The following is a 125,715-nucleotide window of genomic DNA, read 5'->3' as shown; positions in this document are numbered from 1 at the left end:
GTCCTTTGTTTAATAAAACCCCAGAAGTCCATTAAGAAAGAAGCCGGATTATCTTAGTGGATGCTGCTTAATCTTTTGCTCTTCCTTTTGTCATTATAAGAGAGAGAGAGAGAGAGAGCGAGGCTGGTTGGATAGAAAGGTACAGAGTTTTGAAGTGGTACTCGTACTGTGACAAACTCGTTGGGTTGGTGAGCTGACACGTTGCGAAACACTCGTGGACGGCTGAGAATCTGGGGGATTGTGTTAGTGGCGAAGACAGATGGGTTTAGGTTCAGGGCCACCGTGTCAAACTGTCTCTCTCTCCATGGTATTGGAAGAGGAAGCTTCCTAGAGTTTTTCTTTTGGCGGAGAGACCCGATTAGAATATCTTGGTTTGATGGCCGAAGTTAGCTCCTCTTTCCTCACTCTTTTCAATTAAAATTGCTGTGAGGGAAAGTTTTAGGTGAGAGAATGGTGGATGCCTCTCCCCCTTTTCGAGTTTTGTTGGTGTGCAAATCCAATTTTAAAGGAGATCGAGGGAACTTTGTAAAGGTTTCACTCTCACAAGTGTCGGATCCGTGCTCGTTCAATGTTGTTATTCTGCACGGTGATGATGTTTGGGACGTCGAACGTAGGTAAAGGCATAGCCGTAGCAATAAATAGAGATTTCGGTATGTGCTTATTACTGAAGACGGGTTCGGTGCCGCCGATTTTGGTTTGAAAAAGTCACAAATTTGCTCTTTGAGCGGGTAACCCCTAAATTTGTTTTGATGATTCATCTTGTTCTTTGGAACTTGTTTTATTTTGAAGTTATTTGAAATTTGTCTTAGTTTACAATTGCAATGTGTTGCTTTTCTCTTATATTTCCGTGAAAATGAATGAAATGTTATTTTGACCAAAAAAAAAAGAAGAAATAACGGTGCATTCATGTCGAAGAATATTCAAAGAAACCCTCCGAATTTGGTTGAAAATTCTAAACTAGTTTCGCGCGCGCGCGCACAATCAACATTTTAAGGGTGAGATAGCGAACCGTTGGGTATAAAAATATAGGTTGAAAACTCTTGTTAACAATCACAGCGGTTTTTTCGTTGTGGTACAAAAGTGTCGGCAAATATATTTGGCTCCTATAGTAAAAGATATGATATTCGAGAATAAAGGGGAAGAAAGGGAAATAACTTTATCTCGTAGATGGAGCCCTAACAAAAGGATAATTTATAACCTACTTAAGTTTAAGGATCCAAAGGGATCCCTACACGGAAACTTCTGACGTGACTTTTTTTAGTCTAGTTAGCGGTTTTATATAGGGCCAGCTACTTTCTTTATCTCGCTTGCCATTAGTCCGTCTAGCGCCTTTCGGTTAGGGTCGGCCCCGGGAATTAGACCGCTTGGGTTATATTTGATTTTATAGTCTCTAAGGCAGCCAAGCGTGAAAAATGAGACAAAACGTTGGTTATGCCGAGGAAAAAAGGTGGTTGTGACAGCCGTAGGGATAACTTCGAAAAGTCAAAAGTAAGACAAATGACGTTCGTCACTTAAATGTGTTGATATTTCACTACTTTGCTTTGTTCGGAGGAGAGAGAGCTTACCATTTATTTAGGTTTTGCTCAAAATTGAAGTGTGAAATTCAAGTGGTAATTTTCAATAAAGGATCTGAAATAAAAAATTTTCCGACATAAAGCCGTGCCTCCTACTCTATTATCGCGAAGAATTTCATGGGATCTCGACAAGCTAATTCCAAGAGTTTACGCTCCGACTGAACTTTACTTTTTGTAAATCTTTATGGAAAGCGAAATCGGTCACGAAAAGGCCAGTAGATACGTAGAATACCATTTTCCAGAGCGAACTATTGAGCTCGCTTGATAAGAATGCATCGATTTCTTGATGCGGGATTGGCTTAATTTAGCAAAACGCGTTACTCTTAAATCGGGATAAAGGAAAAAAAAACGAAAAGGATAATGGTGGAGTTGCAATGAGGGGGGTGTGCGTGAAACCGACTGGCTGTCCAATAAAGGACTTTTGTTTGGGGTTCACTTTGCCCGAAAAGAGACGACCTTTTCGTTTGTCTTCTAGTGGATAAAGCACGCAAACGCGTCGGGTCGAGAAGTGGTCTTAAGCCCTAATCACAGTCTTTGAACCATAATCCTATTTTATCCAACGCTTAGAATTTGATTACGTCATTGGCGACTATATAGTGTAATTTAAAACAAGAATGGAGAGCATTGTCGTGTTTTTTGATTGGCGAAGTTGCCGGGTCCCACCTTCTTGGATTTCGTGGCCGGTAATTGTTGTGGGGGAGAGCCATCAACTTTCGCATCCTATATATAATTTTGCCCTCGAATTTTTAAATGCGGACTTTTCACGCGAAAGACAATTTTGATTCAAATTACTGACTTTGTTTTTGTTAGAATTTCCGTCAAAATGTATCCGGTGTCCGAAATGGCAAAAGGACACCGACATGATTAAAGCAAGTGCAAGTGCAAGTGCAAGTACTGTATCAGTAGACGTGACTTTCATAAGCACTTAAGATGATATTATCTGCCACACATAATAAAAATAACGTCGTTTCCAATTGAATCGAGAATAATTTGTAGTCCCATCAACAACATTACTCCCATTGAGTAAGCAGACTATGCTGCTTTTGAGCCGATTAATGGAATTTCAAATGTGTGGGGAGGGGGGATTTGTTGAATTTGCTATGAATTTGTGGAGAACCCCAAGCCTCGATTTGTGTAACCTTCATTCTTAATCTGATTTAACCTCTAATATTTGGCTCGGAAATGACGTTGTTTTGATTATTTATGAAAGCCACGTCCGCTGACATGACACTCATCATTTGTCATGCTACCATCTCCTTGCCACTTTAGATGCCACATACACGTTTGGACAGAAGTGCCAATGATGGACAAAATTGTGCCGCGGGTGAAAATTGATATTTCTTTTTTGTGTGACACTTGAAAGTCGAGACCGAATGAAGTTGGTGCCCCTTAAAAATTGAGTTCAAAGTATTCCTCTTTGGTGCCTTTGTTTGTGGAAAATCCTTGGCCAGTAGTTTGATGCATTGAATTGGCAGTTGCTATCTTATCCTATTTGAGCATATCTTCATAAGGATCGTTGGTGGAAACTCTCACAATAGCCCACATGACGGCGAGTTCAGACTAAGATTACTCCGAACGAAAAACATAGAATAGAGTAGGAATCCTACGACTCGTACTTGAGTCCTAAAACCTAACTTGTAACAACTGTCCACTTTAATCCTACCGTTAACTCCGTTAGGTTTTAGTGGATAGAAGTGGAGGTGACATTTGTTTATTAGTCATCCCATATTTTCAACGTGACATTTTCCGTTTACTTAAAACTAAAGGAGATGCTCAATTACACCGAACGTGCAAGTTTTAGGATTTAAATATGAAAGTTTAAAGACTCCTCCGAAGCACAGTCGTGACAAGTTGTATGATCCGTTACCTAATTGTCCCTTCTTCAAACACGTGATTTACGGTAATCATGCTAAGCATTGACTACTCGGCCAAAAAAAAGGTTGTTCCGCGTACTTTTGAGTTAACTAATAAATGGAGTTTCTTTTTAGTATAATATGATCAAATTGCCTTCGAGCGGAAGCAATCGTCCAAGTACTATGAAAGTGAGGGAGAGACTGTTCAAAATCTGCAATCCTATCGATGTTTGCGTCATCAATCTTAAAGTTCGCCTAATGGGGTCCTGAACTGAACAAGGGAAGTCGAGGGGAAATAAACAGGTATAAACCGGGGAGACAGAGCAAGCAAGTGGCCTTCTGTTTTGAGCTTTTTTAAGTTTTTCCTGAAGCGGTTTTGCTTTCTCTGTCGATGGTATTTGGTACTTGCGCTAGTAGTTCTTTCGGTTGGCGCCAAATGAGTAACCCATGGTATGCCACCCGGATAAGAGATGAACACTCCCCCATTCACCTCTCCTCTGCCTGCTCTCGGTTTTTACATACCCTTCTTCCAACTCGCTCTCCCCACCTTAAAGCTCTCGCCTTTAGCCTCAAAGGCACAATTTTTACTTGAATTCTCTTCTGGGCTTTCGTCATTTGAAGGTATGAACTTAGTACTCTTCTTCTTCTTCGAAGGCAACAACTTGGGTCTTCATCGCTCAGACCTGGGGTTTCGTCAATTCAGGGATTCTTTTAATGTTTGTGTCCTTTGGCACTTGATTTGTTGGTTCTTTAGTAGGCTGCGCAATCAATCATGTCTTGCTCGTTTCGGGTGTGTTCTTCCTTGTCGCACCTCTTCGTTTTGAATGCTTCTGCTCGTGTTCTTTGCTGTATTTCCTTGCTTTTTATGCAATGTGGAAACCAATCCGTTGAGAAAATATTTAGATTTGGGCAGGAACTTGTTGCTTAAGCCCATGCAGCTTTTAAATAGCCCCCAAAGTTGACTTCTTGATAAATCAATCTCGGTTAAAATTTTTCTTGTTTTTTTTTTTTGAAAATTTTCTTCTGCTAAGTTCTTCAATTGCGTTTGTTGATTGGCACAGCGCGAAGAGAAATGGCAAGTACTGGCATTATCTTGTGCCTAATGATTCAGAAGAAGTATTTCTGCACATGGAGCTGTTTAGGGAATTGTTTTTTTATGACAACTTGCGCATGTGTGCCCGTATAGTTGAAAATTCTTATTTTGCTTTTAGAACAGCAGAAATCACTTTCATAGTGGTGGTCACACATGTTCATGGAATGCTACCATCTTACTATTAGGATTAGGCGCACAAACACAACGAAATAGAGAGTAAAGGCAAGAAAGAGAAACCGAGACACAAGATTTTATCCCAGTTAACTATTAAATTAGGCTACATCCAGCAAAGGATTCCACTATAATTAGCACCTTCTACCTCTTTGTTATAACTCTCAATTGCAAGAGAAATAGATTATAGACAGGTAGCACAGTAGCTATTAATGGGCCCAAACTCAAACTACTAATAAAATACATGCCAAACTATAAGAGCTCTCTGGCGGCTTGGGAGCACTGCTCCTGCGACCCCCACCGGGGCAGCCCCTCGGACCTCCATCCGCTCACCGGGTGTGGGACCCCCGTGCCTTCCTGTTGATGGAGAGTATGAACCACACCCCAAGACTCACATGTCAAATTGCTAACTTGCTATCTTTAGCCAATTTATAACTCCAATATTTTGTCCTCCATGATTTGTTCTTTTGCATTTACAGGGCGATCTCACCAGCATCTTTGTAGAGAATTGTTCTTCCTTTTTCTGGGGAAGGATACTATATGAATCAGATAGTTCCAGTCACTTAAAATTTGGCATTGTCTTTTTAAGAGAGGTCCCCCTTCATATTTTCTTGTCACATTAAACATAGCCCCTTGTTATCTTTCTTGAAGCTAGTTTCATCAAGCCTGTAACAAATAAATGGAACTTAGTGATCCAAGAAGATCACGAGGCTATGGCAAGCCCCCGTGGAAATTCGCAGGCAGGTAAGTTCAGTGCACTTTCTTTTTGGTTTGTTGTAATTTGACGTTCAAATTTGATCTTCTTAAAGCATATCTTTTTTTCCAATCAGTGCCCTGTATCAGCTTCACCTTGTGAAAGCAGAAACAGCTCGAGCGTTCATTCCGAAAGAGTTCAGATTAGTTGAAGCTTTTGGGTATTCATCAGTTCCCCTACTTTTCTGAATCAAGAAGTGACAAGTGTGCACTTATAGCACCGTCTTCTTCTTTGCATGTTAATGTGAGTTTGTTACTTTTGTAGATATACACTGGGTGGATTCTTTTTGGCCAGTTATGATGACAGTCCAGCTGGGGTCTTTGATGAGGTTGCGTAGTTGATAATTGCTTTGTGAAGTCTTAATAGTGTGCCTTTCATCAATGAAGGCGGCAACTTCGTGCCGAGAACGTACCATCTCGAAGCTCAAACTGCAAAAGTTTGTCTTAAAAAATTTAAAGGGAAAAAAGGAAAAAAAGTTCCGAAGATAAAGTGATATTTTCGGAGTTTTGATGTTCCATTAGCAATTTTTTCGGAGTTTAAATGTTCCATTAACATTTAAACTGTATATTGTCCCAGCTTGTGGTGATTGCAGGAATTGTATGGAACCCACCAACATCTTGCGCGTAAGTTTCCTGCTATCTCTTTTGCGTTGTGTGCATTAGGCTGTTGATTTCTCCATGAGACTGTCCAATGCTTTCCTCATGCAATAGTTGGAAACACGCCATTTGGAAATGATTTAAAAGCTGGGGGCCATCCCGGTTTGCACAATAGAAGTCTACAATAGCAACTAAGCACTTGAAACTATGTTCTTTTGAAGCCAGAATTTGTACTATAGTCAGTGTCAAATTGTCACTTGTTTTCAGTATAATTGGAAAGAACCACTTACTAACTGCACAAAATCACATGAGCTAGTCTGTATTTTTCTGCAAGTGGACTAGACAACATGTCAATTTTTAACATTTTGCTTTGAGTTCATGTAATGAGAATGACCAGTGGGCTACTCTATATTTTTCTGCAAGTGGACTAACCAACATGTCAATTTTTTACATCTTGCTTGGAGTTCATGTGATGAGAATAACCAGCCTGTCAATTAGCCAAAAGAAACTGCAATTTTTAGTGTGGTTTTATTTGTTCCATCATGTTGGTGACTGAGCCATTTTGTGACTATTTTGTGATAATAAACTCTTTTAATGAATGCTGCATCATTTTGTTATTTGCACTTGTTTGATAACTGCCTTCATAATTCAAGGTTTTCTTTTAGCATTTAGGTTGTCAATAATGTAATGGAGGTTTAAAATTCTTAAACAGGTGGGCTGCTAAGGTGCTTGTTAACAGTGATGAGGCTTGTGATCATGGACGGAAGGTGGAAACTTGAGCTGGACTGCCTACTAATGTGGAATTATATATGTTTTGACCTGTAAATCTTTTTTGGGATAGCTTTTCCACTCTATAGATGTTTAATTAAAGTTGCTTTCCTTTCTCTAAGTAGGAGTTTTTCATGTTGAAAGCTTTCAGATAATCATATCTTGTTTGGTGATAGCCAAATTAGAAAAAGCCATAATCAATATTAGCATTGCTATAGCTCTACTTTAGTGATTCTTCGTGAGTTTCCAGCACACCGCTAGCAGAAAGCCATACCTGTGTGCATGGTATTGACTTTGAAGAGCTTTTGCACCTCATCGTGGAAATGTTGCTGAAGTGTTTGTTGTGATTGTGAACTAGTAACGCTATTTTAACTCTATGGAGAAGTTGATATCAAGCTTACCTTCTCTTTGTCAGGATGTTGGGCTTCCAAGTCAGGTTGCCAGGTTTTCAAAAGTAAGCTCAGGCTATATTTTTTGTTTGCTACTGTTTAGTATCAACATATGATTAACGTGTTGCATTTCCATGTATATAGAATTTCAAACTCTATATTCTATGCACATAAATGCTATAATCTATACAGATCTGTTGGTTTGCCATGTATTCGTGTTGAGAAACACAATGTATTCCGAATTTATTGAGCTGCTGAGATTGACATATCTCACCACATGGCCACAGTGGCTGGCTGCTGGTCGAAACACTTCAAATGAGGAAATATTCTCATGGAACGCGAGCATTGAATGTGACCTATTTACTTTGAAGGTGTGAAATAAGATTAAGATTGTGCAGCCCTAGGAGTATCCTATAAAACCCAAGATTGTCCAAGAATTTGTTTTGCCATGACCGTTTAGTACTTAAATTTCGCCGTTTTCTTTCCTTATCTATTTACTTCATTAGTTTTCTCATCCATATTATTGTTGGCTTGCTTGTTTTGCTGCTGTAAGTGTTATTTATGTTGTGAAGTACTTGATGCTTACTTGAAAAACTATGAACATGTCTGAGTACGTGAGGTTTTTCAGAGGATTACTCCAGTCTTAAGGCGACCGGAGAACCGAAGGAATGGGTTTCTAAATATGCTCGGTGTTGGTGCTTATAGTCTGAAGGACCAGATGGATGTTCAAGTGTCTGAAATTAAGGATCATTCAGCATTGGATGTTTGTAGGATCAGTCTCACAACTATAGGTACATTTTGGCGAGTGAATTCTTTAATTCTTTTTGATACAATCGAAATCGATTTTGGGGACTTTCCAGCCATTTGGTACTCTAAATGTATCAGTGTCAAGTAGTTGATTCAGCCAATCTTCAGTGACTTTTTTCAACTCTACCTTTTCTTATCTTGCATTGAATGGACACTCCTGCTGATTTATATAAGCCTTAGTCAGACATCTTGGTGGAAACAAATAGTGGAAGCCTAACCATCTACCTTTGTTTCTCTAATGATTATTGCAAAATCTTTCACATAATACTTCTAGCTTGGAAAATTTTTTGGGTGGAGTGGGTGCGTGCACCTTGGATCCATATGATCTGAATCGATGAATCAGTGCGTTCACATGTGAAGAAGCAGGTGGACCCCACTGGATTGAATGGCTCGGATGTATATAGGGTGCACACACTCTGTCCACCCAGTAATAGCATATTGCATATCAACTGTTTGCAGCCTCTCTGCTTTTAAAGGGATGTTTCTGTAATGACTTACCTTAGCTACCGTGTAATGCTCCAGAATAGAACGGCGGCTATGCTAAAAGGTGATATTGAATCATCACTCTAGTCTTATTACATGGGGTTATTGAGGAATTTAATCTTTGTCCGATTTTTCGGCACCTGTCTTATATTTGACGATAGTTCCTTCCTAGTCCATGAGATGGTTAGCTAAGCGAACTTGCTTGGATTCTGTTTTTAATTTGAGGCAGTGATAGTTCCTCTTTCCATCATCCTCATAACTGACATGCATATCTTGCTCAGCATAACCTTTTCCATCAAATACTACCGAGTTATATTCTTGTTAGATTTATGCTTTCATGTAGCAATACGCAATGGGTTTGAGCCCTTCACGTTCTGTTGGTACTGGGGTAAATTGCTCTGCCTCTCAGCATTGAACTCGGTCCCTTTTAGGGAATAGGTTCATGATTTAGTACCTCAAGAAATTAACTATTCTGTGTGGCATTACCTGTATATATTTTATCTTTGTTCTTCTATCTCGTTTAAATGCCATCTGAACTGTGAGATTTGTAATGAAGCGCCTGCGTTGAAGGTGGACAAGTGGAGCAGCCCAGTAATCAGAATGTCGCTTCCTAGTTTCAGGTGACGCCTTTCAACGAGAGTGATCCCTAATCGAACTTCATGCTGCTGATCATCAGATTGTCTTGTGAATTGCAGTGGTCGCACAGAGTACAATCCCAACCTCCTCAAATATTCCTGCCAGATCGAATGCAGGTTGTTCTTTTCATTGCTTTAGCGTGTTTTGGCTACTCGCTATAGCTCCAATATAAGGGAAATTACGTGAGGGCTTGAAACTTGAGAAGGGCTTAAAACTTGAGATTGTGATAGTTTGCGTCTGCTACTAAATTACTTCCTGAGGTTTAGAAGCAGAGCCATGCTTTTAGGTTTCTCTTGAATATCCTATTGTATCAGACGGCGCGAAAGATTTATGAAAACGGTGTTAGAATCTTTGCCTGTTTACTTTTTGTGGGAATACAAGTCTATGGCTGTCCCAAAACATCAGAAAGTTGTTTTTTCCCCTCCCATCCCCTCCCCTTTCTCTCTCTTTTTTTTTTGTTGTGGCGGGGGGGTCGGTTCTCCCCTTTATCTTCAAACATGGAGATTTTACTAATAAATTCCAGTTTGGGAAAAAGTTTGTGTGATTGAAGGACTTGCTGCTTTTACTTCTAACAGTGGCATACCATTGTCAGATATGGTCTCTGATTCATATGTTCTGGTTTTAGGGTGCGACTGGTATGTCCAGCTCAAGTGTCAAGGCTGTCTCATGCTTTAAGAGACGACAATGACCAAAATTCACGATCCCGAGGTTCCGATCCACTGGACTTGACGAGTGAGGAATTCATGGCTAATGGGCAAGATCCCAGTGTATCGGTTATGTTATCGAAGCCCATACTAGCTTTGGAGTTCAGAAGCCTGAAAATGCAAGTGGAAGCTCCCATTCTAGTGGCCCGGTGAGCCGAGAAGATTGTTTAGGCTATGCTTGAGTTTTGTTCTCTGTAGACAGTTCATATATGGTTCGGCTAAAATGTCTTGTACAGCGTCTTGCTCATAATTTTCTTCCTGTTGCTGATAAGAGCTATAGCACTCGAATTGTCTTCACCCGTTTGGACCTGCATTTTAAAAATGAATATATAAAAGCTATTTCCGTGTGAAACTTCGAGACCTCATCTGACTCTGTATATAGGTTATATGAACACTCATCTAACCATTTTCATTCGAGTCAAGTTCGCCATTCAATCCGAGATTTTATCTCTGGAATTGTCTTCACCTGTTTTGGAACTACATTTGCCGTGTGGAAAAATGAGAAGGCATTTGCGTATGAATTTTTGAGACCTCGTTGTACTCGTATACAGGTCATTTGAACACTCATCTAGACTTTTCATTCAAATCAAGTTTGCCATTCATTCTGAGAATTCATCAGTCTTCTACTCTTAAATGATTTGATCAGCTTCCTGTGTTATCGAGTCTGAGGAACAGAGACAAGTGTCCGGTTCTTAAGTAAATTTTTCTGCAATTCTATGTGCATGAAAGCATGTATCCATGAGTCTAATCTGATCATTACCAGTTCCATACCAAAGTACATCTCAGTTGGTACTTCAATGATCATATCATCGATCGCATAAGTTCCGCACTCGAATAAATTATGAACAACGGATTGTCTTCATCAGCAGAGGATATCTTGACTTGCTCAGTTCTCATCCTCCTTTATTCATGCAGTTACTAACGTACAGAATGAGAGAACAAATTTTCTTTCATTTCGATTCTCATATATCTTCTATTTCTTTCCTTCTCAATAGATTTACAGACTTTTACAATTCATGGGGTGGACAAGCCAGAGCTACAAACAAAAAACCAATTAAATTTTCCATTCTCATGCGGCAAACAACAGCAATTTCTTGCATTCAAACTTTGTTCACACTCTCAGGTTCATTTTCTAAATCTGATCACTAGATCAGAACGCTTCCGGTAGAGGCTGCCCTTCCAAGAAGGATTTGAAGAGGACAAGCGATCTCTCAGGCTGTGAGAATGGCGCTTCGTGCGATGCTCCTCTGATGGTGGCAAAGGAAAGGACATTGCCATAAACTTGAGTCCACCCACCAACCTAAAGTTCATCAGATGATTTAATATTCATCGATCACTTCCTGATTCTTTAGGCGAAATAAAAGAGGTTTTCATAAGTTCCTCAATCACAGAAATGAAAGGAAAATTCACCTGCTGGCCCTCGAACCACACTCTGTAAGGAATGGTGGTGTTCAGGCCTAATTCCTCTGCCAACCCATGGACGAGTCTTCGACTTCCAGTTAGCGGTACTACAGAATCTTGGTCTCCACTGTATCATGAGCATGAAAATTATTAGAGTTGCTTATTTCTGAAGAGCACACAAAGTATGTATCCAATCGTGTTGGTCAGTAATTTTGACAAATAATAAGAAATTTTACCTGTAAACTAGAACAGGAATTCCAGCCTTTACTAGTTTGCCTAGGATAGTGATTGTTGGTATTTCCATGTTTGTCCAATCATAATCAAGAACACTGCATTTTGAGAAATTAGAAAAAGCAAGAGTTAATAGAGAGTAGTTAAAAAGTTATGATCAGTTAGAAGACAAGAAAAACTATATTTAGCATCTGAGAAGAACATTACTCGCTGCAAACAGCCCATTTGCGAACTCCTACAAGCCGTGCATGGAGGGCTTTCTGCACGTCTCGTCTATTGAGATAATTAACCGTCTCATCTTCCACGCACACATCTACAGTTTCAGTAACGCGCTGCGAAACGAAGATGCCGTAACTCAAGTGAGAGTTTTAGACAAATTGAAGCCAAGATACAGGGACACAGTTTTTAAACGGGGCAAATCTGTGTTTAATATACTAACTCACCTGAGGACTAAGACGTCTAGATTGTGACATTACAGATGCTATACAAACATCGAGTATAACATCGTAGTTGTCGACGAACTTGCTTGTTTCTTTGCTAACTTGGCTCATCACCCACGAGCAAATAGGTGAAACGGAACCTTGGGCGTATTCACTCACATACCTCGAGTAATTGCAGATGGAAGTGAACATTTTATATGTCGTATCTGAAATCAATCCGTGTGACCAAAAGAACTCGGCCCTCGAGTTGAAGTCCGTAGCAAATTCAAGAACCGGATTACCTAGCTGTGATAGAATTTTGAAAACCATAAATTTTTGGGGAGATCAGCGATGCCTCAAGCATCATGCTCAAACCTCCAATTAGGCTGAAAACTGAAAAGTATGTGATGAGTGATACTCACAGCAATGCCTTTTAGATTGAACATCTTCTCATTCCTGTTGATTTGAAGGATGAGCTCTGCCAGTTGGGGAACATAGTGACCTAATTTTCATATAGCAAATAGATGCTTAGGCTCAGTGTCAACTCATTGGGTCATGTCTGAATGACCTTAGGATAGTCACAGTGGAAAAACGATCTACCTGCGTAGCTCTCCCCAGTAATGAACAAGTTACTGTATTTGTATTGTGGGAATTTGACAAACCATCTTTGCAAGAACGCCAGATTGTCCCTCGCTATAGACAAAGATTGAAGAAGTTTCAGAAAAGAAAGGAAGTCTCTGAAAAAGTTTCAAGCTTGTGTCAACTCAAAAAGAAGAGACAAAAAGAGAACAGTGAAACTTTAAACATCGTATAAGAGTAAAGGTTAGACACTCTACATAGTGCTGCGCCATCAAGAAAGATTCTTTAGAACTCTCGGGTGCAAAAAGAACCCAAGAAGGATTTTACACGAAGAATAACACCCCGTGAATTGGAAGATGAAAAAGTGGGAAAGAACCAGAGAGACCCAGTTCACTTTCTCTTTTTTTCCAGATCACCAACTGTTCTGTTCAAAATGTTGAATTTTCTCAACCAACGTGGAATTCGATAAGGTTTGAACGTTTTGCAGATCAAGAAAGAAGACATTCTAGTCTTTTGCTTAGTTTTCCTTTTTTCTTTTCTATGACAAGGGATAGAGGTATAAAGCAAGTGAACATGCCAGTGATCTTGTCATTGACAGCTTCATAAGAGGAGGTATCGGTTGAATAAGAGAACCCAACTCCAATCGGCGCTTCCAAGTACAGCATGTTCGCTTCTGCATTTCAAGAACAAGCAAATATGCGAATTTTTTGAGCTCCCCGCCAGGCGAAAAAGAAAGCCGAGAAAACTGTTCCATCTTTGCAGTTTGCATGAACTATTTCGTACCTCTGTTCCAGCTGTACTCATTCCTGACAAGCACATCTCCACTAGGCCTAAACGGTCCATTCTCAGAAAACGCTCCAACTCCAAGAGAAGAGCAACCGGGCCCTGAAAATTGCACAAAGAAAACACTAATCCAGATCAGAGAACGCTGGTGGTGATTTTACTAACATCATAATCGTGCACTACTCGTCGGGAATGAGTTCGAGGAGACCTCCATTGAGCCAAAGGACAAGAGGCTTCGAAGCTGGGTCCAGCTCTGCTTCCGCGAAGTAGTAAAACAGAGCCCTCTGTTTCTGCTCGTCAACGGTCACATAGCCCGAGTACTGCCGGAACCCGACAGGAGGCTGACCCGGCAACTGGGCGATGCTGTCCAACATAGCGAGAGATGATTCCACCGCCGGGGCACGAGACAGGAGGTGGAGCAACGAAACAGCCATTGACATGGCAACCCATTTCGACGATGGAGGCATTGTGCAATGTTCTTGCTTGAGCACTACTCACTGAGACAGAGAGAGAGTGAGAGAGAGAGAAGAGACCCAGTGCGAGACGAAGCAGAGAGGCAGCTTATAAAGATGGTGTCTGTGTTTTTGCTGTCAAAAGAAATGAACTTTTTGATGGGAAGGGAGAAAAACAAAAGATAATTTGAGCTTTTGTTTGCTGCAGAGACAGAGAGAGAGAGAGAGAGAGAGCAGAAGGCTTGGAGCTGAAAGTGATGCGGGAGGCCCACGTGACAAGTGGACCATGCCTTGCTCGAGTCTTGCGAGTTGGGTTTTTCCCTTCTCAGTAAATATTAATTCACAAAAAGATTATTTTCACTCTGATTAATTATTAAAAATAACGGGTGATCGCTTCCGCCTCCTCACGTCGCTTTATAAATCAATTTTGTATAAAAGCAGTATATACCTAGGATCGGTCTACATCCACTATTATCATCAATCATGTCGAGATATTATATATTTGGCTAAACGAAATCGTATTCTATAATTAAACAACTGTTGTATAAATAAAATGCAATCTTCGTCGTAACATTATTGATTCAACATATTACGTAAAATGTACGACCGATCATATGGGATTTACACATTGGATGATATCCTCTCCTCTAGTTTGTATGGTTGTGCCAATTGACTTTCACTGTTATAACGACTAATCTGGCAAATATTGAGTTTGTACACTTATTTATGTAAGTTAATCTCTCGTGGTGGAAGGTCATGGACTTGTCGAGCGTTGCATGCTACTCAACTTCTACACCGAAGTATGGTGTAATATCATGTATCATGATCTAGATCCAAAACGAAGTAAAGGAATATCAAGATCGTGACTATACAACTCACTAATCAATGCGTGTTACTTCAAACAAAACGGGATTTCTCTATAAAAGTACTGGAGCTTTGTAATTTTTAAAATCAGCTTCAATCATGATGTGACAAATTATAATCCAATACTCCTATATGAGTCATTTATTAAAGTACCTATCTACGATTTATAACGTCATTCAAGGGGGCAATTATCTGAATCATATTCTATCTCTTTATAATGATACACCGCTGTTTACACCAAAAAGTGAAAAAAATCATGGAAATAGGCATCGGGAGCTTTGGCGTCGGTAACTTACCGATAATTCGTAACTTACCGATAGTGGGTGAGCAGAGGATCGGCATCAGCAACTTACCGATAGTTAGATGTCAATAACAAAACTGCTTATGGATAAGGGTAGTTATTTGAACGTGGAGAGTGCCTAGAAAATAGGAAGATAATAACCATCGTTAGGAAGTTACTTTTTATTTAAAATTTAAAAGTTGTAAATGCTTGTACGAGATTATAAATATCCCAAGTTTGTATTTTAAAGACCCCCCAAAATCAACAACAGAACTCACGTTTTTTATCAGTTTATCTTTCTTTTATCTTTACATTTCCTGCACTCGTATCTTTACATTTGGCCAAGGCCATTATTTTCCTGCAATTTACAAGCTTTAATTCTTTAGGAGTAGTTCTAATGCTCAGATTCACGTCGCCGAGTCGTCCTCCGATATGAATCTTCATCCTTGGTGCTTCGTCGTCGAGTCAAATCCCGACGTAGTACCGCCGCTCTTTCAAGCTTCGTCCTCGAGTCAAATTCCGTCGAAGTTTGTTTCGATAGTACTTCCTAAACTTTTCCGTCGAGTCAAACTCCGGTTTGGTTTAGGTTTGTACAATTCCACGTTGATTTTTATGATCGCTTGGATATTTCCTGTTAAATCACCACAGAACCCGTCCTTTAATTAAAAGCCGAAGATCCATTTTCGGTGTTTGTTTCCTTACGGATTAAATTACGGAGAAACAAATTGGCACGCCCGGTGGGACGAATGTGGCTGATTCGAGGAAATATGAAGGTACGTACTCAACTTGATCCTGACCATCCTGGTGGTGTTCTGGGTTATCATCTGCATAATTGGTGGGACAAGTAATGAGAAGGAGGTGTCAACATCCCGAAGTAATTACCGATGAGCAGAGAAAACAGTTGGAGACGAAAATTCGATCGTAATGGCTTCTATAAGGAGGATACAGAATTGGCCCAACCAACAAATGAGACTCCACAAATTGCAGCAGCAGATGATGTTGAGTCAAGTTCTACACCTTCTATGTTCGTGAATTCAAAACCGATGCGAAAGGATCAGGGGGCAGGATGGTCAACAACTTGTATGCTCTTCAAATGACAAAATATGAGGATTCGGCTTTTGTCAAGTAGCAGAAAAGTTACCGATGCCAGGGGGCAGATTCAGCTTCTATTAAGTAGCAGAAGAGTTACGGGGCACCTAAAGGCCATTAGTTAAAAGAATCGAATGATTGGTAAATCATTCAATTCTTTTAAGAGGGCATCTGTTTACACCAAAAAGTGAAAAAAAAATCATGAAAATAGGCATCGGGAGCTTTGGCGTCGGTAACTTACCGATAGTTCGCAACTTACCGATAGTGGGTGAGCAGAGGATCGGCATCAGCAACTTACTGATAGTTAGATGTCAATAACAAAACTGCTTATGGATAATGGTGATTATTTGAACGTGGAGAGTGCCTAGAAAATAGGAAGATAATAACCACCGTTAGGAAGTTACTTTTTATTTAAAATTTAAAAGTTGTAAACGCTTGTACGAGATTATAAATATCCCAAGTTTGTATTTTAAAGACCCCCCAAAATCAACAACAGAACTCACGTTCTTTATCAGTTTACCTTTCTTTTATCTTTACATTTCCTGCACTCGTACCTTTACATTTGGCCAAGGCCATTATTTTCCTGCAATTTACAAGTTTTAATTCTTTAGGAGTAGTTCCAATGCTCAGTTCACGTCGCCGAGTCGTCCTCCGATATGAATCTTCATCCTTGGTGCTTCGTCGTTGAGTCAAATCCCGGCGTAGTACCGCCGCTCTTTCAAGCTTCGTCCTCTAGTCAAATTCCGTCGAAGTTTGTTTCGATAGTACTTCCTAAACTTTTCCGTCGAGTCAAACTCCGGTTTGGTTTACGTTTGTATAATTCCACGTTGATTTTTATGATCACTTGGATATTTCCTGTTAAATCACCACAGAACCCGTCCTTCAATTAAAAGCCGAAGATCCATTTTCGGTATTTGTTTCCTTACGGATTAAATTACGGAGAAACAACCGCCATTGCTAATGAAGTAGCCGACGCCATGCCATGTTCCCGCGAATTTGTTCCGATCGAGTCTATTATCAAGAGGAGATAACATACATACAAATCAACATGTCAAGTTCAAACATTGGAGCAGTCCAGCACCCTCAAGATCGTTCCTTGCCGAGAGGGAAGAAGTAGAACAATGCAAGAAAGCGAAAGGAGAGGATGAGTTTCAAAATTCTGACCTGGTCACGGAAGCTGCAGACCTTTTATTACTTTCTTGTTTGTTTTAGAAAAAGCATTTGAGCCAAAAACCCAAAAAAGAAAAAGAAAAGAAAGGCAAGTGTGAAAGGATAGAACACGAATGTGAAGCCAAGTCTCGAATTTCGATGGAAAAGAAAGGGACTTTACAGGATTTCAACTTTGTTTTTTTTTAACACCATTTGGTCTCGTGAAAACCTGAAACTCGGAACCGGTGACATTATGTGCGCCAAGAAAAATTTTCAATCTGATTATAAAACAGTGAAAAGTCGTGGTGGAATGATGATCCCCTGCGAGCACCATGTCGGCTTCAAGAATAAAAATGTTTATATGCTCTCTTTTTGGTTTTCCCATGAAAATGCTCGAGTACGTGCCATTCCAAGTACAAACCCACATCCCATTGATCCCATTCTTCAGCATTCTCTTCAGGGTTTTGTATAGATTGGGTTCCATTTGATAGTTGACTATGATTGTATCCCATGATATTCCATGGTAATCGAATGAAGTGAACCATCCCAATTAGGGTTTATATTGCTCATATCGCACGAGATGTATTTGGTTTTTGTGGAGCGGGTTTTTGACGTGTCAATGCGGAATGATTTATTCAATCAAGTATCTTTACATGCTGCAGTTTTCTTATAGATTATAAAACGGGGAATGTTTAGTTGAGCAAGCAAAGCAATTGGTGCATCGAGTGATTTACGTATGTTATACACGAGTTTCTCATTTGCTGTTCCTTTTTCAATAAAGATTGTTCTTTCTACCTTCTCGATAAGTCGATTTGGGAGCTGCTTGTCTCTTCTTTTGGTACTGTATCATGATCTCCTATGGCTAGAGTCCGAAAGACCAGTCTTCAACTGGCGTCCCTGAAGCTCCGGATCTAATCCATGCCTTAACAATTGATTTCAATCTTCATCTGGTCCACGCTTCTGATCAGGCTGAATCATTCCCTGTGAAGTTCTATCATTGTACGAGTGCTCATCCTTAGGACATTGGAGAGGGGTAGTAGTGCTGACCCCATTGACCAAGGCAATGAAAGGGCAAGAAGTTCACGTGAAGCTTTCTCCTGAATCTTGGCATGGAAGTAAAGCTTGCCTTTTCATTTTCCGTGAAGATATGTATCTTGACCAAATTACTCCTTTGTTATACTATAGTTTACTTTATTAGTGCACAAATTCAGAAGCAAGACAACTTTCTTTGCTGATAATGCCATTTTTTCTCATTGCACTTTGTCTGCCCTGAAAAGTGTAATGCGCGTTTATACCCCACAAGGCCACAACATGCCTTTGTTTGACTCTCAATATCAATCCACTAACATCACTTTCCGACCGTAATTAATCCGATAAGATGAAAGTAACATCAGAATGCCATAGAGTCTTGCTCCGTCATTCAAAAAGAAGAAGGCACAAAGAATGTGCAAAGTCAAGTATCTAGAGATGTTTGCTCATTCTTGTCGGAGTATTTTAGGGTTGGTTATTGACCAACATGAAAGATTGAAGCCAAATCAATCTCTGATACCTCTCGCCACAAGATATTGTTCTTTGACAAAGGACACAAGCGAATCATAAGGGCTTTGACTAAAGAAAATGGAGGAGCCAAGGGATGTGGCACGTTATACAAAATATTCGAAAGAAAACGATCACTGTGCGGTGTAGCTGAATAAGGCAGACAGAGAGGGAGTCTCAAGGATTTAGCAGCTCGGGAATTTTTGGGATTGGAAGAGTGCTTGAGGCAATGTGAAAGGAATACATAACCGAAAGCGATATTACAAGAAGGCATTTTGGACGCTGCTCACACGATAGAGACATGTGAAGAAGCCGCTTACTTGTATAGATTTCGGGTTTTTGAAATCTAAACACAAAATTGATTGGGATGTGTTTCAAGCGAAAGATGAAATCAAATGAAATATATCACGTCAATTGTGTAAATTATGCATAACATCTTTATTCGAGTTACAAAAAATAAGGTCCGCAGTGGAAGCTCACATGATAGAAACTACTAGAGCTATACGCAGATTCCAAACCTTCCCGAGAGTCCAATCTGTCTCTCTCTTTCACCGAGTGTGCGTTAAAGGTGACGACGGGGTCAAGAGGGCAATGATATCCACTCGAGCATGTTGGGGAAAACAAGAGTTTTTTCAATGCCAGGCCTGTGCAGACATGCTCAATAGCGACATTATTTATTAGCCAACCCTCGGACCAGCCATCATGACAGAGACAAAAGGCTACAGTACAAACCAAAGAAGCATAGACCTCTCTACAACAAAAAGCACACTGCGTTTTTTTCTCTAACTTTGAAGTTTGGGTAATAGATCAAATGATTTCCTTTCTCTTTCTCCTTCTGATGGAGGCCCACCTCCTCTAACTCCCATACAAACTTTCACAACTGGGTGGGGATGAATGATGATGAGATGGTCTCCTGGGAGTTTAAAATAAAGATCAGCGAGACATTTGATTTGCAGGATTGGCCTTCACTCAAGCACACATAATCCACACTAATCATGATCTTTTGCAAGAGGGCAACTTTTAAAGAACACCCTCAAAATGCACCGTCTTCTGCTTCCCCTCTTTCAGGGTGATGTGCCTTTTCCATTGCTTTGAATTCATTCAGTGCCGATCAGTAGAAAGCAAATCCCGCGATCCTCGTCAAGAAGCACGAAACCCTCTTGTAAGTTGGTCGCGTCATGGGTAAGTAATATATCATTCCGTGAATCCCGCTGTTAAGCGTCGATGGCCTCTTCTTGACTAAACCCACAAGCACTGAATGAACTTAAGACGGAATTAGTTTAACATGAGCGGTGACATAGAACAGAAAGCATCAAGAACGTGGGACTAGATGAGGATTAGGTCAAAATCAACTTTTCGAAATGGTTAGAACATGAGGAGTGTCCTCCCTCCCCTATGCCTCCATGCCCACACCTTTTCACCAGAAGATGTCATTTTTCCATTTGTTTCCGGTGGCGAACCCGAGGAGGCCCCATGCCACCTCTATAATAATGCTTTCTTTCGGACCACATGCCCAACAACGGGCACGGATTAGCCTTTCTGTTCCTGTGCTTTTTGGTGAGTTTTGCCGTTAGATGACACCGTAACATAAACTAATATATATTAATGGATTGATTAATGCATAAACATTGATTAGTGCTTAGTTGGATGGACAAAGACAGAGAGCAAAGAAACCTGCAGCGCGTGCTAGCGAGAGAGAAAGAGACCAGTGATGAGAAAATTTAGGAGGGACCTCAGAGAGGCCCACTTACAGGATTCCTGGCCTTTTAATGGTCATTTTACAAGCTTCCACCAAGGAAAATGACAAACCCTATTGTCTATGATATATATATATGTATATATTTGCTCTTTTTTAATTTTTTGCCTCTATATAAATTCGGTTTAGCTAACTATCTGTACTGTTGTGCTGTGTCCTCTTCACATTTACAGCTGCTTCTTCATAAAAAGAGGGGCTCCGCAGGAAAGATATCAATGCTCGATGTGCTGGTGCCTTTTTTGAACCTAGAGATAATTTACTGCTTAACTCAAACCTAAAGATGGAGGAATATACTATTAAAAATTCACTAAAATATTTTACTACGCGATCCGTCAATTTTTTGTTGGATGTTAAAATGAGTGGGATCTGTGATTGAGTGATCAATGCCCAATAGAAAATCGAAATATCACTTAGCAACAAAGTTTTTGTAAGATTTTTAGCATGCCTAAGCATTACCTCAATGATGAATTTCAGCTGACTAATTTAATCATTTTATATAGGAGTGATATGTGAAAGTTTATCACAAGACAGATTCGCCTTGCGTTACATAGCTTGCGAACTCCTTTGATGAACTAACGAATACCAATTGAAGATAAACAACTATTGAGCCAAAGCCCGCTCAACTTATCGAGTCACGGATCTCATTGGCACGGCATAATCTCAAAATAGCGGTTATTACATGGTCTTATAAATCATTTGGACCACGATCATCTGGACCTTTAATGATTTTAGTTCCCTCATTGGCCCACATGGTTACTGTTCAAATGGGTTTCGTCCACGTGTACTAAAGATAATGCAATATTGTTTCCCTGAGGGAGACCTTGCTGCTTAAAGCAAGCTTCAAAGTTATGTAAGGAGAATCTGTCAAAAGAATTTGATTTGGGCCTGAGTCGTGCAATAGAGGCCACTGGAGATTTTGGGCCAGTCTATGAATTAAATTTCAGTTCATGCCCATCCACTCTAATTCTAAAAAAAAAAAAGAGTGGAGGAGCAATTGAACATCTTAGGCTGCGCATAACAATCATTTTATGCCCGGGAATAAATTTTGCTCAGAAACGATTTTTTTTGATTCCGTGCTCAGGAACAATTTCTAAGCATTTGAAGGCGTTGGGTAACTACCCAAAATTTCTATTCTTAGAATAGAAAAAGAATAAAAATGCGTTTATTAACTACACAAAATTTCTTTTTATTAATAATATTTTAAATTTTTTAATATTTCTTTCTCTTTTTTTTTACCTTTTTTTTCCTTGACTATGGCCGATCGCCGGCGCCGGCGAGGGCGTCGCGGCCCTTGCCGGTCGCGACGGCGAGGTCGGCCTTGCTAGATCAAGGCAAAGTTGAGCCTCGCTCAGCCAAGGCGAGGCCGACCTCGCCCGGCCAAGGCGAGGCCGACCTCGCCGTCGCCACGCCCCGCAACGGTGAGGTCGGCCTCGCCATGGTCGGGCAAGGCTCGACCTTGCCCAGATTTGGCGAGGTCGAGCCTCGCCCGGCCAAGGCGAGGCCGACCTCGCCGTTGCTACCCCTCGCGACGGCGAGGTCGCCCTCGCCATGGCCGGGCGAGGCTCGACCTCGCCCAGATCTGGCGAGGCCGACCTCGCCGTCGTCAGATCACGGCGAGGTCGAGCTTCGCCCGGCCAAGGCGAGGCTAACCTCGCCGTCGCCACCCCCCACGACGGCGAGGTCGACCTTGCCTTGGTCGGGCAAGGCTCGACCTTGCCCAGATCTGGCGAGGTCGCCCTCGCTAGTGCCGGCTTCCGACGACCGGCTGGAGGAAGGAGGAAGGGGAGGAGGAAAAAAAAAGAAAAGAAAAGAAAAATAAATAAATACAAATTCAAAAAAATATTAAAATATTATTAAAGTTGTCCACGTTAGCAAAATCCGATCAAAATTGACCGGAACGACTGAATTTACATAAAAACAAAAGGTTTAGGACTGAATTGTCACAAATACAAAAAGTTTAGGATTGAATTGGCACAATAAAAAGGTTTAGGACTGAATTGGCACAAAAAAAAGTTTAGGACTAAATTGACATCAGTGTAAAAGATTTAGGATTTTTTTGGCACTTTTCCCCGTGTTTGTGTGATCTGGACAAGAAGACCCAAATAATTTTTTTTTACTTAATTTGCAGGTTAAATGATTTGACAACTAGTCACAGGTTTGGAAATTCTGAAGATCATTTGAGGAAGAATCCAATCAATTTTCAATCATTCGATGACAAGGATTATTTTTTAATATAAGCGACTCTATTCATGGAAGCAACAAGATTACTGGAAGATTTGATTATATGGGTGACCAGATCTCCAGTTGATTTGATTGCTTATCTTCAACAACTAAATTGATCCTCTTGAAGATTATTCAACGGCTAGTTTGGAGATTGAAGACTATATGAGATGATCAATATACACTGAATAAAGATAACCCGCGAAATAGAGAAAGTGTTGTACACTAATAATCTTGTTGAGTTGTTGAGCAAGAGTTCATTTAATCTCTACCGAAATGTACGAGTCTTGTGGTAGTGCCTGGGATTAGATAGTGTGTTCTACTAGTTTTGGGTAGAAGCAGCACGGGCTACATTTGTATCTATACAAGTATTACTATGCGGATTCTAGCCTTGTTGGTGGCTGTTAGTCTAGGAGAGTGGACTTAGGCTTGGTTTAAGCCGAGCCAATGTAAAGATTTGTGTGCATCTATCTCTATCCATCTGCTTAATAATTTAACTATTTGATAGAAGCACCACACTTAACATTAGCAGGTCATTCTTGCATATATCAAACTGTTATTGCACATATCAACTTGATTCTGTTTATTCAGCCAAAATATATTAGGTTTTGATAATCAACCTATCCACCTCATCTAGGTTGTATATATAGCCATATCAGGTATCAATGGGATGGCTATACTAAGTTTCCTCATTATGGTCAGAATGAGACTTCCAAGCGCCTGTTGCAATGAAGAAGCTGAGAGTTGAGAAGGTGAAGATGGAAGATATGTTGAAGAAGAGGGACAAATTGCTTAGACATTAGGACAAGGAGCTCAAGGAAAAAGAAGAGAGCTCGAGAAGTTCCGATGTGAATTCAAGAAGATGCAGAAGTGTAATTAAGGAATTAAAGCCCATTATGATGTTCCCAATTGGTCATACTAAGAGAGATAAGGAAAACATAAAGGAGAAAAAGGATGGTTTCCCAAAGAAAAAGAGACCATCTCCACCTTACATCCTAAGGTGCAAGGATCAATGGAAAATTGTGGCGAAGAAGGCCAATGAGAAGACGGACTAAGCTGTGACATCAAAATATTGTAGATGAAGTTAAATTAACTTAAGCACGAGAAATGAAAATCATGAATGAGAAACTTGACCACGAGTATGGAGACAAAGACAAAGGAAAAGAGGCATTACTAAAATCCAAGCTTCACAAAATGCCTATGAAAGTCACAGCTAGAAAGCCCACTGAAGTTAGAGCAAATAATGTCAAAGCAAGTCCTTATCTTGTAGGGAAAAGTGTTAGAAAAGTCATAAACCTATTGTATTGGTACCAACTTAGTTCTAAACCTTTTTTTTATGCTAATTCAGTCCTAAACCTTTTGTCTTTGTGCCAATTCAGTCTTTCCGGCTAATTTTAGTCGGATTATGCTAACATGGATGCCGGCCGGCTTATGTGGCACCGCCGACGATGACGTGGATAACTTTTAATAATATTTTATATTTTTCAAATTTTGTTATATATTTTTTAAAATTTTCTTTCTTTTTTCTTTTCTTTCTTCCCCCTTCTTCTTCCTCTTGCCGATCGCCGGTCTGGCAGGAGGCCAGGGCCAGCGACAGCGACAGCGATGGCAAGCCTCACCCAGCCGCTGGCAAGGCTCGCTCGCAACCTCACGGCCACTGGCGAAGGCTCGTGTGACATCCGAAATTTTCTTCGTAGTTTATGATATATAAGATATTAAGTAGTGAGAGTTATTAAGGTAATCAAATTAGTTTAGTAATTGCCAATAGGGACCGATACGCTCCCAAATACGTATCGAATGATTTTCAAACATTAAAAATTTTATTGAGTTAAGGTGTCACTTTTATTCTTACTTTTTATTAATGATTTTAGTGGTTTTAAAATAATTTTCTGATATACTGGCATTTTAAACGAATACCGATTTTTCTGTTTATTTACAGCAATGTATAGTATCTAACCAAAATAACCTAATATCTCTCTCTTTTCAATTAAACCGTGCCATTTGTCACTATATTGGCTTCGATAAATGTCCTAACTCTCACCTTATCTTTACCACATGCCTTAATTGAAATGCATTGAACCTAAGACTATGACCTCATGCATGACATATTACATTTTTTTAACTCTAGTAACTTATTATCTAAATGTAACTCTAGTTATTTGATATTATTGTTTTTAACCCCAGCCATTTAATGTGACCCAAAAATACTCTTCATTGTGGCAAAATTTTGGAAGACAAGAGGCTAAAAAGCATCTCTTCTTCTTCTTGGGCGTGAAACTTCCTTCCACTTCTTCAAGTAGCAAGTTTTTCTTTTTTCCACTCTCTTTCAACAAAAAAATCAAAGTTCAAGCTCACTTTCAATCTAGTTTCTTGACAAGGTATATTGATAGACTTCCCTTTCATTTTTCCTTATCAAATAAGCTTTGTTGTTTTTTAAGGAATAAGACTTGTTAAATTTTTTTAGTATGTATTTTGATTTCAAGGTGGTTAGAGGCTTGCTTTGTTGAAGATTTCACTTTGGGTAAGTGAAAACTCTAAGGACTAAGCTAGAATGATTTATTTAGCACTCTTGATCTTGGTTGATTGATTGTTTGTTATTTAGTTTGGATCTTATTCTATGTGTGAGCAAGTTTCAATAGTTGTATGTTAAGCTATGGTGATTGTTGAGCTTGAAGTAAAAAGCTTTTCACATGCTTGGGTGGTCCTTGAGAGATTACTAAAAGGTTTTGTTGCATTTTGAGTAGGAAAAGTGCGAAAATGGTAAAACTAAGCATAAAAGGGTATTTTGGTAATTTTTCTTGTCAAGGTAAGGGATAATTTCGAATTTGCAGAAATTAAGAGGGGCTGTGAACAGTGTTATTTTATGATTTTTAGTGTTAATTAGGGGGTTATTAAGTAATATTAATTAAAGGAAATTAAACTAGTTGAAAAAAAATGAGTTTATAAGCTTTAGGGGCAAATTTGTAATTTCACCAAGTTGAATCTGTAAAAACTGGAAGTTCTGGGGACTGTTCACAGCACGTGGAACCTCATTTTGATAAGTGGTTAAGTTATTTTTTTAGAGATAATTGCTTAATTAGGATATATGTCTAACTATGCAAGTTGGACCAATTTGTAATAATTAATTAAAAGTAGGCAGTTTTGAAAATTTTGTAAAATATGTGGTGTCTATAGTGTAAATAAAATGTTTGTGTGTTTTAAAGAACAAAATAATATCCTTTAGTTTTTAATTTAATTATTATGGCTTGGTTGCTTGAAAATCATTAGTTAGGGGTAAAATTACAAAAATTTTACTAGGATATTATTCTAATTCTAAGAATTTGGAATTATAGAAATAATCTCTATTATATGTGGTAAAAGTGAGCTTAATCAAGGGGGTTCAAAAATAAATAAATAAATAAAAATTAGATGAGTTACTAAATTATGGAGTAGTAGTGTTTAATGTCATAGAACTTGCAAAAGTTCTCTTCTAAATGATATTGGCTTGGTGAATAGAAAAAGAAAGTTTTTATGTTGAAAGGTGATAATTAATCAATTGTCTTATACATTATGTGAAATGCCAAGATATTAACGTGTAGTTGTTTGCATTCGTAATTATGAAAATATGTGGCATTTATAGTGATGTAATTAATTGTGTATATCTTTATTGCTACATGATTAAGACCTTTACCACGGCTTATTCGCCACCAAGCGAATTCCCTTGTATGAGTATGTATATGAGACTCTGGAGTTAGTCAGATGTTCTACCATATGAGACGGTCCTCTACAAGGTTGAGATAACATGAAATTATATGAAGACATGACTCGTGTAGTCATAATATGACATGGCTTGTGTAGCCATGGTATGATGCTAAGAAATGGTCCACATCATGCGGATGTACGGTACCGTATTTATTCTCGCTAATGTAGAGGACACCCGTGATGGATAGGCTAAGAGGCATGGCAAATGTGTATGTATGTTTTCATTTCCCATGAGTTGGTGGTGACGATGCTTTGTTAATCGAGATGGTCATGACCGCTGACGAATATGAATTCATATGTGTAAATCAATGAAATGTTATGTGATATTTGTGATATATAATATACCATCTGCTTGCATATGAGTGATTGATTTTATGCAATGTATTGTTGTTCCATCGACATTTTATGATTGGAAGGATGGTACCTTTATTCATGTATTCATCATGTATGATTGTTTTGTACTGCCTTGAACTCACAATTATTGTTGGTACCAGGTTAAGTGGTGAGTGCATCTTCTACCTTAGACTTAAAGATTTTAATTATTGGGCTTCGGCTCACTCCTTATTTTTCAGATATGTAGGATGGATCCCTCACCGCCGCCTAGAGGTGGCCACGGTTCGGAACCGTACGGTTCAGGGCCGGTTCCGGTTCGGAACCGGTTCCGGGCCGGTTCCTATTTTTTTCTGTTTTTTTTCTTTTCCTTTTCCTTTTCTTTTTTTTTCTTCCTCCGCGGCTGGCCATAGCCGGGGCCGGCGCGGAGGTCGCCGGCCTCTAGGCGAGGCGGCCCTCGCCTGGGCTGGGCGAGGCCGGCCGGCCTCGCCGGACCGCGCCGCGAGGTCGAGCCTCGCCGGCGTGCGAGCGAGGCCGAGCCTTGCCGGCGTCGGGCGAGGCCGAGCCTTGCCGGCGTCGGGCGAGGCCGGCCTCGCCCACCCGAGCGAGGGCCGGCCTCGCCCGACGCCGGCGAGGTCGAGCCTCGCCGGTTGCAGACGAGGCCGAGCCTTGCCGGCGTCGGGCGAGGCCACCTCGCCTGCCCGGCCCAGCGAGGCCGGCCTCGCCCGACGCCGGCAAGGTCGAGCCTCGCCGTTGCGGTGCGAGGCCGAGCCTCGCCCGACGCCGGCGACCTCCGCGCCGGCCCGGCCATGGCCGGCCGGGCGGCATGCGGAGGAAGAAAAAAATTAAAATATAAATTATAATTTTAAAAAACAGAAACAAGGAAAAAGACAAAAGAGAAAAAGGAAAAACAGAAAAGGAAAAGGAAAAGAAAAAGAAGAAATACAGAAAAGGAAAAACAGAAATGAAAATAAAAAAAATTAAAAAAATACTATTCTTGTGATAGAACATTATTCAATATAAATTGTGATTAAAATGTAAATTGTATTCAAATTTGGGGACAAAAAGACAAGAGAGAAAGAGAGGGCTTCAACTTAATAAATTATCATTAAGCACATTACAATTCGTTACAACGATCTTAAAAAAAAAGGAGTACAATATATATACCCTAAAATTATCCCAAAACCTAAGCATTCCGTGCGCAGGGGACCATAGGTCACATATCGTCGGATTATATTTCGGTTTCCCTAAGCTCACGTGGGGGTACCCGGTATGAGAAACAAAAGTTCCCGAAATATTTGCCAACTCCAATAGTTCTTTTACCCTCAATCGTCACTACCCGTTCCAGTACCGATAGTGGTAGCGGTAGTATCTCCGTCGTTAAAGAATTCGGATTCATTATTCCGATCTATCTCTTGTTGCCGGTATTGAGCCTTCGTCCAATCAGCAACACAAACTTGCACCTCCACTGATTCTAGATATAATCTTGAACGATGTTCGTTCAAAATATTACCTCCGGCACTGAATGCTTGTTCGACCGCAACTGTAGAACAAGGGGTTGAAAAAATCTGTTTTGCAATAAGAGAAAGGATTGGGTATTGGCTTGCGTGCCTCTTCCACCAATCCAAAATAAAAAAATATGTACCACCTTCGGCTTCAGTAAACTCAAATAAAATGGTTAGATAACTCTCTAATTCAGAAATATTTCCTATTACTCCCTTTTGTTTTTTTTGTCTATGTAATAAAAGTTGGTACCCTCTACTAATTTTAACTGTACTGTCATTTTGTATCTCCGTAGATTGAGAAGATCTAATATCACCTAAATTATATTTAGTATAAAATTCATTATATAATTCTATTACTACGTTTTTAACCTCACGTACTATGGTTGTAACATTTGTCACATCATAATGTAAACATTGATAATACGCACGCAAAAAATCATTTAAGCCATCCAATTTGCAACGCGGATAAAAAACACAAGCAACTAAATAAATCATGGGAATTTCACTATAATAATGAAGCCATTTCATTTTCATTGCAACTACAGTAGGTTGTAATTTAACATCATTTTCATATTCATCAAAAGTTCCGACAATATTAGTACACTCTACTAAAAATAAATGTGTAGTAGGATAATAAACACCAGACAAAGTATAAGTTGCATCATTAAAAACCTTTAAAAGATCTAAAATTTTTTGGCAAATATGCCACTCTTGTGGGTATAAATTAATCTCAGGTATATTATTAGAAATGAATGCACATAATAAATCTTTATATGCTAAAGATTCACTAAGCAAGTGGAAAGTAGAATTTCAACGAGTTGGAACATCTCTTGGAAATCTTTTTGGCTTTTTGCCATTATCTCTACAAAATCTACCCCATTCTTTCATTTTTTTGGGATGTTTCCATAAAAATTGAATCGCCGTTTTTATTGGTTAAAGAAAAATATCAAGAGTTTTCAAACCATCTTGTACACATAAATTTAAAACATGACAAGCACATCTAATGTGAAAAAATTTTCCACCAAAAGCGGGTTTACAAATATTTTCTAACTCGGCAATTGAAGCGGTATTTGCTGCGGCATTATCAAAACCAATTGAAAAAATTTTGTTAAGCAAATAATATTCTTCTAAAACTTGCCTAATTAGTCTATAAATATTATTTGCCGTATGATGATCATCGAAAACTCTAAATGCAATAACTCTTTTTTGAATAGTCCACTCGTCATCTATCCAATGACATGTTATGCCCATGTAAGAATGATTTTGCCAATGATCACTCCAAATATCACTACCTATATGCACGCATCCATTAAATTGCATAAAAAAGTTTTGTAAATCATTTTTTCCATTTTTGTAAAGATCTTTAATTACTCGTTTAGTTGTATTTCTAGAAACACGTTTTGCTTGTGGAGCACATGTTTTTTGTACAAATTCATTAAAACCAAATCTTTCTCCAAAATTAAATGCTAAATGCTCAACGGAAATAAATTTGCCTAATTCTTCCTTATAAGTTTTTTCATTAAAACGAAATAAAAGGGAAGTGTTAGGATTGACGTACCCAGAAATTTGTTGTTGCCCGATATCGATTCCCGTTTCAGTTGGATGTTTGCTCATAAGATGTCGTTTAAATGTTCCATATCCTTGTCCATCTGTATATTTATATATTTTTCCACAATATTTACAAATTATATCATACCTTTTTTGACCGATATCAAACCTTTCCATTTTCGTGAAGTGATTCCAAATGTCGGATGTAAATTCCCGTTCCGCTTCCTTTGTTGTAGATATTTCAGCAGGAGGATGAAAACTTTCTTGTGTCGGGACGCGCTCCATATCGTGAAAAATGTTGATTTCATCATCTTGAAAATCTGCATATTCACGAGGATCAAAAGAATGATGGGATTCCGTCGCGATATTCTTACCTTTGCCAGTTGGCACTCGACTTCCACTTGCCATTTTTCGAATGGATTGAGAGAATTGAGCGGATTAATTGGGAGAATTAAGAAAGAATTGCGTGGATTGAGAAAATTGAGAGAATTTCAGAGAATTTGAGAGAATTTCGAGTATTGAGAAAATTTGAGACTTGAGAGAAGAGAATTGGAGAGAATTTGAGAGAATTGTGTGTGTATTGTGAGAATTTGAGAGAATTTATAAGAAAAAAATAGAAGAAAATTTAGAATTAAAAAAAATAAAACATAACCGTTGCAAAATTGCAACGGTTATGTTTTTTTTTATTTTATTTTATTATAAAAATGCCCGTTGGGGCGTAGCCGTTGCCCCAACGGGCCGCACGCCGCAGCCGCAAGGTGCTGCGGCGCAGCAGGGCCTGCACGTCTGCAGGCCCTGCTGCAAATAAATCTATTTTTTTTTTTTTTTGTTGGGCCGTTGGCCCGTTCTCCTGCGGGCCTGCAGGTGCAGGCTGCTGCAGCGTGGCCTGCACTGCAGGCTGTGCTGTAGCCTGCACTTGCAGCTTTTTTTTTTTTTTTTTTTTTCGCAGAACCGGCCCGGAACCGGCGGTTCCGGGCCGGTTCAAATTTTTCTGGAACCGGAACCGGGACCGTATGCCACGGGCCGGTTCCGAACCGCGGGCCCGGTCAACGGGCCGGGCCCGGGTTTGACCGGGCCAAAACCGGCCCGTGGCCACCTCTACGGCGCCGCCGCGTTTTGGAGCTCCCATGTTTTTCGATTATAGTTATGAAGATATAATTATACCTGGATCACTAGTAGTTTATACTAAGTGTACTTCCGTTATATGGGTCGATGTGGGGTTACCAGAGTATATACTCCATCGTTATGTCGCTTGGTATGTTAACATTGAGGGCGAGTTGGTTGGACTACTTAGAGACTTTGTTGGTCCTCTAGGTTTTGGTGATGATGACTTGTCGTCAGGTGAAGTTGTCGACCCTTAGTTGATGGTTCGATAGTGTATAGGCAGGCTTTTGGGCGTAGGAGTATAATATTGAAGTTAGGTGACCCTGACCCTTCCCATCAATTATGTATTTTGTTTGAATGTTGTATTGTAAAACTGGTATTAATGTATATAAAAAGATGTATGTGTATTTTATTAAACTTGTATGGGAATTTTGTGAATGCTTTAATATGCTTTCGCGTTAAAAATTATAAGTAATAATTGGAAAATACACGTGTCGCGCATGACGTTCTGGGACGTTATAGCTCGAGCCCTCGCTAGCGGTTGGACGAGGCACGACCTCGCCAGATTTAGCGAGGTCGGGCCTCACCAATGGCCGGTGAGGCTCGACCCTCGCCAGATTTGACGAGGGCGAGCCCTACCAGCCCAGCGCGAGGCCGCCCTCGCAACCATTCGACCTAGCCAGCGAGGTCGTGCCTCGCCCAACCGCTGGCGAGGTCGAAGACCGCGACCTCACGGTGATATGAATCTGTGCGGAAGATGATCGTTCTATGAAGAACTGTGAGTTACGAATTGCTGACCTCGACCCCCAATCGAACCTGTGATTGGTAATCTCGGTATGAACGCGACCTGTTGACGAACCTGTGTCAACCAATCCACGCTATAACGCCACGAACAAGAGAATTCGTGATCTTGCTTGATAAGTTGAATTTCGATCGCCACAAGGGAGCCTTGATAAGATCTAGTCCTCAAGATAACTCAAGAAGAAAACTTCTCTATATAAAATTCTGCCTCCTCCTCTTAGAAATCTATAAGCAACCTTATATAGGGTGCTAACCCTAATCCTAACCCTATTAGGATTAAAATTACAAAAATAACCTTAATTACTAAAAATTCGTCCAAAAATGGAAAAAGGCCTAAGAGTTCATCTACGACTCCAAATCGCTAAAAAACGTCATCAATCATTACTAAAGGAGTGAGTATTGATCAGCGGCCCGTTTTCAAGCGTCCATCCAAATTTGAGCTAATTCGGAGTTCGTCAATTCTAAGCTCCTTCGGAATTCGCTGGACCAAGAGTAATCATGTTGCGCCAAGGAGCTTCAGAATCTTCAAGTTTCGAATCCAGATTGTTTCCATTCCAAATATCTTGAACCATGATGCCGACAGCTTGTTTGAATTTCTTCGCTCTCGCTCGAGTGATCGGGCCTAGCGGATAGAACAACGGGTCCCTAGCACCTCCTCCTCGATAGGGTTCGATGTCCACATCACACGGCCACTGGCGAGCCTCGCCAGCGGCTAGGCGAGGCTCGTCATCGCCGTCGCCAGCGACGGCGAGTCTTGCCAGTGGCCGGCGAGGGACCTAGCCGGCCCTGGCCTCCAGCCGATTGCCGGTCTGGCGACTGGCTGGAGGAAGAAGAAAGGGAAAGAAAAAAAAATAAAAAGAAAGAAGAAAAGAAATTAAAAAAATTAAAATCAAAAATCAAAAAATATTATTAAAAGTTTTCCACATCATCGCCAGCAGTGCCACGTAAGCCGGCCGGTGTCCATGTCAGCAAAATCCGGCCAAAATTAGTCAGAAGAACTGAATTGGCACAAAGACAAAATGTTTAGGTTTGAATTGGCACAAAAAAAAGATTTATGATTAATTTGGCACTAATGTAATAGGTTTAGGACTTCTCTGACACTTTTCCCTTATCTTGTAGCATGGCAGCTAGCGTTGGAATCAAGCGAAGCATGCTACGAGAATTGTGAAAATTAATAAAGGGGAATGCTGAAGTTCACTTTCTCTAGAAAAATTTAGGGCCCAAAAGTTTCTAGACCTATAGTGAGTAGGTAAAGTACGTGGTTCTAGCTTAATAGGTGGTCGGTAAAAACTGTTGTCAATGATGGTTGGTAAAAACTGTCGTCAATGAAATGGCCAAAATGCAATGTTTAGTGGAGTTAACGAAGAAGATTTTCTTGGAGAATGTTGGTGGCGAAGGCTATAAAGGCCCGTTTGATTCAACTTTGCAAATGAGCCTCAGGGGAATGCAAATACTTTAGGTTAAAGCCCTTTGGGGAAATGCAAATGACGTTTGGTAAAATATTCTTTGTGAAGCCACTTTGGCCCAAGTAGTGTTTGGTTTTTTTTTTTTTTTTGGCAAATGGCTTTGGGATTTTCTTTTTTATTAAAAAAAAAGGTTACCCTTCGTCGGAGCCGGTGAAGGGCTATAGCCGCCAGCGGCCGTCGCCTGAGGTCAACCGACCCCCGGTGAGGGTTGCGCGACCTAGGTGGCCCTCGCCGGGGGTCGCTCGACCTCAGGCGACGAGGCCTAAGGTCGCGCGACCCAGGCGTCGTTGCCTGGACTTGTGCGACCTCAGGCGGCCATCGCCTGGGTCGCTCGAGCTAGGCCGTCATCGCCTGGGGTCGTACGACCTAGGCAGCCGTCGCCTAAGGTTGCGCGACCCCAGGCGACGGCGGCCTAGGTCGTGACCAACGGCACCTAGACAATCGAAAGACCCCAGGCGGTAGTCGCCTGGGTCGGGCGACCTCACCGGCCCTTCGCTATCCAGATCCGGTGCCGTCAGCTGCCCTTTCGCGAAGAAGATGAACAACAACAACAAGGGGCAAAACCGGAACATTAAAGAATAAGTGAGGATAGTTTGGGAATAAAAAAATTTGTTTCTGCATTTGGTAAATGCTGAAAGCCCAAAGTTGGTCCGAACCAGTTTTGAGCTTTGAGCATTCCCAATGCTGGCTTTCGAACGAAAGCCCATTGTGAATATTAGCCAAACGCCCTAGCATTTCCCCAAGGGACTTTCGGCCCCCTTGAGAATGTTGAACCAAGCGGGGCCTAAATAGCTTAGCCCTCTTCATGTGTATATACAGCCAAAAAGTGTGTGCAGAGTTGTAGAGAATAGAGAGAAGAAAGAGCGAAGGAGAGTGAATCTCCATTGGTGAGAAAGGGAGCTGCGTGTGGGAGTGGTGTGAGGAACTTGTGAGTGAGTGTAGAAAAAGTGTGTGTTTGGAATAAGTATTTTATAAAAAGTGAAGGTATTTTGCTATTTTGAGAAATTGCAACACAAGTGGTATCAAAACACACTGCGTGACTCAACAGTAACACTTTACGAAGAGTCAACAAATAAAGTAATAACGGTAAGGGATTCATAAAAGATAATTCCCATGTGCCACAATCTCATCTGCACGGTTGTCATTATGCTTGATTGATGATTTACCAAATAGCTTGGCACTCATCATGGAAAGTATGGATGCTTAAATTAAGTTAGCTTATTCTAAGTAATTCAAATAAGAGTTGTAAAACTCAACGCTAGTTGATAATTTAAATTGGAGAAAATTTGATGATCTACTCTAGTTAAGACTTCTGGTTTCTCGAAAAGTTGGTAAAAAATTCAAAACATCAATAGGAAAAAGTAACTCAAATAAATGCTAGTAAATGATAAGAAAAATCGACAAATTTAAAAAAATAACTAAACGTTGATAAGTAATTCAAATAAGAGTTGATCAGTCAATATTGTCTGGTAATTTAAGGGAAGAAAAATTGATGACTCGTGCTAATTTAGGTTAGTAATCTTTAAAAAGAGTTAGTAAATGTAAGAAATTATTAACCAAGGCAAACAAAGGTTGATAACTCAATAGAGAAGCTGATAAAATATAAGAAGAATAATTAAACGTTGGTGGTAAGTAATTCAAATGATGAGAATTGATAGTTTAATCTGATGACAAAAGTTGGTAAGTCACTGTAAATTAGGTTAGTAGATACATCGAAGAGTTAGTAAATTTAGCAAGTTATGACTAGTTAGTAAAAATTGCTAATTTGCAAACTATGAAAAATTGGTAATTTCATAAAAGTCTAAGTCCACCAATATTTCTGTCTTCTTTTTTCAGTATCTGTTGGTTCATCTTTTGGACTCTGACAATGGAAAGCAGATAATTCTTTCCCAGTGTTCTAGTGAATGACATTCATTCTTTAACCAAGAAGACAAAGTGCGAAAAATTCATTCAAAAAGCATATAAAAATACCTAGCTAATTCCCGCTCCACCTTTTTGACAGATCATAGGTTAGTTTACACATGACCCAAAAATGCAAAGCAAGAACCAATAATGTCACAGAAGATAGTACATGTATGATCAGGAAACTAAATAACCCTCTGGGGGTTTAATTAATAAATTAGATCACATCGCTTGAGAATAAATACAAAGTCGGGACTTGTGAGTATAAGCTACATTTTTTTCAGGCGACCCTACCGTAGTGAAGTACCATGATGTGATCCGATGTTGTTGCGGACTCAGGAAGCAAAGTCACCACATCACTTGGACTCCAAATGTTATCTCTTACTTGCTGCAACGTCAAGAAAGGCAGCAGCTTTTGGCCTCTACATGTTATCTCGACCTGCTGATTTTCATCACCCAAAACAACATTGACAATGGTTAATCGCACATAGACTAACATAAAGCGTGCACATTATCATAGAAGCAGCTAGCATAATCTAAATATGTGCATGTGTCTAAGTGATTAGACTCACCGATGTTTATCATAAGAAAATTAAGAATCCATGTAGTTTTCGCGGTTATTGGAGTAAAAAAGTAGAAGTATCCTTAAAAGAAAGAGACTTTTATTAGGTCCATATCCACTGTCGATGTAAGAAATAAATTATATACTAACCACTAGATTGGTGACAAGCGAAAGAGTTCAGTTAAAAAACTAACCCAAAACACACACCACTCATCCAACAATGAAATGTGTGAGTATTTTTTTTTACACAAGCGGCGAACTTAACAAATTTTTAAAAGAATGTGCTCCTTGAGTAGAATGAAGATATTGACACGTGCACAATAGTCTTAATATGCACATTCAAGCAAATATGTTAAATGAATCTTTTCATTAGGTCCACCAATTCTTTAGCTCATAAGGTCACAACCCCTTAGACATGCATTACATTAGAATCAATGTATCCCCTCGTCTCCACGAGAAAATAATATGAACAAGCATGTCACACCAGCAACTTGAAAAAGAAACGTCATTTGAATGATTCATAAACACGATAGAAATACCCACAATATATTAGGTAGCTACCCAAAAGTCATCATTTTCTAAGCCTATCCCAGAAAAAGAACAATAAAATCACCACCATTCTAGTCCTACATGTCAGCCTCGTTCCATGCACGTCTTCCTTCATGTTGCTCTCAAAACCCTAGCTTGAAGGATCATACAAGTTCCTCCGCGAACTACCCATCGCACCATGAATTTAATATATTCTCTTGGAGTATGATATAATCATTAAGAAGCTGGGAAGGTGGTACTTCATAGGAATTGTTGATGGTATCGTTTAATGTTCGAACCTATTTCACCTACCAACTACGTGTAAAAAGAATTAAGAAAAAGAAAAGAAAAAGGAACAAGATAAGTATAGGCATCAAAGTCAAATCGTTCGACTATGGAATGTGTCTTGTACATGCTTTTCCTTAGATGTCCCTTTCAGCAACTTGGGTGTCGGATGATTCTGTTGTACGAATCATCCCCCCACGAATTGCTTTTCTTCGACGTAAATCATGCGGTGTGTTTGCGTGGCTTCATTTCGTCCAAAATCATTGTAGGATTATGTGGATTTTCCGGTTGGTCGTGGAGAGAATCTCATGGGGTGACATTGATATCATATGTGCACATACATATGTCCACACCAAAGGGCCCCGCTTGAAGTTCTTGATGTTCTGACCAAAAAAAAAATAGTTCTTGATGGGCCCTTTTTTAGCACCGTCAGTTGAAATTTTTAAAAAGGGTGTTAAGGGTCCTACTCGAGCTGTCCAAGATGAGGTCAAGGAGGCGAGAGGCATGACGACAGGATTGGGAAACAAAGATTGTTGGGCAAAATTTAGGGTTTACAGAGATTATTCCAAGGATAGAGAGAGCACATATAATTTGGGAAAGTTTACGCTCAGCCACTGCTGGACAAGTGAAGAGCATCTACGAGTCATCTTAGCCTATGAATCAGCCGCATGTCAACTTACACCAAAATTCCGCACTAGTCTAATTTTCGGATTCTCTCCCCTCAGCCCAAAAACCCACCGTCAAAGGTGCCTGTCACATGGATTCAATCGCCGCTCCTTACCCCGTGATGCCGCCACCAGCACCTCTGAAGACACTGTCGTCGCTTCAAGATTTGAGCCATCACCTCTGCCGCCACATTGTGCCCGGATTCGTTCGCCTCTCTCTTCTCTTGCATCTGCCACATTTGGGTGGGTCGACATGGAGATAGAGAGATACGCGAGCCACAGTCTAGGCAGCGGAGGTGGCGGCACGATGGCAGTGTGGTTTCAGAGTCATTTGGCGGGGCTATGAGCGGTGGCGACTGGTGGGGCAGTAGGGCAGCGACGAAAGACTAGGGCTATTGCGACTAAGGCACTGGGAGAGTAAAGAGAGAGAGATGGGATAAGGTGAAATTTTTTCTTGTTCTAGGTTAAGTTTTTTTTTTTGGTCGAAATCTAGGTTAAGTTCACTTTAACCTTTCCCTAAGACAAGAAGATAAGTTTAAGGCACGTTTATATATGCCAAGTCTAAAAACTATAACATGATATATTCAGGTCTTTCAAGTCAATAATGAACTCTTCTTAAATGTGCAGACGGACATATGGAAATTCAATCTAGGGGCTAGATGAAGTAAGAGCGGAAAGCTTTTTGTCTTTAATAACCAGAGATATCTGTATCTTTCGGCTGAACAATTATAATAATGGATACAAACAAATCGCTCCATCCATATACATTGGATAAGATTTCATCTACAAGGTGATGGACGTGGCACTTAAAGTTGTTTTAAGTGAGAATTTTATCGTTTAAGTATGGTATCTGATGTATATATTTAAATCAAACACTAAATCATTTAGGAAATCAGTGGAAGCTTAAGAATCAATACATAGCATGGTCTCCTGGTAGAGTACATGAATGACATGCAACGCATGTATTAATTTTTAAATTTCCAGGGGAAATTAGTTCCACAATTCTAAATTCAGAAGAAATTGCCAAACCATCGCCAGCCATGTTGACCCAATTCAATAAAGAACACGACAACTTCATAAGGAATCAAAAGGCAAAGAGAACTTTGAGTGCAATATACTCCAACGTTACTTTCGCATGAATAATCAATCAATAAAGTACATGAACGTGTAGTAGGTTTTGGCAGTTTAACACAACTGTACTTAGACATTGGTTGGTGAAATACACATGGATTGTTTATGGCGTCATGTCCTAACTTCACGGCATGAAAGCATAAGAGAAACAAAAAAGGCGGCATTAGGGCGTTGACGCATGCAAGTTTTCATTGTACTAACGAGAACCGGATATAGTTCATATCAGCGAGCTAAAAAAAGTCATCTTCTTGTCACAGAAGAAACAAGCAACACAAAGCTAAGGGTATCTGTAGTATCGATGTCAGGGGTTGTTCAACTGATTTTTCTATTGTTTTTGTGAATTTTTGGATCTAATACTTATTAAGGAGACTTGATTATCGCCATACCTCCATTAAGTTCATGATCCACACCTTTTTATTGCTTGGTGACTGAGCTAAAATCTCTTCATGAAATACTCGTCAATGCATGTTCTAGCATTAACTGAGATGAGATGGATGAACAAGTATTTTCAGTACTAATTATTTCAATTCACGCTAATTGGAAGCGTGAAAACCCTAGAATATTGCCCTTGTGATCCCTGCAGAAACATTTTAGTGGTTCTTTGGAAGTCATGGCGAACAGGAAACACATACGCTACTATAAAGTTCCCATGTCCTTTGTACATTGACTCGAGGTTTTTTAAATCCAGAGTGAATGCAGCATGTAGTGTAGTTAATATCTCCATTCAATCATCCATTCAATCTTTGAATACAATTAAGCTTAATTCTTTCCATTAACTAAGTGGACTCTTGAATATTGCTTTCTATTAGGGGTGAGCAGTTCTCGGTTCGGTCTGGTCCAACCCAAGAACCGAGAACCGGACCGGGAGGACCGGTTCTCCGTTTCTAGGACTGGGGACCGGACCGGCTAGTCTTGGGACCGTGGACCAGACCGGACCGATGGTCCGGTTCAGTTCCAATGGGACAAATATTAAATATTATTTGTGAATCAGGAACCAATTGTTCCGTTATTTCCTTTGTAGTTTTGATTTGATCCCATAAGGCCATGGAAAAAATTGAAAAAATATATATAATATATGAAAAAATTGAACAATCGGTTCCAATGGGACCAATATTAAATATTTTTCATATATATTAAATATTATATATATGAAAAAATTAGAAAAGAATGTATTTATCAGTTCGGTTCGGTCCGGTTCCCACCCTAGAACTGGGAACCAAACCGCCCATAAACCGGTTCCACTTTTAGGAACCGGGAACCGGACCGATATTCCTGAGAACCGGACCAAACTGGTCGGTCCGGTCCGATCCCGGTTTGGGCGGTCCATCTTGCTCACCACTACTTTCTATTCTACTATACTAAGAGGATATCATCTCTACTAGGCGTTTCTGTGTGCTGTTTAGCTTGTGAATTACCTTGGAAAAGGAATTGACCTTATCAGTGTGATGTATTGCAGCGCCAATTTTATTCTCTAGCTAATCAGAGCTAAGGTATACGGGCAGAGCAACACTTTTCGAATCAACTATCCGAGACTAAAAGAGAAACATCTAAAACACTTGCTGAAACATCAAACATCATATTTAAGCTTCATTAAATACTCTCTCTCTCTCTCTCTCTCTCTCTGGGCTAAAATATCATCAAGTTTTCGGGTTGAAATTCTACCAAGTGGAAATGCAAGGGCTATCAACCTACAATCCAATGCAAAATCAGTTTAAGACCAGCACAAGTATGAACCTTATTATTTCTCTATAAAAACACCCTAGGAACAGTTGGGGAGGAAAGGCCTAGCAACATGGCCATTTTCTGTCAAAGACATATGAACTTTTCTCAAAATTGATCGTTTCTAAAATATTCTTTTCATGTTTTTCCAACTATATCAATAGAAGATGGTGTTATTTCTGTCTGCTTTTGTTACCGTACAATGTGAGGGTTTTAATTATTGCTTTTAATGGCAGTACCAATCTCTTCCTTTTCCCTCGGTTCATTTCCCATTTCTTATGTGTAATATTTTTCTTTTCGAGTCACGAGAGAGGTGGTAGGTAAGTGGTATATATTACGATATAATATCTCTCCTCAAGCACTTTACAATGATCATTTTACAGAAAGACCTATAACAATAGAAAATGAAACTCATCAAATTATGACAATTTGTTTTCCTGATAAGACAAAGATCTTGTCTTATTTCCCTAAGGAAAAAGATGGAACGTAAACTGAAGTGAAGGCAAGCTCCATCTAAAGAGACGAAGACTGCAGCGACATATACCATCTACCTAAATATGATGATTTCACAAGGAATATGCCAGACTAGAAAACAATTTCCAGATCTGCTGTTTCTATCATGCTTGCAAATGCCGACCATGTCCATGCATGAACATAACCGATCATTCAAGAAATAGGTTGTTCACTTATGAAGCCGCTTAATCTTGGTCAAATGCAAATTCGCTTATTATTCTATCATACTGAGAGGAAATTAGCAAACTTAATTAGCTAGCTACTCTCTTTATCCTCGTTAAAACGGGGGCTAAATACAAAACGCAACGATTGTTGTACGTACCTCTGATTCACTATCCAGTCTCAACTTCTTGACCAAGTACTTCATTAAAAGTCGGACTGTCATCCTTCCGTCCCTGAAGGTTATGACAAATAAGAGAAAAAATCTCAGAAAACCTAAAAAATCTATATCGCTATGAAGACAGCCACTGAAAGCACAAAAGCCCAAATAGAAAGCTTATGTATATGTATTACTTGACTCTGAGGTAAATCTTGGGTAGTTGGGGCAAGAGTGGTTCTTTATCTCTGCATTTAAGAAACAAATAGAAGAAAAAACATTAGAAAGAGCATGATAAAAGTGTAATGTAAAGTGGCTTTAGAAAATAATGATGGGAAAAAGAAACGAGTGGGGACTAATGATCTTTGTTCATGAGTTGCCTCTTTTTCACTTACTGATTTTGTGATGCTCGTAACACGAACCAAACTCCAGGGTAAGGTCTCTTCGGAGCGTCGATTACCGTAAAATCCATGCTCGACCCCGATGCTCCATCTACTTGTAGTTGAAGTTGAAAGGGAGGGGGAAGATTCGACCGCGGAGGCATTAGGGAAGAAGATGAGGAACACTGCAGTGATGACGATGAGAAATTGGGCCAATCGAACCCATGAGTGGGAAAAGTCGAACTACGTGTAGGGTGTTGAAAGAGATATGATGAGCTATGATTAGTACTTCTATCACTAGCAAAATTGGTAATTGGCCTAGAAGCTCTAAGATTAGGCACATCAAAGACGGGGGTTAAGGGCGGTGTCGGGTGCCAGGAACATCCGCTTGGTAATAGATTGAGCTCGACCGATACTCCGTGGCTAATTCCTTGACCAGTTGGCTCAATCTGATCACACCTTTTGTCACCGTTGTTCGCTCTAGTATGGCTACATATGCTTAGTTGCAGCCACGCCTCATCCTTCTCTTCTTGATCTCCAACATCCTTTGAGCTTGATGAGGCCTCCTCATTGAGACTGTTAGTTCTTGATTCATCTTCAGCCATCTGACCAAGATCAAGAATAACTGCTAGATCAGACACAACACATGCAGGAACAAGCGGATTATGACGACGTTTGCCAGGAAGCTGATCTCGAGCTAGAACCATGATCGTGCCGCAGAACCCCCAGACCCGACCTGCCCCTCTCGACGACGGATACCGATAACAATATCTCCCTCAAGCTTGTTCTTTATCTGGGCTCGAGCCATGGATTGAGATAAGTTGCGGGATCTGAGCTCTTATCTGGGGAGCCTGGCTTCGACTGACGCATGGTGTTTGAGAATCGTGAGATCAAGAGAGATGGGAGGGATGGATGTTGTGTCCAGAACGAACTTTGCTGGCTTGTTCATGGTGGGCGAAGTGATTCAATTCACGGAAGGAGGACACAATGAGAATGGATCTCGCAAAAGCAAAATCTCACTTTCCATCAAGTCTCTTTGTTTGGACGGTTGTGGAGAAGAAATTGTTTTGACAGAGAGAGAGAGAGAGAGGAGAGAGAGAGAGGGGCAGCGACATGATATGCGCCTCTTCGTTCTTATATTTTCAAAAGAGGCCCAAACAATCATTCCTTTTTAGGTTTCCCAGAATTCGTCAGGCAATGGAAGGAGGTTTTTCACATTCCCGAGATTCAAAGAACGGATCAACGAGTTTTGACTATTATTTTGCGACTAAATCGATTCCCTTTTTTTAATATAATTTCACTATTATTGTAAGTGCAACTTACGTTTCCGCTTCCAAGGATTTTAATTTTTTTTTTTTGGGTCAAAGGATTTTAAAATTATTTTAATCGGGTCATTTCTCACCTGTGTAAAGATAAATTAAAATCCAATATTATACTCGAAGAAATATACGGAAATAAGTACAGATTGTCTTGATTATTGAGAATGACATTAATTTATTTAAAGTCGCAGCGCAACACCATTTTTTAATTCTCTAACCGTGTAAATTATAGCGAAACTATTTTAGAGAATAATATTGCTTTAAAGGAATAAGACCGTTATCTAAACGTATAGCGGTGAATTTCAATATTTACATTTTTGTTAGTACCCATTTATACCACATGTTATGGGAGAGAGAATTGGACCTAAAGGAAACAATTTTACCCAATGCACATGTAAGGTGCAAATGTGAGTACCCATTTTGGTACGTGCTTAATGTTAGCACCTAATTTTTCAACTTTTCATTTTACGAAGTGTCTAATGTAAATGCCGGAGCTTCTATAGAAAGTGTCAGTGTGCACATTTTTATGTTGTGAATAGCAAGAAATAAAATTTGTGTCCATCTCGATCCAGCATTCAATGTGTTTAATGTAAACGTGAGTAACATTTAACAAATTTACACATATAAACTCATGATTTCACGTTAAAGGAAAATAAATCAACCGTCTCCTTTTTTCTCCCTCCGGCACGTAGTAAGAGAGATGCCAACTGAGAGCATCGCAGTAAGAGACAGAGAGAGGTCTCGCGGCGGCGGCGATGGCAGTGCACATGTTATCGAGGGAAAGAAGATGATAGAATGGACAACAATAAGAATGGCACCAAGGGGGAAAAAAAAAGAGGAGCAATAGGTTTCAGCCATTAAATAATGAATATGCCAGTGTCTTCTTTTTTAAAGGATGGTGAATTAGTTTCCTAAAATTTGTCTTCTTGCTTTATATACGGTATTTAGATTTAGATATTTTACTAAATCCGTGTAATTTTTTGTGCCATCTCAAAAAGATTAATCTATCTCATACAGAGATAGAATTTAAACAGTCATGTTCTAACCTTTTAAGAAAAAGTAATTCTTAATCTCAAATCAAATTTCATTAACCATAAATTCTAGCTCATTACAATATACTAGAGTAAAATTGGGAAAAAATGCAATTGACTTAAAGCTCCTATGTGATCATGCCACGTGGTGTAACCACGTAAAAACACTAATTAACTTTCATATTTGCAAATGCGACGACATACCTTCCACCGAAAGTCGTTTTTCGATTTTTAATTTAAGGAGACAAGTTCTATGATGACTTAGGATATGAAATATCACATGTAAATGAGGAAATCAACCACTTCTATTCAAACGGAACTACACAAGTGTAAACCGTGTCGAAATCTAATCGATGACAATGCTTGTAAAGTACAGTCACCACAACAGAATCAAGCATCAACAAACTGTGCCAGAATTCAATCGACGGCAACGCCTAAAAACGCAAAGATATTACACCTGAATTTAATCAACGATGCACCAGGATAGAGATGTATGCCTGAATTTAATCGATAACGTGAATCCGAAAGATAAAAGTATAACGTATCAAAGTAAAAATAACTAAAAAATAGCAAATTTGTTTAATTTGTGCGAAGGGAGGGTCTCCGAAGAGTATGGTGTGACTATTTAAAGCTTGTAATCGACGGCTATCAATAGAAGTTATAAAGGTTGGTTACAAATAGAGGTTACAAATGGTTACATCAATAGTTACGTTGTCTTCATTACCTTGACAGTTTATTCGACTCCACTATCTTGACTGTTGTTTTATTCCACTACGTTAACAGTTACTTCTTTGAGAGTCGTATCTAAGATTGTTGATTTTACCTTTTGTCTATTCCTTTAAGCTGTCAATTTATCAAGTTGTCAATTCTTCAAATTATCGATAATTTTGTTCATAAATGATCAAACTCTGCTCTCATCAACTATTGGTACCGAAAGTACACATACGAGACTAAATTACTAAGCAAAGATAAAGCAAACGACCTTCACTAACTTCCGGTCATCGACATATGATAATTGTTAGTAGAATATGATGATATTACATATTTCTACATGGTTTTACTATCTAGAAAATACGTGACAACAAGTCAAATCAACTATAGATTTTAATAAAATATCATTTACATATCACCATTTTTTTTAAATGCAACTAACATATGTCTAAATCCTAATTGTCCCTCCTCACAAACTCATTCTAGCGTCTTGCTTAAGGGTTAGGTTGTTCTATTGATTCGATTATTAGTTGGTTTTGAGTTTTTTTGGTGGGTTTAAGAATTTAGGTTTTGGGAATAGGCATTTTTGGAAGAAAATGACATTTTTGTAAATAGGGGACAAGGATAATTGATGTGAGCATGCAAAGTTGTCTTCAAAGGTAAATCTCGGGTATGTATTTGGTATTTTCAAAAGTAAAGATATGTAAGTAGTCATTGGGTGAAATATGAATATGTTGTTCGATATTTACCCAAAAAAATATATTGATCATAAATCTTATATCTAAAATTAGAAAAGGGGATTCACTTAATCACTGTTGTTTAGAGATTCAAATATGACGCATGCGCATAATACAAGTGTTACCAAGTTTCAAGATGTTGCAGCTTTATTTTTCTCATGATTATATATTATAAGAAATCCACCTTTAAAGAGTTTCTTATATAATTAGTATTCACTACTCTCCTGTTGCAGCATTCTTTGTTCCCATTCGACAAAAAATGAGTTCTTCCTGCCTTGCTTTGGGCACTACATGGTTGAAGGCGTATCCTAAGATGAGATTGGAGAGGAAATTTCTCTGATCTTGTCATCAATACGTCATCAATATCATCATCATTAATCTCCTCCAAAACAAAATTACAATTAATTGTTTTATGTCTTGTTGAGAGAGAGAGAGAGAGAGAGAGAGAGAGAGAGAGAGAGAGAGAGAGAGAGAGTTGCATGTGCATGAGACATAATGAGTTCCGCAGTCAGGCCATGTGAATGTGGGGATACACTGCAATTAGCAAGTGGGGTTTATTCACCATTTGAGACTTGTGCATTCTCGCCAGTCGAACATGCACTTTCTTCTGTCAAGAAAAAACCCTAGACTTCTCTTTCCCTCGGCTTATTCAATTCTTTCCTGCACCAATGTTTTCTGTCGTTCCAGTCTACTTATCAGACTAGCGAGTTCCTGATAATCATTTCTTTTTGTTTTTCTTTACCGGATTGAACGTCAGTTGCTTGAGCTGTTCTGTTCATAGTGGAAAAGAACGAAGAAATCGAGCGGTATCTGATTACGCAATGAATAGCAATCACCCGGGATTGCAAATGAAGCAACCACTCAAAAAGCTTTTGTCACCTTTGGCTTTTTGTGCCCGGAGTGGAGATACCCGATGATTGATAGATCTATGGACGAAACTTCACGTGTGATGGAAACCTTCTGCAAATTATCATCACGATGAATCATTAACAATTAATATTCGAGGCTTTCGACATATGCGCACCACAAAATTTCGTACGCGTGCAGATGAAAATAATTATAAAAAAAAGAAAAGAAACTGCAGCAGATTAGGATGCAAACGACAACTATTCTGTTTTAGAAATCAATTTATGGCTAAAAATAGATTTTTCTATTTCTGTTCCTGGATGAATTTCTAAACAAAAAAACACGTTTAATAATAACACAAAATTTCCATTCCTGAAACAAAAAATTGTTTGATAACAATACAAAATTTCTTCCTCTCGAGTGACCAGCAAGCGGACGGTGGGCGGATGGCAGCAGCGAACGGTGGGCGGATGGCGGTAGCGGACGATGGGCGGTGGATGGCAGGAGGAGGCGGCGGACGGCAACGCGGCCAATGCGAAGGACGGCGGCTGGCGTCGGGCAATGGCGGGAGGCGGGCGACGGCCGGCGGTAGGAGGGGGAGGCAATGGTTGGAGGAGGGCGGACGGTGGCAGCGAATGGCAGGCGACGGACGGTGGGGGGAGGCGGCAGTGGACGGCGGCCGGCGCTGGGCAGTAGTAGGAGGCAAGCGACGACCAACGGTGGGAGTGGGGTGGTGGCAGGAGGAGGGCGGCAGGAGGCCAGTGGCCGATGGCAGGAGACAGTGGCCAGCGGATGGCGGCCCACAATAGGCGGTGATGGGCGGTGGCGGGAGGAGGGCGACGGGAGGCTAGCGGCCGATGGCGGGAGACGGTGGCTGGTGGACAACGGCCCACAGTGGGCAGTGACAGGCGGTGGCGGGATGATGGCAACTGGCAGGCGGCGGCTGGAGACGACAAACGGTGAGAGGCAAGGGCTGGCAAGTGGTCGGCGATGGGCAGTAAGTGGGCGACCAGCTAGTAGCGAGGGCGAAGGATGAAAAGAATTTCTCATTTTTGTTCCAGAAATAGAAATGCAGAAAATTTTTATTTATCATTTTTGTTTCAAACCTATTTTTGAAATCAAAATTTGTTCCAGAAATTGAAAAATGAAATTACGCTACCAAACGAATTTATGTTCCAAACTTGTTCTGAAACAGAAAAATAGAAATATAATGATTATCATTTGCAGCCTTACTGGTAGTATCAAAAGCTGCTAAAATGGTCTCCTAGCAAGAATGGAAAACCATAGGTCTAATGTCAAAGTCATTGAAGATGACCTAAGCTATGTTTATCCAATTGATTGGTGAGTTGCCTACGCGTTTCTGTATGAGCCATTCGTCCCGTGCATGGACTTGGCAATTGGTGCTAGTGATTGCTCCCCTTGGTAGAAATTAGACAGCATCAAGAATCACCTCTCCTGCGAGCTTTGGCATTTTCTAGGGTTTTCATCTTTGATTACATGCGAAAGCGAATCATTGAGGGCATTCGAATGATGCCTCTACATAGGCCACTATTAGCATGCGCACGTATTTCATTACTTCATATAAGGGAACATGTTCTTTTTGGCCCAAGAATGGTGGAATGCGACGACACGTACGCAACACTGTTAATTTGTTGCCTGTTAGCTTAGGTTACAGGAAAAAGTGAATAGGCACTAGGGCACAACGATGCTCTTTAGATGTGGATAAACTCGAATTTCTCTTCAGGATTCATGGACTGGATAAGATATGAACAGAAATTCGATCAAGTGGTTAAATTTGAAATTAATCGTTTGCACTTGACAGTACGATAGATACCGTATTTAAATTTATGACTTCCATTACTAATCTGATATAGTAACTTCCACTACTAATTGATTGAGGAGAACCTCAACGTTTTTGGCTTGATAGAATCTAATTAGGCGTCGAACATGACAAATCCGCTTAGATGTCTACTCAATCTGTGGCCCCACTTAATACAAAACCTTCACTAATCAACACTTTAATATATACCTAGCACGATCACCTATATATGCGGCTTGGACAAACGAAAAAAGGACTTGCCCATATCCCTATCTCTTACCCGACACCATCCATTGGCAAAGCTCATCAGCTAGAACAGGCACGCTTCCTGCATAGGAATCGAAAAACCTTTTTCTTGCACGTCCCCAGAAAAAACCCTAAAAAATTTATTCCTCAATATTCTTCAACTCCTTTCCTCATTCTTCACTGTTTCCCACTCGCCATGATTATTACCAAAACCTCATCATTTCCAATCTCCTCCCATGTTTGTTTTTTCAACTGTTGTTCCATGTTTTGCGATGTCCTCCTCTGCTTCTTTTTCCTTTTTTTATTCTTTGGGGAAGGGCAGGCGGGGCTATCATCGATTATCATCAGGATTTTGCTCTTTTACAAGACCCACCGCCCACTTTCTTTCCTTTTTGATATCATTGTTGACATTTACGTGTTAATTATTACTTTTATCATCAACCGGCGGTACTATTGCCATCAGTCCCATGTTGACTTTTGCAAAATTTTACCTTTTCGCATTAGGGTGTTTGCGGGGCTGTAAGGTGCGTGCAATGCCTCAATCGTACACTAAATTCGTTGTTAGTGCACGTGGTTATGGATGTAATTACAATTGTGAAATAACTTAAGAACAGACACGATTATTATAAGGAAAAATGAATATAATTCTCTCATGGGATGCAATGCTGCGTTGGGGACATGACGAATCGCCTTCAATTAATTTCTTGCTTCTGTAATTTTTCAAACGCAAAAAAAAGAATTTACCATTTTTTCTTAAATAAATAACCTACGCCTTCGTAATCCCGACCGGCCACCGGGATTGAGGCATGAAATTCCTTGCTTTTGTTTTTCATTTTATTTAACTTATTTTGCATGGGACGTGCTGAGGAAATGCTTATTTTGTGGGTTGGGACCTAGCAAAAGAAAACAATAAAGGAAAAATAAACTGGTTGGGGGACACATCCTGCTGCCGCACGTGCAAAAAATTCTTGCATGCGCCTGCAACATGTGAGCCCGCCTCATCTCGGTCACATGAAACCCGCACGATGCAATGGTTGAGATGAAGTGAGCTCATTTGTGCGGATGCGTGCAAGACTTGCTCTGCGGGTGCGCAGGGCCGAACCTTGTGGGAAGCTCTACTTTTCTGGGGGCCGACTCTGCCTTTTTCCACACGTATCTTTCATTTTCTTAATGGCCATCATCATGCATCGTTTATATTTTAATTGCATACCCAAATCACTGTCGCATTACTTGATGTGTCCTTTGAATGAAATTCTTACCGTAATACTGCAATTAGAGCCTTTATTATGGAACACTTGTTTCCTAGAAAAGAATTTTTCCTTTCTTATTATCAGCAGTACACTGTGCATGTCAACTTGTCTGTCCGAAATCTCATACGAAGCCCAGCTACCGAGTCCCGAAGTCAAATTGATGATAATGAGACTCGAAAGAGCTCTGAACGCTTGGAGAGGATCGAGTGTCGACGTGCCCTCCTTTTAAAGTGAAGTCGTGACGATATATATTCAGACAATCGTCGATGTTGATGAGTTCTGCCGAGAAGATAGAGTCGCGAGCCCTGTTCTTGGTATCTTGTCGTCCTTTCGAAATTAAGTCCAAATGAAGTAATTTCCAACTATTTTAGAAAACGTCGACAACTTTCCTTAGATGAGAACTGCCGACTGTATTAAATCTTGTTGCTGCTATCGTGACTCGTAAGAAGATCCCTAGTTCTCAGCTTGAACATGACACCATTGGCGGGAGGAACACATTCTATGTGGCAGGTGGTGTTACTTGGTTCAGATTGCGAGCTTGAACCATATCTCATACCTTAATTGGTGATGAACTGGAACACACAGATTATGTTACACCAGCAGAGATTCTTCTATCGTCATGTCAAGTATATCTTTGCATCTTCATCAGATTCTGGTCTCAGGATATGACAGGGTAGTGTCTCTCCAGGGCAACAAACCCTAACACGAACGGAATGGAAACCCTGGCACATTCCTGTTAAAAAGGTCACCTTCCTGACTGCAAGGAAAGTGGTTGGTCCAGACATGCACACACAAGGAAAGACGTATAGTAAGAACAATTTTTACAGAGTATTTTGTCTCCCAAGTTTCCCTTCTGGGCTGTGCGAGTAAGTTAGAGGGAAAATTGCCAAAAAAGTCCTAAACCTTTTACATTTATGCCAATTTAATCCTAAACCTCTTTTTGTGCCAATTCAGTCCTAAACCTTTTATATTTGTGCCAATTTAGTCTTAAACCTTTTTTTGGTGCAAATTCAGTCCTAAATATTTTTGTCTTTGTGCCAATTCAGTCCTTCCAGTCAATTTTGGCCGGATTTTGCTGACCCGAACGCCGGCCGGCCGATCACCGGCATTGACGAGGACAACTTTTTAATAATATTTTAATATTTTTTGAATATTTATTTATTTATTTTCTTTTTTTTTTCCCTCCCCCCCTCCTTCCTCCAGTTGGTCGCCGGCCACTGGTGAGGTCGTGCGTCACCCAGCCGCCGACGAGGTCGACCTCACCAAATCAGGCGAGGTCGGGCCTCGCCGGCGGCTGGGCGAGGCTCGACCTCTCCGGCCGCTGGGCGAGGCACAACCTTGCTGGATCCGACAAGGTCCAGCCTTGCCCAGCTATGGCGAGGCTCGCCTTCGCCGACGCTGGCGAGGGCGAGCCTCGCCGGACTCTGGCCGGTCTATGGATCGGCGACCGGCTGGAGGAAGGAGGGAGGGAAAAAAGAAGAAGAAAAGAATAAATAAATAAATAAATTCAAAAAAATATTAAAATATTATTAAAAGTTGTCCACGTCAGCGCCGGTGACCGGCTGGCGACCATGTCAGCAAAATCCGACCAAAATTGGCAGGAAGGACTGAATTGGTACAAAGACAAAAAGGTTTAGGACTGAATTGGCATCAATGCAAAAGGTTTAGGACTTTTTTGGCACTTTTCCCGTAAGTTAGAAGCTGTACAAAACCCTACAACAGCATATTGAAGTAAGAATTGCGAATTCGAATACATGTTAGGACATTCTTGCACATTCTCAAAGCACCGGTGGCAGTGAGGCTGCTTGACCCACTTTCGCGACGTCAGTAGAAGGACAAGACAGACATTTCCAAATACACGCTTATTAATCTTCTATAAGCTGTTGCTCCATATATGGACTGATGAAGCTAAAATTTCCTCTCAGAGAGACAAAAATTGGTGTGGTCAACTGCATTGGGAATGTTGGGATGACCATGGAGGCACAAATTTAGTTGGTTATCCACTGTCATGAGGCATAATCTTACCAATAGAAAAAACCTGAAAGATGAACTGTAGCTTTCTCAGAACTGAAAAGGTAATCCAAATGATCTAAGCAATTGATAGGGACTAATATTTCTCCTTTTACTCCCCAAGGATTTATTCGCTCCTCTTTTTTCCAGAGAATTTGAAAATCACAAACATGAAAAGCACAAGAAACAACAAAAATTGTCTTGAGTTGAACATATCCAATGGGTAATCCAAGTAAATGCAGGCCCCTGAAGATCATACATTCTGCAGACCATCAATCCCGAGGAAATTGAAAATTTAATAGATTTCACCAAGCAGTACCAAAATTTTCTGAACTAGTAAGACATCGGTGAACCTACTGCTCAATCGTTTTCAGCCTCCAATTCCCATCCTTTTTATCTTATCTCATATACGTCAAAATCAAACCTAAAACAGACTTGAAGTATCCATTATCAGAAGATAATTCTTAGCTTTCACTTAAAGCCACGATACCAAGCGGATAAGAAAAGCAAACCAAACATCTTAGTCACATAGTCGAGGAAAATCCGACCATAATGGGCAAGAAAATCAATTTTCTTTCTCATCATCTACTGCAGCTATCATTGACTTCAGATATGATAAATTTACCAACACAGACTATATAATCTGATTACTCAATTACAATGTAAATCCAATTTCCATAATTAAGCTTTCAGAATACTTGATTAATGAAAATTGCCGGATCTCTCATAATTTGCAGAGGTATTTAATATACGGCCCATGAGAGGGAATACAGAACTCTGCCTGTTTAAGTCAAAAGTGGCACCCAATATTGCCACACACTGAAAGAATTGGTTATCTTCAGCTACACACTGAAGGAATTGGTTATCTTCAGCTATTTAGTATACTGTTTTTGGTAATGCATACTTCAAATACAAGATATATTCACAAAATTTAGCAAAGTTCTCAGGGAAATCTATTTGTTTCCCTCAAAGTGTCCTTTTCTAACCACTATAAGCCATTCGCAGCAATCTACATGATATGTCCAAATTAAAAAGCCAAATGCTCAACTTGGAACATGAGAAAGATGAACTGCCCCATCTAACTTAGGTCATTAGTTAACAATCACAACAAATGTTTCAAATGGATCATGATTTCCACAGCTCGTGTCACCTTCAATAGAACAGAGTAACAAGTAATATAATAATTTGTGGATCACATTCCTTGTATAGACAGTACAGAAGATCTGTTAAGCTGTCCGCCTCCTACAAAGAACTTAAGTGTCTCCATCTATGCATAAGACTATACTCCTTTCGGGAAGTTAGAAGTTGAAAGAGAGGAGGAGCTTCTTGTAAGCTAAAGTATATGCAAACAAAACAAGTTCTTATCATGAAGAAAACAAGGGTTCAAAAGTCCACGCTCAAGTGTGACCTCTTCAGAATTATTAACAAGAACCTTAAAAACTCGGAGCCAATGAGATTAAGAAAGCGCATTACAAGAACAAAAGGGCACAGCACCAGCATCAATACAAAACTGGGCTAAAAAGTCTATTCGTGGAAAAGAATAGGACTGTCTAAACCTGACACGTGTTAGTCCAAATTAGAGTTAATCTACTCGAAATCTGTCTGGATTGGCTAACCTAAGTCTACGGTAAGTAGTGCAACCATCAGATTCCAATATCAGCCAAATACATAGCAGAACAGATTTCCCACCGGTGATTCCCAAATTTCGATTATTTTGCAATTTGGGTCACTGAACTTTGATTGCAACAACCCAAAGCACAAAACTTTTAACTTTTTGTAGTTGAACCGATGCACTTTGACCATGGTAACTGTGGCATCCTCTATGTCTTGATGGAGATGACATGGTGTATCAGCCACCACATCAGCCCTAACTTAAGGAAGAAAATAAATATGGAAATATTAAGAAAGAGAGAAGAAGAAACAGAGGGTCGCAGTTTGTTTTTCTCTTTTTTAAAATTTTCATGCCGTCTACATGGCACCACGTCAACGTTATGCGTCAGCTGTCAGCCAAAGCAGTAAAAATTGCCACATAACAGGCCACGTCAGTTTTTTGCTGGACATTTGGTTGGAAAATGGACAGAGTGCATCAATTGCAAAGAAATTCAGTGATCCAATTGCAAGATTCATCAAAGTTTAAAGACCACCTGTGAAAATTATCTTAGAAACAATGCCACAACTCACCCAACTGATGTCAAAAGATGTATGACTTTCATAACCAAGATGAGGACAGTACAGAAATATGCAAAAGAGTAGAACTTATATACGACAAATAACGTCCCCTAGCTACTTCCATCCCAAATGGTGGTGTTTACGAAGTGTCGAAGATAAGAATTATGACTCATGAATGCATCACAATACCGACAGTTGTGAGTGCCAAAAGGTGTATTATGCTGGAAAAGACGTTACACGGGAATCAAAAGAAGTTGACAACCACAAAAGGCGTTCTACAGCCTACAAAGAAAAGGATCAGCACTCTGGATTTTCTGTCCAACAATTCACAACCTCTTGTCACAATCTATCATGACCTAACTTGAATATGAAAAATCAAATACTTGACTAGCTTTTGGAACAAACATTCTAAAAGTAAAGAATTGCTATCGCCCCCTTCATCATTAAGTAGTACTGACTTAGCACTACTCTACAACCTAATATTTCAAGAGGCATAATCACCTTATGCCATAGACTTTAACCCATCCATTCACTTTCAGAATCATATCAAATGCAGGAATAAAACGCACATAAATTTAAAGTTGCATCTGCAACTTGTATTTTGTTTAGGCGCTAAATAAATTTAGTGGCCAGAGAAATAGTATTATGAATCATTAAACAGTAGAAATCTTCCGCATAAATCAACCATCAATCAGGTTGCTTACACAGCAAACTACTACGAAAGCACATCCTCAGAAATTTCGAAATCATAAAAACTGAAGAAACACAGAAAATAATTGAAAAAAAATGCAATAATGATTGCCACCTTATGGCACAATATATCTGACTTTGCTTTTTCTGTTTCCACCTTCTCCATCCACAATCAATTAAGCAAATTAGATGACAAAGATGATCTGTGGGCTTTTCATATGCATATAGCTTCCAAAGAAAGTCATCTCTCCAGGATTGCCCTGCAATCTTGCGTGGATTAATCCACCTTAAGTATGGGCCTTGATTTGTGAGTTGGATTTTGGGTAGGTTTTGGGGTTTGGAGTTTCATGTGTAGGTAACATTTATTCCTCTCACAATGATTGAACAATTGAACAAATCTTAATGAGACAGTACTTATCTCAATTCGCAGAAAATTTCCCACATGATGTAAGCATGATCAGTTTATAAATTATGGAAAAAGTTCCCGGTCTATGCTTTCTCTAGATATCATAGCTTTGCTTGTTTTCGATAAACACTGTCTCAATGCCTGTAATTTACCTTCTCTCAAAAAACGAAAAGAGCAAGAATTGTACAAATCCATGTGGAGAAAGATAGTTGAGCACTTCAAGAATATTGGATCCTATGAAGATCATCCATCATCAATACAGTAAAGTTACGCAGGTACGTGATCGGTAGTTGCTCATGTATTGAACCGCTTCACCGCACAGCACGGCAAGATTGATATCAACACACTGAAGGTCTCCAACTTAGTGACGATTGAAACAGGAAGGTATTGGTCGGAACAAAAATCTTGAATTAGCAAATAGAATGGTGACATTACTGACTCCCCATACGTGTTCCAGACAATGCTCAGTGTTTGAAGTAATCACAGATATCTCCATCTAAGCAAAAATCCCGAAGTATATGGTACCGCTTTCGCAAATCCCATTTCCTTCAAGCAAAGAAAAAGATTCGTGCTACAAGTAATTTAGGAGAAAACAAATTTACTAGCTTTGCTCAGCTGTACGTCACCGGGAACAAAGTGACACGTCAAGAAATTGTTTTCAGGAAACTCTAACACAAAAACCACCGTGTGTAGTCAACTGTGGCCAACCTGAGCTATCATAAAAGTCTTTTTACATGCACCCATCAATGCAACATCAACAACAGAAAAAGGAATTCTCGATCACGCAACTATTCCCGTTCGGTGGAAGAGGTCTCATCTCAATGCGTTTCCAACCGCATTTCACTCTCTGTTTCGCTAACCCCATTAATAGCATCCTGTTTCAGCTAGAGAGGCCAGGCCACCACCTCAGTATTAGATTCACTTCCATCCAGTCAAACGCCAAGACTAGGCATCATCATCCATTGGCTACAGACATTTCAAAATACCAACAAACATCCATCGCAAGCATGGATGCACCGGTTTCAAACATGACCGACGAAAAAGAACCAACGAAAGTATTTCTTTTCGCGAATTACATCAAACAGCTCAGCTGCATCAGATAGATTCGACTAGTCTTTTCATGAAAACAAGTTCGACGAACGAAACTAAAACGAGGAACCTGATCTTTCGCAGGTTGTTGAGACCGCAGTGATTGCCGAGCTCACGCGGCCGAATGCGCGAGAATCAACTGCTCCAATGAGCAGCTCGGTCGGAGCGCCTCCATGCTCGTTCCATTTGATCGTTGCTTGGGGACAAATGCCTTTCCGTTCTTTATTGTGAAACGAGGTTTTTCTTTGTAAATTTCCTAGAAGAAAAATATTTGGGAAAAAAAAAGGAAAACATAGTTTAAGTTTTCAAGGGCAAAAAAAAAAAGGGTTAATACCACGAAAAACCCTAAACTGGTACACTTGTGACACATTTACTCCAAACTATTTTTTTGACTACAAAAACCCCAAATACACTGCATGACAATTTTACCCGAGCATACACAAAAAACCCCAAGCTAGTACATTATGACAATTTTACCAACTTACCACAAAAACCCCCAAACTGAGTACACACGTGACAATTTTACCCCGAACTAATTTTTTAATAATATTTTTTTTTTTTTTTGAATTTTTGAATTTTTTCTTTTTTTTTTTTTTCTTCATCTTCAACCTCTGGCCGGTCGCCGGACCGGCGATCGGCCAGAGGCGGATGCCGGCAAGGTTGGCCCCGCCGGCCGCTGGCGAGGCTCGACCTTGCCGGCATGGGCGAGGGCTGCCCTCGCCCGATGTCGGCGAGGCTCGACCTCGCCGGCCGCTGGCGAGGCTCGACCTTGCCGACGTGGGCGAGGCGACTCGGGCGAGGCCCCTCGCCCGCTCCGAGGCCGCCTCGCCCGACTCGGCGAGGGTTGCCCTTGCCCGCCCAGCGAGGGTTGCCCTTGCCCGCCGGCGAGGGTTGTTCTCGTCCGACGCCGAGGGCGGCCCTCGCCGGCGCCGGGCGAGGACAACCCTCGCTCGACTCGGGCGAGGGTTGCCCTCGCCAGCCCAGGCGAGGGCTGTCCTTGCCCGCCCAGGCGAGAGCTGCCTCGCCCGACGCCGGCGAGGGCTACCCTAGCCAGCGGCCGGCAGGGTCGACATCTCCGGCTTCCGCCTCTGGCCGGTCGCCGGTCCGGCTACCGGCCAGAGGTTGAAGATGAAGAAAAAAAAGAAAAAATTAATAAAAATTCGAAAAAATAAAAAATAATATTAAAAATTTAATTAATGGTAAAATTGTCACATATGTACCAGTTTGGGGTTTTCTGTGGTAAGTTCAGGGTAAAATTGTCACAGGTGTACCGGTTCGGGGTTTTCTGTGGTAAGTTCAGGGTAAAATTGTCACAGGTGTACCAGTTTGGGGTTTTTGGCGGTCAAAAAAATAGTTCGGGGTAAAATTGTCACGGGTGTACCAGTTTGGGGTTTTTTGTGTTAAAAAAAATAGTTTGAGGTAAATGTGTACCAGTTTAGGGTTTTTCGTGGTATTAATCAAAAAAAAAAAGTTGAGAGAACAAAACCCACATGAGATTTCGCATGGGTTATCTCTTGTTAAAATAAAAACACCAAAATCTAAAATTCAATAAAACTCTGTAAAACAACTCAAAAAATGAAAGTCGAAATCAAGAAAGTGGGACTTTATGTCACTAATCTGGTCTTCTCTATGGTAAGAAACATGTGATTAATTGAATAGAGAAGAACAAGGCGCCCGAAGTTGCTATTTAACGAGAGAAATGATTAAGTGACTGTCTTTGATAAATTGTGAGATTAATCGTCTATTTTGGGCCCAAAAAAATAATAAATAAGTAGAAATTATTGTGAGGTCTACTATTTCAAGAATTTATGGCTCACGATATATTGTTACTGTCACAGTGGCCCAAAGACCGTTATGTTAGCAAATTCCAAATCCGCATCTATTTCAATATGTAAATGGAGTTACTCTTTCACGAACTGCGATCCATCTCTAAGAGCTCGGACTTGCGCAATATCACGGTCCCTTACTTCGGCACTAGGCAACCGGTCGTCTGCCGGGTCATAGGCCGAACGAGGGCAACGGGGCCCTCGAACCCGAACCGAACCAAACGGGACCTCAGTGTTTTCGTCGCGTACTGTCTTTCCTCCTCTAAGGATGGTCGAGAGAATTTTAGAGGGAGCATACTATGCAGAGAGCATCAATGGATTGCGAGAAACCGTGCACGAATCTAGCCATAAATCGTTCGCATGTAAGTGGCACATGAAAAAAAACGCAGCTCCAATCAGAACAAGTTGCTGTTCCTAAAAGTTTGTCAAAGCACAGAGAGAGTCGACCCGGTCACGAGGAGGACCAGATGGTCGCACCAGTGGTGTGAAAAGGACCCGCCCCCACCACTCCCCACCGTTTCTTCGACACCCCCTTCTCCTTCTTCGCCTCATCTTCAAGATCGAAACCAACCTCGTGGAATCCGTGATGAGCTCTAGTGTTTACACCTGCCTATAGGTATATATAGAACACATACCTATGGGCTCCTCCCCCCCTTCACGTCAGCCCGTGTGTAACAGCCTCCGGCTCTGAACATTCTCATATACTTCACGCCACTATCGCCACCACCACCACCCGAAGGTCTCTCTGGATATTCCCCGGGGCTGCGACGAGATCATGCCACGGGCAGCGATGGTCGAGCTCGATTTCTTCGCTTTGGAGAAGCAGACGATGGCCTCCGGCCCTCCTGAGCACCGGTGGACTAGCTCTCCCGGTATAGTCGCCGGAGCTCGAAGCGGATATGTTCATGACCGCATCAGGAGTGGTAAAATCTCCATCCTTGTTCTCACGTGGAACCCAAGTCCTATTCATCATAGTCCTGTAGCTAGTTAATATGCATCGGTTGTGCTTCCCTTTTTTGTTGGCGAAGATCGCTGATCTCTACTGAATTTAACATTGATAGGTATCCGAAGCGCCGCCAACCCCACGATCCCGAGTGTTGAAAATGGCGTTCAGTTCGCTCCCTGCGATCCCTTCTTTGTTTCTCCGCCGGCGTCGTCTTTCAAAAGAGATCGTCCAAATGGGTTTCCTGCCCCAACACCAGCGCACAGTCCTCTTCTCAGGTTCGGCGAATCGCATCAACATATACGGACTAGTCGATCCAAAGAGTCCTTTGTATCACCCTTGTGACTTTTAGTTTTTGTTTGGCTAGAACATCACCCTTGAAACTTGCGTATCTATATTCTATTGCTTGTGCGGTTTAAAGTTCTGCTGATATACGTATATTTCTTGTATTAAGCTTCTTATTTGTGCAGGCCTACCTCAGACAAAAATGGCAGGATTGCTCCGATGACAATATTCTACAATGGAAAGATGACCGTCGTCGACGTCCCTCGCATTATGGTACGTTGCCTTCTTTTTCCCCTAGCAATCCTATTTTCATGGCGATAATCAAGTAGAGGCGACTTCCACATTAGATCTTTCCAGTTTAGGACACAAGAAAATCATTCCTCGTTAATCCGACAGCTTCAGAATATATTATCCAGCGAAAATTGGAAAAACATGGATTAAGAAAGGAAAAGATTAATCCTGATCGTGTTTCGTTGTCGCTTGAATATGTACAGGCCGAGAACATACTGAAGCTCGCCATGGAAGAATGCTCCAAGAACCCTGAATCAGAGAAACCAGAGACTGCAATGCCTGCTCCATCACACCAGCATCAGTGGTTTGAATCTCTTAACAAATGTTAGTGCCATTCATCTAATTTTCTTTCATATCTGATTTCTTTAGACGGTTCATGTAAAGTTTTCCTTGCACCGACACGTTATGCACTAATTTTCCTTATTCATTTCCCCTTGTTGAACAAGAAAATACTTTGTGATCGTGCAGATCTGCCATTGGCCAGGAGAAAATCCCTACAGAGATTTCTGGAGAAGCGTAAAGAGAGGTAAAATATCAAACTACTTTTACCACGCTACATCCATTGAAACTCTCTGATCAAACTTCATTTAATTCTCGTGCGATCCCATGTCACAATCGAAACGAAATGTCAAGTTTGACGCATATAATAATGCCACACCTTTCAATAAAGATACCTAAAAGCTTCTCCACTGCTTTTGTCGCGCCTCCTCGCACTAGGACTAGTACACGCACATGATCACAGTGCACATCCGTGAACACATCCCTCCCATATTCACACGTTCCATGCAGGACCCCTTTCGATCCTAGCCATCGAAGAACGATGGAGCCCATAATTTTTTTCGAAAAGATTATGCCTCTAACGCTACGTTCCTAATCGACCCATCAAACAGGTTGACTTCGGCTTCGCCGTACCATGACCCGGCGCACCTACCACCACGCGTTTCCGGGTTCAAAAATTGAAGAAGATGACCACCACGCGTAGGCTGGCTCGAGGCAATTTCCACACGACCATCTCATGTTAGTTTATTAGTGAGAATGGGGAAAAAGAAGAAGACGAAAAAGGCCCGGTCAAAGGAAGGATTGTCACCATTATTTAATTGCTGTACTATGTCTATGTTAGCAGATAGTGCGCAGCCGTGCTAGCTTAATGGGATGTTTGTTCAAGGTGCGGTTTTCTAAGGCGCTGTCGTCTTGGACCGACACCGACGTCCGCTGTCTCCTTTGGAATCTTTTTTTGGGTCGTCATGGTCCGACGTGCCAACTAATTTAGCAAACAATTTTTCATTTTTATTACGAAGTTCACGCATTGCACGCGAGTGTGAACTCGACTTGTATGACTCTACATATATTCAAGTACCATTTGTTCACGTGTTTCCTTTTGTCTTAACTATTCCTCCAACCAATTTTTGATCTTGATAGCCTTGTTACTATACACTCGTCAACGAATCTTTATATTTATGTACATATGTGTGTGTTGTGCGTCATGAAGGTGAATTGTACATACTTTCTAAAGGGAAAAGTACCGAAAAAGACTTAAACCCATTACACTTGTGCCAATTCAATCCTAAACTTTCAATTGTACCAATTTAATCATAATCATTTTTCCGCAATTTGCCAATTGAGTTCTTCTGGCCGTGACCGAGGGCGCGAAGGCCCTCGCCCAGATCTGGCGAGGGCTTGGGTGAGGGGCGCGACCCTCGCTAGCGGCTGGCAACCCAATTGAAAGGAAAAATGAAAAATGAAAAAAATAATAATAAAAGAAAAGAACAAAAAATTCAAAAATTATTAAAATATTATTAAAAAATATTCACATCAGCGTCGGTCGTGTAACGTAAGATGATCGACGTTCACGTCGGCGATTTCCGGCCAAAATTGACTGAGTGGACTTAATTGGTAAAATGTAAAAATGTGTAAAACTAAATTGGTACAATTTAAAAGTTTATGACTAAATTGACATAATTACAATTGATTTAGGACTTTTTTTTTGTTAATTTTTCCTTACTTCCTTACCCTTTTACTCAAATCGAGGAAGCATTATATGTAAACTAGAGATGTCGTGCAGAAGTTGGTTCCCTATGAGAATAGAAAATCACCTTTGCTTTTGAATTTAAAAAGAAAAGGAAAAGTTGTCTTGAGATAGCGGGGCGAAAGGCTGGATTTTCCGTGCAAAATTGGAGATGAACCTCCAGGGATTTTTTTTTTTTTTTGGTCAAAAAAATATTTTATTCGTTTCCACGGATATACAATAGAGATACGCAGCCCAACTATAAATCAAAACAACAAAACAAGTTCCAGTAAGAAGATGAATCATCTTAACAAGTTTATTGGTTATACGCTCAAGGAGCAGATTTTGGACTTTTTCAGACCAAATCGACGGCTGATCACTGAACTCATCTTTGGTAATAAACACACATTAGGATCTCCATCTGTTGCTACGGCTTTGCCTTTCAACTGCCGAGGAAATTGGTCCGGTCAAGATCTTCTAATTGTATCCCGCCTCAATATGTGTATTAGCAATGATGTATAAGCTGAACTTTAAGGTGAGTCATGACTCCACGCATGGAAACTCGAAATATGATGACATGGGACGGATTTTTCAACCTTAGATTCACACAATCAAACTTTTGAATGTTTGTCGACCTTCCGACTTAGTTAGGCAAGAACACCAACTCTTGTGACTGCACGAAGCGTGAGGACCTTGTCTTCTGCATAAAAGTCTCGCTCATACAGATCCATACCGAAGCGACGTGCCACTGTAGTTCATAAAGCAGTGACTAGTTTCATTGTTAGCGTTGCATGAGAAGCAATGCGATTCAATCTAAGGAAAAAGATTGGGTAAATGGGGCCCCGTTGGGTCATGTTATGGGAATATTGCATGTTTATGGTTCCTACAAGTCACATTGTTCTTCTTATTGCGAAAAATTCAAGACCCCGAGTACAAGTCCGATACCTCAAGCGGTCACCGTCGCTAAGGTAGCGGGAGGCGTGGTGGCAAAGGGGCTAAGGGCAATGTTCCGGTTTGGGTTAGGTTGAGTTGAGTTAGGGCTTGGATTTGGTAGGAAAATTATCCGGTTGGACACGTGTCAGAATACGATGAAAGGGGGAGCATATGGTTTCATAATAGGTGACCGTTGATCTGCATTCGAGCGCAATTAAAGGACAACTTAGTCCTTATATTTCCTAATGACGCGATAGAACTAAACCCGTCAAAATGGGTCATAAATCCATTTTTTAACCTATATATGATGAGCCGATTTGTTACGTGCGTTAGTTATATTCAATCAATAGGTCATAAAATGGGTTTAAACATAATATAAGTGTTAAATAAGTCATAAATGGATCGTAAATAGGTCACAAATAGTTTACAACTTACTTAAACCCAACCCACCTTTATGACTCTTTGTTCATTTTCTCTCGTCCTCATTCGATCTTGCCCTCACTCATTTCAAATTTTCGCCTCAGTTTGGATATGGGTTTTCTTAGGTTAAATATCAAAGTATTTTAACAAAATAAGTCAAGTTGGGTATGAGTCATTAGATTTGTATTACATGAAAATTAATCAAAACGGGTTAAATGGATTTATTTGGGTCGGACCATTTTCGATCCGACTCATCCAGTTGACGAGTCTAGATTGAGCGGAGCACTTTGTTTGGAGAGAGGCAACTTCGAAGTACTTGCAGAAACATGGGCAAATTTTTCAAAAGACCTAAACTACGAGGAGGGCGCGTGCATGCAACTCCAAATCTGTTCAAGCACGGAACGCAACGTGATGTAGAATCTTTGTTTTTCTTTATTCGTTTCGAGGTTTACCGAGAAAGTCGAACGTGTCGGCAAATGGAGAACAGTCTTCGGTAGTACGTGGTTTTGGGGATTGGCTTTAGATTGGGGGAAGTAAGTGGGAAAACCAATAATTGAAGCAGGCTCCGGCGTCGCTTTGCTGTCAAAGTCAACACACAGGAACGGCAGATTCCAAGTCGTCCCGGCTCGCACCGAAGCGTACACACGGCAGCAGCAGCAGCAGCCGCGAGAAACGTGAACGGCAACGGACGAAACTCGAGAAGCACGTGATTGAATTTTCTTCTTCTTCGTTTCTGCTCTCTCTGTGTTCTTTTCTTCCCCTGGTGGGATCCTCCACCATTGTAGTCAGAGTCCGACATCATTTATTCTTCTGGATTCGGATCATTGACGCGACAGCGATTGTCTACTGCAAGTGGAACTCACCTCGTCCCGATTTCATGCGATGGGTTTTTCCCCGAAAGCGCGAAGGAAGCTTCCGTCGGAGGCATGACCATCCCGAGTCGACTGGTCTTTCATTATAGATTGGGAGGAGGTTCTTCAATTCAAAGATTTGAACCGACATTTCCAAAGATATCGGTTTGTATATCTGTATCCCATGTTGCGGGTACGTCCAGGTCAAAATGAATGAACCGGCGTGTTTTGAATGTTAGGTGCGCTTAAAAGATGCAATTTATGTGACGGCTATTTCGCTTTTTGCCCTGATCTTTAACTTCATTTCTTTTATCTTTCGGGCTATGTATGTGGAGATCGGTTATTTGTAAATCCACGAAACACTTTACAGGCTGCATGAACCGGGTAAGCATGAGCCTGTGTTTTGTGTAGGCGGCATCGGTCCATAGCAATTTGCATGTAACTGGTGCAAAATTATCTAAAAAGTGTTAAATCTATTGCACTTTTGTCAATTCAGTCGTAAACATTTTAATTATACCAATTAAGTCATGAATCTTTTCACGTGTTGTCAATTGAGTCCATCCGGCCGTCCTACGTGGCACAACCGATACTGATATAGACAATTTTTAATAAAATTTTAATATTTATCTTTTTCTTTTCTTTCTTTTTCTTTTTCATTCTTTACTCTCTTTTTTTTATCGTTAAGAGCCGCCATTGACGTGGACAATAGGTTTATGTCTTTTTGGACAATTTTTCCCGTGATTGATTGGATTTGAAAGAATGACTCAAGTTCCCGAGCTGAAAATCCTCAAACATCCCGTAACTGTTTAGCTTCATTTCCAACCATGGGATCAAAATAGGGTTTTACACTAATTAGTTAAGCAAGTTTTAAGCCAAATCAAACCCGCGAAGTTAAACCTATAAAGCAAATCAAACTATCTCAAGCCTTTTTTTCTAAGCAATAAGGGGTTGATTTGTGAATTGTGAATTCAGTTTTCAATTGCCTATATAGGCGGTGATGACGATATTAATCTTGAGAAGATGCATATTCTTTAATATAGTTTAGACGATGTTTTTTGAAGGCGAAATGTTTACATGATGCATGCATAGCTAAACTTCTTGGCGTACAAACAAAAACAACACGAGTTCGCTTATACCAATATGCTTCTTGCTCGTTTCGTTGCCCTTCTAGATGAAATATGCATTGTTGACAATATATTAACTCGAATTCTATGAAATTCGCCGTACTCATCACTCCTCACCACATGCCCGAAAATTTTCTCAACTAGTTCGGTTCGGGTCCAAAAGGAAAACGAGCGTACGAAAGGAATTCAAATGTTAGATCATCGATCTTTCTGGACGCGAAAAATCCAAGTTTGACCGGTTATAACTTCCTAGCGGCTAATTGGGTGCAACTTGTCTTGGAAAAGTAAGGCAATTGCAACTTCAAGTAAAGGATATTCGGATCCCACCAAAAAACAAAGTCATGATCATGTTTAGCTGGCCGGTCGTACGAGACTTCTTTCTTTTTTATCTAATTTCTCGGGCGGAATCAAAGTCAAACAACAATACTAGTTTTGGGGAACTGCGTCCACTATTCTTTGCACGAGTTTGATTTTTTGGGGGAGCATATGATATGACACTCCTTGAATTAGAATGAGTCATTTGGAAGGTGACGTCATAATGTATGTATGTATGTATGTATGTATGTATATTGTTTCTTTGTAGAATTTAATCCATGTACTTTTTCGCATTTGGAGAACAGAAGCTCGCAAAACTGACTTTCATTAAGGTTGCTCTACGATGTGACGTCCAAGTCATGTCGCTCTTGACACCAGGCATAAAATTTGGACTCAAACGTAGGTTATTAATGGCCGAAATTAGGTTACGACAATACAATTCTCGCCTATAGGGCCCATCGATAGAATGATTGATCAGCTTATCGATGGTGAGCTTCCAATGGTCAGAATCGAGGGAAGTACATGACATGTGTTGACGGTCGATTGACTCGAAGAAAGTCAATCGATCTGAATTTTTGCGGACAAAGATCAAAATGCATAATGAAATGGTCCATTTAAAGACACAAGAAGAATTTCGACCCAAAAAAGACACAAATAAAATCAATGGTGGGCATAAAAAAAATGACAACATCACATTAGAAGAAAAACAATCATCGACGAAGATGAGAGTATAATTCGTAATAGCAAATCGGATTAGATTGGATTTTTCCTAAACTTTTATTTGAATTTCAAATTAGATTAGGTTTCCTAACTCCGATATTTATCTTTATTTACCAAAACATCTGTGTCGTATTTTATAAGTTTTTTACTTTGTCCGTGTATTCTAGTCATTTCCATTAACAGTTCATAGCATATCGAATTAGATTAGATATTTTCATGAGTTTGAATTTGAATTTTGGATTGGATTAGGTTTCCTAATTCCATTATTTATCTCTATTTTTTACAACATCCTAGTCAAATTTTCTAAGTTTTTTTACAACATCCAAGAACTAGATGCCTATGTCTGGCTCCCTGACCCTGGTTTATAGAGGCCAAGCCCATGCCCCGGTGCCCGGGACTCAATCCTCTGTGCCTGGACTTAGGTCCATTGAGGTCGGGTCATGCCGGGATCCATTGAGGCCAAGCTCTAGTCCCCGGCGCTCGGGCCTAGGCCCAGCATCTATGGATCGAGGCATGGCCACAAGGGAACCAAGCATAGGCACGAGAATCTCGGGCTCGAAACTCAGGGACCCATGCATGAGCGTTGGGGTTCAAGGCCTGGCCTTGATGGATCTGGGCACGGGTGCTGAGGACCTGAGCTCAGCCTCGATATTTTCGGGTCTGGCGTCTCGAGCACAAGCATCAGTGTCTTGGGCGCGACCTTGATGGGCCCGAGTGTGATCTAGATGGATCCGAGCTAGGGCGGAGGGGTCCCAAGTCCGGCCTCACTACCAAAGGCCTGAGAACAAGCATTGGGGTTCCTGTGCCCAATCACAGAGTTTCTAGTCCAAAAAAATGGCAATACTTAGTTATATTTTGAAAAATATTTTCCGATTTTCTAAAGAAGAAATCATTTTCCCGAATTTAAGTTTTGGTAAATCCGTTGACAAGAAAAACATTTTTCGCTAACTCATTTCCTAAACGATCCAAATGCCAAAAAATAAAAAATAAAAATATTTTCCGCGAAACAATCGAAACCTTGAAAATCATCGTTTCCTTCGTGCTCCTTCAAAAAAGCTGCTCTGTCTCTCCTGTTTCCGAGAATGACATCTCCTTTTGGAGCTAGCATTTGCACCTCTCTTGTTTGGGCCGGAGAAGAGCCTGTCTCGGCCTATCTTAGGCTCAACGAGCAGATGGACAAGGTCGAAACAAAAGGCAATAGGCATGGTTTCCTTTTGGGCAAGCCCACCCAACTAGCTAGTTCCATCCTTCAAATATATATATATCTATCTATGTAATATAATGGATTACATGGAAAATGCATTAATTAATTATAGATCCCATCTCTCTTGCGTATTTCAATTTTAATTTCTATCTTACAAACAATCTTATCCTGCAAAGTTCATATTTGGAAATACTTTTCTTTTCTACATATATCCTCACAATTTCTTCATCTCATCTTGATAAATTATTTTCGCCAGTTGATAATTCAATTTTTTTTGAAACAATTCGATTTTGCAGAATCTTTAAAACATACGCACAATGCACAGGCATTTTTTCTAACTCGTTATAAAATCAAGGCCCATGTTGGAAAATTTCCTTGCCAATAGCTTAATCATCAATCATGTGTTTATTTTGGAGGAAATGACATGAATGGTTTTTGAACATTGGCTCGATGTGCAATATGGTCATTGGAGCTCTAATTTGTTTAATATGGTCACTGAAGTATTGATAGATGTTCAATCTAGTTTATAGACTACGTGAAATTGTTTAATGTTGTTCTTTTATTAATTCAAATTAAATGGAATATGTTTTTTTTTTTTTTTGGTAACCCAGGGAACCCCCGCACGGCCGACAGCCGGGGAGTAAACCCTGGGGGCGACACGTGCTAGCCACCACACACGTGCCACCGGTTAAGTCACCCTGCGGCGCTCGGGATTCGAACACTCAACCTTTTAAGTTTGAATGATGGACAAAAATAAAAGTTACAGCGGATTATCTACATAAGAAATTCATCTCGATTCAAGATATAATAATTCACGTTATCAAATAACAATAGACATGTTAACGCCCTAATTTTTTTTCTTTTTCTAAAGTAGATGGATAAAAATATAGACATGTTAACTTATCATTTATACAAATTCAACTCAACACATAATAGCTCACGTCATCAAATAACGTTTGATTTGTTGTTTGGGCAAATGAAAGGACTACATTAGACGTTTATCAATACTCCAGAGACCCCATTGAATAAATTAAAAATCTAAAAATCACATTACACATTGAGCCAAAGTTTAAGAATCATTCGTGCCAATTTCCTTTCATTAATCAACTTATAAAACCGGTTTCAAAGCTCCATACGTACACCACCTCGGCAGTTGGCACTTGGGGTTGAAGCTCGAGGTATGTCCGATGTCGCTCTGTACCTATTACTTTACATTCAAGCATTTCTAGAAAATTATGCATGACCTACTTTTAGATGAAGAAAGCACATCATAGGCTATTGCTATCACGAAGGCTCTTGCACACCGATAATATGACTAATCAATAGGAACTTCCTTCCTCGAAACGGCCATTAGTCGATGCTTACGAAATTATTACACATCGACATAACTCCGGTGCATATCCAAGCTCGTGTCCGACGTTTACGAACTTCTAAAACAGCGATCGTGAACGGTGCACGACCCTCGGCTAATTGTGATCAGAGTCCAACGATCTACACAAGCTCCTGCGATTGATACCAGAGACTTTTGCCAATACCCTCTAAAAGTCGGTGTAAATCTCCTCTTTACCTACTTATTAAAGAAAGCAAACGACGGTGTCGCCGCCGTTCCAATGGTGGCACGCTCGCGCGCTCTCTCTCTCTCTCTCTCTACACCTTCGACGGCGTAGGGTAGTGGGAATGAATTGGCAAATAAGAAAAGCTAAGGACATGTGACTTGGTAGTCGGTACGATGCGATTGATGTGCGACAATGTTTTGGCAAAGGATAGGAACGGCGGCTGGTACGTGATGGGCCTTGCTCAAGAGAGCACGATGGGCTGGAACTTGGCCCAATATTATAATGGGCTTAAGTTGGGCCCGAATCAGGCCGGGGTAAACCGCTCAAAACTCAATTGCTCATCGTCGCGACGGGCTCAAAAGCAAAGAAGACTAGAACAGTCCGTGGTGCATTAGCCCGCATGAACGTGACCCCAACAAGCACCACACTCCAACGCTGCGCTAAGTCAAATTCGAAATTTGATACGCAAGAGAGATGGGATAAATTATTATACGTCTATGGAAATTATGGTGAGGGATAATATCACACACGGTACAAATGGCACCGAACTTTGATCCAACGTGCAGTGTTGTCCTGAATTTTTAATTTGTATAACGTAGTTCTTAAACTTTGGCCCAATATACAATATTATCTCTAGACTTTTATTTCGTTCATAGTGGCCCGTGAACTATTAATAAATGTCTGGTGTAATTCCTAAACTACATAAATACGTTTAAAAATCCAGGGATGACATTACATGTTGGATCAAAATTAAGGGACCATACCGAACAAATTAAAAATTCAAAGACGACATTGCATATTCGATCAATATTGAACAAATTAAAGATTCGTAGACGAGTCAAGCGACGTTGTCGAACGCCACTTGCGTAATTTTTCCTCCTATGCTTAAATCATGTCACTCTGTCCTTTCGTAGCCTTTATGGAAATTGTGGCGCGCCAAGTCTGATTTTGGGAGGGACCATTCGGGCGTGAAGTTAACGACGAGCTTTCTAGAAAAATGAGAAAAATCTAAGGAAAAAAGAGGGGGAAAATGACACACAGTCCCTAAACTTTGACTCAATGTGCAATTTGATCCCTGAACTTTTAATTTGTTCAATGTAGTCCCTGAACTTTAACTCAATATTCAATATGGTCCCTAAACTTTCAATTTATTCAATATGGTCCATGAACTTTTGGTACATGTTCAATATAGTCCCTGAACTTTTTAAATATATTCAATGTAGTCCTTCCATTAATTCAAGTTCAGGGACTATATTGTACATTTTCATATCGTTCAGGGACTAAATTGAATATTTACCAAAAGTTCAAGGACCGGGTTGAACAAATTGAAAGTTCAGGGACCACATTGAACATTGGGTTAAAGTTCAAGGATTACATTGAACAAATTAAAAGTTCATGGATCAAATTGCACGTTGAGCCAAAGTTCAGGGACTGTTTGTGTCATTATCCCAAAAACAGGAAGAAATACGGCGATGAAATGTTCCTAGTTTTCGACAAAAAAAAAAAATGTTCCCAGTTTTCTAGACGTGCGACCGCTGACCAATCACCATCACCGCTCAGAAGGAAAGTCTCCGGGGAGGACCTTTCGGTCATTTCCACCCCTCCCCCATCGTTTGGTCCGTCTTCCCCCCATCTAAATCCATGGCGGGTCAAGCCTTCTTCGGGAGCGAACTGACGCCATCGTCGTAACGAAGAAGAAGAAGAAGAGGAGTCCCAACCGAAGCGATCGGAAGCGAAGTTCTCTTCGATTCGATCCCCCGCGGCGGCGCATCGCCGGCGATCGCGATGGAGAAGAAGGAGGAGCCGGTCATCGGAGTGCCGTACTACCCGGCGGCGCAGAACCCCTACCAGGCCGGGATGATACCCCCCCACGCCATCTTCGGGGATCCGAAGGGGATCCCGATCCAACAGACGATCTACCGGGACACCCCCGCTCCGTTCAGCTGCGTCTACTGCGGCGGTTCCGGGGTCACCACCGTCAAGTAACTCATCCGCTTCCCTCTCTCTCTCGCCGCCCTCTTTCTCGCCCCTTAATTGCTCGCGCTTCTGGCTAGGGCTTCTTTCTGATGGTTTTGAGAGGCGAGGTTTGGGTATCTTGTTCATAGTTTGCGTGTCGAGTGATTCCCGCGTCGTCGCAACGCGAGCTTTCGTTGACTTTTTCCTCCGTGGTTTCTCTTCTGTTTACGATTGGTTGTATGGACGCGGAATCCAACTGGAGTTGGATTCCTCGAATTGCAGTCGAGAATCGCGTGTTCTTGCTATTGGAATTTGCAAATTTTACTTTTTGACACTTTGTAATTCGGCAAATTGGAGTTGAGTAGTTTGGGCATTACCAAAAAACGACGAAGGTAATTGGGTGGTCTCGTACTAACCCGTGACAATGGATTGCATCCTATAATGGTCAAATTTGGTCGATTGATGGCCTTGGAGGTGAAGGTCCGATATTGTAAAAGATGACGGTGATGGCAGGCTGTTGGTGGTGGGAGGGTGTTGGTAGTATCGACGAACGGAGGTGGTGGTTGGTGGTGGTCGTGCGGAGGTTATGACGATGACGATGGCAGAAACCTATGCTTGAACGAGCTGAATTGGAGGACTCCAAATTTTCCCCTTCTCTTGTGGTATGATTTAGTCACGGTTTCGGCCCTGCAGCCCTTCTGCTCTTTCTCTAGTGGCGAAGAATCATACTCTTGCATTTCTTTGGTTGCTTTTTTTTTTGTTTGGTCGAAACTTTGGTTGTTTGAAAATGTAGGGTTCTTATAACCGGTATTGTTAATACTTTTTTAGGTTCTGTCTTTTGTTCTTATCTTTGCCACTGCAATGCATGCCCTCTGAGTGAATAGCATGGGGTTTTTGGCTGAAACTGTTGGCCCGTGTAGCAGAGCTGTGTTTTCATACATATAGCATGTGACATTCGGAATCTAATATTGTCTCTCATGGGACATTCAGTCTAATGTTTACAGTTGAAGTTTATTACTGGGAAGCCCATTTAAGTCGTCTTGATTCTTGAGGAGAACAAGAAATTGCAAATTTCGATTTTAGACGACGCAAATAGCCTGTCTTCTTTGAATGCTTATTGGTTAGGTGTTTTAAGAGAGATCAATTCCTCTCCTTTATAAAAAGGCATAGTTAGTTGGTTCTCTATTAACCGGACATTTCATATGCCGGATGCAGTCTTTAGATTAGTTGCGAGTGGCAGTTCATTTTCCCAAATTTCCAACTGATTGTTTACCTAGAAATCACATGTTTGCAGATAACTTCTGTAGTAACTTTTGAAAAACTCCACTAAACTGGAAAACCTCTGTGGAATTGTCAGTGTTCAGGAAGACTTTTCTGGATACTGGATGGTGGTGTGTGTGGTGACTTCTTATGTTTCGTTTTGTTTCCCAGATCAAAGCCTAGTCTGGCAGCCGTTGTTGGTTGCATGATGCCAATGATGCTTGGAATTTGCTTTCTTTGTCCTTCAATGGACTGTCTCTGGCATAAATATCACTACTGCCCAAGCTGCAAAGAAAAGGTTGGACTTCAATTATCTGTATGATTTCACTTTATTTGCTAATCTACCGGGTGACAGGCTCGCGGTCGTAAAAATCTGTCGGGCATTTTAATTGATCTTTCATGTCGACAAATCAACCTTTGTAGGTTGCTGATTTCGAAAAGTCGGACGCTTGTGCTGTGGTGGATCCTTCACAGTGGAATCAAGAGAGCTTTGCATTGCCAGCATGATATGACGCATCGTTGATATACCTTCTGCCAATACATTACTGTTCATGTCTCTTGCAGTACTTTTTTCGGACGATGTTCTGTATATGCTTCTGCTACATGTATGTTATAGGAATCCCTGGGGACGCATACTCGCACCTATGATTCTCCATAAATATCCATGTTGTGAGAAGGTAAAGACTTGATCTTTTGTTTATATAGAAGATTGCAATTCCCGAATAAGCATCTATCTCTTCAAACTAGCAGCGCGGATAGCAGAGATCACGTCTCAATTTCCAGTGATCATTTCCTGGTTTTGAGTTTCTCCTGTTAATCCTCACGATTCGTGGTTTCCTTGTAATGCGCTCTCTGCATCGTTCTTTTTCCAGACAGAAGATGCAAGTTACCGAGGCAAACCATTAAGAGTTATCAGTCGCTGAATCACTTGACAGATTCTAATTTTCTAATCAGTTGAGCTAAGTGATAAACTAATTCTCAAATCACTTGTGAAGGTTAAGTTGATATATTAGGGTTGGAGATCGATCTATTTAGTTATCTTGCAATTAAGGAGATTTTATTTTGCCGAAAGTTGATGAAGTCACGTGGGCTTCGGGAACTTGAGAATCTTTGATCCTCCAGAATATCCACACCTCTTCCGTGACTCAATCTTCTCTTATACTTGCAAATGAATGTTCATGTATAAAGAGAGCAGATTTGGTCTCTTTGCTGCAGTCTTTCCGATCTGTAACCCATGTACTGGTAAATCGGTCTCGTCCCGCTAACTTTTGTATTATCAGCCAGCCTAGTCTGTTTCCATCAAGTCTCCCCGTGCATTTCCAAAATCCGATATGTCCTTTCGCCACCCCGCGATCTGAAATTAAAGGAATCGGTACGTAGTCAATCATGATGGCAGACACATTTTGCAAACAGTGGATGCTTTGAACTAGCTTGAGAAGTCATATCTTATATGAGGGGGAATCCAGCTAGAGGCGCGAATATCTTTGTATACATGCAATTCCGAAAGGTCAGTGGACTTCTCAGTTTAAATGCATGGCAGTCATCGCATGCACCCATGCAACGTAAGGCATACTGCCTATATCAACGTGCTGAATGCGAATATCTACGTATTTTTGCAAGATGATTTGGCAAGCACGTTGTCCAATCAACATATGTTTATTAGTATGAACGGAAGGGTCTATTAAAACCAGCTAGCTCACATCGGGAAGAATAGCGTCGAGAGCCATAACGGACCTGTTGCTTTGCTCCTACGGTGATGATGACCCGCGCGACCACCACCACCGGTGCACTTGGAGAGAAAGTTCATTGGATTGGACGGACAGCTAATACGAGGGATGAATTGGAACTGGCAAAGTCGCAGAATCAGTAGCTCATTTTCACGAGACTCTCGCGTTTGAAAGAGGGAAGTCCCAGGCGAGAGACAAGAACCCCGCGCGCTTGTCAACCGCCCTCTATTGAGTATTTGTTCTACTTTTATCAGTTGCCTCTTTCATCACTTTCATACGTGTGATCCGTTTGAGTCCCCCCCCCAATTGGAGTCCTCATGATCCAATGGATTGTATGCACCGCATGTAACTGATAGTTTTCTCTCGTTTGTTCTCTCCAAAATAATTGTCCCCCGATGATCAACTCGACAAGTAGCCACGTGTCCACCAACAAGGGAAAACCGAAGGGAAAGTATCAAAAAAGTCATAAACCTATTCCATTGGTGCCAATTTAGTCTTATACCTTTTAATAATATCAATTTAGTCTTAAATATTTTGATCTAGAGCCGTTTCAGTTCTTTTGATTAATTTTAGCCGAATATTGCTAACGTAGATGTCGGCAGGCCTACATGGCATGGCCAGCTCTGACCTTAACATTTTTTAATAATATTTTAATAGTTTTCTTTTTTGTTCTTCTTTTTTTCCTTTCTTCTTTTCTCTCTTTTTTTTCCTTTCCTTTCTTTTTTTTTTTCCTCCTCTTTCCTTTGATGGCCAACTCGGCCATGGCTGGCGAGGGTGAGCACCAGCGAGGCCGCCCTCCCCAAATCTGGTGAGCCCAAGCGTCACTCTACCGTCCTCACCCAAGCCTGGCCGAGGGTCAGCCTCGCATGGGCCAAGGTGAGGCCAACCCTCGCCCAGGCAATGCTTGGGCTCTCCAAATCTGGCAAGAATGGCCTCGTCGGCCACTAGAGGAAAGAGGAGCAAAAAAAGAGAGAACAAAAAGGAAAAAAAAGAAAATATTATTAAGACTGTCCACGTCAACGCCAGTCAGTCGGCGTTCACATCAGCAATATCCAACCAAAATTAGTTGGAAAGACTAAATTGGCTTCACGTCAAAAAGGTTTAGGATTGAATTGGTACCATAAAATGATTTAAGACTAGATTGGCGCCAATGCAATAGGTTTAAGACTTTTCTGACACTTTTCTCGAAAGTAGAAGGTCAAAACCTCCGTCACAGACATGTCCCTATTGGATGAATTTGATGATGGAGTGCCTCGACGTGTCGTTTTTGCACCAGGTTGAGGCTTGCAATGCTCCTCTTGATAAAAGATTCTCACTCCATCTCAACCATTGAATAACGTGTGTCTCACGTGAGGGCCTAACACCCTAAAAAAACCTCCACTTTAAGTCTAGTCACAATTCTATTCTAAATTTTTTTTAACCTCCAACTTTAATTCCTATCCCAATTTTACCATAAACTTTATTTTTGTCCCATAAAAAGACTCCAACTTTAGGTACAATATCAATCTACCCTAAAAAAATTTTGTCTCATAAAAACCACAAACTTTTACTTGAGTCTCAAAACTGCCCCCATTAACCCTCCTTCCAAATTTTCTTTTGACAATCAACATATGCAAAAAACTCCTGAACGCAAGCTGTTCGAGCGTCCTAAGCTCAACCTTTTATTCCATGAATTCCTTCATCAACCTGTGAATAGCAATCGTACGTACTTGGCAATAGTTAGAAAGTAGTCATTACATGATATCATGTTTTCCTTTCACAGGAACATCGGACATGTATTTTGTTGTGCCTATTAGATATCAATATTTGAAGCTATCATATGGTCAGAACATGTGTACATACGTATAAAGGGAATGTGCATATTGTTCAGACTAGTTTCAATATGTCGTGTATAGTGTAAACCTAGAAGAAAATACGCTCCCGAAGAGTGCTCGTCGGGGTTGTGGTGGTAGTGAAGGCAACAGTGACGGCAGATGAGTGAGAGAGAGATCAGTGAGGTGTGTGATTAAGAGGAGGGAAAGAGTTTTTCGGATCTACGGATGTCTTTAGGATATGTTCATATGTATATAACTAGGGTAGGCATGAATTTTAGGGTTTTTTTTGTAAGGAACACCGCGATTTGAAAGAAAAACTCTCGACATAAAGATGGGCCAACGAGATAAAGAATGCCAGATCCACCATAATCACCGGCGACATGGCTTACCTTCATCGCAGCTCGCGGGACAAAAATGACGATATCGCGTGCATGTGACAGTGATGCAGTGCTATCATTTCCAAACTTTTTCCTCCACTTATGGCTCCATTCACTGATCATGTATACTATATTCCTCTTGTGATTGACGACACAGGAGATCTGCGTAATATGCAGGGTCATAAACCGATATTCTGAGGCCTTTGTTGCTTTCTTATTAGACTTAAACCCCTGTCTAATGCAAAACTGTGGGCGCCTAGTTCGTCTCTTCTTTAGAGAGAGAGAGAGAGAGAGAAAGAGAGTTGCTGATTTAAGTAATAGTTTGGAGCTAATCGATATACAAGGTGGCTAGTGGGATGTGATTAATAAATTAAGAAAACATCTCGAGTACGGTGGAAACTGAAGCTTGAGGGAGCAGAAATTAACGTTGTAGCACCCAGAATATACAATATATAAACGAATGTAGGTACCTCGGCATTTAGCTCGCGTTGTCCTTTTGTCAAGAAAAGCAACTTCACGGCGCAAACCTGAACCTCAGTGTTTGCAATATTTAAAGACTAAACTGGCGGGTTTACCACTAAACGATCCGCCATAATGATGCTGTGATATCGGTCGAGTCGCTTTCGATTTCTTTTCATTGATTAGTCGCCGCCCCAACACTTGCGGTTTAGTTTAATGGATAAGAACCCCTATGGACTTGCAGTTTAATATTGAGTTCCAGACATTTCGTCCACCAGTGCAGGCTTGGGTGTTCCAATTAAGTTTGAATCAAGATATTCATAGTTTATCAAGTCCCATAATTTTGTTTTCACTCAGCCTCCTCTACCTACGAGGATAGGAAGGATTCTGCAGATTCTCCCACATGCGTTTGGCTGCTCGTTCTAAGTGTTGCGAGTCTTGGCTATGGCTATATTGGGCAAGAGCTAGGGCACGACAACAAGAGAAATATGAAAACTTACCCACAAAGGAAAGAGGAACAACAGGACATGACCTAATCTTCTATTCGGATAAATTGTAAGGGAAATCATTCAAGAAGTACATCAAGTATATATATAAAAGGGCCATGAATGCCACCCTTGATTTGGGGATGAAAGAGAAGCCCTCTAAATACAAGGGAGAAGCGTACTATTTGTGCGCTATTAATTAGATGTCTAGCTCGAAATTTGGAATGACTAAATGGAGGTGGCCAAATGTATATATAAGGTGGACAGAAACCACATGGACGTGTTAAGGCGAGCGTGCAAGCATTTCATTGAGACCAAACTGTTGGATATATTATTAATATAGTCCAAATAATATGCTCACATACAAGCCCAATAGGTTTAAAGCATGGTTATTTTGGGCCATATGGAGCCAATAGCTTACATATAAACTCTAGGGTTTACCTACGCTGGGTATCACCGCTGAGGCGTCCAAACTGACGTCTTCGGTGTAATACTTCAAGCAAAACACTATCTACTCTCTCAAACCCATAATCTTCAACAATCTTGAAGTATTAGATTCGTGTGTTGGATTTGAGCAAGAAAGGTGTCTACTTGAAGATCTCGTCGAGACGATCGCGGTATTATTTATTTTCGATTTCGACGGTGGATCGGCCAAAATCTTTGATTCAAGAACCCAGAAATTATAGCCAATTTTAGAGGGTGAAACCACTTGGGTCTTGTTCTACTCGTCGATACGAGCGTTTTGAGTGATCACTCGCATTGAACGGAGGTCGGACGGTGAGATACGACAACCGAAGTCCGGCGATTTTTCGCTTCCGCCGAATTTCCGGCGATTTTTCGGCTTCCAGCGAATTTCCGGCGACTTCTTGGCTTCCAGCAACAAGAGCAGTCCATCTTAAGGTTTTTGGCACTCGGATTTGTTTTTGGGGTCTATTTTGGCAAACTCCACCTCTACAGAGCGGTTTGACCAAGGTTAGGGGCTTTATTCGACTTTGTGAGCTCCGAGGACTTCAAGGTGCACTCTTTCTACGTCTTTGCTCGATTAAAATGGCAAAACATAGTTCCTATGATATTATCAAGCTGCAATCATTTGATGTCACCGAATTTCATGGTTGAAAATTGCATGTTCAATTTGGCATGAAAGAACGTGAAATATTCTACACTATCAGACGTGATTTTGCATCTACCACTCGAAGATGTTGATGAATATCAATGGAACAAAGATGAAGATTTTTGTAGAGATTACTTGTTAACCTCTTTAAATCCTCGTCTAGCTATGACTTATAGTGAGTTTAAGACAAAAGAGATATGGATCACTTGAACGCTCGCCCAAAAACAAGAGGGGCTCTCTAAAACTCTTCTAGCGGAAAAGGTCTTTGACTTTAAATTCAATATGAATTCGAGTATCACCTCTCAATTAATTGAACTTGAGAACATGAGGAACAGGTTGAAAGAGGATAACTCGATATATCCGATAATCTCTTTATTGGTCTTGTGTTGAGTAAGCTACCTGCTGAATGGAGTTCTTTCAAGACCGAAATGCACAGAAACAACATATGAGACTGGATGAATTAAAGAGGTATATTCACATTGAATATCAAAACATATCTAGGAAGAGTTTGGAACAAGAAGGACAACAAAAGTCGCTTGCCAACTTAGTTTCACATTCCAATAAACCTCGTAAAGGTTCAAGTCATCAAAAGGTGAATCTTCTTCACGCTTAGAGGCCAAAAAGACTATCTTCAAAAGGAAGAAGAAGGGCAAGTGCCATAACTATGGAAAGTGGGGTCACCGGGCAGCAGAGTGTAAGCTACAAAAGAAGCCAAAGAATGACACACCACAAACCGCGACTAATATGTTAATTAGTAAATCTAAGCCTCAAGCCTTCATTGGAATGATGAAGAATGGAAAGGCCGGCGTCTCCTCGAGTGGTGGTTAGATAGTGGCGCTACTTGTCATGCTACAAATGACATGAACTCACTCACCGAGGTCATAGAAGTGAAAGACACCGTAGAAAATTGTAATGGTGGTGAGGCAGGTGACTCATGCCGGAACCGCAAATTTGGTGCTTTCTTCGTAAATTACTAACTTCAAACATGTTAGAGTAGTACCTTTACTTAAAAAGAATTTGATATCTATGAGTTTACTTGATAAAGTCGGTATGTCCTTTTCAACTATGAATGGTAGAGTAACTTTATCTCGTTAACTCATGTTATTTCGGTTGTGCATTCATGGTTAATGGTATGTATAGGTTGAGTTTAGATACCGATAGCATCAACCATATGAATTCTACTTTGATTGATCCAAAGTTGTTACACAATAGACTTGGACATGTGAATTACAGGAAAATGCAACATCTAGCTAAAACTCACAACATTCCATTGGATACTTCTATTCGATTTGACAAATGTGAAGTGTGTGCACAAAGCTAAGATCACTAGAAAACCTTTTAAGTCGGTTTCTAAAAGCACACAACTTCTTGAGCTAATACATTCGACCTTTGTGACTTCATAAATTACGTTACTAGAGGTGGTCGGAAATATCTACTAACATTCATAGACGATTTTTCTCGATATTGTCATGTTTATTTGTTGAAATCGAAAGATGAGGTTTTTGAAAGTTTAAGATTTTCAAGTCTAGAGTAGAAAATCAACTCAACTTGAAAATTAAGAGGTTTAGAAGTGATAGAGGAGGAGAATATACAATGACAGGGTTCAAGGACTTTTGTGCTTCGTAGGGCATAATACTTGAAACCACCGCTCCTTACTCACCCCAATCAAATGGTGTTGCCGAGCGTAAGAATAGAACGTTAACCGAAATGTTAAATTCCATGTTACTTACATGCGGCATGCCTTCCTCCTCTGGGAGAAGCGCTTCTAATCGCTAATCACATCCTAAACAGGTTTGCCGCACTCTAAGTTGTCTATGACACCTTATGAGATATGGCATAAGTGTCCTTGTAGATATGATACTCTTAAGACTTGGGGTTGTGTTGCTTATGTAAGAATATAAGATCCTAAAAGACCTAAAGTGGGACCTAGAACCATTACTTGTGTATATCTAGGTTGTACGGAAAATAGTGCTGCAAATAGATTTTTAGATCTATCTACTAATATAGTGATAGAATCTAGAGATGCAGAATTTTTCGAGAACAAGTTTCTCAGAGATCATGGCTTGAATGTTTCTGGATCTACAGATATGATTTCAGAGTCTCCTATAGAATTTGAAGCAAGCTCTTCTGACACTAATTCCCCACAGCTGACTGTTGAACGAGTTCCAGTTAGAGTATCTACAAGAGATAGAGTTTCCAAAAATTTTGGTGAGGACTTTGTTACTTACCATCTAGAGGATGATCCATTCTCCTATCAGGAAGCAAAGAGATCTAGGGAATCCCTACTGTGGGCAGAAGCCATAGATGATGAAATGAGCTCTCGCGTAGAACCACACTTGCGCCTAGTCCATTTGCCAAAAGGGGCTAAGGCTAGAGGTAAAGTGGGTATTGAAGAAGAAACCGAATAGTGATGGATCAATAGCCGATACAAAGCACGTTTAGTAGCTAAAGGCTATAAATAGCTGAGTGGAATAGACTATTTTGATGTCTATTCACCTGTGTGTCATCTATCAACTATAAAAATTCTTCTTGCTTTGGCATTTATTGAACACTTTGTAGTGCATCAAATGGATGTAAAGACAGCTTTCCTAAATGGAGAGTTAAATGAGGAAATCTACATGGAACAACCGGAAGAGTATGTCATGAAAGGTCTTGAGGACAAAGTTTGTAAATTGAACAAATCTTTGTATGGTCTTAAACAAGCACCTAAGATGTGGCATCTTAAATTTGACAAAGTGGTAAAGAGTTATGACTTTCAGTCTAGTTATTCAGATAAATGCCTTTACCATCGTTCTATGTCAAATAAGATAGTCATCATTTGCGTGTATGTTGATGACATGTTAATTCTTGGTTCCGATCATTCTGTAGTGAGTGACGTGAAAGCTACTTTAGCTAAAGAATTTGACATGACAGATCTTGGTATTGCTAATACCATTCTTGGTATGAAAGTAAGCTTTGAAAGGCAAGTCATCTCCTTAGCCGCTCATTATATGGAGCAACCGCTTTCTACCTGGGATACAAAGTGAGTGTAAACCAAGTGCGACACCATGTGATTATAATAAAAGACCGAGTCCTAATGAAGGGACCAGTGTCGATCAGTTAAAGTACTCGAAAATGATTGGTAGTCTCATGTATGCTATGAGTTGCACTAGACCTAACATAGCCTTTACAGTTGGCATGTTGAGTCGTTTCACTAGTAATCCTAGTAAAGAGCATTGGGATGCCCTCAGTAGGCTGATGAGATACCTTAAAGGTGCTAAAGATTATGCTCTATGTTATTCCTGTTATCCTCCAACTGTGGATGGATATTCTGATGCCTCATGGTGCTCAGAAATTGGAAATATTAAGTCCACTAGTGGATATGTATTCACTTTGGGTGGAGCTGCTATTACATGGAAATCCAAAAGATAGACTTGTATTGCATTGTCGTCTATGGAATCAAAACTTTTTTCTTTAGCCTCAGCCGGCGAAGAGGCAGAGTGGATAAAGAATATGATTATGGATATTCCTTTGACTCAGCTAAAGATTAATTCTTTAAACTTGTTCTGTGATAATCAAGCCGCTGTCCAAATCGTCAAGAATGCTCTCTTTAATTCCAAGAGAAGGCATGTGAGTTAAGACATGCGTTGTTGAATTATCTGTGCGAACAAGGAGTTATCACCTTGATCGATGTGCAATCGACGGATAACATGGCCGATGCTCTCACGAAGGGTATGCCTACAGATCGATTATTCAAAACAGTGGGGGAAATGGGGTTAAAGACTATGTAGATACGTCTTAATTACCATTTACTTACCTTCTAATTGTATGTTTTGCATTATCGAATCTTCCTTTGTTGGCCACAATGATAAGCACAGTTTATGTGTTTCATCGATGTTCATGGTTGCTGATTAATTTGAAAAGGGTGAGTTTTCTTATTCCAAACTTAATGAAGATGACGTTAACCCAATTCAAAGGTTCTATCTGGGGAGCTTGTGTCATTCCAAACTTGATGATACAATCCAACTAGGTTGGACTATCCTTTGGTTAAATGATCTCATTCCAAGCTTGATGCTAGATTATTTGACTTTAAGGAATTAGTAATTGTGACATTCCAAATTGAAATATAGAGATAGTTGTTTGCATAAGAAGCCTGTTGGTTATTGTAAGTGACATGACTATTGGTCCTGTTCTTTGAAACTAGACAATGGTTATTCACTTACAAATAAACCGAAGTTGATGGCTCTTTGTAATTCAAACTGTTTAGGCCTTGTTCATAGTTTATGAAACTGGCTTGATGCTTATGAACATGATATTATGATGCTTTATGACATTAATATATGTTCTTCTCTGCCTGATTGAATTCAGAATAATATAAAATTCATATTTGACATTCTACAGGGGATGGCAGAGATGGAGGAGAGCTTTACTAGGTGGGATCCTGACAAAGATGATCTACTAGATGAATGAATATATCATTTAGAGTATGTAGGGACTTGACAAGTCACCTGCTATTGCCCATTTTGATGGAGTCCATTTGCTTGAGACTTCCATTTTGCTATATCTATTTTGTGAACATTATTGTGCTTGGTTCTTGTATTTATAAGGCTTTGGACTATTTTGGATGGCCTATTTATAATTGACTGTTATGCATATGTTGGTTGTGAACTGATTCTGAGATTTATTTTGGATATTGGGATTTGGATGAGTTTAGACCGAATCAAACTCTTCATATTTAATTTTATGTGCCGATCTCGAATGTATTCATGATAAGGATGATTCACTTATTTAGATTGCAAATTATGATTGAGTTTAATATTTAGAGCTAAAACTCTTTGACCGATCCAAGTTGATTGTCTTGGACTGAATGTGGATGATTCATATTTGTTTGAACATTACACTGACCACCGTATTGGATTGTGCGTATGGTGAACATAGAGAGATTGCTGATATATTATTAATATAGTCCAAATAATATGTTCACATACAAGCCCAATAGGTTTAAAGCATTTATTTTTTTTCATATTTACTGTCCCAATAAATTACATATAAACTCTGCGTTTACCTACGCCAAGTAACACCGCTGAAATGCTCCAAACTCGACGCCTCTTGATGTAATACTTCAAGCAAAACACTATCTACTCTCTCAAACCCATAATCTTCAACACAAACATCACATCTGGATGGTTTGTAGGGAAACCTATCATGGGTTTAAGGGCTCGTTACACCCCTCCGAGCCAATAAACTCCAAAGCACAATTCGAGCAAGTCTAGACAAATAATTTCCTAATGTGGATCGGGCTCGCCCATATAGGCCTCGCATGGACCTGCCTAAGGCCCAATCATTCCGCGTCAAAATTTTTAAATTGGTGGGCAGAAACTTTTAAGCTACCTGACTCAGCCAGCTCAAATCAAATTTACTCGCAAGTAACCAGTTCCGAGACCACGGGCATATTGTTTCTACATAACGACAAATGCTTATTCAAAGATAACGATTAATATTGCGATTAACTGTTCGCTCGATTGGTTGACAGCCATGCCACAAATTCTTGTGCTTAACCAATAATTTGATAGTACAAGAATTCGTTTCAAACAATAATTCGATAGTACAATAATTTGTGGCATGGATTCATCATCATCCCCGCTATGGAAGGGACAAAACCCCTCGTGCTAATGCATCAAAGAATTCTCTAAACCGAATCGCAACGATACCTCTCTCTCTCTATCTCTCTCAGGAATCAACCCGAACTTGCTTCGAGCTTCCCTTTGCTCGATCCCATCAAACACTTTCAGAAACACATCCTCATTGGACCATCCAATACAACCATGTAAGTAAATACATAAACAAACGAGAAAGCTAAACCCTAAGCAACAACAAGAAGATCGACGACAAGAGCCGAACATAATCCTAGGATGGTGGCGATGGTGGTGGAAAGTACAGAAAGATGCCTCCTAGGACGGGAGGACGGTGGGCAGAGAGCCCCAGAGGACGAGAGAGGAAGACTGGTGCGCTTTTCGTGCATGCGTCATGCATGACGCCATCGCCATCTAATTATTTTTTTAACCTAGGTAGCCACAATATGTATCTCCCCACTCTCGATGATTTGAGGTATAATATACAGTTTTCTGCTTTTGGTTTTTGATTTGTGCGTCTCGGCCTCTCATCGATGCGTCATGTCTCCACGTGATTTGCGTTCCCCCTCCTCCCCCGTCGTGGTCCCCCCGCCCCCCCGCCCCCGCCCGCCATGATCACGACGATGACCCCCCCCGCCCACCATGATCACGACGATGATCTTCGTAATCTCGTCTTTTATTAACTATAATATAGTCTTAATCTCGCGACAAAGCCCTCCTACTCTCAGCTAAGCGCTCTTTATGCTGTGCTAATCACTGTTGCAGCCTTTTTTCCCCGATGGCTCGATGATGGAACGCTAGTGGGAGGCTTGGAGACAGATTTTGATTTGAGGCATTGATGTGAAACTTAGTGTTGCGAAATATCTCGAGACGGGATCCTGAATTTAGGGGATTTATTTGGGGGTGATGCGTTTTCGAGAGAGAGGAAGAGGGAAATGAGAAGAAATGAGAGGATGAAAGCTAACAATCAATTTGTGGTATACAATCACGTGACTAATAATTGAGAAGTACGTAGATTTTGATCGTCAATTGGACCGAGTTGATTCGTCACCGACTCTACGGCGGATTTTTCATTGTACTTAGTGGAGAGTCGATCGACGGGAAGAATGGTAGAGATCGAAGGGTCGAGACTGACGTTGGAAGTGAATGGGAACGACTGCGTTGTGATCTAAATAAAGTTTTAAGTGTTTAGAAATGAAGATAAAAAATAAGGGTACGAATGAGAATGGGGAGATTTTTTCTTCTAGCTACATCAACAGGAAAAGTGTCAAAAAAGTCCTAAACCTTTTGTATTGATGCCAATTTAGTCCTAAACCTTTTTTTGGTGTCAATTCAGTCTTAAATCTTTTGCATTTGTACCAATTCAGTCCTAAACCTTTTGTCTTTGTGCCAATTCAGTCCTTCCGACTATTTTTGGCCGGATTTTGCTAACGTGAACACCGATCGGCCACTGGCGCTGACGTCGACAACTTTTAATAATATTTTAATATTTGTTGAATTTTTATTTCTTTTTTCTTTTTTTTTCCTCCCCTCCCTCCTTCCTCTAGCCGGTTGTCGGACTGGCGACCGGCCAGAGGCCCGACCTCACCGGAGGCCGCGAGGTCGAAGGCCACTGGCAAGGCTCGCCCTCGCCGAATGGCCGCGAGGACGGCCTCACTCTGGGTGGGCGAGGCTCGACCCTCGCCAGAGGCTTCAACCTCGCGGCCTCCGGCGAGGTCGAGCCTTGCCCAGCCGCAGGCGAGGCTCGAGCCCTCGTCGGAGGCCACGAGGTCGAAGGCCTATGGGGAGGGCTTGAGCCTTGCCGACGGCTAAGCAAAGCACGACCTCGCCAGATCTGGCGAGGTCCACCCTCACCCAGCCATGGTGAGACTCGCCTTCGCCATTGCTGGCAAGGGCGAGCCTCGCCAGTGGCCTGCAAGGTCTCTGGCCTCTGGCCGGTCGCCAGACTGACGACTGGCTAGAGGAAGGAGGGAGGAGAGGGAAAATAAATAAATAAAAATTTTAAAAAATATTAACATATTATTAAAAGTTGTCCACGTCAGCGTCGGTGGCCGATCGGCGTCCACGACAACAAAATCCAGCCAAAATTGGCCGGAAGAACTGAATTGGCACAAAGACAAAAAGTTTAGGGCTGAATTGGCACCAATACAAAAGGTTTAGAACTAAATTGGCACAAAAAAAGGTTTAAGACTAAATTGGCATTAATACAAAAGATTTAGGACTTTTTTGACACTATTCCCCTACATCGACCCTGCCATATTCGAATGAATTTGAAGGGCTTTGCGAAATTTACATGGAATTTCTTTCGGCCTTCGACCTAATAAAATTTTATCTTAATAACTAAAAATTCCCCCCCCCCCCCAACAAATGAGCAATTTTCATATGTTATTAGGGAATCTTCTTTGTAAATTACGACAACCTTTTCGTCAAATTGCCAGATAAGCACAAGCATGAAGCACGTGATAAATTAAAAAATAAAAAAGTAAAAGGAAGCAACTAAGCTTCGCGCTTATTGATCATAAGGGGGTATAGCCAATAGACCACCAGAACTCCTCGTATGTGAGCAAAAAAAAACCAAAATAGTGATTATTCAAAAGCCAATATTTTAAACCTAGCTTGAATTTTCTTAATTTAATGTGGCTTTTCCAATTTATTGGATGGGCCGATATTAAAAAAATCCAAATCTTCCTCCCATCAAACGAGACACATCGACCCACCAAAAATTGGAAAGCATGCACTCGACAGCACCCGATTCTTCCCTTTCCTTTTCCCTCCTTTCCCTTTTCATCAATTATCGCGATTAAATTAATCTCGTAATCTAATAAATTATTCGTCTTAATTGTTGATTGCGATACTTCAAAACACCTACCACCACCACCACCACCACCACCACCACCACGATGGCGGACCCAAAAGAGGAAGAATAATACAAATTGACCCGTACGGACAAAAGGATCGAGCGAGCCCCAGAGCTGTCCAAATTCAATCTCCCCACCCCAATTTGGCCTTTAATCAAATCCGAGGTTGGGTTTGTGGGGGTGAATTTGGGATTTGAAAATGGACTTAGATCCCAATAAAATAACATTTCCGGGGGCTGATTTTTAAATTCGGAATAATTGGTGGGCCGGGAGAGGGGGTGGGGGTGGTGGGGGTGGTGGGGTGCCGTTTGGAAAAGGTCGCCGAAATTTTTTGTTTTGGGGAAAATTGCCGAATTGAGGTAATAACCAGGATCCGGAAAAAGAAAAAACTAAGAGGGTCAGAAAAGACTTTCCTTTCCCCGAAAGGACTTCCACTTTTGATATTTCCAAATCCGTCCTCGAGCTCCTGTTATTTTGCCTGAAGGTTAACCGACCTCGGAGCATCAGTCCATTGAGTATCTACTTTGATAAGACTCTAAAATGATAAAGAAATCGATCGCGTGCTCTCTGCAAGAAGCACTTTTCTTGCGCTCTCCATTCGTTTTGCTTCCGACCAGGACCTGTGCTTGTCTCGTTCGATACCGTGAAATTCTATTCGATGGAAAGAAAAAATAATATCAATTTTAATGAGTTTTGAATGTTGCAAATCAGCAATTGCGTTGGAAAATTCTACCATCGTGCGCGGCTCTTCCTATTGACTATTCCTTTGGAACGTTTTCACTATCTTTCCTCGATATTACAAATAATGTGATCGCATACAATATGAAATGTTCTCGCATCACATAACGGCGGCAATTCGAAATTATATAACTATCGTCGAGTCCCTATGTTTGACTTTACTCTATGAAGATTCATATGGAACCGGATACAGTTTAACGAGTAATTTATGCTAAAATACATGTTCCGGTTTTACACAAATTATAAAAAAAATTAACGACAATTAATAATTTGTTACTAGTTGTAATCAACTAATGAATGTCATAGCTAGATGCTTAAAAATCGCAGATGCGAGATGAACATCGTTCTGCCTCGTTTTGCAATTTGTATTACTTGAATTAAAACTTCCAACGCTAGTTTAGTGTTGACATAAGGATGATCAAGTGAAGTCAAGTTAGGGTTTGGATATAGTAGTTAAGCATCGCGTCAGATTGTGAGCTCAAACATTGAAGCCAACCGATAACATGAAAGGCACGACCACTCCATATTGACACGGTGCATCAAGCCATTTCTACTCACATGGCATGATCAGAAATCTAATTACTTTCGTCACTCGTGCCGAAAATCGAAATACATTGATCATCGGGATGGTTTGGTCGAGTTGACTAAGACTTGTATTCATATCATGTGTAATTTTCTTCGTCGCCGTTTAAAGTTTTTCAGTTATCTTTCGATTTTATAAAATCCTGCTTTCTCTAATGCGTTGGTTGAGGTTCGGCAATGATGGACTCTGCTCAAAGTAGGATTAGTTATGCTCCAAATGAACATTTGGGTAGCGAGTATGGAACTCCTTTTAATGTTATGTAAGAAAGCTGCTCGCAAAATGATGGGGTTGCCACTACGGGTGAGCAACGGGAACTGTCCGGATCAGACCGAACCAACCGATTCTAGGTGGTTCCCAAAGGCGCCGGTCCAGTTCTTAGTTCCATAAAATTGGAACCGATATTTTTCGGTCCCATTCCCGGTTCGAAAGGGTGGACCCACTCACTCAGATTGCCCGAATCGGATCGAATATTTTTTTTTTCCAAAAAATCTTTAAAGAAACCCTAATCACATATTCACACTTGCTCTTTCCCCGTTCTCTCTCACGCTCACTCTTTCCCTCTCGGCTCTCGCGCCTCTTTCACAATCACAAACCCTAATCGCTCTTTCTCTCTCACGCCTCTCTTTGCTCGACTGTCACTTACGACTCATGGCTCTCTCAGTCACTCTCTTGCTCGACTCTCAAACGGCACCATCCTCTCTTGCCCGACTCTCAGACAGCACCACCTTCTCTCACCTGAGTCGCGTCCGTCTCGCCCGAGCTCAACATCTCCCTCTCTCGATCTCATCTCAAGTCTCGACTCTCGCCTCTCTCTCTCTTGCTCTGTTTTTTGCATCTCACCAAGGTAATATCCAATTCCCTATTTTTTGCCCTTTTTCATACAAAATATAAATTATAGGCTAACAGGAATGTGAGGTTGTGGGATCTTGCAGTTTAGGATTTTGCTTATAATGGTGGAAGTGCTTATGGTTTTCAACACTCATGAGGTTGCAACCGGTTCCATTGGACCAACCGAAAACTGGATCGGACCGACCGGTCCAATCCGGTCCGATTCCAAGATCAGGTGATTTGATTTTCGGTTCTTGAGTGAGAACCAGATCACCCAGAGACTAATCACCCCTAATTGCCATGACATGCTCGTTCCTCCTCGTTATTGCGAGCGCACACGAAAGAGCTTCGAAAGGGAATGGCCGACCTCACGATCTCATTCAAAAATAATCCCATCGGGGCATCGATTAATTAACCGAAAAACAAATCTCAACAAGATGAAAAAAGGAGTAAGTATACCGATTGTTCTCATGATGTACACGAAAACTATTTCGAAAGTCAAATATTTGCATAACTAAGCAAATTTAACGAAGTGTTTCGTAAGGACTCCCTAACCAAAGAAGGGATGAGTGTCGATGGAAACGTAAAACGCTCCGAAAGATACAGAGAGAGAGAGAGGTCATATGCTCATATGTTTCGTGTTTCTCATGTGCCTTTTTGAAACAAATCCCAGCAATCCCTTCGCCCCATAAGAAGGAACTTCTCTCTCTCTCTCTCTCTCCTCTATCCTTCCTTCCTTCCTTCCTTTGCTGCTCCTATACTTGCACCGCAGTCGTAGGTAGGTGTCTGCGCGTGCGCGTGCGTCTGTGTCTGCCCGACCGAGAGAAGAAGGGCACGAAAATGGCGAGCCCCGATTCGAGGACCGCCGGCGAGAAGAGGGTCCCCTGCGACTTCTGCACCGACCGGTTCGCCGTCCTCTACTGCCGGAGCGACGCGGCCAAGCTGTGCCTCCTGTGCGACCACCACGTCCACTCCGCGAACCTCCTCTCCCGCAAGCACCCCCGCTCCCAGATCTGCGACAACTGCGCCTCCGCCCCGGCCTCCGCCCGCTGCTCCACCGACAACCTCGTCCTCTGCCAGGACTGCGACTGGGACGCCCACTCCGCCTCCCCCGTCCCTTCCTCCCACCTCCGCTCCCGGGTCGGCGGCTTCTCCGGCTGCCCCTCCGCCCTCGAGCTCGCCTCCCTCTTGGGCCTCGATTTGGCCGCCGACGAGGACAAGAAGTCGGGCCACTCGGGCCTCCCCCGGAACGATGGCCAGCTGATGCAAGAGGTGATTTCGAGCATGGAGGGTTGGGTGTACGGGGCCAGCGGAAACGGGTTCGGGTTTCAGGACCTGATGGTGCCCAACGACACGGCTTTGTCGGCTCCCTACCCCGGCGTCGTCAAGCAGGGATCGACGGGTCGGACGAACTGCGGGAGGCGCAAGCAGGAGATGCATAAGCAGTTGGTGGAGTTGCTGAAGAGGGATTTCGAGGATAATTCCGACGGCGGAGGCGGAGGCGGAGTAGGAGGCGGAGGGGGAGGAGATAATTTGGTGCCGAGGACGCCGAACAGGACGACGGCCGCGTGGCCGGAGGATGGGGAAGGGATCTGTGGGGAGCATCAACACGGGAGTGATGGGGTTGATGCGGTGGTGATGGATCATCATCAGCCATTTCAACAGCAGCCCACTTTTACTTCTTTGCTGATGTTCCCGACGCAGCGAGATTTGGAGGAGAGCGGACGGCGTGCCGCGGGGGTGGGGACTAGGAATGTTGGCGGCCAGAGTACTCAGGTTTGGATTTTGATTGCGTTTTCACTTTGGTTTACTTGATTTCTAGCCTTTTAGTTGGTCAGTTAGCTACGTCTGGTGCTTATAGTTCGTCATATGATCTGGGGATGGCTTCTTGCAATGATAGATTTCATGCTTTATTATTAGCGTGTGTTGATTACGAGTGGTTGGGGCTGGTGACTGATTTTCCCGACCGTCGTGCTCTTGGAAAACGGCCTAGTTTTCATGTCAGAAGCTCTCCAGAGGTTGTGTTGGGTTTAGGGCTGGATCTCTTTTTGGCATTCTTCATGTGATGATTTCTGTTTCTGGGAAAGCCCTTGGCTTCTTGCAGTGGTAGTGCTTCCTCTCGTTTTCACTGGTTTTGTAATCAATTTGGAATCGAAGATCAAGAACTCTCTCTCATGCAACTTTTTAGCGACGGGCTTTTATCATTCTAAGAGTGCAGCATTCTCGCGTTGATTATGGTTATGAGCCTATCATTGATTTCTGAGGACTTGCTTAGTCTTTCGCTTACATTGTTCGGTCGTTTCTGGCACACACCCCTAGGCCGAGCTTCTCTTGGACTTTGAGGACTTAAGTTCGCTGCGCTTTGATGCTGTTTCTCATTTTAATCCCGTTCTGTGATAGTATGTTTACTCATGTGATTCTTAAATGGTCAAACTGTTGTTTTGTGTAGTATGTAGTGAAGCTAACCGTTGGTATGTTTGCTTCCTCTCAGATCTGGGATTTCAACTTGGGACAGTTGAGGAGCCAAGAAGAAGCTAATGCAGTGGAAGTTGGATATGGCAAAAGTAACGAAGGTTTTATGATCAAGAGTTACAATGAACTAATGAAAGAGACATCAATCACGACTACAAAAATGTTGGGGGATGTGTACCAGCTGAATGGTTATGTCATGCCCGAAGATAGTTCGTTGTACAATGTAAGCGAGTCTAACGTCTAAGTACCTCCACATTTTTTCCGTCCTGATTCACGTCTTGCATTTATTTATCTTTATATCTTGCTCGACAAGGCCTGGAACGCTTTGACAAGAACTAGCTAAGAAACACCTGATGATCAAATCTTAGCTGAACATGAATTATGGTTTCGATAACAGTAGGTACAAGTATCTGCCTCTTGGATTGCACCATCCGTTATATTGTACTGTTTTTGTTCCGGAATAGATGCATAGACATTCAAATATTTTGTTCAAATTTCTTGTTCTTCTCCTGCCAATCTGCCACTTAGACCATCTTGAAGTTTCAAGATGGAGATTACCAGTTTAATTGTATGAAACATGCCTATGGCCCCCCATTATGTGCTGCATTTCTTGGTGTTGTTTGTTCCTGCAACCTGTAGGCCTAGGCAATGCTTCACGCCGTTGCATGTCCTTAAGATGTCTGAAGTTTGGTGTGATTTGATAACCGTACCTTCCGTCGATGTGATGGCTTTCTTATGCTTAAGAGCCACAAGGCTTAGCATTAGGCGCTTTAATTTCCTTTCTTTTTTTCTTTGAAATGAGACAAAGTTTTTTTTTTTTGTCTATCCTACTTTAACTTTCAACTCACTCTCAAACTTTTGCCCTACCTCCTTGTAGGGTGTGGAAGTCCAAAATCTACATTTGAAACTAAACGTCCCTACCACTGACCCTCTAAGAAGGTGGGGGATCGAACTCCCCACCTCCCCCTTCCCAAGTAGGAAGGGTGGCCACTAAGGTTTGCCCTAGTGGTTAAATGAGACAAAGTTCGCATCTAGATTTTGTTGACAAAAGATGATTGACAATATATCATGTCGAAATGTAATATATCCTTTGATCAAAGCTTGCAAGTGAACTTGTGTATATCGCATGATTTTGTGTGATGTTACTGATTGCATGTTACCAATGATACTGTGACTATATCATTCAATCATCATGTTTTCAAAACCTCATTCTAGAGAATAGTTTTTGTTTCCCTGTAAAACTAGACATGGTCATATGGGTTTTGTTGTATAGCGTCCCTGAGAAACTTGTTAAGTAATCAAATAAGAAATGTCACAGTTTTCAATTTACTTATGTTTCTCGTGATGTTCAATGCTTTAAATATCGTACTTTTTATATTAGTATATGCTTGACAAGAACCCTTTGGGCACTGTAGGAATCATATTTTGTTTTGGTGAATAGGAATCACGATTTATTTAGTTTATGTATTCAAGTCATATATTCTCTACTTCATTGAGACGGAAAGGCTGGTAACCTTTGCACTTTCTGATGTTACTGAGACAGACTTAGAAATATCTTTCTACTTCTACATTCAAGCTTCTCTTCTCAAAGTGAATATCAGATTATTTCTAACACCGCAGGCCAGTTCAAGTAACCTGGCTGCTAGCCAAGAGCCAGCAACATCTGAGAGTAACAACTTACCCGTGCCCAGGCCATCGTCTGGTTCAGCTCTTGCTAAAGCTAAAGGCTCTGCTAACTCCAAGAGTTACAATTTTGCGGATCAGACATTGATCACGAGTGGCAGTGAAACAGTGGTGAAGACAAAGGCCGACTTGGAGTTACTGGCTCAAAACAGAGGCAACGCCATGCTCCGTTACAAGGAGAAGAAGAAAAACCGGAGGTGTCTTTTTGTCTATCCTCTTCTTTTTTCTTTCCAGCGCATAACAGCTTCCCCGCTTTAGGGCACTTCTTCGCGAGCATTAAACCATCGATTCTTTCTCATCACGAACAGATACGACAAGCACATAAGGTATGAGTCGAGGAAGGCGAGAGCTGACACTAGGAAGCGAGTCAAGGGTCGGTTCGTGAAGGCTAGCGAAGCCCCTTGATTGGGTTGCCTGTAGTTGCCAGATGAGCTGCTCCCTTCTTTACTCTCTCTCTCTCTCTCTCTCTTTTTTCCCTTAATTCTTTGTTTGCTTGTAAATAATCTTTTGACAATCAGTCTCTCCCCATGTTGTAGTGTATGATTTGAGCAAGTCTTAGATTACGTGTGTTTGCTGTCATTACTCATTAGTCATCCCATCCTTTTCATCTTTCATATCAGCATTCTTGCTCGGAATACCTGATGATTAGTCCAAGAAGGCACAAACTTTTTTTTTTGGGTTCACTTTTTCTTTTCTCTTTTTATCATAAAGGGTGATTTTTTTTAAAAAAAATTTGGGATCAGAGGTCATTGAGAAGGTATCTGAGACCAAGTTAGCCCAATAAGTAACTATGGTACCTTCCTCCTCTTCGTAGAGATTCTTGTGTTTCAGACAGATTTGAGTCTTTGATGGGGGCTTTAGAAAGAACTTTAGTCTTCAATCTTTGAAAGGGAAGAGGCGTAGGTAGAAACTACACAAGGCTGGTCATTGCTTATTGATTGTGAATATCTCAGCTCTATATGGAACTTTTGGTGATGCAACTAGGTAAGATAGCAAAATTTCGATGAAATAATATGAACTGAGATTCGCAAATCGGCTGAAATGACTCAGCTTGACGAGTTGATTCGTCGAACCCTAAAACTTCATGAGTCAAAAGTACTAATCCTTGTAAGGTGTTCGGTTTTCTATTGTGTCGGTTTTCAATTTCTCTCGGATGTGTTAATAACTTAAAAGCATTGACCAGGTATGTATTATCATTTGCCAAGAACAAAAGAGAAAAGTTCAACTGCGCCCCCGGGAAGCTCTAAACCCTAATCCAGTCTGGCTTATATTATGGGCCGTACTGAGTGCTAGGACAAACCCTATTATATTAATCTGATATTATTCTGATATCAAGCCAAGTTATTTGACTCCTTTGCTTTGTACTAGACTACATGCACGCAGAAATTATTACAAGTTGCTACATGCAAAGCGTCAGAACTACATGCTATTGTTTGATTATTAGAACTTAGAACGAGATTAGGAGAAACTATGAAACCTTGAAAATCTAAGGTTTCATTTGTTTTTGGGAAAATGAACAATTCGAAAAATATTTTCTTAAAAAAAATCGCTTAAAATAATTAGTCGATAAAAAAATATTTTTGTTATCGACAATAATTTATGTTTTACATATATCTGTGGACGATGAAAATATTTTTCAATTAATTCATTTTTAAAAGTAATATAATTGATCATTTTTAGAAAAATGTGTCCAAATCATTCATTTTCCGCAAAGCAAATGTATTCCTAGGGGAAAAGGAAATGGGAGAGATGTCATCTATGTATCAAAACGGTGATGACCAATTTTAAAATGTTTTGGATGTCTTTGTTATCTTCATTTAAGAAACTAAAGGAAATGGGAGTGATGTTATCTATGTATTAAAACGGTGATGACCAATTTAAAAATGTTTTGGCTGTCTTTGTTATCTACATTTAAGAAACTGAGCTCGTTGTTCATGAAATCGATTACATTTTGACCGTTAATTCTGAATCTCAATGTGCATGGCTCGAGACAACCCTCAAGATCACTTGATTGGGAAATTTATAAAGATGTGCTAATTCCTTAAAAAAACTCTTTACTTTAAGTCTCAAATTTACTTCAAACTTTTTTTTGTCTAAAAAAATCACAAACTTTTACTTTAATACCAAATTTGCCCATAATTCCAAAAATCATCATTAATTTCTTCAAAATAATCAACATCAAAACCACCTAGAAATTTATTATCAAAACATGCATCTTCATCAATATCCTCTCCCTCGTATGGATCAACAACAGCCTTTAGATGTTGATAAGTTTGAAAATTCAGTTGGTGATTTTTGGACAAGTGGTAAATGGGGGTAGATTTGAGACTAAAATGAAAGTTGGTGATTTTTTCTGAAACAAAAAAAAAAGCTTGAGGCAAAATTTGAATTGGATCTTAAGTTAGGGAATTTTTAAAGAATTAGTGCTTATGAAGTTTGATTAAGGATTGACCAAGATAATCTCTGATTGTGCTTTTTCTTATTAAAGTCCAAGTCCCATGGTGTTGCCAGCATTTTATGTGATTGAGTAATATACTACAAATACTAAGACCGATCCATAAAATTAATTTACTAAATAACATAACAATCTTGACTAAACATTACATAAATTGTTCGTGCGCAATATATTATTAAGAGTCCGCCACATCATTTTAGTAGTCAATTTCAACATCTCTGGCGATATTGTTTAATATTACAAACAATAGTAGAAAAACAAAGTAAGATGTCCGTATTACACGTTCGCAAGATCTTAGTATGCCCTAATTTCCTAGCCCAAATCCACTTTGAATAGCAGTAACTCAAAAGGCCGTCGTGCAAAGTAAATCTCAAAGGGTCGGCTCGTGGTTAAAGAGCGAACACATGCATATGAATCAATCGCATGACAGATTCGATTCTTCACATCACCCACAGGTAAACCTAATATCCAAGCCAGTCGCCAAAAGTTTTGAATCGCATCCTACCGAATTCATGAGATTAGGTTAGGTATTTTACGGCAGTAATTGAGCACGAGATGCCAATTTGCGATGGTTTTCGCTTTCTCATCTATAAGGTCCAATACAGACCAAAAAAAATAAAAAAATGTGTAAGGTCCAATCCAAAGTCTCCATTCGGCCCAAAAAACACCCAAAGAGTGACCGCGCGAAAGTGATTACACGATCGATGGTCCGTATGGAAAGTCAATTTTGCTCTGAAGAAGGGGGGAAAAAGTAACATGTCCCGGCTCTCCACAGTGACTATATGTCTTGTCAAATGACCTGAAAAAAAGGTCAAAAGAAAGGAGATGCATCATCACCATACGAAAATTACTAATATTTACTGCCCGGGCTCTACAAAAAATGATTTATCGAGTTAAGCGACGTTACATAAATTCTCGTCGAGTATGGCGCACTTTGCCACATCATTCAGAACACTAATTTCATCCTAATATTTACTGCCCCGGCTCAACAAAATATGGTTTTAAGATGGTAATGTTTTCCTCCATCCCCCAATCTTCTTTCAATCCTATCTTTGATTGGTGAGTTGTAAGTTATAAACACCAACCGCATTCATCCTTAATTATTCAGTGCCGGTGATTTTTCTCTTTGATCGGAGATCAAGAAAAATATATCACGTTTTATTATATCCATGATTGCTCGAATATTGGTATGCCTTTTTTTAAGGGAATGTGCAGGCTTTTTTTTTACTAGTAAAAAGGTGCAGTAAGGGTCCAGAACACTTGCTACGGAAATATTGATTTGTATTCACCTGTTGCTCACATTCTTTTCTATTTTCTATCATATATATGCATTTTTTTAATAAGCACTAGGGAAGAGCATGATTTCACGGTAAAACCTAGAACCAAATAATCGGACCAGTGGAAACCTGTCTATTTCCAAGTTGCAGGTTTCAAAAATTGGGAAACTTGTTTCGATGGGTAAGTTCCAGGTTCTAGGTAAGTGGAACCTGAAACAAGTTTGTGTGTTTTTTATGGTTTATGTCTTTGCGTGATCCTGCGGTATTTTATAGCGTCCGATGATGAGTGTACCTTTAAGCTCTTATTTTATGAAGGAGACTTTTACTTTGTTAATATTTCATAATCTCGTTTGTATGTAAATATAATTTGTGGTCAGTAGATTATAGCAGCAAGCGGTGATCATACAAGGTGATGATTCACCTAATTGTTCAATTAATAATACATGTGGAACCTGGGTAACCCTAAAACTGACCTTTAAACCTGTGACAAGAAAGGATCTAGGCTCCAAAGTATATTCAAATTCCAGAAAACAAGGAACCTGTTCCAACGGGCTATATCGAGGTGCCAGGTGGATCCTATACGAAATCTGAAACCGCTCGCTTAAAGAGGCACTCCCTGTGTGCTCAACATTTTGGTTAAGCATGCCTATAATTTATGGAAATGTATAATATGATTGCTGAACAACAGAAACAAATAAAGTGGGATACAAGCAAAGCTTATTCCTTCTGCAACCCGAAGACAAGCCTTTCCAGTAGGACAATAGTGCAATAATTGTTATTCCTCAAGAAAATAAAAAGCTGAAACTGCGAAACTTTTATTCCCCGAGTCCAAAAGATATGTCTCAGATTCCCCCCGCGCCATTTCCCCATCAACCCTTTAAACATCCGCATGCACTCCAATTTCTCATTTCATTTCTGTCTTTGTCAAAAATCGAGGGGGCAATAAACAGAAGAAGAAGAAGAAGAAGAAGGCTTCGAGGGGCTTCGGCCTCGTTGCTCATACGTATTCCTTCTTGTCAAATATATTATGTCTCGCGACATTTCATCACTGTGAAAAGCCTTTACACTACATTGAACCGATTGAAAAGATGAATAGGATAACCTCGGCTACCGTGCCCGGGTGTTCGGGGCACAACCCATGCCACGATTAGAGTGCTCTCTATCGCGGAAGGTTTGCTCTTTTTCTTTCTTTCTTTCTTTTCTCTCTTTTAGAATCTGAAAAATCAAGTTGTTGAGGCGAGTGAGAGAAAAGAACTTTGCCTAGTCATTTTGTAAAGCTTTTCCTAACAATAAGTTAACTCTCCCGATATTATATATATACTAGAATAGAGAGATTATATAGAACGCGAACGATTCCTACAACCTTAATTGTGTCAAATTTAATTGTACTTTTGGGGCATGATTATTATGAAAGTCTTTCGACTCTTCACACGGCGTTACATGCGAAAAGGGTCGAGACAAGATCATGCTCAAAGTGAGTTGCCAGCTGCTTCTTTGTAATTACGGCACACCAAACTTGTTTTTCTTCTCTTGCCCATGTCTATAATATCGGTGCCTCGCTTTATTTTTATCTTTATTTTTTTTTAAAAAGAAGAAGGAATGGCAACAATAAAAGAAGTTATTGGACTAATATCCCATATATTGAGATTTATCTACAAAATTTATTCACAAATATATAAATATATGAATTTGTCTTTAGACAGCCAAGAACAAAGCCAACTTCATTTCAATTCTCACCTCTCTGTCTCTCCCTCTGTTTCTTTCTTACGCACAAAGCTTCAACTCATGGCGTTCTTGGCCCTGTTCCATATGGCCTGTTTGCTCCTCCTGTCAGCGCCTCTGAACCTCACCAGCGCAAACTCAGAAGGTAAAAAGATGAAGATGAAAAGGAGCAAATCACTTGGGAAGAAACGCATGCAGCATTCTTCGTTCTTGTATCTTCAAAGTTCCATCTTTTTCTGCCTTTCTTGTTGGGGTCTCGTCGCTTTATGAGATATGATTGGTGAGTGATGATTTCGGAGAAACGAGCAGGGGATGCGTTGTACGCGTTGAGGAGCGCAGTGAAGGACCCGGATAGCGTTTTGCAGAGCTGGGACCCGACCCTGGTGGATCCCTGCACTTGGTTTCATGTCACCTGCGACCGCCATAATCGGGTGACCCGACTGTATTCTTCTTCTTCTTATTCTTTCTCTGCAAAGCTTTCTCTCTCTATCTGTCGCATGATCTCTCTTCCTCTCTCCGTGGTATCATATGTTGATGCAGAGACCTGGGGGATGCGAATCTGTCAGGTAGTCTCGTTCCCGAGCTGGGGAAGCTCGAGCACCTTCAGTATCTGTGAGTAATTCCCTTATCATCCCTGTTTTTGCGTACTGTCCTCTTTATCTTTGGCCGAAACGGAGAATGTGTTCTGGAGATGCATTGATCGCCAGAATTGACAAAACTGGATGGGAGGAAACGAGTTCAATTCTCTATTAAGGTGGAAGTACTAAGCACACACACACAAGTTGCATGTTGTTCATACTGCGTGACCGCACGCTCTTGTTCGGCACACAATCCGTCTGCGGAAATTTAGTGGGTCGTTCTGTGCTCTGGTTTCGTATGATAAAGCGTTCGTCTTTCGCCATGGAATCGATAAAAATCATTTGGACAAATGCATCCGTGTGAGCAGGGAGATGTACATGAACGACTTAAGGGGCGCTATACCGGAAGAGCTTGGAGGGCTGAAGAACCTCATGAGCTTGGATTTGTACCAGAACAACCTTACCGGCTCCATTCCTGCTTCTCTCTCCAAGCTCTCCAATCTCAAATTCCTGTGAGCACCTCTCTCTTCCTTCTTTTTTTCCCTACAAAGCAAATGACTTTAGAGAGGTGCTGATAATCATCTCAACCCGTTTCACCATTAATGGCCGCGCTTCGATGTTTTCACCATTAGAGATTATGGGAATTTCTTAAACCTTGAGGCCAATGGTAAAAGGACTAGGAGGAGCTATGGCGGTATGAAGATGCAAGCGTAGCAGCATCTTGTCTTTGATTTATGTTAAGCCGTGCTTGTTATGTTCATCTCTTTTCAGTATTTAGATTATCTTTCCAATCCGAAGGCTTTTCATCCTCAGTTTTGATGATGAGGGTCGGTCAACCGGACCTTTCATCAGACATCTTGTCATATCTCGGACTCTTCCTCAGCGGTTTGAAAAGCAATTATGAAGAAGCATTTATTAACTATCGTTTTCAACGAGGCCACATGATAAAGTCCTTTGCTTCTTCCTTTCTTTCTTTCTTTTTGTTCTGTGGGTTCTGAAAATGAAATGGGGTAAAAAAAAGTAATGTAATGATGGCACTGTTTGTAACGTTACTGGTCCACGCCATGCAGGCGACTGAGCGGCAACAGGCTGACCGGTGAAATCCCCAGACAGCTTACCCAGCTCCGGAATCTCAAGATTCTGTAAGTCTCTCTTTTTCTCGTCGTTTTTTCATTTGTCTTAATTTCCTCGTATGGTGGGAATAAGATGGTTTTTTCTTCATGTCGTGAAATCTCACTCCTTCGAGTTGGAAACCTGATCGTGCAGCGACCTGTCGAGCAATGATTTGTGCGGTACTATTCCGACCTCCGGTTCATTTTCCAAGTTCTCAGAGCAGAGGTTCGAGACACCACCCCTCCCCCCCTCCATCGTGAATTTTCCTTTAAGACCCAGCACCGGCACGCACTCACTGAACTCGGCAACAACTCTCTTTGTTGTGTTGTGTGGTGGGAACCTGTGATGTCCTGTCGTGTTTGACTTTGTGCGCTCCTACTGCCTTTTAGTTGTTGTACGAGTCAAAGCAATTAAGACGGGGGGTTGTTTTGGTTGCAGTTACGCCAAAAATCCCAGATTGGCAGGTCCGGAGCTGGTAGGATTTGTGAGATACGACGCTGGAGGGAGCTGCAACTGACGGATCATGTCGTACCCAAAGAGCAGAGTTGAGCTGTTCCACCGATTCCAGAATCAAAAGACCCTCCTCCTGTTTTTAGTACACAGCGTTCATTTCATGTACCTTGTAATGCCTTGCAGATTTGGTTTTTATCAGATGGAGAAGCATGTGATATGCAGTCATTGCACATAGCTGTCGGCAGTGACCATCTTTGAACGGGTAGACTTCAAGCGACTCGATTGTGTCCCAATTCGTCAAAGGGCAATGCGTATACATTTGCATGAAGCACGCCTCTTCACATGAACGCTACACGTTATGTAAACAATTTGTTCGATGAACAGGACAGGACTCAAAACTGGCACGATCAACAATCGTGAGTGATGAACCGCAGTAGCAATAACTATGAAAATCGATTCGAGGTTAGCATCCTCATGAGCAACAGGGAAACTCATTACCATCGCAGATGCCAAACTGTTTCGAAAGCTTGTTGAGAGGGGAAAGAAATGATGCATACCAAAAGAGAAGGTACACACTCTCAAGTCTCAACACAGGTCTCACTTGTCAATTCATGAGGACGTGTTCAAGAATCCGAATGGCATATTGCATTACTGAATTGTGCTTGACATTAGTGGGGCTATGATCTGCTAATGGGAGAATGAATTCCCACTCCACTACTAAACAAAAGAGATCTGTCCGTGTCAAAATGTGGAAAGAAAGCCAAAAACATCTTCGTATTTAATTCCTATGAGTATGTACAAATTGCCTGGCTCAACACGTTAGGACGATTACGTAATTCCCTACCGACGGCTCCCCCCAGAAATGGCTTTAAGGGGGAAAATATATATTTACAAATATGCAACTGCGAGAAATTACCACAAGCTACCTTGTATTGGACACCCATGGATTGCACAAAGAATGCTCCAACAAATGAAATCATCAGTTTGTCCCTGCATCCAGCAAATACATAGGATTTCAAAAATGAGTTTTGAGGCACCGGTATAAAGCTCTAGAGCTATTTAGGAACAGATAAAGACCAAATTTTTCGCCTAACCAGAAGGGAAGCTGTGCAAAATAACCGTAATTACAGAATAACGCTTCTTGAAACTAGTAAAGCAAGTGTTAAAAATGTTTCAAACCCATCAAAGATTCACCGAAATTCTATTTACTTAGGAAATCGACACCGAAAACAAAGGCAGGCTCAACGTAGCTAGAACCTAGAGTCTACAAAAGTAAATATAATCATAAAGAATGCAATCAATAGACCAGTTGAGTGATTCAGATGATAAAAATGAATGGGCCTGTTCAATCCTCTTTCACTAATATATTGCCGGACATGAACTCCAATAGGATTAATTCGATTCTTTCAAAACTATTTTCCCTGATGGCAAGTAAATCATTTGTTAAAGGCATCCCCTCTTAAGTAAACAATATCCGTCAGCAGAGGCTTTTTAATTACCTCCTATCCGGACGGATGGAAGGATAGCTCGTGCATTAGTTGGTGGATGCTGGATGTTAGATAGAGCTATTGGCGTTAGAGGCGGAGAAGACACATCTTCGGCTGTCTCTATGATAATTGGAACTTCCGATGGCTTTGAACCCCGCGAGATCACTGTCCTCAAACCACTTGAAGGAATGGAAAAACTACGGGGGACAACCTGAGGAGGAATCGGCAGTGGGGATGCTGAAGTCATTGCCATGGGCTCCTTCTTAACCAAAAGATCTTGTCCTCGCAAGAACAATGGAGCTGAATGACCCACGAATCCTGAATGTCTGTTAGATACGGTGTTTGAACTGGCAGGGGGCCTTGGAAGCTCATGGAGCTCACTTATTTTAGGCGAGGATGTAAGAGGTGGAGAAGACATTGGAGACACTTTTGGAGGAGATGAAAGTGGTTGGGAAATTGGATTTCGCAAGATTGGTCCTGAATATAATAAATGGGGATGTTCCGATGGCGCTGACTGGTTAGGCTGCGGCTTATTATTCAATGGTCCAGAGAATGCTTGTCTTTTGAATTTCTTAGAACCAGGAGCACCGAGGGGATCGATATTAGTGAATAAGAGCCCGTCTGCCAAAGGAGGAGGTAGTAATGGGGATGTGGCATTGTTGTTACTCTCCTTGAAAATGCCATGATTATTCGAGACAGAAGTCCCCGAGAATTTCCCATCAGCTGAGCTTCTCCCAATATTCTTTGGTTCCAGGGGAGATGAATGCCACAACTTTGGGTTACGCCAGCTCAAACTAGTCTGTCTGGAGGGTGGAAATGGTTTGATTGATGATGTGGTGATTGAACTCTTCGCATCCATCGGTGTGGGCAAGACATAGGTTTGAAGTTTCCGCGTTGATGATTGTCTCATTGGCCCCATTTTGTCTGTAGGATCCAACTTCTTTTCTGGATAGAGTGGGGCTGACTGGGTGATCTTCCTGATTTCTCCACCAAAATATTCCCGAACAATTTTCTCTGCATTTTCCTGCACGTCGACAAGATTAATAACGTTTCTTCTGCATCTTATATGGCATTTGACATCAACTGGAAAGAGAACACAGTTAACTGCAAGTCCTAGAAACAAATGTCACAGTGGAAAAAAGTATATTCGAATATATCTAGACCCTTGAGTTTTGCAAAGGCGTTTTTAGACATATGCAGCATGCATTCCCACTCATTGGAAAAGGTTGATATGCTTATAACGGGCCATATGACAAGTAGCTTGTACAATCTTTGTCCGTATTTCAACCGTATGTCTCCAGTAAGAGAGCTCCTTTAATCAAACAGATATAGAAGAAAGATCAGGCATGGTACTAATGGGATTCAGCAAACTTAGAGTGGGAGAACATAAAAGCATTCAAAATCATCCTATAGGAAATACATTTTCCAGCCCAGATACAGTCATGAGCATAGACCCAGGACATGCACAAAAGATAAGCAACCAGCCAGGTACTACCTTCATGGCTTCAGCCGTTGGAGCTTGAGGAAATGTAAGGTCCACCTGATCCAACTGCACAAAAGTTAATTGCTGACAAGTTAATATGGCAAGATGCTAAGATGAAGTTAGCAGAAGACTAAAAGTCGTGCTTCAGCGCCAAAGGTTCATCGTATCGCTAATTACTTATACAATAAAGATAGAACACCATGTCGTAAATTTGACCACGGTTCAGGATATACATGCTTTGCCCTGCAGACCATTTATTGGACCAAGAATAACCACACTGTCAACTATTTTCTTCAATGTGTCTTCTCAGTGAGATTGTGGCTCAAAAGTACATGAACAAAGTTGTGAACCACCTTAGACTATGTATTAAACTTAGAATTTTCAGTCTCATATGCTGTTATTAATCCATCACCAAGTAAGGAATGACTTCTGTAACTGGACAAAAGACATCTGCCCAGTAAAGATGTAAAGGCATGACTCTGAAATACAAGGAAATGACTTTCTGAGTGCATGCACGTGCATAGGAGTGGCATATTCGATGCATATTCATCAATACCTGCAAAATGTAACCACTTTCCCCTAAATAAATGTGGTGCTAATTAAATTAGCCTAACAAGGTACGGATTTTTAAGTGGAAAGATGTAGCCTTTAACAACTTCCTATCGGGGTAGAATAGATGTTTACCTCCATTGATCGCGTAATACTTGCCTCAGTCACTGGAGCTTGATCAGATTGCCCGTAGTCGAAGCTCAATTCCCCATCATCACGAGCGTCATAACTGTCATCATCCTGATCATCATCCATTTCATCCCCTTCAGCATCTTCAAGTCCATCGAACGGGTAATCAATATGCTGCTGCTCAGAAATAAACTGTACATGTGGCTCCACCGCCTCAAGAGACTTTAGGGCTTTCTTGAAGAAGTTCAACTATTGCACAAAACTAATGTAAGTAGCCTTGCCTTTATGACTAACGTGGTTTTAACTGGCATCACACCTATAAAAAGGGAGGGATGAAAAAGAAATACTGAGAAATTAACCTGAGCAGCATGATGACGAGCTGCCTGTGTAAGAAGACTATGAGATTGCCCTCGTTTCAGAGATTTCAGCCGGAATATAAACATGGCCGCCTCAACGTCAAATTGTTCATGAGCTTCCTGGAGTTGCTGCTGGGTGAAAACCTCTCCCTTAACAGTTCTTGATCGACCTTTCTCTCTCTGTTTCTTTCGCATGTCTTCATATATGCTCCTGTGGACCGCAACCAGTGTGAAAAAGCAGTAACCTCAACAGGGAGAATTGAAAGTAAAACAAACCCAATAACCAATAAGTACCTTTTTTCATCGCATTGTTGCTTCATCTCCTGCATCAACGTCAACAGAAAAGCCTTAGTAATTGTTACCATCACTACTTTTTTGGTCATCTAAAAGCTACTCACTAACTAAAGATAAAATACCACAAGAATGCTGAAGCTATACTCATTTTCACGAACTACGTAGGAGTCATAAGTCGATGATGCAAATCCATTTGATGAATTAAACATTTGCATCCAAATGCCACGTTCAGCCAATTAATTAATGGGCCTAGTATTTTACTCACATTCTCTGATAGCACAAAAGAAAACATATTCCACTATAAGGCTACAGGTCTTTCTTGATCAAGAGGCACTGTCGCAGCTGCCAACATGAAGACAACCCGATCCCTTGTTATTATTGAGAACCTAAAGTTGCGAACCCTAGAAAACCAGACACAGTGGTAATGGAGCAAAAGGAGTCTATAGTCATTAAAAGCCACTGCCAAATGTCTGGCGTAGTTGTTAACAACACCAGGTAGGGAACAGGTTTCTTAAAAAATACCGTCATCGTCAGCTGAATCGAACCATTCTAGGATCATAAGCAAATAACGACCTAATCATAATTACTTCAAATAAAGAAGATGATACAAGATGATCCAAACAGACAAACCTCAACCGTTCGAAGTTCATTAAGAAGAGACTGCGAAGGGATTGTGATTGTCCGTGATATGTGAGAGCGCTGAAAATAATTAAGAATTTGTCAGCATGATTGAGTAGTAGAAAAACTATTTCCAGCTTTTCAAACCTGAGAAAGGACTTACATAGGCATCAAGGTGTTTCTGGAGTTCATACTGTACTTTACCAAGCATGAGCAATACCTCTCCTGCATTATAAGAAGCGGTCAAAGTCTCTCTCTCCTTCTCGGCACTCGCGTGCACTCCCAAACAAACATGTACATACTTACCACTATCTTCATCATCATTTAATGCATTCTTTTCAAGAAGACAAGCACCCAATTCCCGCAAAGACTCTGAGAACTCTGAAAGTACAGCGACGATAACATTGCTTAAGATCTCCAGAAAATGACGGAGTCGAGCAGAACTTACATCAGTTATTGGCACATTAGCACGTCGAAGGTTTAAACCAAATTAGCCAAGCACGGTCACTACAATTGCATTCATCACACCAAAAAAATCTTGACATTCACCATCAGCCAGAAGCCAACTTTGAAAGAGATGCAAGAGATTTCATCTCGAGGAAGTTACTAGCATCCGAGCATACTTTATACAAATGAAGATCGGCGAACTCATTAGCGATCACGTCAACGTACTACAAGAGAAGTTGACTTCAAAATCAGTCAAGAAATTGCCTTAACAAGAAACAGCAAAGTTTCAATGACATTATTGGTTTTGACATGAATTCGGACAATAGATAGGGGACAAAACTACAATTAGATCTAAATGACATCACTTGTCATAAACACTTTGTTTGGGGCATTATAAATGCACTTGCTCCTGACATCATTTTATGGCACAACTTTACCAATGTGATCAAACACACTGAATCCAAAGGAAAGTTAAGTAGAAGCTGCATCAACAAAGTTGATTATCTGGGCTTATAATTCAGCAACAGATCAAATTGTAGCCACCGCAGGAAGTCGAGTTATCTTTGAACTAAACAAATACACAGCAACATCAGCTACTCTGAGTGCACAGGCTAATCTGATTTACAGTTTCGGAACGACATCATCGACGAGTTAGATACTCAGTATTACACTAAACACGATAGACACAACTAGTCCTACCGATTACCATAAGCACACTCTCGTTGTCCACCACAAGTACACTTATCCCCAGAAAAAGAAGGAACAAATAAGAAAAAAAAGAGTACCATAAGCGCTATTTGTGGTAGCCGCAGCAGCAGAGAGTAGATTATCATAGCAATCTCTCATATCATCCAGGTCCTGCAGCAAAAGATAAAGAATAGAGTCAAAAGCGCGGACAATCGTGTGCCACGAGAAACGGATAGCGATGCGCTTTAAACCCTGCATCTTCATTTTTTCCAAAAACGAAAAAGAAAATTCAGCTGGAAATCGCATGCTGAAGAGCGACGGTCACCGAAATCAATTCGGAGATCAACGGCCCTAATCACGAGCCAAGAAATTTGCGACGAAACACCAGATACTCAAAACAAATAGGCTCGATGCAAGCAAAACCAAGCATCCCGATTACGGCCGTCTTCACAAGCACCGGCGGAATTGGCCGGCTCCGAATAGAACAACATCCATCGCAAACGCCGCGCCGCGAGACCGCAAGAACATGCTCGCCAACCTAAACCGAACCGCACCGCCACCTGTTTTGCCCTCTACTTCATTCCAGATTGTCGCGGCCGCCAAAAGCTACTCGTGAGCGCGCGCGCGCGCGCAGAGAGAGAGAGAGGGAGAGGCGGGGTACCTGAGAAGCCTGAGCGAGCTCGTCCAGTTGAGAAAGGCATCGAAGATCCCGCCTGTCCCTGGCGCCGACGTGCTTGTGGTTGTGGATTCCGAACCCTCGCAACTTCCTGAGCGAATTCTTCATCTGGAACCCCCGCCGAAGAAGGAAGAAAGAAAGGAAGAGAGAAGAGAGAAGAGAAGGAAGGAACGCCAAAAAAAACTCCGTCGACGATCGCGCTCTCCTTCACCGTCACGGAACCCGAGCAATCCAAGTCAGCGCCGGGCGACCGAAATCGAGCGGCGCGGAGGAGCCGCCTTCGGGCCTCGATGGGAACCGGCGGATCGCCGAGGTCGCGAGATCTCGAGGAGTAGGAGGAGGATGAGGAGGAGGAGGAGGAACCAGCACGCGGCGGAGCGAGAGAATGGCGACGACGGCGGCGGGGGCGGCGATGAGGTGGCGGTCGACGACGACGGTGGGTTTCCTCCTTGCTTGGTAAACGAGAGTCAAATTAAGGAACGAACGAGCGAAGCACCAATCCCTATTTAAGCAAGAAAAATCTCTCTCTCTCTCTCTCTGTATCTGATTGGGCGCGTGTGCGGGGGGGGTGGTCAAAGGAGGAGACGTATGGTGGGTTGGGTTCGAACTTTTGGGAGGTCATGTCCGGAACTGTAGATGCCAAATGACGCGAGCGCGATCGATCTTTATCGCCCCCCAAAAATAAATATATATATATATGTATGTATAATATTATTTAAAAAATTAATACAAAAATGGAGGAAATTTTATAAAAACAAAATTAAAAGAAAAAAAAAACGGAAAAACGAAATGAAGGTGGGGGGGGGGGGGGGACTTTGACTTTTCAACGTTTCCTGGTTTCGCGCCGTTTCTTCGCGCGGCGTGGCGTGTGCAGGATGAGAACAGCGAGAAGGAAAAAGCAAGAACGTAAAGGCCCGTGTTTTTTGCGCGGATAACCTCCCTCTCGTCGTCGGAGGAAAACATTTTTTCCGCCAAAAACAAATCGTTTTATAATCGAATCTTGAATTGCGTTCGTTTCGCGAAAAATACGAGTGAATGAATTAGAAAATGTGATCGCTCACATCGCTCAGAAAAATTAGTCGGCGGGAACGAAAAAATTTCCATTCTCTCAATTTTTTCTAAGCGATATAAGCGATCATTTTTCGTCACTCGTTTTTCGTGGAAACAAACGCTTCCTTAATTGTTTGGTTATACGCTCGAAGGTGAAGTGGTAAAAAAGGCTTTTTTTTTTAATTTTTTCGATGCCTTCGATCTCGCTTTCGGAAATTATTCTCTCTGTTTTAATTGTAATTTTTTCTTTTTTACTTCGAGGATACCGTGATGATGTCGAAGCCTTTTTTTTTTTAAAGATATAACTAATGCGCCGCGGTGCATGAATTTTTAATTTTGTTTTTCTGTTATTATTGTTGATATAAAGCAACCTGAGAAAAGATGCCGGAAAGAAGAAAAAGAGAGCAAATAATTGAAGGACTTAAATCTCTCGGCGCTCATAACATGCGAGAATGATTCTCCGTTCCAAAAAAAAGCAATTAAAGGGTGACGCCATGCTAAACATCTAATAAAGAAAGGGCATTTTCCATAAGCGCCTCCGATACTATCCTCCGGAAATACGATTCGCGCAGTCGAGTGGAAAATCGTATGACCAGACGATGATTCGGTCCGATAGACTGGCGACGAATTGAGCGCTTACACGCGATCGAAGTTGATAGTAAGAATCGATTCGAATAGAGAAGAAGAAACAGGTACGAAAGGTATCCTAGAGAAGGGAAGTCCGGTACGTGTGGAAAAGAACCATGGGAAAACGATTTCCTCTTTTAAGAATGGAGAAATCATCTTCTTCGGTTTTAAGTATTTATTGTTTTTCTCGATCGGAAATTCTTTTTCGCCGTTTGTTCATTTTCGACAACCGACACCAGAATGTTTGAAAATCATATTCCATGCAAATCCTTTTCGTAAGAACAAACGCACCCTTAAACCTCGTTATCTTGTGTTAGCCTATAGGAGATATATAGGCAAGCGAGCTTGTCAATCCTTCGACCAACTTTGCCATGAAAATGACTGTCCTTTTCTTTTTATGAACGCATGATTCGAACGAGCTCTTCTTTACCTAATCGGAAAAGAAAGACCGAGGAGATTCGTCATTTAAATGGAATGGAACCGGGTTCTTCCGTCTTAAAAATCAAAGTTCGTCATCGAGGAGAACAGGGGGCGAGATGCTTATTCGGGAGATTGACATGAAATCGACCGTCACCTCGGGAAACATCAAGCTCAATTATCGGCACGATCCAGGGATCGAAAACTCCGTAACTCCTTTTTCAATCGGGGCAATTTAGTCGAACCGTGTTCCGGCACAAAGCGAAACCGGGGGGGAAATTGGCAATTTATTAGTCGAACCGTGTTTCAGCAAAGGGATTTTCCATGGTCAATGAGGCACGCGCGTTTTGGCTAGATGTTTAGCTAAGAAGCCTCTTTTTGTATGACCGAAAGAAATTCCCGGGGTCTCCGTCGCCGAGCAATTTCGCCGGTCATTTCTTGGCAACCGCGGTCTGGCTGCTCCTCCTGCTCCCGCGGCCGGCCCTCACGGGAGATGAGCCTGCGCGAGCGAAATGCTCCACCGGCCTTGCGAATCCGAGCGAAGACGAGAGTCGAAATCCAGATGGATGCCCGCAGCAGGGGAGTGTCCGCACCCGCCCGGCGAAGAGAATCGAACACGCATCGTGTCTTTCGGAGTTGACCATGGGGGAAGATGATACCGTGACCCGACAAAATACATACCTAACTGTCAAAATTTTCTTTAAAAGTACCCGAACTATTTTTTCGTTATCCATAACAATACATGTCTGTCACCCGTTAATCTAATTCATTCTATAGTTATTCAAAGTGGTCTTAACCCATACGAGTTGTCCAACGAAGTATCCTATTATCACTCATCGGTGACATTGCCAAATTCCCGACACAACGAAACTGGAAAAACCATCCACTAAGTCCTAAACCTATCATACGGATGTCAATTCAGTTATAAACTTATCAATTTTGCTAATTTAGTCCTAAATCTTCATGCGAAATTCCAAGATAATCTTTTCAGTCAATTTTCGCCGAAAATCACCGACATGGCGGTTCAGTCATCGCCGGCCGTCCTGCATGGCACACAACCAAGTCGGCGATCCGGCCGGAATGATAATATTGAAATTCCGCGCGAAGGTTTATGACTAAACCGGTCGTACCTTGATTATCAAAATCAAGTCGTGCGATGTCACGAAGTTTTTTTGGACCAAAACACGAACTTTGATACTTCCTGGTCCATTCCAAATCAAATTTCACTTGTTTAACTAGCTCGCGGCACACTACGCCTGACGTCCCAGTTCCAAACTTTGACGAATTCGTTCCAGAAACCCTAAAAACAACGACGAAAAAGAGGAACCTAAAGCAAGTGGCAGAAAGGTCGAAAACGGATGTCGAAAAAAGAAGAAGAAGAAGGGATAAGTGTACTAGAAGACTTAGAACTTGTAATTGAATCCTGCAACTTTCGAAAAGTGCAATTTATTCTTGAAATTTGTCAAGTCGGTGCGATCAAGTCCTTTCATCCTCGATCGCACTTTTTGAAAGTATTATGACTTAATTGCACTTTCGTGGCAAGTTTTAAGATTTAATTGTCATTTTTGAAATTTTTAGCACTCAATTACACTTTCGTGAAGAGTTTTAAGACTTCCAATGTACTTATCCAAAAAAATAATTTATTATCCGGAAAGACTCGCGGTCATCTCAACTAATCGTGCCCTCATATACGAAACAGTCGTCGAAGATTTTAGGAACCCATCCGATGAATGATATTCGGTGCTAATTATCGATCGGCAGCCATCGTTACCGTCCGATCGAGTACGAATCTAGCTAGCCGGGTCATCCCGATTTCTCCGACGACTTTGCTGCGCCGACTGCTCGCGGCGGGACGGGCCGGCCCGGAAAATGATAGGGAAAGGTTCGAGGAGGGTTCGAGATCCCTATTTTAATTGCTCCGGGGGCCTACACAATAATTAATCGGCTGATTAACGAGACTCGATCGAAAGCATGGAACGACGACCTAAAAGTAGAGTTTGAAATCATCTAAAGTCGTCGGAACTCGCAATACGGCTTTGAATTTGATTACGTACTTCGGAGCAAACAACGTAAGTACTTGTGCTTTCCGTGGACCGGACGGACGTGATCGGGCCAGGCCCATGTCGTCGATCGGGTCGGCCCATGGAGCATCGCCCGGCAAAACTGGGCTTTGTCCTGATTGGCCGCATAACGGATGGGACGATTTTATTTTATTTATTTTTTTACACTTTGCTGTGATTATCGGCTAATTGGTATAAATACCTAAAAGAATTGCTGAGGTATCAAATTTGCAAAAATAAATTAATATTTTCTAATTTTCTGTTTTCGTGCCATCCCTTGTCGAAGTTTTTGGTGAGTATTCAAAAATCCGTGTTTTTATCCGATTAATAAAAGAACGACATCAAAATCCAGGTAAAACACTGCTCTGACGAACAGCTCGACCAAACCGTGTTTATCCATCGACCAATCGACCCCGACGCCCTAACGAAGAAACTCGAAAATATCCGTTTCGATTAAACCATAATTCAAAACCGATTTTTCGTCAAACCAACATTTCCACACCGCCCCGAAACTATCATCTCCGCGTTATTCACGGCTTAACCAGTTCCTCAAACCGAACCCCGCATTCAAAATTCACGTAACTCCGAACCCATGTCCTAACTCCGAAAATTACTCCCGATCAAGATGAACTCAAGAGGGTTCGAAGAATCGCCTTGTCAGAGGCGCTTGCAGAACGGAGTTTTGATCCGGGTTCGTCGGGACTTTTCCGTCTCGCCTTCCTCTATTCCCCAACGAACAAGTGATGATGGGCTTTAAGGCTCGGGGCCCATTCATTCATCGCGAGCTTAGCTACGGCGTAAGGAGAGGGGAGATTGGCGTCCGCACAAAAGCCAGCAGAGGAGGGAGGAGGAGGGGGGGAGAAATGGCGTTTTGGGGCACTCGGGTGATGGAGATAGTGAAGAAGCACGACTCGGGAGGCCTCGTCTGGAAGCGCATCAAGCTCACCACCACCCGCAAAGCCAACGCCAAGAAGCGTCTCCTCCGCGTCTGGCAGGTCCTCTCTCTCTCTCCCTCCTCCTTCTTGTAGGGTTTTGGTGTCGCTAGGGTTTGTCGCGGTTCGTGACGGATTGCTCGCTCGCGGTTCCGGTTCCTGTTCCTGTTCCGGCCGTTTCTTTCTGCTGCCGACTTGCGGGCCTCGTTAGCGCTTCTGCTCTCGATGCGAAATGTTGCTCCTTGCTTGCTTTGCCTTTTTAGCTGGAGTGGCTCGAGCCTGAGATTAGGCGGAAACGAAACGATGGTTGGTGGGTGTTTTCCTATGTGCATTGTGAGCTTTGGAGGAGCTGAAGGGGTATTATTGCCAGGTCAATTAGAGGGGGAAGGAGGGAGGTTTTCGGTCCATTTATTCGGGTTATTGTTGATGGTGTTTGTCCCTCCCTTTCTTCGAGCTCGCTCGCAGGAGGTGTCGATCGGTATAACTGTCCAGGGTAGCCTGCGAATCTCTCGTGCGCGGTGCATTATGAGCAGACTTGACATTGTATCCTCGTGCGGCTTGATGTATTGTCTATCGAGGTCGGGTCCTCAAGGCGAAGCTAGATTGCGCATAAATGTAGTAAGAAGTGGAGTGTTATTACGTGTGATTGATTGTTTGAAAAGGCCCCATGTCACAGTCTTCACTGAGCTGAGAATTGCAGGACAAACAGCCTTTATAGGATCTGCGGTAGTTATCTTTCCACAGACGTCGGCCGCATGTTTTATGCAAAATGTTGTCAGAAACAAGGCACAGATATGGTCCTCATACCCTCGGATTCAGGGTTCTTGCTTCTTGTTGTTCAAACAATCTTAGTGTTGAGGAAGGTGTCATAACTGGTGGAGTGCGCTTTCAGTTTGTTCTTGTTCTGTTATATGGCTGGTAGAACGCGAACTGTTCATTTGTCACTCCTATCCTGAAATTCGTGTTATACTTCTCGACAATGTCTGTTCCACCACGGAATCATCTTTTGTATAGAAATGAATACGAAAGCTTGCCATGGAGTTTGCTGAAGCTTACAAACTTCCGCACACCCATACCCGTAGGTATATATGTTCTGTAAACTATCATTAACTGATGTATTTGATCATTTGCATAACATTATCGGATTTTAAAGACAAATCAGGCTAAGAAATGCACCAAAGTTGGCTGTAATCTTTGCATGTCATAGTGAATGCTCGTCTGTCTAGTGTGTTCCGTGCAAGCAAACTAATGGTTCAAATCTTGCAAGCTACAAGCAATTGGAAGTTCTGCTTAATGGGGCGCCTTCTGTCCTCTTAGATATAGAACGTCGTTTTAGGAGTTTGAGGATTTATTTTAGTTATGCTTCTCGTGTGGCGTGTTTCACTATAGGCACTATGTTTGAATGAGCGAAGGTGATAATGATATATAACCATTCAAGACATGCTTTATGCTTGAATGAACTCCTTGTTTGTAAAACTTTCTGTTATCTCTTCACGATCCTCTCCTTCTGTATCTAACAATTGTACATTCATGTTCATGCACCTGTTCTCGGTACTTTTTTTTTTTTTAATTACTTTCGTGTTTTTGAACTTTCATTTTATACTGCATGTTAAGTGTGTAGAATTCATGGACTCGCATGCAGTACTTAAATGCATCCCATCCGAGCTGAGTCATTGAATTTTTATCAGTGCCGGCTGAAATTATTATATCTAGGGCTGGCGCAATTTTATTTTCCATTGCCAAGAACTTTTTTTTTTTGTTTTTTGTGTGAATTTGTGGTCTCAGGATGAACCCTTTTGTTCCATGCTACATATGGAGATGCTGGACAACCTACACTTGATTTTTGTGGATAGTGGATTATCTATTGTTTATTGAACAATTGAAGAATGTCTGCATTCACTATCTCTCAAAATACTGAAAAATTCAATGCTTTTTGCAGAATGAGGCTGTCCTCAAGGCATGTTCAGAAGCACCTTCTTCGAAAAATTCTAGGCTTGCTGCTGATGCTACTGTGAGATCAGAGGGAAAGAGTAGTCAAGTTGGCAATGGAGAATTGTAAGAAATCGTGTTTGAAGCAGTGCTGCTGATGTGTGGCCTACAGAAAGAAACGTTTTTGCCTCTTAGTTCATTTTTTTATATTGACCATGTGGAGCTAATGCAGTTGCAATGGTTCTCCTAAGCTTAATTAGTTGCAGGTAAAACTTTCTTGAGGGCTTAATCATGCCTCATCCAACTTTTGTTGCTTAGTGCTTTTACCTTTGTAAGCCTCTGAATGCCATCATCTTCATTCCACCAAGCATCTGAGATTTTCTAAGAGACCATGCACGTTGGATCAACCATGCTATCATACCCTTGCGGCCGTAAGTGAGCATTTTGCTTTCTTTTGAAGTTAATTCAATTGCAGGAATTTTTTGTTTGAAAATATATGTCGGCAGATTATGTCACTTTGTCTGTCCGTTCTGTTCCCTTTGATCTAATGGATACCGATGCCGTTGCTTTGATTTCAAAATTAGATCTGATGATGTACGGTAAAATGTTTTTGTAAAGGTTAACTTAGTATATCCTACCTACTGTTTTTTTGGCCCCCGGTCTGAAGACACTCAACAGACAGAATTTGGATAATGATCTCACATCTGCCCAAATGCAAGGTTTTACCTTAAGGGGACACCATCCAAAAACAATCTCTCAAATTCAACAAATCTTGCTTTGCTGTCCTTTTTCATCGTCTCGTTCGTCTAATTTCATTTCGTTATGTCTGCGAGGACTTCGATACTCTTTATGTCGAGAATTTGATTTGGAATGACTTTGGGGGGCCTTGAACTGAATACATGCAACGGAGGTATGAATTTACTGTGAAATCTCCCTCTCTCTGCTCGAGAAGCAAAGGCAAGGTATTTTGCAGGATCTATGATGCTTATTCTATTTGACACGACAGGGTCATGGAGGAAGTTGCATGTAATGCACCTAGATGGGGTCCATCTTTACTTCCTCGATACAGGTTATTAAAATTGATGCTTGAAGGTGTACGAGTTGATACGAAATCCCCACGGAACGAGATAGGAGGAAAGGAAAACACCGCCTTCACGAGGACCCCCCCCTCTTGACTACGAAGTTGGAAGATGGGTTTTGACAAGTTATTGATTTTGCGAGGAGTGGATTAGGACAAATCTTTGGAAAAAGCTCCCCGACATATCTATCGCCATAATTCAAAGCCCCCTACTGCTGCTGGGGTCATGCTCTCGCTCTAGACCAGAGCTTGCTTCTCAGCAATTCTCACTACATTTTTTATATCCTCGATCTATTCGTAATGTCTGCAAGTTGTCGGGTGTGAAGGTTCACACGTCCTCTTCCACGCCCAATCCAATCTCTTGAGCCTCTCTATTACAGATCCATAATGATATAGCGCTGACCAATTGGTCTCGATCTCTTGGGGACCTGGTTCTTTGGCCGTCGCCGTTGCTGTTGCGTGCGAAGGTGCGAGTTCGCAGCACAAATCATCCCCATACGCCCCTTTCATGTGTCATCAATCAAGTAATGAATCGCCCGGTTCCTTTTTCTTCGCAATCATGATGAACGGTCGATCTCAGCCTCGGGATGGCAAGAATCACTGCTATTCTCACGTGAATCTCGAGTGATGTTTCAGAAACTAAAGCACCGCCATCATCTCATACATTTTCCTTCGTCTAGAGTTCTTCGAGCGATGGCTAGGGTTAGAGACGCTACGCCACTATATCACACAAAAAAAGTGGCGGGCGGGCGGGACACTCCACGCAGCAATTATTATTATTATTATTCCATTTGGATTTGGATTCTCTCGAATTATTTGGGCGTAATTGAGGAATTAGATAAGAAAAGGAAAAAAAAAAGGGGAGGAATTGCGGGACACGTCCTTGTTACAGAGATCCTAAGCAACCCCGAGAACTAGATCTTGTCCCGAACAGGCTTTGCAACTTATAATAATAGCGGTTGGTTCGAGAACGGGTCAACGTACAAATTGATATAATACAACATTCCCAATCCGCAAAGGCAAAGTGCCCCAATCTTCCAGAACGCCCCAATCTGCCCCTCCACTTAGCGAACACAAAAAGACGTGCAGACCTCTCTTCCCGAATCATGCATAACAATTACAAACAGGTAGGATTCTCTCTCTCTCCCTGAAATGAAATTGACCTAATCAGATGAACCTACCCCCCCCCCCAACAAAAAACAAAAATTAAAATTAAAATTCGTGCCCTAATTTAAATGAAAAGGAAGCAATTTTGACAACAAGTGAGTGGCCTTAAATTGCGACTTCTTCGTGGGTCTACAGCCACATGACGGGCTACCCACGTGATTGACAATTTCTTCTTATAATGAGAAAAGAAGGGGCGGGAGGGTGGGTGCCTAAGTCAGCAATCCACACACATCTTTCCTTCACTTCCCCCCTCCTTCCCCCTTTTGTCATCAAGGGGGGGAAGTTAAAAAACCTTAATATTTTCATCCAGGTAGTGACGTGAACAACTCCGGTATACGTGATCCCCGTAAGCCACTGCCACAAGAAACCTCCTTTGGTCGGTCGAAAACTCTGCCTCCCTCTTCTGTCCATCCATCGTTTTCTTGCTGGTGGTGTCTTGTGTAAATGGGGGTGTTGGGTTTAGGTTTTGCCTTCCCGTTATGGCATGGCATTGTGCCGAAAGCTCAATTATAGACCGTTCAACCGATGATGATCCAAAAAAGCGTCTCGACCCTTTCCCCCATTTCCCTTCAAATGCCGTCCCCTTGCTTCCATTTGGGCCTCCGGACAAAAATTTCCCCTCCGTGACCCGCTTCTTGTGACACTCTCTCCCCCCCCCTTGGCCGAAACTAGGGCTTCGCCCGCTTTGTAGGTAATAAGCTGACAACCTACCTTACGGGTAATTGATCTTCCTTTCTTTACATAACCCCGCGGTTTTGCTTGAGGCGATACGCAAATTGTTTTGAATAAAAGATGGGAGTTGCGTTGCGTTGGGCTAGGCTCATTAGGCGATGGCGATATCTCCCTATCGCTGATGTTGACCGGACAAATTGCATCCTCTTGCGATGCGGGGGATGGCCATTTCGTCATGCGGGTAGTATGTGTTTGCTGCGTGTTTGACGATATGCGCTTAACCCCTTGTGCAAGTGCGCACTAAAATAAACACGATCCCATCGAGGATCAAACTTACTTTTTTTTTTCCAATCCATTTGTGGTCAAAGTTGCGGGATGGGTTGGAAGATAGCGGAGAGAACCTGTGCCATTTGCCATACGGCATATTGCATAATTTATTGGGCGTGTAGCTGAGTTCAGAATTTGGGTCCACCCCTTTTCAATAGGGCACAGATTCAAGCGACTCGCCATCATCAATCTGACCAATTCTCGAATGTTAACATGCTTAACCCATTTCGTGAGTTGAGTTCATTCTGAACCGTCAATTACACTTAACCAGCAACAGATTGCGCAAGTAATTACCTACTTTCTAACTGGACGGTTGAGACCAACTCCTCCTCCTCATCCTGTTTCCTAATCACTACATACCAACTCTCGCGAATCGCATCCTAAGTGGCCGAAAAACGTAAATGCTTCGAGAATAACTTTATTTCCCCCCCTCTCCCGTGAATAGGATTCCGCTAATTTTTCAATGTTAAAGTGAAGAATATTTTTCAAGATTGCCCAAGGTTGGGTCCAAATTCTTGGGGATATAAGGGAGAATTAGGTTCTCTTGTATAGGGTACCGTCCTCTTTAGAAGATTTTGGAGGAGTATGTGCGAAGACTGGCTTGAAAGTTCACCTTGGAGTTGGAGATTCCAACCAGTGGGAAAAGACATAGATGGAATCTGTCTTTCTGGGCCAAGAACGTAGAGGAATTAGGTTCTGCAAAGCAACAGCCCTTTCTCAGAGACAGAGAGAGACCCGTGCAAGAGCCATTCCTGTGCTCCTCATGATGTTTCTTTCTTTGGAACAAACAATTTGAAATGCCTCCGACTTTTTTAGAACAGGTCCGAGTTCATAAGAGATTTTTTTGTTTGCGCCCATATATAATTTGTACCAAACGAATGACAACCATTGATCTTGTAAGACCCTGAGATATTACCCCTCTTTTCCACCCATTTCCTCTGTCTTTGCGAGGAGGAGTTGCTGTTTTCTTTTTTCAAACTTTTGATTGATGTAGTCCCCAAAAATTCGAATGCCTTTTTCGCTAAATCAAAATGGGGGTGTCTTTTGCCCCCTAAAGAGAACAAACTGTGTTGGAGAGCATGAATTGAGATTTGGACATTCCAAAAGACATTATAAACATAGAAAAAAAACTCTGAAATTCCCTAGATTAATACATGACAGTATTGATGATGATCTAACAACATCCATGGGCTCTAGATGTTAGCAAAACAAGTTAATTGCCGAAACTTCTCCCTTTTCAACTTTACTTCTGGACATCTCTCCGTCTCTAGTCCCATGATATTACAGAGAAAGAGATGAGAACTAAAAGAAAAAGCTAACACGACCAGATATGTGGACTCCTCGAGGGTTGTTATTCTTCTTCTTCTTCTTCTTCTTCTTCTTCTAAACTGGCTTAATCGGAGAAGCCCCGGGAACTTGGTTCAAGAAAACCTAGATTTGGTGTGAATTGCTAGTGCTGTAGGGCTTTTCTGAGGCTATTGCAACTACTCTCTTCGTGATCATCTGTATTGTTTTGGGAGGACACCTCGGTGACCCCACTTGACCCAGAGGAAGAAGACGAAGGAGCAAGGTTCAAGTCCCTGGTCATGAAGTCATAGAACACAGGCTTAGTTTTCCTGGATTTCGGAGCTTCCTTGAGGAGTTGGCAAGAGACTGCGTTTTCGCCTTCGTTCTTGGAGCTCCTCCTCTTCAAGAATATTCGGCACAAGACCCAGCTTTCCATTGGCTCAACAGGGCTCTGCACAATTTCACATATCAGAATCAGCAAAATTTCAAGAAAGAAGCGTAAAAGAACCCAAAAAGAGAGAACGAATTAGCAGCGACGGGGCCACTGAAAGTTCCAATCTTGATGAGCTTTTGGAGCTCGAGACACACATTTCGACACACAATGCGCAGTGGAAAGCTCTCTCAAGACTTCTCACCTGGTTTAAGTTCATGATCTTGTGAGGGGCCGAGGCTTCAGAGTTGACCAGGCGATACTCATGCATGATCCAATCGGTCTTGGAGCCACTCGGTGGCTTGCCTCTGTAGAAGACGAGGGTCTTCTTCATCCCCACCACTTGACTTTGGCTGCCTCTCGAGCTCACGATTTGCCGGTCGATCCCAGTGGCCTTCCAGTACCCCGAGACGGTGGCCCTGTTGGACCTGTTCCCATTCGGGTACTTGGCCTCCCTCGTGCTGAAGAAGTACCTCTCTTGATCCAAATCGCCTGAAATTTCCAGACACCCAGAAAGCCAAAACGTCATCAGAACACGTTCAGCTCCCGATAAGTTTTTCCAACTGGGAAGAGGTGGAAAAAAAAATGAAAACACACACACTGACCAGGCAGGTCCCAAGGATCGGACTTGCAGACCTCGACTTCAGGGATGATGGAGGCGGGCAGAGGGAAGGAGAAGACCTTCCTCCTCAGGTACTGAAGCACAAGCTCTTCGTCCGTCGGGTGGAACCGAAACCCAGGAGGCAATCGCAGAACCCCATTCTTCACGAAATTCAGCTTCTCCATATGCCGCCTTATCAAACCTCTTTCTGCCTCCCAAAAACCGACGAAGAAATCTAGGCTTTCCTCAACAGTTCCAGGCTCAAATTCACGGCTGCTCCGGTCTTCCCAACATGAAAAAAAGAAAGGGTCTCCTCTGTCTCTCTCTCTCTCTCCAAAAAGATCACGGCTCAAAAACAAGAAGGGCCTTCAGAGCAACAAAGATTGATGGTGGCAAGTGCTGTCGAACCGTGGCAGAAATTAGGGATGGCGAGGGAGGGACCGGGCGGGGGAGGAGGGGGTCGTTGGAGGGTGCGTTTGGGAGAGAGGGAAAATGCCGGGCTTTATAGTAAGCGGGGCGTCGGGAGAAGGAGAGGGAGAATAGAATAATGGGGACGACATACTTGGCGTAAACCAGACTCAAACTCCTTTTCCCCGACGCCATTTCAACAAGTACGTCTCAACTCGAGAACAGAGTTTGGAGATTTTCGACGGGGGGGGGGGGGGCACAGCGAAAAGGTTAAACCAATCTTTTTCCGTCTCTTCTTCTTAGTTTCATTAATGGCAAATCTGAAATTAAAAGAGGAATCGAGCTCGGTTCGAGTCCGACCCTTTTTCTTCGTTGGATTAACCGAAGCTGTTAAAAAGCCCTCCTTTGAACACTTCTTCTCCCGCTGCCGCTGCTCCCTCCCCGTTGAAATTTCACTTTTTGTCCCTCTACTTTCGTCCCTTTTCGTATCGGGGGACGATATGCTCGTAATTTGCTTAATTGGGTCTTTGTCGGATTTTCTAATCAAGTCCCTCCGGAGCCATATCTAACCAAATTTAGTCGTTGCGGACGACGTCGGACAATACCAATGTGGATAAAATGTGCAGGCGCCCGTATGGACATGGTTGGAAAAATTTAATCAATATAGATAATATTGGAGTTTTTTTTTATTGAAAGAAAATTGTAATTGCTCAGAATGAGATATGAGAAGTACATAGACTTTCGTGGCAAAGCAAATCGAAGTAAAGCAAAGCACGAAATTCTACAAAACAAAGCGAAAACCCAGAAAATTATAAATAAGAGTTTGACGTGAATAAAGTTTTTCAAATATACACGGCGCAAGATTTTTCCAATACGAGAGTTATGTTGATTAAACTCTCTCTAGGTCATGTAACCATGACCGAGAGGCTTGGTTAGAAAATTTGTGAAGACTAGATTTATTCGTGAGCAAGTAAAAAGTAGAGAGATTTGATTAGAAATAAGTTGAACTTGAAATTGAGCGACTATCATCGAAGTTCAATTCTCAATTCGATTCCAACATTTTTCAATGGAACTGTGGCAAAAAACCAACCTTACCTAAAATACTTCCGTTTGGGGTAAGGAAGCCATGGAAAATAAGTTCATAACGAGCTCCTCCTTTTGGGGGGTGGGGGGGGGGGGGGGCAATGCGGTAAATTCGATCCCTGCGGAGCACTGACTCTCATGGGAGAGGGGGAGGTGAAGTCACGTGACGTCATGCTTACAGCTGGAGCTCACCAGGAAAGACACCTTCCGGACGGGCGACGTGAAAGTACGAAGCTGTCCCTGGGGCAAGAAGAAAAAGAAAAAGAAGAAGGAGAAGAAGAGGAGGAAAAGGTCAGAAAAGCCGCCGTTGTCTTGAGGGTGGCGGCGTACGTTAGTGTACCCCTTGCCGCACGTCCTCCTCTTAGGGGGGGTGTTTCTGCCTTGTCCCGCAAGTTGCCTTTTGCCACTTCCTTCTTCGACTTCAATTCGAACTCTCCTCTTTTGTCCTTTTTCGTCTTCCCCATTTATATTTTTATTTTTCATAAATGTACTAAAAGACTTTAAACTTGCCACGAAAATTTAATTAAGTCATAAAACTTTCAAAAAATGTAATCAAGTCCTCAAACTTATCAAATTTGTACAATCAAGTCGTTTTATTAAGTCCGTTCCAATCTTGGATCTTCTACCAGCGACCTTTTTTTTTTTTGTTATTTTCTCTCCTACGTTGCGATAATGTAGCTAAAACATGATATATATGGCTAAACAAGAATAAGAATTTTTCTTTAAAAAATAATACAAAAAAGAAGAAGAAGTAGGCGAGGGCTGCAAGCCCTCGTTGCTCTTCTTCTTTGCCGCCATCATCGTAGCGATGGTGGGGGAAGTGTCGCGGGGAGTTGACGGCCCTCCGGCCAAGGGCCACGATGACCATTGCCGACCGCAGCGAGGCCGGGTCTCGCCCAAATCGCGGCTATGGCGACACTCACCTATGGTTGGCGAGCCTTGCCCGACGATGGTAGGGGCGACAGTAGCACCGCCTGCTTCTTCCTCTTCTTTTATTTATTTATACTTGCGATAATATGGCTAAAACATGATATATATGGCTAAAAAAGAATAAGCAAATTTTTTTAAAAAATAATACAAAAAAGTCTTTTATTTATTTATTTATAATATACTTTATATTAAAAATCATATTTTGACCAAAAAGACGTCATTTTAGCCACGTCACGAGAGAAAATAATATAAAAAAAAGTCACGTCGGTATTTTCCGCTAATCAAATTGGAAGGAGTTAACAGAATGACTTGATTTCACAAATTTGATATGTTTTATGACTTAATTGCATTTTTTGAAAGTTTTATGACTCAATTGCACTTTTGTGACAAATTTTAAGATTTTCATTACACTTATCCCCTTTTTTTTTTTTAACTCCAATCATTGGGATAGGAAGGACGATGTGGTAATTAAAGCAATCGACAATCGTGGTGCTCGACTCTCTTCATTCGTTGGAAATGAATGATAAGAATGGTTGTTTGTATCATCTTAAGTAATTGGTGGATGGAGAGATACTCTTGTTGTTGATAACGATTTATGTCTAAACGTTTTCATTGATCATGGAAATATTTTCTGGTCAATTCATTTTTATAAGCGATACAAACGATTATTTTTAAGAAAGTATTTTCCAAATCATTTGTTTTTCGCGAGACAAATGAAGCCTTCGTTCATCGAGTTTTTCATAAAATTTCGAGAAATAAACACGGTTTTCCTCCGCCTTTAGGTTTAAGCTTTTGGGTCGAGCTTTTCCAACATGGTGATACCGAAGTCGTGTTCCGACCCCCACTTTATTTCGCAAGTGTAGTCTCTAATTTTCAATTAAAAAGTACAATCTTTCGGGTCTCGAGTTCTTATAGGGTATGAAAATTTACGATCAAATAATTATTCGAACAGTTGGCCATTTTTCCAAGGTCCCCAAAAATTAGAAACAGGTGCTCCCTAAAATTGACAAGGCATGGATATAAATCAACATCAACGCGGGATGGTCCTAAGAAGGGACGTGCCGTCAACTACTTGGTACATAGATATATGATATACGACATCCATTTTAAAGATTCTCAATGAAATGAAAAAAATAAATACTAAGTTTTGGAAACAATTTGCATTCATCATTCAAAAGTATTATTTGCTTAGTCCAAAATATATCATTAGCGAGATTTAACTCCCTAAATGCTCACTCGTGTAAGTTTAAAAGTCTTTGTTTAATCCTCATTTATGTCGTATTCTGATTACTCGGTATGAGCCATTTAAGTCGGATCACTATATAATTATACAATTTTCACCTATGCGCGTAAAGTCTCCATTGTATTTGATAATCATTACACAGAATTTGCGAGAATTCCCGGCATATAAATCTCAAATTACACGAACAGGAATAGTTCATGCAGTAAAAATCAGCTCTTAAAAGAGGAGGAGCAGAGACTAAATTGCGAAAATCGTTTAGATCTAAGGCAAGGTGTGCAATTTCTCTTCAATTTCAATTTCAATTTCAACCATGAGAAACTAGAATGGCAGGGTCGTTTCGGTCATTTGGGCGGGGCAATCGCGGAGGAAGAGTCAGAGAGAGAGAGAGTAAAGAAAGAGGAGGTGGGGGGACCCACTTGCCTCCAAAACGACAGCCACCCACGTCGGATCGAAGGTAGCCGCCAAAGATGCCACCTTCAAAGTGATGTCCCATTTCAAGATTTCCTAATATCTTCTTGTCTCACTCTTTTGGATCAGGTTTTTTTTTTTCATTTTAGGGAAAATCTTCGCCTCCAGCATCTCTCCCCTTGTGATGGGACAAACGTGCCCTTCCATTCCATCGGCCAAAAAGAAAAAAAACACACAAAACGATTCGATCCGATTCATTTTCCCCGCTTTCATTCGTATCGCATCGTACCCAGTTGAAACTAGCGATATATAATAATGAGCCGGCTTCCGTAAATAGGAGAACTCTATGTGGCGCATCGCGAATAGGTCAAGCGCATATGATCCCACGGCCTGTCTGCGGGCGCCATCCACTCGAATAATACGTCCAATTAAGTACTTTAACGAGTTTTCGGAGTTCGGAGGTTTCTTTTCGGACGAACATGTAATATCCCGTTACTCATCATTAAAATCTTATCTAGACTTCGCACGCATGTACCCGAGAAGCCGTGCTACGAAACAAACAATACTACGATGATTGAGGTGCCAAAATACGAAACTTGGATGAGGAAAAAATGTTGACAATTCTTAGCAATTCCTTATCAAGTCCTCCTAGAAGATACTGGCCCTCCAAGATTTTCAATTTTTGCTTTTGAATGGGAATCGCTCGGGTCTCTTTCTTATTGCAGTTCTTGTCAAACTCAAATGCTCTCATATTCAACTCGAGAAATGAATTATATAATAAATGAAAGAAAGAAATCTCAGAGTGCAGATCATTTTGATACTACATGTCTGGATGAGATCATTTCAAATGAGGCAAGAGAGGATAATAGAGAGACGACAGAAATTGGAGGTGGATGTAACGTGTGGACGGTCGAGGGTGGGTGCTGAGTTATGTAAACAGCAGCTGCAGGACATGGACAGGTTGAAGAAGAAACCTTCCCTGCTGCGATTCCGTATGCGCCGGGGAACCTCCCCGAATACTATAAGTTTATTATGCAATTGAAAAGAACGAGAACTCGCTGTGGAGGGCTAGATCGGGCAAGGAAAAATGAGGGGGTAAATTTTTAAGAAAGATTAAAGATTCCCGCAAGCAAATGGTCTCAGGCCACTTGCATGCAACATGGAAAGGTAAGTTGGCTTTTCCAAGCCAATTTGCGGCTGTGATGTGAATAACCTGTTTCTTTAAAACTCCTTCCCTTGAATTTTTCTCAGAATTGCACTTGAATAAGATTTAAATGGACATCTCTCTCTCTCTCTCTCTCTCTCTCTCTCTCATTCATCATCACCAATATCTGTCTGTCTGCTTATTCTTGTGTTGGGAGGTCAAAGGCGTTTGCGTGTGGGCGAGGAAGAGGGTTTTGAGGAGCAAAGAGAGAAACGTCAAAGTCTGCAATTATTTGTGTTTTGAGTAAAATATGTTGTCCACTGGAAATGTCTTTCTGTTCTCGTGTTCACATAAATTGTTCGTTTTTTTTTTTTTTAAATTTTTTTTCCCATACGCCTCTTTGTTTTCTTGGTGCTGTAATTGGGTAAAGGCCACACATTTCTTTCTAAATTATTATTTTATAAAAAAATTTTATTCCCCCCCCCCCCCCCCTTCCCTTTTTTTTGCTTTAATTGGACTTGTGTTCTCCAAAATTGCCTTATCCCTTTTTGGGTTTGCCAACTTCTGAAGCATTTTGGATTCCCAACATAGGTCACTTTGGTTAATACATGGATTTTGTCATATTACATGTGCCCATCACACACACAATGAATTTGGAGAGAGAGAGAGAGAGAAAGAGTGTTTTCAAAAGAAGCAAATATCTTTGAATTCATTGTATCTGAGATCTAGAAGTTGAAATCTTGAGCAAAAGAATGATGCAAGGCCAAATTCGATTACTTGGAAGGAATAGCAAAGAACGCATACATTATTGAACTTGAAAACCAGGGCTAAAGTTTTGGGGGTTTCTTATGGGCAAATTGACTTGAACCCCTTCATTAACTTGAAAGGAGCTGCCCTTTAATTTGTATATAAAAGTATATTTTATGTCGCCTTAAGTTTGATCTCCTTTGAATAATCTACAAGCTGACTATGCACTCGAGATTGCTACGCCTTACCCAATGGGCCTCGAGTGGGTGATGATCTTCTTCTTCCTGTCGAGATTATTATAATATTGGAAAGAGCTTTTGGAGAAGCAACTTTTCGCAGTTCTCTCTCTACTAATTTTCCTTTCCCCTCTTCCTTTTCCTATATCGTATCCTTTTCGGGCTCTCGATTTTTCTAAGTGACTTTCCTTGATGGCTTTTCTTTATAGTGACTTTCAATTCCACAAGGCATCATCACATGCAAGTTGCAATTAGCTAAAGCGTGCTTCAATGCCGTGACTATGACTTGGATTCGTGTGTGGTGATGGCTCTTGAGAATAAACATCACGACATCCCCGCTAACTAGAGATATTATTAGTAGCGAGGTCAAATATAATATCATCGATACTCCGGAAAGTGGCAAAAAAAGGAAGCAGTATAATAGGTTCTCCACAAGCAATGTCTTTATATAAGTATTCCCATACATATACAAATACATATACATGGACATATGATGTGAAGATTAGTAATCTCAATTCATAATATCGCGTCTATCTCATTCAAGCATAAATTTTTAATCAAGGAGCATGGAGCTAGCCCACCATAGAAGTGTTCCCTTTGGAACATTAATTTCTTTCATCTACACAAAAAAACCCTAATAGCAATACGTATCATGATGTCACGAGGGCATGCGATTTCATCCAAATTGGTGTTCAATGCATGCTAAACAAGCAAAATTTTGAAATTCCACTCAAAACTCAAAATGGGGTTACTTCTAGATAAACCCATGTGGC

At 41.2% G+C, this 125,715-nt stretch overlaps 10 protein-coding genes and 1 long non-coding RNA gene across 15 annotated transcripts; 6 read left to right on the top strand and 5 right to left on the bottom strand.

Annotated features, from left to right (window-relative positions):
• The first annotated feature begins 3,594 nt into the window (after positions 1–3,594).
• LOC115671864 (protein NEOXANTHIN-DEFICIENT 1) lies at positions 3,595–10,180 on the top strand. Of its 3 annotated transcripts, none has more exons than XM_056309737.1 (11): positions 3,595–3,730; positions 5,343–5,435; positions 5,522–5,605; positions 5,710–5,773; positions 6,022–6,068; positions 6,754–6,808; positions 7,225–7,263; positions 7,827–7,989; positions 9,045–9,108; positions 9,184–9,240; positions 9,750–10,180. In XM_056309737.1, the coding sequence occupies exons 2-11, from the start codon at positions 5,371–5,373 to the stop codon at positions 9,979–9,981; spliced, it is 870 nt and encodes a 289-aa protein (XP_056165712.1). In that variant the 5' UTR covers positions 3,595–3,730; positions 5,343–5,370; the 3' UTR covers positions 9,982–10,180. The 3 variants fall into 3 exon arrangements, with proteins under 3 accessions (XP_056165712.1, XP_056165711.1, XP_030449380.1); XM_056309736.1 differs by lacking the exon at positions 3,595–3,730 and adding an exon at positions 3,741–4,048 and having other exon boundaries at positions 5,347–5,435; XM_030593520.2 differs by lacking the exon at positions 3,595–3,730 and adding an exon at positions 3,742–4,048.
• Positions 10,181–10,759: 579 nt separating this feature from the next.
• Positions 10,760–13,849, bottom strand: LOC115671863 (serine carboxypeptidase-like 45). Its single transcript, XM_056309735.1, has 10 exons — positions 13,450–13,849; positions 13,242–13,343; positions 13,032–13,131; positions 12,480–12,568; positions 12,302–12,381; positions 11,904–12,185; positions 11,668–11,792; positions 11,466–11,558; positions 11,239–11,356; positions 10,760–11,128 (listed from the first exon to the last, which is right to left on the bottom strand). The coding sequence occupies exons 1-10, from the start codon at positions 13,706–13,708 to the stop codon at positions 10,979–10,981; spliced, it is 1,398 nt and encodes a 465-aa protein (XP_056165710.1). The 5' UTR covers positions 13,709–13,849; the 3' UTR covers positions 10,760–10,978.
• A 21,201-nt stretch (positions 13,850–35,050) lies between these two features.
• On the bottom strand, positions 35,051–42,187 carry LOC115672075 (uncharacterized). Of its 2 annotated transcripts, none has more exons than XM_030593834.2 (4): positions 41,099–42,187; positions 40,901–40,951; positions 40,710–40,782; positions 35,051–35,426 (listed from the first exon to the last, which is right to left on the bottom strand). In XM_030593834.2, exons 1-4 carry the CDS (start codon positions 41,788–41,790, stop codon positions 35,265–35,267), a joined length of 978 nt encoding a protein of 325 aa, XP_030449694.2. In that variant the 5' UTR covers positions 41,791–42,187; the 3' UTR covers positions 35,051–35,264. The 2 variants fall into 2 exon arrangements, with proteins under 2 accessions (XP_030449694.2, XP_030449695.2); XM_030593835.2 differs by having other exon boundaries at positions 35,051–35,423.
• Positions 42,188–54,706: 12,519 nt separating this feature from the next.
• On the bottom strand, positions 54,707–55,724 carry LOC130137560 (uncharacterized). Its single transcript, XR_008815972.1, has 2 exons — positions 55,477–55,724; positions 54,707–54,863 (listed from the first exon to the last, which is right to left on the bottom strand). It is a non-coding gene; the product is annotated as an uncharacterized LOC130137560 (long non-coding RNA).
• A 2,047-nt stretch (positions 55,725–57,771) lies between these two features.
• Positions 57,772–60,118, top strand: LOC115672060 (protein TIFY 9). Its single transcript, XM_030593819.2, has 6 exons — positions 57,772–58,155; positions 58,294–58,453; positions 58,646–58,733; positions 58,955–59,075; positions 59,220–59,277; positions 59,642–60,118. Exons 1-6 carry the CDS (start codon positions 58,008–58,010, stop codon positions 59,709–59,711), a joined length of 645 nt encoding a protein of 214 aa, XP_030449679.2. The 5' UTR covers positions 57,772–58,007; the 3' UTR covers positions 59,712–60,118.
• A 9,396-nt stretch (positions 60,119–69,514) lies between these two features.
• On the top strand, positions 69,515–71,838 carry LOC115671705 (GSH-induced LITAF domain protein). The gene is made up of 3 exons (XM_030593328.2): positions 69,515–69,861; positions 71,267–71,393; positions 71,519–71,838. The coding sequence occupies exons 1-3, from the start codon at positions 69,665–69,667 to the stop codon at positions 71,600–71,602; spliced, it is 408 nt and encodes a 135-aa protein (XP_030449188.1). The 5' UTR covers positions 69,515–69,664; the 3' UTR covers positions 71,603–71,838.
• A 16,576-nt stretch (positions 71,839–88,414) lies between these two features.
• Positions 88,415–92,525, top strand: LOC115672072 (zinc finger protein CONSTANS-LIKE 15-like). The gene is made up of 4 exons (XM_030593830.2): positions 88,415–89,463; positions 90,179–90,382; positions 91,780–92,039; positions 92,151–92,525. Exons 1-4 carry the CDS (start codon positions 88,528–88,530, stop codon positions 92,245–92,247), a joined length of 1,497 nt encoding a protein of 498 aa, XP_030449690.2. The 5' UTR covers positions 88,415–88,527; the 3' UTR covers positions 92,248–92,525.
• A 4,754-nt stretch (positions 92,526–97,279) lies between these two features.
• On the top strand, positions 97,280–99,717 carry LOC115671766 (leucine-rich repeat protein 1-like). Its single transcript, XM_030593402.2, has 7 exons — positions 97,280–97,441; positions 97,606–97,738; positions 97,837–97,908; positions 98,243–98,386; positions 98,945–99,016; positions 99,141–99,212; positions 99,426–99,717. Exons 1-7 carry the CDS (start codon positions 97,360–97,362, stop codon positions 99,502–99,504), a joined length of 654 nt encoding a protein of 217 aa, XP_030449262.1. The 5' UTR covers positions 97,280–97,359; the 3' UTR covers positions 99,505–99,717.
• A 343-nt stretch (positions 99,718–100,060) lies between these two features.
• LOC115671764 (uncharacterized protein At2g33490) lies at positions 100,061–106,557 on the bottom strand. Of its 2 annotated transcripts, none has more exons than XM_056309586.1 (11): positions 106,152–106,557; positions 105,589–105,661; positions 104,663–104,737; positions 104,520–104,581; positions 104,369–104,437; positions 103,739–103,767; positions 103,448–103,655; positions 103,095–103,265; positions 102,423–102,476; positions 100,940–101,951; positions 100,061–100,430 (listed from the first exon to the last, which is right to left on the bottom strand). In XM_056309586.1, exons 1-11 carry the CDS (start codon positions 106,272–106,274, stop codon positions 100,420–100,422), a joined length of 1,887 nt encoding a protein of 628 aa, XP_056165561.1. In that variant the 5' UTR covers positions 106,275–106,557; the 3' UTR covers positions 100,061–100,419. The 2 variants fall into 2 exon arrangements, with proteins under 2 accessions (XP_056165561.1, XP_030449258.2); XM_030593398.2 differs by having other exon boundaries at positions 103,095–103,337; positions 106,152–106,554.
• Positions 106,558–111,165: 4,608 nt separating this feature from the next.
• Positions 111,166–113,548, top strand: LOC115671767 (uncharacterized). The gene is made up of 2 exons (XM_030593403.2): positions 111,166–111,315; positions 113,192–113,548. Exons 1-2 carry the CDS (start codon positions 111,184–111,186, stop codon positions 113,309–113,311), a joined length of 252 nt encoding a protein of 83 aa, XP_030449263.1. The 5' UTR covers positions 111,166–111,183; the 3' UTR covers positions 113,312–113,548.
• A 3,947-nt stretch (positions 113,549–117,495) lies between these two features.
• LOC115671765 (NAC domain-containing protein 83) lies at positions 117,496–119,291 on the bottom strand. The gene is made up of 3 exons (XM_030593401.2): positions 118,748–119,291; positions 118,348–118,634; positions 117,496–118,163 (listed from the first exon to the last, which is right to left on the bottom strand). The coding sequence occupies exons 1-3, from the start codon at positions 118,926–118,928 to the stop codon at positions 117,876–117,878; spliced, it is 756 nt and encodes a 251-aa protein (XP_030449261.1). The 5' UTR covers positions 118,929–119,291; the 3' UTR covers positions 117,496–117,875.
• Positions 119,292–125,715: the final 6,424 nt, after the last annotated feature.

The sequence above is a fragment of the Syzygium oleosum genome, unplaced genomic scaffold, assembly GCF_021117445.2.
Source record: "Syzygium oleosum isolate NSW1041296 unplaced genomic scaffold, Sole_v2.1 Sole_v2.03, whole genome shotgun sequence".
Classification (NCBI taxonomy): Eukaryota; Viridiplantae; Streptophyta; class Magnoliopsida; order Myrtales; family Myrtaceae; genus Syzygium; species Syzygium oleosum.
This window is presented reverse-complemented; position numbering and strand designations above follow the sequence as displayed.

What these genes read in the sequence shown, in the direction of transcription:
- LOC115671864 (XM_056309737.1), top strand. Translation starts at nt 5,371, where the DNA reads ATGGAACTTAGTGATCCAAGAAGATCACGAGGCTATGGCAAGCCCCCG. An exon ending in CCGTGGAAATTCGCAGGCAG is followed by an intron (nt 5,436 to 5,521) that starts GTAAGTTCAGTG and finishes TTTTCCAATCAG; the next exon opens with TGCCCTGTATCAGCTTCACC. An exon ending in AGATTAGTTGAAGCTTTTGG is followed by an intron (nt 5,606 to 5,709) that starts GTATTCATCAGT and finishes TTACTTTTGTAG; the next exon opens with ATATACACTGGGTGGATTCT.
- LOC115671863 (XM_056309735.1), bottom strand. Translation starts at nt 13,708, where the DNA reads ATGCCTCCATCGTCGAAATGGGTTGCCATGTCAATGGCTGTTTCGTTG. An exon ending in TGTCCTTTGGCTCAATGGAG is followed by an intron (nt 13,344 to 13,449) that starts GTCTCCTCGAAC and finishes TGCAATTTTCAG; the next exon opens with GGCCCGGTTGCTCTTCTCTT. An exon ending in ATTCCTGTTCTAGTTTACAG is followed by an intron (nt 11,357 to 11,465) that starts GTAAAATTTCTT and finishes CTCATGATACAG; the next exon opens with TGGAGACCAAGATTCTGTAG.
- LOC115672075 (XM_030593834.2), bottom strand. Translation starts at nt 41,790, where the DNA reads ATGGTTCTAGCTCGAGATCAGCTTCCTGGCAAACGTCGTCATAATCCG. An exon ending in TTACGAGCATCACAAAATCA is followed by an intron (nt 40,952 to 41,098) that starts GTAAGTGAAAAA and finishes TCTTAAATGCAG; the next exon opens with AGATAAAGAACCACTCTTGC. An exon ending in GACTGGATAGTGAATCAGAG is followed by an intron (nt 35,427 to 40,709) that starts GTACGTACAACA and finishes GATGAAAATCAG; the next exon opens with CAGGTCGAGATAACATGTAG.
- LOC115672060 (XM_030593819.2), top strand. Translation starts at nt 58,008, where the DNA reads ATGCCACGGGCAGCGATGGTCGAGCTCGATTTCTTCGCTTTGGAGAAG. An exon ending in GCGCACAGTCCTCTTCTCAG is followed by an intron (nt 58,454 to 58,645) that starts GTTCGGCGAATC and finishes TTATTTGTGCAG; the next exon opens with GCCTACCTCAGACAAAAATG. An exon ending in GTTTGAATCTCTTAACAAAT is followed by an intron (nt 59,076 to 59,219) that starts GTTAGTGCCATT and finishes GTGATCGTGCAG; the next exon opens with ATCTGCCATTGGCCAGGAGA.
- LOC115671705 (XM_030593328.2), top strand. Translation starts at nt 69,665, where the DNA reads ATGGAGAAGAAGGAGGAGCCGGTCATCGGAGTGCCGTACTACCCGGCG. An exon ending in TCCGGGGTCACCACCGTCAA is followed by an intron (nt 69,862 to 71,266) that starts GTAACTCATCCG and finishes TTTGTTTCCCAG; the next exon opens with ATCAAAGCCTAGTCTGGCAG. An exon ending in GCCCAAGCTGCAAAGAAAAG is followed by an intron (nt 71,394 to 71,518) that starts GTTGGACTTCAA and finishes CAACCTTTGTAG; the next exon opens with GTTGCTGATTTCGAAAAGTC.
- LOC115672072 (XM_030593830.2), top strand. Translation starts at nt 88,528, where the DNA reads ATGGCGAGCCCCGATTCGAGGACCGCCGGCGAGAAGAGGGTCCCCTGC. An exon ending in TTGGCGGCCAGAGTACTCAG is followed by an intron (nt 89,464 to 90,178) that starts GTTTGGATTTTG and finishes GCTTCCTCTCAG; the next exon opens with ATCTGGGATTTCAACTTGGG. An exon ending in AAGATAGTTCGTTGTACAAT is followed by an intron (nt 90,383 to 91,779) that starts GTAAGCGAGTCT and finishes CTAACACCGCAG; the next exon opens with GCCAGTTCAAGTAACCTGGC.
- LOC115671766 (XM_030593402.2), top strand. Translation starts at nt 97,360, where the DNA reads ATGGCGTTCTTGGCCCTGTTCCATATGGCCTGTTTGCTCCTCCTGTCA. An exon ending in CACCAGCGCAAACTCAGAAG is followed by an intron (nt 97,442 to 97,605) that starts GTAAAAAGATGA and finishes AGAAACGAGCAG; the next exon opens with GGGATGCGTTGTACGCGTTG. An exon ending in CTCCGGAATCTCAAGATTCT is followed by an intron (nt 99,017 to 99,140) that starts GTAAGTCTCTCT and finishes CTGATCGTGCAG; the next exon opens with CGACCTGTCGAGCAATGATT.
- LOC115671764 (XM_030593398.2), bottom strand. Translation starts at nt 106,274, where the DNA reads ATGAAGAATTCGCTCAGGAAGTTGCGAGGGTTCGGAATCCACAACCAC. An exon ending in AAATGATGATGAAGATAGTG is followed by an intron (nt 104,582 to 104,662) that starts GTAAGTATGTAC and finishes CTTATAATGCAG; the next exon opens with GAGAGGTATTGCTCATGCTT. An exon ending in GTATTACGCGATCAATGGAG is followed by an intron (nt 102,477 to 103,094) that starts GTAAACATCTAT and finishes ACTTTTGTGCAG; the next exon opens with TTGGATCAGGTGGACCTTAC.
- LOC115671767 (XM_030593403.2), top strand. Translation starts at nt 111,184, where the DNA reads ATGGCGTTTTGGGGCACTCGGGTGATGGAGATAGTGAAGAAGCACGAC. An exon ending in GTCTCCTCCGCGTCTGGCAG is followed by an intron (nt 111,316 to 113,191) that starts GTCCTCTCTCTC and finishes TGCTTTTTGCAG; the next exon opens with AATGAGGCTGTCCTCAAGGC.
- LOC115671765 (XM_030593401.2), bottom strand. Translation starts at nt 118,928, where the DNA reads ATGGAGAAGCTGAATTTCGTGAAGAATGGGGTTCTGCGATTGCCTCCT. An exon ending in CGATCCTTGGGACCTGCCTG is followed by an intron (nt 118,635 to 118,747) that starts GTCAGTGTGTGT and finishes TGGAAATTTCAG; the next exon opens with GCGATTTGGATCAAGAGAGG. An exon ending in AGATCATGAACTTAAACCAG is followed by an intron (nt 118,164 to 118,347) that starts GTGAGAAGTCTT and finishes GAAATTGTGCAG; the next exon opens with AGCCCTGTTGAGCCAATGGA.